Here is a 144,179-nt window from a genome sequence, read left to right on the forward strand (position 1 = left end):
CTGTCCAAACACTTCTCACTCCATAAAGCTGTGCTTTTGAACAGATTTCTGTTGCTTGTTCTCATAATACAGTATTGCAGTTACTTGATTGCATGTCCCTCCTCCCTTCAAGACCTTTAGTTCCTTCATAGCTAAGGACAAGTCTTATTCATCTCTGTACTCATGCTGCCTAGCATAGTTCCTGTATATTTACTCCTTCATCCAACAGGATCTGAGCACCCTGCTTTATTCCCAACACTGAAACAGGCTCTGGGGATACAGCAGTGAACAAGATATGAGCCCTCTCTATTCCCCAAGCTTAAATTTTATGATTGCAGACAATTAAAACAAGTGAGTAAGTGCAATGGTGGAGGCTATGAGGACATCATGGAAGCACATAGGAAGGACACCACTACATAAAATTTGGTGGATCAGGAAAAGCCTCCTAGAGGATGCTTCCCAGGAAAAAAAACCAAAGAATATCTGAAGAATAAATAGAAGTGAGCCAGCAAAGGGGGAAGGAGTGTTCCAAGAAGAATAGAAGAAAGGAAGACAGAAGGGAGAAGCAGATGAAAGCAGGGAAGAATGGGAGAAGTGATGAAGAGAGGAAGGCAAGGATATTGCATTCTCTTATTTGCCTTGTAATATTTCTTCCAGTAGGTGGCCTTACCAAGAGCCCCATAACTGCTAGAGGCCACCTGCTACCCCATCTTACTTGGAGGATCTGTTTTTACCCCTAGTCACAGAATAACAGGCTATTATAGAACTGAAAGGGGCTGTTAATACCTAGTTCTATCTCTCTTATTCTACACATATGAATGATGAAGCCCACAGAGGTTAGTAATAACAGTATTTTGATTTTATCTGTTATCTTGCAAAGCATTTTTACCCCTCTCCAGTGTGCATCCAACAGCGCTGTGAAGCAGCATTATTCTTTTTTACAAATCAGGAAACTGGGGTTTAAATGGAATTAGTGGTAGAGCTGGAAGCCAGGTCTCTACCAAGGGCACACCAAGAGGAGCGGAGGCAGCAGGAGATGACTCCTCATCCGAACTCCTTCCAGAAGGCAAGAAGAGCACTCTGACACCTGATAGGGACCCATGCTAATTATTCACAGCATGTCCCAATTAAAAGAACACTTGTGCTGAATGCCTTATTTGCCAATAGCCTGGAGATCACTAGAATGATTGGAGTTGACTGGTTTTGCCTTCATTTGGTGTCAGGTGGTAGGTCAGTCTTGTTACAAATAAAAAGAGTGTGCATTTTGGACTAGATAAAAATGTGAAATGTCTGTAAAAGCAGGACTCTATAAGCCAAGTTAAAAGATAAGCCATACAATCACATGCTGGCAAGGATGTGGAGAAAAGGGAATTCTCATATACTCTTGGTGGGAATGTAAATTAGCACAACCACTACAAAAAACAGTGTGGAGTTTCCTCAAAAAACTAAAAATAGAGCTACCATATAATCCAGCAACCCCACTCCTAGGTGTATACCCAAAAGACAGGAAATCAGTATATCAGCGAGGTATCTGCACTCCCATATTTATTGCAGCACTGTTCACAGTAGCTAAGATTTTGAAGCAACCTAAGTGTCCATCAACAGATGAGTGGATAAAGAAGCTATGGTACTATACATCATGGAGTACTATTCAGCTACAAAAAAGGATAAGATCCTGTCATACCCAACAACTGAGATGGAACTGGAGGTCATTACGTTAAGTAAGTCAGGCACAGAATGATAAACATCACCTGTTCTCACTTATCTGCGGGAACTAAAAATTAAAACAATTGAATTCACGGAAATAGAGAGTAGAAAGATGGTTACCCCAGCCCGAGAAGGGTAGTGGTGAAGTGGGGGAGGATATGGGGGTGGGGAATGGTTAATGGGTACGAAAAAAGTAGTTAGAATAAATTAGAGCTGGGTGCAGTGGCTCACACCTGTAATCCCAGCACTTTGGGAGGCCGAGGTGGGTGGATCACTTGAGGTCAGGAGTTTGAGACCAGCCTGGCCAACATGATGAAACCCCGTCGATACTAAAAACACAAAAATTACCTGGGAGTGGTGGTGCACACCTGTAATCCCAGCTACTCGGGAGACTGAGGCATGAGAATCGCTTGAACCCAGGAGGCAGAGGTGGTAGTGAGTCAAGATTGCACCACTACACTCCTGCCTGGGCGACAGAGTGAGATCCTTCTCAAAAAAAAAAAAAAAAAAAGAAGAAAAACAAACAATACCTAGTATTTGCTAGCACAACAGGGTGACTATAGTAAAAATATATATCGAGATATGAATTTTAAAATAACTCAGAGTATAGTCAGAATGTTTGAAACACAAAGGATAAATGCTTGAGGTGATGGATACCCCTATGTACGCTGATGTGATTATTACCCATTGTATGCCTTTTGATATTATTACCCATTTTGAATTATTACCCATTTTGATACCATGAGGTATCAAAATACCTCATGCAACCCATAAATATATACTCCTATGTACCCACAAAAATTAAAAATTTAAAATAAAAAGATTAGCCCTAGACTGGGGAAATATTAACTTTATAAAAATCATCAAAGAAATAATATCCAGGGCTCAATTCCTAAAGTCAGTAAGAGAAAGACTAATAACCCAACAGAAAAATGGGCAATGGATATATAAACAGGCAACTCTCAAAAACAGGAAATCTTAGTGACCAAAAAAAAACATGAAAAATATTCCCCATTAATCAAGATGCACCATAAAATAGTAAGACAAACTTTCGCCTCATTTTGTTTTATAAAGGTTTTAAAGTCTAATAAGTTTTGATGAAGATGGGACAATGCTATCTAGGGAGGGAATGAGACAAGATCTAATAACACTCAAAATGTTCTATACTCAATGAATTTTACTTCTAGATATAGATACCCATATATAATAGTATTATCTGTAATTAATGTTATAGATATTATTCATGTAATATATATTAAAGAAACTCTCATGTGTGTGAAAGGAGGTTCACCGAAGTATTTGCCAACATAGTAAAAAAAAAAAAAATTTCAAGATGTTATAGACTATGTTACCATTTCTATAAATTATATTTATTAATACATATAGATGGAACAAACGCGTCAAAGCACTAAATCCATTATAATGGTTAACTCAAAGAAAGAAAGGAATAAGATAAGAAAGGGAAATATAGGGACTTCAAATTTGTTAGGGTTTTTTCTTAGAAATTTTTTCAGGCTGGGTGTGGTAGCTCCCACTTATAATGCCAGCGTTTTGGGAGGCCGAGGCAGAAGGATAGCTTGAGGCCAGAAGTTTGAGACCAGCCTGGGCAATACTGGGAGACTCCTATCTCCACAAAAAATATTTAAAAATCAGCCGGGAGTGGTGGCACCATCCTGCAGTCCCAGCTACTCGGGGCTGAGGAGGGGGGTTCGCTTGAGCCCAGGAGTTAGAGGCTGCAGTGAGCCACGATCATGCCACTTCACTCCAGCGTGGGTGACATAGTGAGTCTTTGTCTCAAAACACAAATAAAAATAAAATTAAAATTTATTTTTAAAAAATCTGAACCAAAACCTTAAAAATATTTTTAAATTATTTGTTCCTGCCTATACCAAAACTATTTGTTTTTGTTTGTTTGTTTGTTTAGATATGCGGTCTCCTGGCTTCAAGTGATCCTGCCCGAGCCTCCCAAAGTGCTAGGATTACAGGTATGAGCCACGCGTGTCTAGCCTAAAATTACTTTACAAAACATTTTTAATAAGCCTGACTTTTCATACAGAAAAGTCAAGTACTTATCCTTTCACCCCAATTTAATACCACCAGTTTCCTCATCTGTTACTTTTAAAAAGAACAGATTAGATCACTTCTAAGATCCTTCCAGCCCTGACACTCTAGCCTCCTGTGAAATCTCAAAGGCTTTGAAGAGATTGCAGATGAGTGACCTTTCGTTGAAGTAAGTTCTGGAAGGAGCTAGGAATGTACCGTCAGCTGTTATAGGGGAAAGAAGCCTTGGAACCTTTTTTTAAACCATGAAAGCTGCTGCTTTTCACGTAGCCTCACCCCAGAGGCATTCCCCAATTAGTGTCCTAGCTATTTATATTCTGGGAACCCTATCTAAATTTAGCTTCCACACAAAAGTTTGTACTGTGATGGGATCTGGACACTCTGGTACTGTTTTCCTCCTCCTACCCCAAGTGAAAAGCCTTTACATGAAACTCGGTTGTCACTAATTATTGTGTAGAACACTAGGCTTAGAAGTTCGGTAGCCATATATTGAACCCAATAGTAGAGCTTGTAATCTGTCACAGGTCTGATGGTGTGATAGACTATTTTGCATTCAGGATGGTCCCAGCAAAATCCTTGTCTTGTGGGAGGCTGAAGGAGCCATTTAACAGGTTAAATGGGAGACTTGTGGCAGACTTGAGGATTTTTGCTTGTTTGTTTCTTTAGAGATGGGGGTCTCACTGTGTTGCCCAGTATGGCCTCAAACTCTGGGGCTCAAGCAATCCTCCCTCCTCAGCCTCCACAGTAGCTGGAAACCAAGGATTTTATACACAGTCAGGCAGTCTTTCTAGTGCACACAGGCCCTTCCTAAGGAATCTACCTAGACTCTCATTTAACCAAAGGAGAACTGAAGAAACTTCAGCAAAAGGACTGATAATGAGCATTTAATATATTTAGTTGTAAAATGAAGAATAAAAGAAGGACTGGGAAATAGGTAGAAGAATAGTATGTGAACAAAATAGAAATGATGCAGCAAAAATTATGGGAGGAGAAGAGGTAAAGGAGAAAATAGAAAGTCTGAAAAAGGATCCTCATCTTAAACTGAAAGTATATGGTTAGTTTTTAAATGGTGAACCAGAGATACTAGAAAAGCTTTAAACAAAGATAACAAAACAAATTTTCCTAAATACCAAAAGAAATGTTTTTAAAATAGCACAGAAACACAGTAAATACAGTACACACAATATTTACAGCATTAAATAAATAGCAACATTGGAGAGTGATTCCATGATATATTGTTAAGTGAAAAAAGTAAAATGCTAAAGAGTATAGGTAGCATGCTGCTTTTTGTGTAAGAAAATAAAACAGGAAGACAAGAAATATACACGTACCTATTTCATTTTTTGCAAAAAGAAACACAGGAAGGGTAATCAGAAAACAATGAGATTACCCAGATACAAGGAGAGAAATTAGGAGGATGAATGGGAGGGAGAGTGATGCTTCTCTGAGGGTAGTTTTTCCTTGTCGAAATGTGTGAATATATTCCACATATTCAAATAATAAAATAGAATTAACAAGAAGCGGCCATGCACAGTGGCTCATGCCTATAATCCCAGCACTTTAGGAGGCCGAGGTGGGAGGATCACTTGAGGCCAGGAGTTTGACACCAGCCTGGCCAACATGGTGAAACCCGGTCTCTATTACAAATACAAAAATTAGCCTAGGGTTGTCGGTGGTGTGCACCTGTAGTCCCAGCTACTCAGGAGGCTAGGCAGGAGAATTGCTTGAACCTGGGATACAGAGGCTGCGGTGTGAGCCAAAATCGTGCCACTGCACTCTAGCCTGGGCGACAGAGCAAGACTCTGTCTAAAAAAACAACAATAAATAAAAATAAATTTTTAAAAAAGGAGGAGTAAGGACTTAAAACTGAGAACAGATAGAAAACCGGAGTGTATTTCATATTAGCAACATAACCTCAGTAAAGGGCAGGGAGGCTGACAAGGATCTTTTGGACACGACGCTTTGACCATAACCCTCATAGTAAAGGTGGGGAGTGAAGGGATCACAGACAAATCCTGAGCTCTTTTCTGTCTGTGTGTTTTTTGCGACTGCCCCTCCAGAGTTCTGTATACCTTTGTTTAAACTTTTATTTTAGGTTTGGGGTGTATGTGCAGGTTTGTTATATAGGTAACTTGCATGTCATGGGGTTTGTTATACAGATAATTTCATCACCCAGGTAATAAGCGTAACACCCGATGGGCAGTTTTCCCATCCTCACCCTCCTCCCATCCTCCACTCTTAAGTAGGCCCCAGTGTCTATTACTCCTTTTTTTGTGTCCATGTGTACAGAATGTTTTGCTCCCACTTATGAGAACATGTGGCATTTGGTTTTGTTTCTGCACTCGCTCGCTTAGGATAATGGCCTCTAGCTTCACCCATATTGCTGCAAAGAACATGACCTCACTGCTTTCATGGCTTCACAGTGAAATGGGAAAAGTTCCCTTGTACTCCTCCCAGGGTGTGCGATGGGGGTGCGGCTCGATTCTCCGTGCGCCGCTGCTCAAACCTCTATGGGGAACCATGCAGACGGGCAGGTTGTGGGGCTCTGACCCCACAGCAGTGTCTGGGGGTGAACGTTTACAGCTGAAGCCCCAGTGGGCATGCGTTACGGGGTGCTATTTTAGTTTAGCCGTCCATAGGCGGCTTGTGTTACTCAGCTCAGTTAGACCCCTGCCTTATGGCAAGGACAGAGGGCTTTCTGTATCCCGGAGTTCCTGCCTTGGTGTACTGGAAGAATCGGATCACACATGGGCTTGGAGACTGAGTGCGAGGTTTTGTTGAGTGGAAGTAGCTCTCAGCGGATGGGGGAGCCAGAAGGGAGATGGTTTTCCCCTGGAGTCTGGCCGTTCAGCGGCGCAGGCTCTCCTCCTCCAACGCTGGCCAAACTCCATGTTGTCCTGCTGGTCCATGGCCTGCTGACCTGCCCGCCTCTGTCGGTGTGCTCTTCCCCTGGCGTGTTCCCCTTGAGTCCTCTCGAAGTCCAGCTGCTTGTGCCTCTGCCCGCTAGGGTCTCGGGGTTTTTATGGGCACAGGATGGGGGCATGGCAGGCCAGAGTGGCCTTGGGAAATGAAACCTCTGGGCAGGAAAACAGAAATGCCTGTCCTCACCTAAGTCTGTGGGCACAGGCCTGGGGATGAAGTGCTAGCCAGGGACCACACCCTCCTCTACCCAGCACTTCCCTGCCCCCCTTCCATATCAATACTATTCCATAGTGTATATGTACCACATTTTCTTTACCTAGTCTACCGTTGATGGGCATTTAGGTGATTTCCATGTATTTGCCATTGTGAACAGTGTTGCAATGAACATACACGTGCATGTGTCTTTATGATAAGACAATTTAGATCTCTTTAGGTATATACCCAGTAATGGGATTGCGGGTCGAATGGTAGTTCTGTTTTAAGTTATTTGCTGAGTTCTTTTTTAATAGGTTTGTTTTTCATAGTGGTATGGATGTAACAATTCTGAATCTATTTTATGTTTATTGAAGAATTAAGGGTGTGAATATGATTATGTTTGAGGAAGCCAGGGTTCTCAATTGGGTACAATTGTGGAATGGAGAAAAGAAAGGAAGATCTCTGTGGTGTTGTTGAATTGGCACAGGAGGTCTCAGTATGAATTCATGATTTCTAAAACAAACAAACACGTCAATACTGATGAGTGTTCCTAATGCCCAGATCTTAGTTGGTTTATAATAGAAATGGCATCATCTAACTAGAGGGAAAGAAGATGTTGCAAAACGTGGCGCTTTTTTTTTTTTTTTTTTTTTTTGAGATGAAGTCTCACTCTGTCATGCAGGCTGGAGTGCAGTGGCACAATCTCGGCTCACTGCAACCTCCGCCTCGCGGGTTCAAGCGATTCTCCTGCATCAGCCTCCCAAGTAGCTGAGATTACAGGTGCCTGCCACCACACCTGGCTAATTTTTATATTTTTAGTAGAGACAAGGTTTCACCATGTTGGCCAGGCTGGTCTCAAACTCCTGACCTCAAATGATCTGCCCACTTCAGCCTCCCAAAATGCTGGGATTACAGGCATGAGCCACCATGCCCAGTGGAACGTGGCTCCTGACATGAAAAAAATTAACATGAATCCACTCTTCACACCATAAATGAAGGTAAATTCCAGATGAATTAAATAACTATATGTAGAAGGTAAATCTGTAAAGCAAACAAGCAAAAAATTTAAATAAGAAAATATCAAAAATATCTGATAAACTCAGTGAAGGATTTTTTAAACAAGACCCAGGAGGCAAATCCATAAGGAGAAAAGTTGATGAGATTTGACTACATCAAAATCAAGAATTTCTGTTCAACAAATCATGCCATACCAGCAAGTGGTCTAGTGACAAATTAGGATGTGTTTGTGACACATAAAACCAATAAGGAATTAATTTTAGGGTATACAAGGGTCATTTGAAAACATACAAGAAAAAGCAAGGACCTTCCATTTTTTCAAAGGTAAATAATATGAATAGGTGGTTCACAAAACAGAAAACCTAAATGATAAACAGGTATATGTCCCTCAAGCCAAGGTCTTTCTCTTCCTCCAGCACACACCAAATTTCTTCTCTTTTTTTTTTTTTACACTTAATCTTTTTATTTTTAAATTTTCATACCGAAACTTTTAAGTTCAGCGGTACATGTGCAGGATGTGCAGGTTTGTTACATAGGTAAATGTGTGTCATGGGTGTTTGCTGTACAGATTATTTCATCAGCCAGATATTAAGCCTAGTGCCCATTAGTTATTTTTCCTGATCCTCTCCCTCCTCCCACCCCCTGCCCTCTGGTAGGCCCCAATGTGTGTTGTTTCCCTCTATGTGTCCATGTGTTCTCATCATTCAGCTCTTGCTTATAAGTGAGAACATGTGGTGTTTGATCTTCTGTTCCTGTGTTAGCTTACTAAGGATGATGGCCTCCAGTTCCACCCATGTCCCTGCAAAGGACATGATCTCATTCCTTTTTATGGTTGTGTAGTATGCCATGGAACACCCACCAAATTTCTTATCCTGACCATTGAGTTTGTACCAGCCATTGCTTCAGTCCTGAATGCTTCCTAGGGCTGCTTCCTCCTTGCTATTCAGGTCTCAGTTAAAATGCTATCTCTTCAAAGAGTGCTTTCCATCCATCCCCACCTAAAGTAGTCATCCCACTTCCTGCCCCAACATTCCCTATGACATCACCCTGTTTTATTTTCATTAAATATTATTCAGTAGCATGTTCTTCTATATCTGTCAATGTACTCATCTCTCACCGGAAAGTTAAACTCACAAAATAAGAAATGTATCTGTCTTGTTCAACCTTGCATGCCCAGTGCTTGACACGTAGTTGGAGTTCAACAAATATTTGTGAAATGAATGAACACATTAATGTATAAAAAGGGTTATGCAATCCCTGTTGCTGGAATGATAAGCTTTCCAGACAAGGATGTTCAATCATCATCAAATGACTAATTAATGGAATCTTGCTAAGCAGTGCCAAACATCAGATGGAGAACTGGACAGGATGACCATTTAATATACTCCTTCTAAAAATAATATCTAATGAGTCAAAAGGACACAGTTCCCTTGGATACCTTTGTTTTGACCACAGTGCCTGGGGCTCAGTATTTCAGTCAAATAGATTAAGCCACTTGAAACTCAACCCTCTTTAGGACTGTGCACATCACCCAGAGGGGCTCTGATGTGAATTTCATCAACAGAAGATGGTGGTTTGTACTGAATATTCCAGCAGCCAAAAATATTCTAACCAGGAAGCTCTGTGATTCAAGGTCATTGCCAGTTGCTTCCCATTTTAAAGCCTGTGAAGTGACAGTTGCCACACAATGATGGAAAACTACATTTTGCTAACCAAGTACCATGTGAGAAAATCCGGTGAGTTTCTTATGTTCAGGTCCCAGGAGGGAGCAAAATGTCATAGGTACCACATCTGCCATTTCACTTAAGGCATAGAGGCTTTGACTTAACAGAGTGCTGAATTTATTTCAACAGTGCTTACATGCTTAGAAAATCTATCATTCACCTTCTTAGCATGCCATGAGATTTCTAATGATTCATTTATGTAGCTTTCGCTTGCCCAGTGTAAGATGAGCCTAGTCCCTGTGGATTTGCAGGGATTTCTGTTTATGAGGTTTTGTTTTGTGTTGTTCTACCTTAGGTGAAGAATTAAGCACGATCCTAATTCTTAACACATTATCATCATCAGTCTATGCAGAACATCTCTCCTGCTTTATCTCTTTAATTTTTGCCTTTATCCTTTACTCCTACATATTATATGGTGCATATTATATGGTGTTTTGACATAAGCATATAGCCTCATGAAAATTGTGATGAGTTTGTATGTATTTCTAATATAATTTCAATATGCTTCTTTTGTCATTTCATTACCACATTTAAGACATATGAATTCCTGCATGAATGTCTACTTCAAGGCTTCTAACGATTTCAGTCTTTATCCACTATGTGTTTTGTTTTTTGAGATGGAGTCTCACTCTGTTGACCAGGCTGGAGTGCAATGGCGCCATCTCAGCTCGCTGCAACCTCTGCCTCCCAGGTTCAAGTGATTCTCCTGCCTCAGCCTCATGAGTAGCTGGGATTACAGGCACTTGCCATTATGCCCAGCAAATTTTTGTATTTTTGTAGAGATGGATTTTCACCATGTTGGCCAGGCTGGTCTTGAACTCCTAACCTCAGGTGATATGCCCACCTTGGCCTCCCAAAGTGCTGGGATTACAGGCATGAGCCACCACACCCAACCTGCCATGTTTTAATGATCCATTCTCTTAGGCAGTTGTTACTGTTATTGTCAACAAAATCTTATTTTCAAGTTTGCTATTTGAAACTGTGTTGATTTTTGTAAGTTGATCTTGTCTCCAGCAATTTTGCCAAATATTTTTATTTGTTATATATTTGGGTCAGGCATGGTGGCTCATGTCTGAAATCCCAACACATTGATAGACCAAGGTAGGAGGATTGTTTGAATCTAGGGGTATGAGACTGGCCTGGGCAACAAAGCGAGACCTCATCTCTATAAAAATTTTAGATATTTAAAAATAAAAAATAATATATTTAGATGTTGAACAGATGTGGTTTTATCTTTTTCATTTCAGTCCTAATATCTCTCAGACCCTTTTCTTTTTTAACACTGGCCAGCACCTTCTTTACTATGTTAAAAAGTAGTAGTGGGCTGAGCGCAATGGCTCACGCCTGGAATCCCAGCACTCTGGGAGGCCGAGGTGGGCAAATAGCTTGAGCTCAGGAATTCGAGACCAGCCTGGGCAATGTGGCAAAACTCCATCTCTATAAAAAATACAAAAATTAGCCAAGTGTGATGGTGTTCCCCTCTAGTTCCAGCTACTGGGGAGGCTGAGGTGGGAGGATGGCTTGTACCCCAGAGGCGGAGTTTGCACTGAGCCAGTATCGCGCCACTGCACTCCAGCCTGGATGACAGAGCCAGACCCTGTCTCAAAAAACAAAAAAAACCAAAGATATCCCCTGCAGTAAGACTGAAAATAATTCAAATATCAGCCAGGCGCAGTGGCTTACTGACTCACGCCTGTAATCCCGGCACTTTGGGAGGCTGAGGCAGGCAGATCACGAGGTTAGGAGTTCGAGACCAGCCTGGCCAACATGGTGAAACCCCGTCTCTACTAAAAATACAAAAATTTAGCCAGTTATGGTGGCGGGCGCCTGTGGTCCCAGCTACTCGGGAGGCTGAGGCAGGAGAATTGCTTGAAACCGGGAGGCAGAGGTTGCAGTGAGCCAAGATCATGCCCCTGCACTCCAGCCTGGGCGACACAGGAGACTCCATCTCAAAAAAAAAAAAATTCAAATATCCATCGCTGAGGGATATTTGGATAAACTATAAAACATCTACACAATGAAGTAATGTACAACAATAAAAGAAAATGAGGAAGAAGAAAACAAAAACACACAAAATATAAAATGAGGAAGATCTTTTATTTTACTGCGGAATAATCTCTGGGCATTTTTGTTTAATGAAAAAGCAAGGTGCAGAACTGTGTATATACGGTACTTTCTTTATATGTAAGAGAGAAAAGAAATACAAATGAGGATGGGCTCAGTGGCTCACGCTTGTAATCCCAGTACTTTGGGAGACCAAAGCAGGTGGATCTCTTGAGGTCAGGAGTTCACAACCAGCCTGGTCAACATGGTGAAGCTCCGTCTTTACTAAAAATACCAAAAAGAAAAAAATTAACCTGGTGTGCTGGTGCACACCTGTAATCCTAGCTACTTGGGAGGCTGAGGTGGGAGGATTGCTTGAACCCAGGAGAGTGAGGTTGCAGTGAGCTGAGATTGTGCCACTGTACTCCAGCCTGGGCAACAGAGTGAGACTCCATCTGGGAAAAAAAAAAATACGAGAGAGAGAATTTGTTCCTCCAAATTCCAGTACTTGTTGCCAGTTAAAGCTAGGGCCTTAATTCTTTAGGCACCTAAGACAGTTTCTTGACCTGATATTCAAGCTCAGTAATTATTGTCTATATTCACTCTGCTCAGTGCCATATCTGTTGAATCTATATTTCAACTATTATGCTTTTTATATCTGAGATATCTACTTGGATCATCTTAGTTGTTTTTTGTCCTTGCTTCATATTAACCAACATAATCTCCTATTTCTTTGAGGATATTTATTAAGCTTATTTTTATTTCATGGTTCATGTCTTATACCAATTCTGGTTCCTCCAGCATAGGTCATTTGGGTGGTGGTTTTTCCATCAAACAGATTGGACTTCTCCACTATTTCAATATTTTGTTGCCTCTGAGTTCATTTTCCCCTGATAATGTGTACCCAGAGTGAGGAGTTAAGGCCCAAATTCTTGTTTGTGCCGTTTCTGGGGATTTAGGGAGGATGAGTGTCATTTCATATTTTACAACTTTACCAGGTAATTCTGACCCTCATACCAGATTATTGCAGAAGCTACATAAACCTTTACCCTCAAAGATACCCACTGAAAGCTCCTTCCTCCCCCCGTTTCAACTTTACAATTCCTGGAAGTCTGCGGAGATGGGAGAGAGTAGGGAACACACACAGACTCAATTATCTGACTGCCCCATTGTTAACTGTTCTCACTCCAGCCAACCACGCTGCTTTTGTCCCACTGACTTGAGGCTTTGGGCTGGAACTACTACATTTCTTTTCTACATTACAATAGAGATATCAGTGATATACCCAGGACAATATACAAAAAAAAAAAATCTCAAAGTCCCCTTGCCCCTCCATCCCGCTGGAGCCTGGCCTTCTACCCAAACTGAGTTTTCCTTTTCATGCCAGGTCATACTCACTTTGCATCCCCTCAAAAGTTTCTCATGAATTTTGCATTAGTACTTCAAATCCCAGAGCTTTTCTCTCATTTCCATGGCATCTCTCACAGCTAGCAGCTCTGCTCATTCACCATGATATCTGGAATCGGAATCAGAAGTAGCCTCTGTTCCTTAGCAGCACTGGTTGAAGTCTCATTTGACCTATGATTTTTAGGAAATTTTATAAAGTTTAGCCTTTTTTTTTTTTTTTTTTTTTTTTGAGACGGAGTCTTGCTCTGTCATCCAGGCTGGAGTGTGGTGGCGTAATCTCAAGTCACTGAAACCTCCACCTCCTGGGTTCAAGTGATTCTTGTGCTTCAACCTCCTGAGGAGCTGGGACTACAGGCATGTGCCACCACACCTGGCTAATTTTTGTATATTCAGTAGAGACGGGGTTTCACCATGTTGGCCAGGCTTGTCTCAAACTCCTGACCTCAAGTGATCCTCCTGCCTCAGCCTCCCAGAGTGCTGGGATCATAGGCATGAGCTACCATGCCCAGTCTATTTTATACACTGCTTCTTCCACTCATTAGCAATTGATGTTGGACAAGTTAAATTCCTATAATCTCTATTTTTTTTAGATTCCATCTCATGTAGTAATTGTGAAAATTAAATGAGACAACATGCAAAATCATCTATGAAATTTGTTGTACAAAGTTAAGTATAATCTAGAGGCAGCATAGTGTGTAGTCAAGTATCAATTAGCTTCTGCTGCTTAACAAACTATCCCAAAGCTTAGTGGCTTAAAACAGCACAGTTTGTTTAGTTGATGTTTTTATGGGTTGGCAGTTTGGGCTGCACTCAGCCAAAGAGTTCTGGGAATTGTCTACTGCCATCTAGAGCTGAGGAGGTAACACGGCCAGCGTCTCTCATTAGCCAGGAGGGTAGCCCAGGCTTGTTCACATGGCAGCAGCCTGGCTCCCAAGGGTGACATAAGAAGCATGTATGGGATGGTTTGTATCTGTGTCCCCACCCATATCACATGTTGAATTGTAATTCCTTGTGTTGGAGGTGAGGCCTTGTGGGAGGTGGTTGGACCATGGGGAAGTATTTCTCACAAATGGTTTGGTACCATCCTTTTGGGACTGTCCTCCCCATAGTGAGTAAGTTCCTGTGAGATGTGGTCGTTTAAAAATGTGTAGCACCTTCTGACTATTTATGATCATCATGGCAGATGGGAGACGGGACTAGATTGCAGCTCTGACTCGGGTGGACAGAGCAGCGTGTGGAAGCTCACATTGTGAACTTAAGCTCCAGAATAACTTCAATAACAAACCAGGAGTCCCAAGAGGACCCATAGACCCTCTGAAGGAAGTGGACTGCTCCTGCAGGACCCAAGAGACACCCAAGCACTGTGTCCAAACTGCAGAAGTGGGAAAGGGAGATCCTCCACTCCCAAACACACACCCCCACTGGGGAAACTGAAGGTCTAGTTTGCGGGAGAATTTTCTGACCATACCTGGGGCTGAGTCAATTTAGAGAACCAAGTGAAATACAGGGGTAGAGGAAGCAGCGAGAAAGGTCCTGGGAGCATTCTGGGTCCCTAAGCAGGCCATTCCTGCCTGGCACCACAAGGATCCTTTGGGAGGATAGACAGAGGTACAGACGTAAACACCACAGGACGAGGGAAGTCTCCAGGGGAACGCTGTAACAATTTGAACGTGGTGAGAAGCATCCTGGCCAGAACTGGGGGGAGGGTGCGAATCTGGTGTGCAGACTCTGTAGATGGGGGAAGAACCAAAGCCCTTTATTTTTGCAGCTGGGAGGAAGGTAGCCTGGGGCAAGTTCTCAGGCCCTGCTCTCCCACTGCCTGGAAACAGACTCAAGCTGTTGAAGGGGCACAGTGGGAGTGGGACCAACCCTTTGGATTGCATGGGAGCTGGGTGAGGCCTGTGACTGCCGGCTTTTCCCCACTTCCCTGACAACACGCATGACTCAGCAGAAGCAGACATAGTCCTCCTAGGTACACAACTCCATTGACCTGGGAACCTCACCCCCATTCCCCACAGCAGCTGCAGCAAGACCCACCCAAGGAGATTCTGAGCTCAGACACACCTAGCCCTGCCCCCACCTGATGGACCTTCCCGACCAACCCTGGTAGCTGAAGACAAAGGGCATATACTCTTGGGAGTTCTAGGGCCCCACCCACCACCAGTTCCTCTCTATACCACCACAGCTGATGCTCTCTGGAAAGTGCCAGCCTACTCCAAGTGGTTGGCAGGAGGCCAACCAGCACACAAATAGACCATTAAACCACCAAAGCTAAGAATCCTCACAGAGTCCATTTCACCCTCCTGCCACCTCCACTGGAACATGCACTGGTATCCAAAGCTGAGAAACCCATAGACAGTTCACATCACAGGACTCTGCAGATCTGCAGACAACCCTCAGTACTAGCCCAGAGCCTGGCTTACTGAGTGGCTAGACCCAGAAGAGATAACAATCACTGCAGCTCAGCTCATAGGAAGCCACATCCATATGAAAAGGAGAGTACTACATCAAGGGAACACCCCGTGGGACAAAAGAATCTGAACAACAGCCTTCAGCCCAAGACCTTCCCTCTGACAGAGTCTATCCAAATGAGAAGGAACCAGAAAACCAACTCTGGTAATATGACAAAACAAGGCTCTTTAACACCTGCCAGAAAATCACACTAGCTCACCAGCAATGGATCCAAACCAAGAAGAAATCCCTGATTTACCTGAAAAGGAATTCAGAAGGTTAGTTATTAAGCTAATCAGGGAGGCAGTAGAGAAAGGTGAATCTCAATGCAAGGAAATCCAAAAAAATGATACAAGAAGCAAAGGGAGAAATATCTGAGGAAATAGCATAAAGAAAAAACAAACAAAACTTCAAGGTATATTGGACACACTTAAAGAAATGCTGCAAAATGCTCTGGAAAGTCTCAGCAATAGAATTGAACAAGTAGAAGAAAGAAATTCAGAGCTCAAAGACAAGGTATTTGAATTAATCCAATCCAACAAAGACAAAAAAAGAAAAAGAAAATATGAACAAAGCCTCCAAGAAGTCTGGGATTATGTTAAACAACCAAACCTAAGAATAATCAGTGTTTCTGAGGAAGAAGAGAAATCTAAAAGTTTGGAAAACATATTTGGGGGAATAATAGAAGAAAACTTCCCCAGTCTTGCTAGAGACCTAGACATCCAAATGTGTCCGGAATTGGTTCCAGTGAGTTCTTGGTCTCGCTGACTTTGAGAACGATGCCATGGACCCTTGCGGTGAGTGTTACAGTTCTTAAAGATGGTGTGTCCAGAGTTTCTTCCTTCTGGTGGGTTCGTGGTCTTGCTGACTTCAGGAGTGAAGCCACAGACCTTCACAGTGAGTGTTACAGCTCTTAAAGGTGGCACGTCCAGAGTTGTTTGTTCCTCTCAGTGGGTTTGTGGTCTTGCTGACTTTAGGAGTGGAGCTGCAGACCTTCGCATTGAGTGTTACAGCTCATAAAGGTAGTGCAGACCCAAAGAGTAAGCAGCAGCAAGATTCATTGTGAAGAGCAAAAGAACAAAGTCTCCACAGTGTGGAAGGGGACCCGAGTGGGTTGCTGGTGCTGGCTTGGGTAGCCTGCTTTTATTACCTTATTTGGCCCCACCCACATCCTGCTGATTGGTCCATTTTACAGAGTGCTGATTGGTCCATTTTACGGAGTGCTGATTGGTACATTTACAAACCTTTAGCTAGACACAGAGTGCTGATTGGTGCATTTACAATCCTTTAGCTAGACAGAAAAGTTCTCCAAGTCCCCACCTAACCCAGAAGCCCTGCCGGCTTCACCTCTCACACATACAAGAAGCATGACGAATACCTGGGAAATTCATCATAAAAAGGTCATCAGCTAGGCACACTGTCATCAGGTTATCTAAAGTGAAGATGAAGGAATGAATCTTAAGAGCTGTGAGACAAAGCACCAGGTAACCTATAAAGGAGAACCTATCAGATTAACAGCAGATTTCTCAGCAGAAACCCTACAAGCTAGAAGGGATTGGCGCCCTACCTTTAGCCTCCTCAAACAAAACAATTATCAGCCAAGAATTTTGTATCCAGCAGAACTAAGCATATATATGAAGGAAAGATAGTCTTTTTCAGACAAATGCTGAGAGAATTCATCACTAATAAGCCACCAGCCACTACAAGAACTGCTAAAAGGAGCTCTAAATCTTGAAACAAATCCTGAAAACACATCAAAACAGAACCTCTTTAAAGTATAAATCATATAGGACCTATAAAACAAAAATACAAGTTAGAAAGCAAAAAACAACAACAAAAAACAAGGTACACAGGAAACAAATAGCATGTTGAATGCAATGGTACCTCACATCTCAATACTAACATTGAATGTAAATGACCTAAATGTTCCACTTAAAAGATGCAGAATGGCAGAATGGGTAAGAACTCACCAACCAGCTATCTGCTGCCTTCAGGAGACTCACCTAATACATAAGGACTCTCATAAGCTTAAAGTAAAGTGACAGAAAAAAGTATTTCATGCAAATGGATACCAAAAGTGAGCAGGGGTTGCTATTCTTATATCAGACAAAACAAACTTTAAAGCAACAGCAATTAAAAGAGACAAAGAGAAGCCGGGCACAGTGGTTCACACCTGTAATCCCAGCATTTTGGGAGGCCAAGGCAGGCAGATCACCTGAGGTTAGGAGTTCGAGACCAGCCTGGCCAACATGACAAAACCCCATCTCTACTGAAAATACAAAAAATAGGCATGGTGGCACATGCCTGTAATCCCAGCTACTCAGGAGGCTGAGGCAGAAGAATCACTTGAACCCGGGGGGCGGAGGTTGCAATGAGCCAAGATTGTGCCACTGCACTCCAGCCTGGGTGACAGAGCAAGACTGCATCTCAAAATATAAAAATAGACAAAGAGGAACATTATATAATGGTAAAAGGCCTTGTCCAACAGAAGAATATCACAATCCTAAACATATATGCACCTAACACTGGAGCTCCCAAATTTACAAAACAATTCCTAATAGATCTAAGAAATTAGATAGACAGCAACAAAATAATAGTGGGGGACTTCAATTCTCCACTGACAGCACTAGAGACAGGTCATCAAGACAAAGTCAACAAAGAATGGATTTAAACTATACCTTGGAACAAATGGACTTAACAGATATATACACAGAATATTTTATCCAACAGCCACAGAATACACATTCTGTTCAACAGCACATGAAACTTCCTCTAAGATAGACCATATGATAACCCACAAAACGAGCCTCAATAAATTTAAGAAAATTGAAGTTATATCAAGCATTCTCTCAGACCACAGTGGAATAAAGCTGGAACTCAACTCCAAAAGGAACCTTCAAAACCATGTAAACACATGGAAATTAAATAACCTGCCCTGAATGATCATTGGGTCAAAAACAAAATCAAGATGGAAATTTTAAAATGCTTTGAACTGAACAACAATGACACAGCCTATCAAAACCTCTGGGATATACAGCAAAGGCAGTGCTAAGAGGAAAGTTCATAGCCATAAACGCCTACATCAAAAAGACTGAAGAAGCACAAACTGAAATTCTAAGGTCACACTTCAAGGAACTAGAGGAACAAGAACTAACCAAACCCAAACCCAGCAGAAAAAAGGAAATAAACAAGATCAGAGCAGAACTAAATGAAATTGAAACAAACAAACAAAAATACAAAAGATAAATGAAACAAAAAGCTAGTTCTTTGAAAAGATAAATAAAATTGATAGACCATTAGCAAGATTAACCAAGAAAAAAAGAAAGAAAATCCAAATAACCTAATTAAGAAACAAAACGGGAGATGTTACAACTGACATCACTGAAATACAAAAGGTCATTCAAGGCTGCTATGAACACCTTTATGCACATAAATTAGAAAACCAAGAAGAGTTGGATAAGTTCCTGGAAAAATACAACCTTCCTAGCTTAAATCAAAAAGAATTAAATACCCTGAGCAGACAATAACAAGCAGTGAGATTGAAATGGTAATTTAGGCCGGGCGCGGTGGCTCAAGCCTGTAATCCCAGCACTTTGGGAGGCCGAGACGGGCGGATCACGAGGTCAGGAGATCGAGACCATCCTGGCTAACACGGTGAAACCCCGTCTCCAATAAAAAATACAAAAAAAAAAAAACTAGCTGGTCGAGGTGGCGGGTGCCTGTAGTCCCAGCTACTCGGGAGGCTGAGGCAGGAGAATGGCGTGAACCCGGGAGGCGGAGCTTGCAGTGAGCCGAGATCTGGCCATTGCACTCCAGCCTGGGTGACACAGCAAGACTCCGTCTCAAAAAAAAAAAAAAAAAAAAAAAAGAAATGGTAATTTAAAAATTACCAACAAAAAGCCCAGGACCAGAGGGATTCACAGCAGAATTCTACCAGACATTCAAAGAAGAATTGGTACCAATCCTTTTGACACTATTCCACAAGAAAGAGAAAGACGGAACCCTCCCTAATTCATTCTATGAAGCCAGTATCACCCTAATACCAAAACCAGGAAAGGACATAAACAAAAGAGAAAAGTACAGACCAGTATCCTTAATGAACATAGATGCTAAAATCTTTAACAAAAAAATACTAGCTAACTAAATCCAACAACATATCAAAAAGATAATCCACCATGATCAAGTGGGTTTCATACCAGGTATACAGGGATGGCTTAACATACACAAGTCAATAAATGTGATATACCACATAAACAGAACTAAAAAAAATCACATGATCATCTCAATAGATGCAGAAAAATCATTCATTGAAATTCAGCATTCCTTTATGATTAAAACTCTCAGCAAAATCAGCATATAAGGGCATACCTCAATGTAATAAAAGCCATCTATGACAAACCCATAGCCAACATAATGCAGAATGGGGAAAAATTCAAAAAAACATTCCCCCTGAGAACTGGAACAAGACAAGGATGCACACACTCACCACTCGTTTTCAACATAGTACTGGAAGCCCTAGCCGGTGCAATCAGACAAGAGTAAGAAATAAAGGGCATCCAAATCAGTGAAGAGGAAGTCAAACTGTCACTGTTTGCTGACTATATGATCATTTACCTTGAAAACCCTAAAGACTCTTCCAGAAAGCTCCTAGAAATGATAAAAGAATTCAGCAAAGTTTCTGGATACAAGATTAATGTACACAAATCAGTAGCTCTTCTATATACCAACAGCAACCAAGCAGAGAATCAAATAAAGAACTCAACCCCTTTTACAATAGCTGAAAAAAGAAATACTTAGGAATATACCTAACCAAGGAGGCAAAAGACCTCTACAAGGAAAACTAAAAAACACTGCTGAAAGAAATCACAAAGGACACAAACAAATGGAAACACTTCCCATGTTCAGGAATGGGTAGAATCAATATTGTGAAAATGACCATACCGCCAAAAGCAATCTACAAATTCAGTGCAATCCCCATCAGAATACCACCATCATTCTTCACAGAATTAGACAAAACAATTCTAAAATTCATATGGAACCAAAAAGCCCACATGGTCAAAGCAAGACTAAGCAAAAAGAACAAAACTGGAGGCCTCACTACCTGATTTCAAACTATACTGTAAGGCCATAGTCACCAAAACAGTGTGGTACTGGTATAAAAAATAGGCACATAGACTAATGGAACAGAATAGAGAACCCAGAAATAAACCCAAATACTTAGAGCCAACTGATCTTCGACAAAGCAAACAAAAACGTAAAGTGGGGAAAGGACAATCTTATCAACAAATGGTGCTGGGATAATTGGCTAGCCACATGGGGGAAAATGAAACTGGATCCTCATCTCTCATACAAAAAGCAACCCAAGATGGATTAAGGACTTAGATCTATGGCCTAAAACTATGAAAATTCTAGAAGATAACATTGGAAAAACCATTCTAAACATTGGCTTAGGCAAGAATTTCATGACCAAGAACCCAAAAGTGAATGTAATAAAAACAAAGAAATGGCTGGGAGTTAATTAAACTAAAGAGCTTTTGCACGGCAAAAGGAATAGTCAGTAGAGTAAATAGACAACCCACCGAGTGGGAGAAAATCTTCGCAGTCTATACATCTGAAAAAGGACTAATATCCAGAACCTACAATGAACTCAAACAAATCAGCAAGAAAAAAAGCAAGCAATCTCATCAAAAAATAGGCTAAGGACATGAATAGACAATTCTCAGAAGAAGATATACAAATGACCAACAAACATAAGAAAAAATGCTCAACATCACTAATGATCAGGGAAATGCAAGTCAAAACCACAATGCAATACCGTATTACTCCTGCAAGAATGGCCATAATCAAAAAAGTAAAAGCCGGTAGATGTTGGCATGGATGTGGTGATCAGGGAGCACTCATACACTGCTGGTGAAAATGTAAACTAGTGTAGCCGCTATGGAAAATAGTGTGGAGATTACTTAAAGAACTTAGAACTACCATTTGATCCAGCAATCCCACCACTGAGTGTCTACCAGAGGAAAAGAAGTCATTATACAAAAAAGATACTTACACTTGCATGTTTATAGCAGCACAATTTGCAATTGCAAAATCGTGGAACCTACCCAAATGCCCAGCAATCAACGAGTGGATAAAGAAACTGTGGAATACTATTCAGCCATAAAAAGAAATGAATTAATGGTATTCACAGGGACCTAGATGAGATTGGAGACTATTATTCTAAGTGAAGTAACTCAAGAATGGAAAATCAAAGATCATATGTTCTCACTGATATGTCAGAGCTAAGTTATGAAGAAGCAAAGGCATAAGAATGATACAATGGACTTTGGGGACTTGGGGGAAAGGGTGTGAGGGAGGTGAGGGATAAAAGACTACAGATAGGATGCAGTGTATACTGCTCAGGTTATGGGTGCACCAAAATCTCACAAATCACCACTAAAGAATTTATGTAACCAAATACCACCCGTACCCCATTAACCTATGGAAAAAGAAGTATATATGACCTTTTGAGGCATAAGCTTAGAACTTGAACAGAGTTGCTTCTGCTGCAAGTGATTGTCTAAGGCAAGTCAAAAAACAACTCAAGATTACATCTCTTGATGGGAAGAGATACAAAGTCACATTCCAAGACCTACACCTGGAAGCAAAAGAGCAATGTCTACTATCATGAAAACACATGAAAGTATAAAACCCACTGGTACAGCAAACACACAAATGAGGGAGAGAAAAGACTCAAATGTTACTACTGCAGAAAACCACCAAACCACAATGATAAGCAATAAGAGAGAAAGAAAGGAAGAAAGGATATACAAAACAACCAGAAACCAATGAATAGAATGACTGGAATAAGCTGCCACATATCAGTAATAACCTTGAAAGTAAATGAATTTAATGTTTTACTTAAAAGATTATAGACTGAGGCCATGTGCAGTAGCTCATGTCTGTAATCCCAGCACTTTGGAAGGCTGAGGCAGGAGGATTGCTTGAGTCCAGGGGTTCATGACTAACTGGACAATATAGTGAGACCTTGTCTCTAAAAAGTAAAAAATAAAAAATGAAAAAATAAAATGTAAAAATTAACCAAGCATGGTGGCGTGAAATTGTAGTCCCAACTACTCAGGAAGCTGAGGTGAGAGGATTGCTTGAGCCAGGAGGCACAGGCTGCAGTGAGCCAAGACCATGCCACTGCACTCTAGCCTGGGCAATAGAGTGAGAATGTGCTTCAAAATATATATATTTTGAAGGATGACTCTGACTAAATATATACAGTCAGAGGGAGACTAGCTAAATGGATTTTAAAAATTACTGAACTATATGCTGCCTATAAGAAACTCATCTCACTTGTAAAGACACAAAATAGACTAACAAGGGATGGAAAGAGATATTCCATGCAAATGGAAACCAAAAGTGAGCATGAGTAGCTATACTTATATCAGATAAAGCAGACTTTAAGTAAAAGACAGTAAAAAGAGACATTATACAAAAAGGGGCATTATATAATGATAAAGGGATCAATTCAGCAAGAGAATATAACAGTTCTAGGCTGGGCACGGTGGCTCACACCTGTAATCCCAGCACTTTGGGAGGCCAAGGTGAGCAGATCACCTGAGGTCAGGAATTTGAGACTAGACTGACCAACATGGTGAAACCCCATCTCTACTAAAAATACAAGAATTAGCCAGGCGTGGTGGCACATGCCTGTAATCCCAGCTACTCAGAAGGCCTAGGCAGGAGAATCGCTCGAACCCAGGAGGCGGAGGTTGCAGTGAGCAGAGTTCGCACCACTGCACACCAGAGTGGGCAATAGAGCAAGACTCCATCTTGAAAAAAGAGAGACAATATAACAATTCTAAACATATATGACACCAAAGCAGTCATCTAAGTGCATGGAATAAAATTAAATATTATTAGATCTAAAGGGTGAGATAGACTCCAATGCAAAAATAGTGGGGGACTTCAACACCCTACTCTCAGCATTAAGATCATCTAGACAGAAATTAACAAATTTTGGATTTCAACTGTGTACTTTAGAACAAATAGACCTAACTAACATTTACAGAACATTCTACCCAACAACCACAGAATATACATTATTCTCATCAGCACATGGAACATTCTCCAGGATAGATCATATGTTAGGACAAAAAAAAAATTCAAAATTTTTTTAAAATTGAAGTCTTATCACTTATATTCTCAGATCACTATGGAATAAAACTAGAAACTGATAACAAAAGAAACTTTGGAAACTGTACAAATACATGGATATTAAACAACATGTTCTGGAATGACCACAGGGACAAGGAAGAAATTAACAAGGAAATAAATGAGTTAGTGTTTGTAAAGCGCTTTGACCAGCAACTGCCACAGAAAGCCTATGTGTGTTTGCTTATTTTTGTTTTTTGTTAAGTTTATCTTTCTCTTGTCTCCTGACTTCCCTGTCTGTGCTCGTCGTGTTTCCTCCTGAAGCAAGGGATCAATCTCAATCAACTTTCCTTTTCCCATGAAAATTCCACCCATCCCTCAAGGTTCTGTTCAAATACTTCCTTTCCTCGTGACTCTTCCTTGAAACCGCATCCTGCTTTGTTGCTCAGGTTGCAGTGCAGGGTGCAATCATGGCTCACTGCAGCCTCAACTTCCCAGGCTCAGGTGATCCTCCTACCTCAGCCGCCTGAGCAGCTGGGACTGCAGGCATGTGTCACCACACCCAGCTATTTTTTTTTTGTATTTTTTGTAGAGACAAGGTTTCACCATGTTGCCCTGGCTGGTCTAGAACTCCTGGGCTGAAACAATCCACCCACCTTGGCCTCCCAAAGTGCTGGGATTACAGGCATGAGCCACGGCACCTGGCCTGCCTTCTTCCTTTTAGTCAATATTACTTTTTACCCCTTCTGTACTCCATTATCACTTTTTATTTCTCTGACAGCAGTTATATTTTACTTTGCATAGATTATGTATTTCTTCATCCAAAAAATAATGAGTTCCTATTACGTTCCAGACACTTGATATAAGGCAATAAACAAGATAGACTAACTGGGTTTATCACCCTACAGTAGAGGGGTGTGTGTGTGTGTGTGTGTGTGTGTGTGTGTGTGTGTATACATATCTTCTAGATTACACCTCCTGAAATCGGATTCACTTATTCATCTCTCACATACCCTAGCCAGAGTAAGTACTCAAAAGCCATTCTTTGGGCTGGGCACAGTGGCTCATGCCTATAATCCCAGCACTTTGGGAGGGCAAGGAGAGCAGATCACCTGAGGTCAGGAGTTTCAGACCAGCCTGGCCAACATGGTGAAACCCCATCTCTACTCAAAATACAAAATTAGCTGGGCGTGGTGGTACATGCCTGTAATCTCAGCTACTCAGGAGGCTGAGGCAGGAGAATCGCTTGAAACTGGGAGGCAGAGGTTGCAGTGAGCCAAGATCACGCCATTGCACTCCAGCCTGGGTAACAAAAGCAAACCTCTGTCTCAAAAAAAAAAAAAAAAAGCCATTCTTTGGATTGAAATATATTGAATTCAACTCAGTCATGTTAAAGGTTATGAAATTGACAACGTTTCATTTGGGTCACTAGTTAACTCTCCTATTGGTTGCCTGTGACCGGGAAGGGAGCTACATTGTCTTTAAACCTTCATCAATGGCATCTCCTAAACCATCACTTCACATCTCCCTATTTAGGCTCTCAGTTTAAGCCAGACATCATTTTCTCCAGCTAAATAAAGCCAGAACAGTCAGCTCCCAGAGCAATGTCACTTGTGGCTTTTCATAGAGTCTGTGGGAACAAAGCTGCTTCTCATCCCTTTGTGCTCCTTCCCGTAAGATGAAATGTGTGTCTGTGAGTCAGTGCTATAATAGACCCACGGAGTTACTATCAGTGAGTGTGACATGACTGTGCTCTGACTCTGAAAATACCTTCAAGTCCTCAATCATATTTTCACGGTACTATCCTTCTAGGACCTCTGCTGTGGAGTTTGAGAAGTCAGTGTAGCACAAGATAAAAACAAACTAAATAATAAAATAAATGTTAAAAAAAAAAGTCCTGATTCTTCCCATGATGACTGTTTTTAATAACAGAAATGATCAAATTCTGGTGGGGTATAATGGCTCAAGCCTATAATCCCAGCACTTTGGGAAACTGAGGTGGGCAGATCACCTGAGGTCAGGAGTTCCAGACCAGCCTGGCCAACATGGTGAAACCCTGTCTCTACTAAAAGTACAAAAATTAGCTGGGCGTGGTGGTGGGAGCCTGTAATTCCAGCTACTCAGGAGGCTGAGGCAGAAGAATGGCTTGAACCCAGGAGGCAGAGGTTGCAGTCAGCTGAGATCATACCACTGTACTCCAGCCTGGGTGACAGAGTGAGACTCTGTCGAAAGAGAGAGAGAAAGAAAGAAAAAGATCAAATTCATTCAAAATACTTTTCTCGTATTTTACGAGAGGGATTGGGAGGATCCTAAGTACCTATATAATCTATGTATTTGATACCCTAGAATGGGGTCAGGTATCATTATTACTCACATTTAACAAAACAGAGGTGGAGAAACAGGCAGGCCAAGGGGTTTAATCAAGATCACAATGTTAGTGGCTAAACTGCAGTTCCAGACTTGCATTTTGCACTCTCCCCTAATTGATTGTCCTGTACAAATGCCAGAGGGTGTGTGTGATGTGTATTTGTTGGGATCAGGGATGGAAACTATCTACAAAAAACATGGTAGCCAGGCGCGGTGGTTCATACCTGTAATCCCAGCACTTTGGGAGGCTGAGGTGGGCAGATCATGAGGTCAGGAGTTTGAGACCAGCCTGGCCAACATAGTGAAACCCCATCTCTCTAAAAATACAAAAAGTAGTCGAGCATAGTGGCACATGCCTGTAGTCCCAGCTACTCAGGAGACTGAGGCAGGAGAATCACTTGAACCTGGAAGGTGGAGGTTGTGGTGAACCAAGATCACGCCACTGCACTCCAGCTTGGGCAACAGAGCAAGACTCTGCATTTAAAACAAACAAACAAACAACTTTGACTAAATCTGACCCAAGGAAGGCTGGGATTCAGAAGGCCCAGGCTGACACACTCTCTGTGGACAGTTGCTATGGAGAAGATACATTCCAGGGAGAGTCACATAAAGGTCCCTGAGACTTGGAATCTCAGAGTGAAGCACCACCCACAGAGTGCCTTAAACCAGACATGGAGACGTGTCTCCCATAACTACTATGGGGCAAGTCTTCCTCTGTTGCAATGGAAGTGGTGCAGGATTCAGAGTTGCTTTTCAGGTTGGGGAGGCAGAAAAAGTATCAGTCCATCTGCTGTGTCTGGTACAGGCATCCGGAAGAGAGTGTGAAAGAGATGGCAAGCAGTTTATTCCTTCCATAGAGGGCAAATTTTCAGTTTCACAGATGGATGATAAAACAAATCTGAATGCAGTCTTACAAATCTTAAAGAGTCTTTAGAGCTGATGTTTGCAGCCCAAGCTCGGGGAATATGGAGCCTCCAAAGTAATACAATCTTGATCAGATATATGTTCTTTCACCAGTTATTAATTATCAGGCTGTCAATAACAGGACTTGACTGAAGAAATCCCAGGAGCTTCTTGTTCTTCCATTAGTTAACGCGGTATTTATTTTCCAAAATATTTATTTCAACACTGCCATCTAGTGTACAGTTTCCTGATTTTTACCAAGCCTCAGGGTATCTGTTCAAGTGGGTGTTATTCAATTTTTAGGAGAAGCAATATTCTCTGGCTTGGAAAGATATCTATGACATTTCACTAAGTGAAAAAAGCAAATTACAAAATGATATGTACTATATGGTTCAGTACATATAGACTACGTGTATGTATTTGTGCAAACTTTTTCACATGTGTATATGCATAAGGATCTAGAAAGGAGGCTGGGCGCCATGGCTCAGGCCTATAATCTCAGCACTTTGGGAGGCTGAGGTGGGTGAATTACTTGAGGCCAGGAGTTCAAGGCCAACCTGACCAACATGGCAAAAACCCATCTCTACTAAAAATACAAAAATTAGCCAGATATGGTGGTGCCCGCCTGCCTGTAGTCCCAGCTACTTGGTGATGGGAGGATCACTTGAGCCTGGGAGGCGGATGTTGCAGTGAGCTGAGATAGTGCCACTGTACTCCAGCATGGGCGACAGAGAGAGACTGTGTGTCAAAAAAATAAAATAAAGATCTGGAAAGATATTCTCTAAATTGTTGGTAGTGATTGTCTCTGGTTGGGAGAATTGGGGAAATTTTTTTGTTACTTATCTGTACTTCAGTTTTTTCATAATTGATCATTGACATATATAGGGTGAAAACTCAATTTTTAAAAAGATCATAGGAGCCCCCAAGGTGAGAATCTACCCCCAAAAAAATTTTTCTGCAGGCAATTATATTCAACAGTTATTTATTGAACAGCTACTATGTACAACGTATTCTCCTTTTTTTTTTTTTTTTTGTCTCTTTTTCCATTACGACGTTTTCTTTCGATCTTCAAGTACACCAATAAAGTGAGATAAACTTCTCTACCATAATACTAGCTACCATTTAATGAGTGTTCACTGTGTGGTAAGCATTGTGCTGAGCTCTTTGCATTCTAAATCTTAATTCTGGAGGTGAAACTACTGAGGTGAGAATACTAAGGCTCAGAGAGGTCAAGTAGCTTACCCAAAGTCCCAAAAGATATATGGGATTTAAATATAGAATACAAGTCTTTCTCCAAAGCCTGAACACTGGACCACTACACAATTCCCAATTCCCCTCCAACATTTTTTTTTTTTTTTTTTTTTTTTTTTTTTTTTTGAGACAGAGTCTCGCTCTGTCACCCAGGCTGGAGTGCAGTGGCCGGATCTCAGCTCACTGCAAGCTCCGCCTCCCGGGTTCACGCCATTCTCCTGCCTCAGCCTCCCGAGTAGCTGGGACTACAGGCGCCCGCCACCTCGCCCGGCTAGTTTTTTGTATTTTTTAGTAGATACGGGGTTTAACTATGTTGGCCAGGCTGGTCTCGAACTCCTGACCTGAGGCAATCCGCCCTCTTCGACCACCCAAAGTGCTGGGATTACAGGTGTGAGTCACCATGCCTGGCCCTTCCCCTTCAACTTTCTAAGAAATTCCCTTGGCCCAGCATGGTGGCTCATGCCTGTAATCCCGGCACTTTGGGAGGCCAAGGTGGGCAGATCACCTGAGGTCAGGAGTTCGAGACCAGCCTGGCCAACAACATGGTGAAAAAGTACAAAAGTTAGCCGTGTGTGGTGGTGGGCGCCTGTAATCTCAGCTACTTGGGAAGCTGAGAATCGCTTGAACCCAGGAGGCGGAGGTTGGAGTCAGCCGAGATCATGCCACTGCACTCCATCCTGGGCGATAGAGCAAGACTCTGGAAAGAGAAAAGAAAAGAAAAAAAGAAAAGAAAAGATGAGAAATGAACTATCAGAAATGCCTAAAGAAATCAAAGAATAATGGAATATAGAAGGGATATAGTTGATTCACTAAAGGAGGCTTTCACTGCTAAACTGCTGATGACTTATCCACTAGCACAGATGCCCCTTGGCTAGAAAGGAGGTGGCCTAAAAACTCCAGCCTGAGGATTCTCCAACACACATTTCCTAGGTTAGACCAGACACTATGTCAAGCAGGTCATGAAGGATTGATTCAGCATGGATTTAGCATTGGAGTTTTGCTGGGCAAGATGTGGGTACAAACAAATGAAGGGTATAGGTGGAATGGAAAAAGTCCAAGCAATCAGCCAGACTCCAAGCAGGGTAGAGAGAAGAAAAAGTACTCAAGAAGGGGGAAAAAGTCAACGTTCTTAAAGAATAAGAGTTCAGGGGAGTATACAAAATGGCTGTTCTGGGTCTGACGAGGTGAATTGTGCTCAGCATCTGGAATACAAGGACTTAAGACACAGAGGGAAAGCACTTCTGAGTGGTAACAAACTTTAGATGTAATATGGGAGTAGCTGCTGGAGAGAAATTAAGGTAGCAGTCATTGGCAGTAAGGAGAGAAAGAATTTATGAGGTTCAAGGGGAACTGGCCATGAATCATGCAAGTGATGCAGGAAGTTGGGTGGGAAACCTATAAGCCAAGTTTCAAAGTCTTTATTGAAGGCTGGAGAGTGAATAAGAGGCAGAAGTTGACAACATCAAGAGACAAAAGATATAAAACTAGACATGATTGGAGCCAGGTGGGGAAGAGCAGGAGAGAGGCAAGGGATAAAACACTACACACTGGGCCGGGCGCAGTGGCTCACGCCTGTAATCCCAACACTTTGGGAGGCCTACGCGGGTGGTTCACGAGGTCAAGAGATGGAGACCATCCTGGCCAACATAGTGAAACCCCCATCTCTACTAAAAATACAAAAATAGCCGGGCGTGGTGGCAGGTGCCTGTATTCCCAGTTACTCGGGAGGCTGAAGCAGCAGAATTGCTTGAACCCCAGAGGCGGAGGTTGCAGTGAGATGAGATCGCACCACTGTACTCCAGCCTGGGCGACACAGCCAGACTCTGTCTCAAGGAAAAAAAAAAAAATTACAGACTGGGTACAGTACACTTCTCGGGTGCACCCAAATCTCCAAAATCACCAGTAAAGAATTTATTCATGTAACCAAACACTACCTGTTCTCCCAAAAACCTATTAAAATAAAAATGTTTTAAAGATTACAGAACTATTAAGTGATAGATTCTGCCTCTAGAGCATACACAATTAGCTAATGTATTAGAATCCCTTAGAACACAAGCCTCCTTAAAAAAAAAAAAAAAAAGTAAATATGAAACAGGGAGATAATAAATTAAAATTCACAGCTGTATTGTTGGAAATACATTTTATGGTTGTGAGAAAATCACAAACTAATTTTTCCATTGGGCAAAATTGAAATAATACCATTGGAAACAAATTTTTATCACCATGGCAATAAAGCACAAATAATCCCCATCAGAGAAAAGATTTCTGGTAGGTGTTAGGCTTTTAAAGAACAATCATCAGATTTTTATTTCTAATTTATTTCCGACACAACATGGATACGTTTTTCTTTTTCTTATATTATTTATAAAATGTATTAGATTTTTCAAACCTGATAGTTTATTCTTAAGTGTGAATCATCCTAATAATGTGGTGAAATGACCCAGATAAATGTATGGGTTGTTTTTTCTCTTTTTCAGCAAGGAAGGTACTAGAAAACTGCCGTAGATGCATTGAGCACATCGTCTTTTCGAAAGGGAATAGAATAGCTTAGATTCATTAAAAAGTCCTTACTCCAGAAGTTTATATGAATATATTAGAATATCTTGGGGGCATCGCCTCTAAAAAGGTGAATATTAAGAGTTACATCCTGGCTGAGTGCAGTGGCTGCTGCCTGTAATCCCAGCACTTTGGGAGGCTGAGGTGGGCAGATCACCTGAGGTCAGGAGTTCAAGACCAGCCTGGTCAATATGGTGAAACCCCGTCTGTACTAAAAATACAAAAAAAAATTAGCCGGACATGGTGGTGCGCACCTCAGCTACTCAGGAGGCTGAGGCAGGAGAATCGCTTGAACCCAGGAGGTGGAGGTTGCAGTGAGTCAAGATGGCCCACTTCACTCCAGCCTGAGTGAAGAGCGAAACTCTGTCTCAAAAAAAAAAAGTTGTATCCCTTAGGAGGGTTGATGGTCTTGCTGTGGTGGAAGAAGAGAGGGGACATTCTGTGTTTTGAGGATTGAACATTTTAAAATTATTTGACCCCTAAAGATGCAAACTCCTGGCCAGGCACAGTAGCTCACACCTGTAATCCCAGCACTTCGGGAGGCCAAAGTGGGTGGATCACTTGAGGTCAGGAGTTCAAGACCAACCTGGCCAATGGGGTGAAACCCCTCTCCACTAAAAATACAACAGTTATCCGGGTTTGGTGGCAGGCGCCTGTAATCCCAGCTACTCGGGAGGCTGAGGCAGGAGAACTGCCTGAACCGGGGAGGCAGAGGTTGCAGTGAATTGAGATCGTACCACTGCACTCCAGCCTGGGTGACAGAGAAGACTCTGTCTCTGGAACAACAACAACAAAAAAGATGCATCTCCTGGGCAGGGAAAAAAGTCAATCATTCTGGGCAGTAGACACTTAAATCAGTCCTTTTAAGTGCCTAAGTCTAGCTGACGCTTTAAGGGATGATTGCACATAAATTAAAATGCTAAGTATAACCAGGCATGATGGTTCATGCCTATTTTCCCAGCAATTTGGGAGGCCGAGGCAGGAGGATCGCTTGAGCCCAGGAGTCCAAGACCTGCCTGGGCAACACAGTGATACCGTTATCTCTAAAAAAATTAAAAAATAAAAAAAAATTGGCTGGGTGTGGTGGCTCACACCTGCAATCCCAGCACTTTGGGAGGCCGAGGCAGGTGGATCACTTGAGGTCGGGAGTTTGAGACCAACCTGGCCAACATGGAGAAACCCTGTCTCTACTAAAAATACAAAATTTGCCAGGTATAGTGGCTCATGCCTGTAATCCCAGCTACTTGGGAGACTGAGGCAGGAGAATTGCTTGAACTCGGGAGGTGGAGGTGGCAGTGGGCTGAGATCATGCCATTGTACTCCAGCCTGGGCAACAGGAGTGAAACTTCGTCTCAAAAAAAAAAAAATTAATTTAGTAATTTAGTCGGGTGTGGTGATGCACATCTGTGACCCTAGCTTCTCAGGAGGCTGAGGTGGGAGGATCACTTGAGCCCAGGAGGTCAAGGCTGCAGTGAACTGTAATCACATCACTACACTCCAACCTGGGCAACAGAGAAAAAAATGCTAAGTTTTAGGTACTGCAACATGTGTAGCTAAACTTCAGCAGGTTTTTATTCATTCTGTCTTTTTGTGGGGGGCAGGGGTGGGAGGCAAGTTCTTGCTCTGTCACCAGGCTGGAGTGCAGTGGCATGATCACAGCTCACTGCAGCCTCGACCTCCCAGGCATAAGGGATTCTTCCACCTCAGCCTCCTGAGTAGTTGGAGCTACAGGTGAGCACCACCACACCTAGCTAATTTTGTATTTTTTTGTAGAGACAGGTTCTCACCGTGTTGCCCAGGCTGGTCTCAAACCCCTGGGCTCAAGAGATCACTTATCTGGCTGGCATTTCTAATAGTTCCCTGGGTAGCAGGCCTGTGTCAGGGAAGTGACCAAAACCTGAAGCCCACAGTGGAACTGTATAGTATGGCCAAAAAATAATTTTTTTTGACAGGGTCTTGGTCTGTTGCCCAGGCTGGAGTGCAGTGGTGTGATTAGGGCTCACTCTAGCCACAACCTTCTAGGCTCAAACAATCCTCCCCTGTCAACTTCTCAAGTAGCTGGAACTACAGATGTGTGCCACCATGCCCGGCTAATTTTTTTTTTTTTTTTAGAGATGGGATCTCACTATGTTGCCCAGGATAGTCTTATACTCCTGGGCACAAGCAATCCTCCTACCTTGGCCTCCCAAAGTGCTGGGATTACAGGTGTGAGCCACCATGCCCAGCCAGCCAAAAACTAAATCTTGTTTTAAGCCAATAAGATATTTGGTGGTGTTTGTTATGGTAGCATAACCTAATTCTATCTTGCCTGGTACAAGCCTTCATTTCCTCATTGGTTAAATAGAGATATAAATAGTACATGCCTCCTTAAGAGGTAAAGTTTAAATAAGACAGTGTATGTTTTTAAAAAACAGTCCACAGCACTTTGGGAGGCCGAGGTGGGCGAATCATGAGGTCAGGAGATCGAGACCATCCTGGCTAACATGGTGAAACCCCGTCTCCACTAAAAATACAAAAATTATCTGGACATGGTGGCACATGCCTGTAGTCCCAGCTACTTGGGAAGCTGAGGAAGGAGAATGGTGGGTGAACCCAGGAGGCGGAGCTTGCATTGAGCCAAGATCACGCCACTGCACTCCAGCCTGGGCGACAGAGCAAGACTCCATCTTTAAAAAAAAAAAAAAAAAGAGTCCATTGCCAGACACATACTACTGCTAGATCAATGAGAGTTATGAAAGGGAAGTGACAAAGAATCACCCTAGATCATCCAGCTTTTTAATGATGGAACCCGTTTCTTCAATCCTAAGCATTCGTCTGGAGAGTCTATAAGAGTGTGAATCATCTACTCAGATATGCAGATTCTGGCTCATATAGTCATTTTCACCAACATTCATGTTTGTTAACACCGGAATGATCATATGTTCCTCTCATTCCCCTTCTATTTACTTTGTTTGTCATTTGTCAATAGCGTATGTTCCAACCATAGAAAATATAACTTATTGAATTAAGCTTTCCTTTTCCTAAATAGGAGTAGCATTTCCTCATCAAGCATCTTCTAAAATTCTTTTTTCTGTCCCATTGACCTTATGCCAAGAATGAAACTTCCTGGAAAAGATTAATATGCAATTTAGAGATATCATATTTGGACAACGTCTTGAATATTAAATCACTTTTTGCTTTGTTACATTGTATGATTATTACTACTTACCCAAACAAAAAGTTCCCAAGTTTAGGATCCGATAGAACATAGGTAAAAGCATAGTTAATCAACAAATACAAATACAATATTACCGAGTTCCTGTTATGTTTAAGGCTTTATGTTTGGTTCTATGTTGAATGTTTAAAAAGTGTTTGTTTCTGACCTTTCCCATTCCATTAAGATTTTGATACACTGCAAAGTAGAATAGGCATGTCTTGGTCCATTCACACTGCTATAACAAAAATACCATAGATTGGCTGGCTCATGAACAACAGAAATTTATTTAGTTCTGGAGGCTGGGAAGTCCAAGATCAAGCTGCCAACAGAATCCATGTCTGGTGAAGGCACTCTTCCTGGCTTGTAGACACACTGTGTCCTCGCATGGTGGAAGAAGGAATGAGCTCTCTGGGTGTTCTGTTATAGCGGCATAAATGGACAAAGACAGCATGGAAACCCCAGCTACTAGCACTACAAGTTCTCTACATCACATATTGTGTATAGACTGTGGCCTCCCCAATGGGCAGGCAGTGAATGTAACAGCTGATTGAGTGAGGCATATATGGAACCATCTGAATGCTTGTTTATGGTCAGTTGGAGCTAATAATTGTTCAAATGGCCTTTTAAAATTGATACGAATTATTTCATTTCCTTCTCCAAAAGTGTTCGCATTTTAAATTAAGATTGCTGGAAGAAGCTGGGTGCAGTGGCTCACGCCTGTAATCCCAGCCCTTTGGGAGGCTGAGGCAAGTGGATGACCTGAGGTCGGAAGTTCGAGACCAGCCTGACCAACATGGAGAAACCCCATCTCTACTAAAAATACAAAATTAGCTGGGCGTGGTGATGCATGCCTGTAATCCCAGCTACTGCTTGAACCCGGGAGGCGGAGGTTGTGATGAGCCGAGATCGCACCATTGCACTCCAGCCTGGGCAACAAGAGCAAAACTGCGTCTGAAAAAAAAAAAACACACACAAAAAAAGAAAAGATTGCTAGAAGAGGATAATATTTAAACCGAGGAATGAGGTACATTGTAAAAGTTTGAGCATTGGGAGAAGAAAGCTTGGAACATTAAATCCTACGGGTTTATGCATGAAGGGTGGGTACAATTTTGTTGTTCTGAAGAGGCTTTACTTCCCCTAATACACCATTTATATATTGCCAGACTTCTCAAAACACCGTTTATCAGACTACTAGAGAACTGCATGGTCAGCATTACCTAATTTCCTCATAAATCTCTTGCCTTTTAATCAGCTAAGTGGCCATCTGCTAAATTTCCCTGATTTATTGATATATTTTGAAGGCTGAAGATACGTCCAGATACTAAGTGATTAAATGTAGATGAAATGGCACAGCACCATAATTATGACAGAAAAGAGAATCATGACTAGGCATACATAAGACCTCACAGAAACAAACTGTAGACAGCTTCTTAAAACGGCAGCCCCCAGTGTTGCAGAGAAAACTGTACTACCAAGTTAGTTTTTCCAAGAAAATCATCCTAGCAGCTCTCATTAGAGATGCATTTGCATTTGCTGTCTCAGCAGTTCCACAGGAACCATGACCCCTTCAGAATTTACAGAGCGGAGACTTTGGCTGCTGACTAAACTGAAAGGTTAAAATCCTGGTTTCTGTTTTTACCTTAGCCACCAAACTCTGTGTGACCTGAGACAGATGTTTCAACTTTTCTGAGACTCCAATTCTTTTTTGTTGTTTTTTGAGACAGAGTCTCACTCTGTCGCTGAGGCTGGAGTGCAGTGGCACTGTGTTGGCTCACTGCAACCTCCGTCTCCCAGGTTCAAGCAATTCTCCTGCCTCAGCCTCCCAAGTAGCTGGGATTATAGGCATGAGCCACCACACCCAGCTAAATTTTGTATTTTTAGTAGAGATGTGGTTTCACCATGTTGACCAGGCTGGTCTCAAACTCCTGACTTCAGGTGATCCACCTGCCTCAGCCTCTCAAAGTGCTGGGATTACAGGTGTGAGCCACCATGCCTGGATGGGACCTCAGTTCTTCAACAGTTTTTTTTCTAACCAACGTAGTCAAAGTTTATTTTTTTCCCAGTAGATGTCCAATTGCTCCAGCACCACTTGTTGAAAAGACTATCTTTTCTCCATTGAACTGCTTTTGCACTTTTGTCAAAAATCAATTTCAGCATATTTGTGTGAGTTTCTTCCTATGTCCAATTGATCTATATGTCTGTTCCTCTGCCAGTGTACCCAGACAGAACGAGGGGTCCAGCTGCTTGTTCTCATAGTTCAATAATGAGATGCAGACAGAGTGAGAAAGAAGGGAGTTTATTTCTGCAACCAGTTTCAGGGAGGAGGTCGGAGTAACTCATCGGACCAACTCAAATTTACAAGGTCTTTTTTTCAGTGCTTATATATATTCTGAGTTATATGCCTATGTCTGGGAGTGCACCTACAAGCGGCAGTGTTTCATTCGATCTATATCTAATCTTTAGGGTCTAGGGTCTGGAAAGCTTTCTCTAGAGTCTTGGAAAGTTTCTTCACCTTGAATGAGCTCTGGCACGAGTTGTATGTGTAAGAATGTTTTCATTATTTGATCAGACTTTAGGGCCGGAGAAAACCCAGGCCAGGTCTTAATGGGTTTGTTTTCGCATTCCAGCGCTCACACTCAGGCATCAGTTTCTTCAGTTCTTTAATGTTTAACTTACACATTCATCAGAAAAGGGTTACTGAAAACTGTTCTGGTTGGTAATAGAAACCTGGCCTGACATACCAGTGCCACAGAGGCTTAAAACAAAAGGAGGCCGGGCGCAGTGGCTCAAGCCTGTAATCTCAGCACTTTGGGAGGCCAAGACGGGCGGATCACGAGGTCAGGAGATCGAGACCATCCTGGCTAACGCGGTGAAACCCCGTCTCTACTAAAAAAATACAAAAAACTAGCCGGGCGAGGTGGCGGGCGCTTATAGTCCCAGCTACTCGGGAGGCTGAGGCAGGAGAATGGCATAAACCTGGGAGGTGGAGCTTGCAGTGAGCTGAGATCCGGCCACTGCACTCCAGCCTGGGCGACAGAGCTAGGCTCCGTCTCAAAAAAAAAAAAAAAAAAGAAAAAATAATATAAATTTTATATATATTATATATATTTATTACATATATATGTGTGTACAAGTGCAGGTTTCTTACATGTGTATGTTGGGTAGTGGTAAAGTCTGGGCTTTTAGTGTTCCCATCACCCAAATAATGAACACTGTACCCAACAGGTAATTTTTCAACCCTCACCTCCCTCCCACCCTGCCACTTTTTGGAGTCTCCAATATCTATTATTCCACTCTGTGTGTCCACCTGTACCCATTGTTTAGCTTCCAACAATTATTCATCTGTTAACCAAAGGCAGCCCCTGATGAGGACAGTCTCTATAATACCCTTTTTAAAACAAAACACAGCACTTTGATTTACGGGACATTATGGAAGCACTATAAAATGACAACACTATTGTTTATGCAAACAGTCTTTAGGTTGTTACGAGATAGTTAAAGCGCCACCTGCTGGAAGGTCCACCCATAAATACGTACCAATTCCTTAAGAGGCTGAAGACAACTTTGTCTTCAGCTAATTTTTGTATTTTTAGTAGAGACAGGGTTTCACCATATTGGTCAGGCTGGTCTCGAACTCCTGACCTCATGATCCACCTGCCTTGGCCTCCCAAAGTGTTGGGATTACAGGCATGAGCCACTGCACCCAGCTTCTTCCAGCAGTCTTAATTTAAAATGCGAACACTTTTGGAGAAGGAAATGAAATAATTCGTACCAATTTTAAAAGGCCATTTGAACAACTGAGATTGTGCCACTGCAGTCCAGCCTGGGTGACTGAGACTCCGTCTCAAAAAAAAAAAAGGAAGAAAAAAGAAAACCTCCTCTAAATGCTTTTTTAGCCTATTAGAACAATATTTGTTGATTTAAAAATATTTTTTGTAGACATTCATGCCATTTAAAAAAAAAAAAAAAAAACCGCCGGACTTGGTTTGTAATTCCAGCACTTTGGGAGGCTGATGTGGGTGGATCCTCCTGGGGTCAGGAGTTCAAGACCAGCCTGACCAACATGGAGAAACCCTGCTCTACTAAAAGTACAAAATTAGCCAGGCATGGTGGCACATGCCTGTAATCCCAGCTACTTGGGAGGCTTAGGCGGAGAATCGCTTGAACCTGGGAGGCGGAGGTTGCAGTGAGCCAAGATTGTGCCATTGCACTCCAGCCTGGACAACAAGAGCAAAATTCTGTCTCAAAAAAGTAAAAGAAAAAACAAAAACGAACAAACAAAAAAGCATTGCTGGTGGCTTGCACCTGTAATCACAGCACTTTGGGAGGCTGAGGTGGGAGGATTGTTTGAGCCCAACAGTTGGAGACCAGCCTGGGCAACATAGTTGCAACACAGCCTCCACTCCCCGCCCGCCCCCCCCAACCCGCCCCATTGAATTAGAAAAAAAAAATACTTTAAAAAAGCCCAAACCCTACTGATGAATAGTATAACAAAGTTGCTACGTTTTCCATAGTGTTGTATAGATGAAGTATATTGTGCAACTGGACTGGGGTAACACTGTAAGAAGAGAGGATTTTGCTGGTGTCACTTTCACATATACCAGTTAAACTCCGCCCTTTTGCATCTTAGTGTGCATGCGTGAGCGCGCGCACTCAGCTCCTAAGAGCCTGTTGGGAAGTGGCTGATAACCAGCTTCAGGTGTTTTCTATCTATTGGGAGACTGCCTTTCCCTGGTGCCGGCTGTGACCGGTTATTATTTTACAGAGTTTAAATCTGCCTGACCATTGCCGGATGGTTGCCTAATGTTCCTTAGTGAGAGCCCTCTCCTTTGGTGTTCATGTTTGCCTGCCCACCTATTCTAACAGTCTAATTTGAAGAAGTTAAGACTTCATTGTTCAACAGGGTAGTCATCAGCCACATGTGGCTATTGGATACATGAAATGTGGCTAATGACACATACTGAAATAGTATTTTAAGTATATTGGATTAATTAAAATATTGTTTTAAAAATTTAAGATCTCATGTAAACCAGATGTTTGAAAATAAATTTTTCAAGGAAGCAGTGTTATACGGGCTGGTTAAACTCCCAGTTCTCACAAATTTCTTTAAACCAGGACGCATAGCCTTGCACACAGTATTATGATTTAATAGCTGTCATTCATACCATTGCTTCTCTGAGACACTGTTTTTTAACTTGGGATGCCTAGATTGGAACTCCTCTGCCCCTCTCCAGATGAGGAGCAGGCAAGGGGAAAGACTAGGACTAAAAGGCATAGGAGGAAAGAGAGCAGTGTAGGACAACTTGCTAACCACATGTGTCTGCATAGAAGGCTTTACTTTAGGTCAATGTTCCATTCAGTGTTCTGTACTGGGACCAAAGGTAAAGTTTATTTAACCCAAGAAGTAAGCTGACCAATGGGCTAGAAAGAGGAAAGGGGCCAGGTGCGGTGGCTCACGCCTGTAATCCCAACACTTAAGGAGGCCGAGGTGGGAGGATCAACTGAGGTCAGGAGTTCAAGACCAGCCTGGCCAACATGATGAAACCCCGTCTCTACTAAAAAATACAAAAATTAGCCAGGCGTGGTGGTGGGTGCCTGTAATCCCAGCTACTCGGGAGGCTGAGGCAGGAGAATTGCTTGAACCTGGGAGGCGGAGGTTGCAGTGAGCCGAGATCATGTCACTGCACTCTAGCCGGGTGCAGAGTGAGACTCCCATCTCAAAAAAAAAAAAAGGAAAAACGGCCACTATTGACCTACAAGAGTTCCAGCTGGGATGAGGAAGGGCAGGTATGTAAACCACAAGCACTGTGTGCTAAGTGCTAAAAGGAAGATATGAGCAAAGACTATGGAAGCTTAAAGGCGGGTGGGACCCAGATTGAGAAAGGTTCCTAAGAGACTACATTTGAGATCAACCTTGATGGACAGATGGGATTTTTGTCACCTGAGATTCTCTACTACACCATTATCCCTATAGAGATACAGGTTTATTTATTATTATTATTATTATTTTTGAGACAGGGTCTTGCTGTCACCTAGGCTGGAGCGCAGTGGTGGCAATCATAGCTCACTGCAACCTCAAATGTCTGGACTCAAGTGAATCCCCTATCTCAATCTCCTGAGTGGAGCTGGGACTACAGATGGGTGCCACCATGCCTGACTAATTTTCTTTTTTCTTCTTTTTTGTAGAGACAAGGTATCACTGTGTTACCCAGGCTGACCTTAAACTTCTGGCCTCTTGGCCTCAAGTGATCCTCCCGCCTTGGCCTCCCAAAGTGCTGGGTTTAAAGGTGTGAGCCACCACACCAAGCCCAGGTTTATTCTTAAGCAAAATATTTTAGGAAATGTGTGCTCAGAGATCCTTGGCCTCCACCCCTGGAGACTGACTCAGTAGTTCTGGGATAGGACTTGATAATGTCTGTTTTTAAAAGCATCTCCAGTGTTTCTGACATTCTGCTAAGTCTAAGAATTAGTAATGAACTAGGAATCCAGTAATGAACTAGGAGTCCATTTTTATTTGGCACAAAACTTAGACAAATCACATCGCTTTCCTATGCCTTCCCTTATTTATCTTTAAAAAGGGAATTGGGCTAAATGATAACTACAGTCAGAGGTCAAGGTTTTCAAATTCCTTGATTATTTACATTATTGGGAAAGTTGAAACTACTTGTACACAACTCATAACGTCCAACAATAGGCGGAGAAATATCCTTCTTAGAGTAATAGAGAAAGAATGGACAATTGAAACATTGGTTGCCTAAAATGGAGGAGATAAAATTATGAATGGCTGGCTTACACACCTTCACGAGTGTGTGCTCACACTCAAAATGAATGGAACTAGAATCTCCCCTGCTAGATTTTTTGTCTCCTTCTGGTTGATCTGGGGAAGGGGAGCTGGGGAGGATGTCGGTAATGACTATACAATTCTTGCCAAGGGAAGGATCCACTGGTATAATGATTATAACTTTGTCTTTCTTCCCCAAATTGTAACTGCCCAGTGGGTTCACCTTGCCTGTTGCCTAGACAGAGGTGAGTTATCAAGACAGGGGAATTGCAGTAGAGAAAGAGCAATTCACACAGACCCAGCTGTGTGGGAGAGCAGAGTTTTATTATGACTCAAATCAGTCTCCCCAAGCATTCGGGGAGCAGAGGGTTTTTTTTGTTTTTTGTTTTTTTGAAATAAAATGTTTCACATATTTATTACTGAAGCCAGCCAACGAATGCATTCATAACAGATTCAGACATAAAAAATATATTCCCAATAAAACATGTGTATCTCTCCAGATAGTGGTGACATTCTCAGCTTGATATGGTAATGCAATTGTGACCTTGTTACCAGTTTTCTTGTGAATCCACTGGGAAATGGGACAATTTTGCTTTTGTTTCTTGGCCAGGACTCGCTTAATCTGAAAGTCTTGTGAGAAGACATGGCGAGAAGCGAAGTCAAACACATATCACGTTGACGGAGAAAGGAGGAGAGGGGCTTGACTTTTTTTTTTTTTTTCCCCACTAAGTTTCTTTCTGGGGAGCAGAGTTTTTAAGGACAACTTGGTAGGTGGGGAGAAGTCAGTGAGCCAGGAGTGCTAGTTGGTTAGGTAAGAGATGAAATCACAAGGAATGGAAGCTGTCCTCTTGCACTGAATCTGTTCCTGGGTGAGAGCCACAGATCAGATGAACCAGTTAGTCAATCTGGGTGGTGCCAGCTGATCCATCAAGTACAGGGTCTGCAAAATATCTCAAGCACTGATCATAGGAGCAGCTTAGAAAGGGTCAGAATGTTGTAGCCTCCACCTGCATGACTCCTAAACCATAATTCCTAATCTTGTGGCTGATGTTAGTAGTTCAGTCTCCAGGCAAGGAGGCTTCTTTTGGGGAAAGGGCTGTAATCATTTTTTATTGATGTATTTATTTTTATTTTTGAGACAAAGTCTTATTCTGTCACCCAGGTTGGATGCAATGGCATGATCTTGGCTCACTGCAACCTCCGCCTCCTGGGTTCAAGCGATTCTCCTGCCTCAGCCTCCCGAGTAGCTGGGATTACAGGTATCTACCACCATGCCCTGCTAATTTTTGTATTTTAGTAGAGACAGGATTTCACCATGTTGGCCATGCTGGTCTCAAAATCCCCACCTCAGTTGTTCCACCCGCCTCCACCTCCCAAAGTGCTGGGATTACAGGTGTGAGCCACCATGCCTGGCCTCATCTTTGTTTTAAACTATAACCTATAAACTAAGTTCTTCCCAAAGTTAGTTCAGCCTATGCCCAGGAATAAACAAGGACAGCTTGGAGGTTAGAAGCAAGATAGAGTTGGTTAGGTTAGAGCTCTTTCATTGTCTTGTTATGCCCAGACTGTTTGTTCCCCAAAGAAGACCACCAGAGTCCAGAGTCAAAGCCAAGCGGCAAGGATCTTTACTACAAGTTCGAACTTGGTCCCTCCTTTACACAGTATACAAGAGGGCCCTGAACAATGCGAGCGTTTGCTTTTTATAGCCCGAAAGTTGCAGGGGAACAAAGAAATTCTTTTGGCTCCTGCGCTTTCAGTAACCTTGAACGGCTGTCTCCTTATCGGAGACTTTCCAGGTGGTGTTTATACTGGGCTCAGGGAGTTTGAGAGATATATGGTGGTGGGATGGGAGGATGGGATGTGTTTGTGCTAGGCTCAGGGAGTTTTGAGCCCGGGGCTGAGGAATGTGCCCAGCTCCTTTCAGTCTCAGTTATAATTTTGCAAAGGTGGTTTCAAAATCACCTCAAAAATTTTTTTTTCTCTCTACTACCTAATGCAGTGGTCCTAGGACCAGGGCTGTAACTACAAGTGCTGGAAGCAGGAATGATTTCTAAGCAGGAAACTGTCACTATGTTTTTAAACTTCCTCAGAATTCCTACGGGCCTGATGAGGGGTTGGTTGTGCCTTCACCCCATCTGGAAAAATTGAGATTAAGAATAAATATAGGCTGGGCACGGTGGCTCAGGCCTGTAATCCCAGTACTTTGGGAGGCTGAGGTGGGTTGACCACCTGAGGTCAAGAGTTCGAGACCAGCCTGGCCAACATGATAAAACCCCATGTCTACTTAAAAAATACAAAAATTAACCGGGCATGGTGGTGTGTTCCTGTAGTCCCAGCTACTCGTGAGGCTGAGGCAGGAGAATCACTTGAACCTGGGAGGCATAAGTTGCAGTGAGCTGAGATCATACCATTGCACTCCAGCCTGGGTGACAGAGTGAGTGATACTCTGTCTCAAGAAAAAAAAAAAAAAAAAAAGGGCTCACTAGTTCAGAATCTCTGTGACCTTTCCTTCTAGGAACGGGCATGGACTGAAGGGGAGGCACTGGCTAGACAGGTACTGCTATCAGTGACATGAATCAGCACAGTGGCCAAAACTAATGTCCTTCCAAAAGTGGAAAAATTGGGGTAAAATTAAATGACAAATGGAAAATAGGAGGAATAGCCAAGAATAAATAAATTTAAAAGTGGGTTATAAATTGAGGAAAATCCAATATCATATTAATGATGACTTTAAAGAAGCTCAGAGCTGTCTCTTAGCTCGATGATCCCAGGTGCCTGAACGGGCGAAGCAGTGTGCCTGCCAAGACCACTCTTGCTTTTGGAGTCCGACAAGATTAAAAGGAAGCTTGCAAACTTGAGTGACCTCTGCCTGGGAGACAGTCACACAATATGATGGACTAAAGTAATGATTAAAGATTGTGTATATTTGTTTTGCTGTAAGGGATCCATGGTTGAAAACTAGAGGTGGCCTATGGTGTCATGATATGTATCAGTTTGCATCCAGTTCCTGGGTCCTAACTACCATAGCCCCATTACAGTCTTTTGTTATGTTGGGTAAGGCCTCAGGAAACAGAATGTTTCTCCTGCCCTCTGTTCACCTGCCCCAAGGCAGGACTCTAACCTCGCCTACTTTTCTGATTGTGGGTCTTCAGACCCTCCCCAGAGAGAGTCCCGCCCTATACCCTGGGGAAGGAATGCTGAATAAGGAAACTTCCATAAAAACACAAGAGGGCCGGGTGCAGTGGCTCACACCTATAATCCCAGCACTGTGGGAGGCCAAGACGGACAGCTCACTGGAGCGCAGGAGTTTGAGACCAGCCTGGCCAACATGGTGAAACCCCCGTATCTACCAAAAATAACAACAACAACAACAACAAAAAGCTGGGCATGGTGGCTCATGCCTGAGGCTGAGGCACGAGAATTCCTTGAACCCGGGGGGTGGAGGTTGCAGTGAGCTGAGATCGAGCCACTGCACTCCAGCCTGGGTGACAGAGCCAGACTCTCCTCAGCAAAACAAATCCAAGAGAACTGAGTTCAGGGAGCCTCTGGATAGCCGAAGCCGTGAAGGTTTCTGAAAAGTAGTGTGTCCAGGGAGAGGATGGAAGCCCCTCGCCCCTTCTCCCATGCCTTACCCTATACATCTCTTCATCTGTATCCTTTATAATAAACTGGTACACATACATAAAAAAAAATACTTAGACATGATAAACATTCAATATCTGTTTAGTGAGGAGGGACACAAATCATATTGGTCGTAAGGGGTGACTTCAGGTTTCTCCAAGAACACTCAGATTCAAGTGAGGTAACTCAATTATGTTAAAATATTAACCTTTATGGTAGTGTCTTTTCTGGTATAATACATACATCAAAGATCATTCTCTAAAAATGTTTAATTTTATGTTTTTGAATATGTAAACAAAGTATATCTCTAAAAGTTAACAGAGATGGCCAGGCATGGTGACTCACACCTGTAATCCCAGCACTTTGGGAGGCCGAGGCAGGCAGATCACGAGGTCAGGAGTTCGAGACCAGCCTGACCAATATTGTAAACCCCCGTCTCTACTAAAAATACAAAACTTAGCAGGACGTGGTGGTGCATGCCTGTAGTCTCAGCTACTTGGGAGGCAGGGGCAGGAGAATTGCTTGAACCCGGGAGGCGGAGGTTGCAGTGAGCCAAGATTGGGACAGTGCATCCCAGGCTGGGCAACATAGTGAGACTCCATCTCAAAAAAAAAAAAGTTAACAGAGATAAGTTGAGATTTGGATTATTTCCTAGGGTTCAAAAAAAGCTACCTCCAGGCCGGGCGTGGTGGCTCAAGCCTGTAATCCCAGCACTTTGGGAGGCCGAGACGGGTGGATCACGAGGTCAGGAGATCGAGACCATCCTGGCTAACACGGTGAAACCCCATCTCTACTAAAAAATACAAAAAACTAGCTGGGCAAGGTGGCAGGCGCCTGTAGTCCCAGCTACTCGGGAGGCTGAGGCAGGAGAATGGCGTAAACCCGGGAGGTGGAGCTTGCAGTGAGTTGAGATCCGGCCACTGCACCCCAGCCTGGGCAACAGAGCGAGACTCTGTCTCAAAAAAAAAAAAAAAAAAAAGCTACCTCCTTTTTCTTTTCTTTTTTCTTTTTCTTTTTTTTTTTTTTTCTGATACAGGGTCTATTGCCCAGGCTGGAGTGCAGTGGCATGATCTTGGCTCATTGGGGCCTCAACCTCCCAAGGTTAAGTGATCCTCCAGCCTCGGCCTCCTGAGTAGATGGGACCACAGGTACATGCCACCATACCCAGCTAATTTTTGTGTTTTTTAGAGACAGGGTTTCACCATGTTAATTAACCCAGCTGGTCTCCAACTCATGGCCTCAAGTAATCTGCCTGCCTGAGCTTCCCAAAGTGCTGGGAGACAGGACTAGCTGGATTTCCTAGGCTAGGAATTCCTAAGTCTAGTTGGGGAAGGTGACCTCACCCACCTTTAAACACAGGGCTAGTAACTCAGCTCACACCCGACCAATCAGGTAGTAAAGAGGGCTCACTAAAATACAAATTAGGCTAAAAGCGGGAGATAAATAAATAGTCAAATCATATATCGCCTAAGAGCACGAGGAGGGGACAATGATCGGGATATAAACCCAGGCATTTGAGCCGCATCAGGCAACCCCCTTTGGGTCCCCTCCCATTGTATGGGAGCTCTGTTTTCACTCTTAAATCTGGCAACTGCGCATTCTTCTGGTCCGTGTTTGTTATGGCTCAAGCCCAGCCGTCCATCACTGCTGTTTGCCGCCATTGCAGACCCGCCATTGACTTCAACCCCTCCGGATCCGGCAGGGTGTCCGCTATGCTCCTGATCCAGCGAGGCGCCCATTGCCGCTCCAATGGGACTAAAGGCTCGCCACTGTTCCTGCAGGGCCAAGTGCCCAGATTCGTCCTAATCAAGCTGAACACTAGACCCACAGCTTCTAATAGAGCTATAACACTCAGCGCATGGCCCAAGGTTCCATTCCTTGGAATCCCTGAGGCCAAGAACCCCAGCTGAGAGAACAAAAGGCTTGCCACCATCTTGGGAGTGGCCCGCGCCATCTTGCGAGTGGCCCACCACCATCTTGGGAGCTCTATGAACAAAGACCTGCCCCTAACAGTGCTAGGATTACAGGCTTGGGCCACTGTACCTGGCCTACCTCCTTTTTCTAAAGTCCATCATGGTGTGTATGTATCCTAAACACCCAAATATGTAACCAAAGACTTTGTGAATGACCCTGCTCACCAAACAGCAATCTTGGAGGATCAGCAACTGTAGTTCTGACTGCAGCTGTCACTGGTGTAAATAAAATGAAACAATGAGCAAAATAGCACAAATTTAAAAATAAACCATCAGTGTGCTAATCAAACTGAAAGTCTTCCCAAAAGAGCCAAACATTTTAACATAACCCTTCCCACTCTCATAGTTGTTAATGTTAGGCAGTGAAAATTAAATATCAATTGAAAAGGCAGTTTTAATTGGTTGCAGAAAATGAAAGGTTACTTCACTCAAAAAAGTAAAAAACTCATTGTGGTAATTCAGAAGTGGAAAACATTTATTCCTGCAAATGATCGGTGGGCTTGCTCTGAATTCCCTTGAATCCCAGCATAGTCCCCAAATAGACAGGCTTGCCTCACCCCACAGAGGATATGAATCTGAAAAATTGAGTATGAAGAAATATTGAATATATGAAGTCATTCAAAATCCACAAGGGGGACGGGCGTGGTGGCTCATGCCTGTAATCCCAGCACTTTGGGAGACTGAGGTGGGTGGATCACTTGAGGTCAGTTCGAGACCAGCCTGGACAACACGGTGATACCCCATCTCTACTAAAAATATAAAAATTAGCTAGGCGTGGTGGCGCATGCCTAAGGTCCCGGTAGGAGAACTGCAGAACCCAGGAGGCAGAGGTTGCAGTGAGTCGAGATGGCACCATTGCACTCTAGCCTAGGCGACACAGCGAGACTGTCTCAAAAAAAAAAAAAAAAAAAAAAATCCACAAGGGTTTTAAAGGAAGGTTTTACTGGAAAAAAAAAAAGTCCACAAGGGGAACTGGTTAATCAAAGAAACCACACAGTTGATTTATTTCCATGAATTCAAAGCCTTTTAATGATGTGAACACTTACTCCCCATTTCTTTCTTACATTGTTACAAAAAAATTTACATAACAGTTTTCTTAAAGTGGCATTTTGTTGGTTATTATACTGATGATACATATTAACACTTTGTATTGAAGTATAAAAATCACAAGGCATTACAAATTTTTGATAAGAAGTAGTAATAGTATCCTCTTTTAACAACTGGAGGCTCCCGGGCATACTCTTCGGAGAGAAATGATTAATTTTATATTTTCATTTATATTTTGATGATAATCTTTTCTTGTTTTTACCAGTTATAAAAACAAAGCTTTTTCTTTGTTGTGATAATGTGCACTAAGACTTAGTTTCTTGAGCTAATGCTAAATAAAATGAGATCAATAGGAATATTCCAGGAGGTCGTGAGAAGTTTTCAGAAAGGATGGCATCTACATATATATGGAGCTCTGAAAAATGTTGGAGAGTATGACCTGGGACTGAAACTGTGGAACACACATCCAGTGTCACAGGCTCTGAGAGCAGAGAGAGTTTACTCTGGGACCTGGAATGAGTGATGGAGAAATGTTTTAAACAAACAAACAAATAGGCCAGGCACAGTGGCTCACATCTGTAATCCTAGCACTTTGGGAGGCCGAGGTGGGCAGATCGCTTTAGCTCAGGAATTTGAGACTAGCCTGGGCAACATGGCGACACCCCACCTCTCTATAAAATCAAACAAAACAGGCCGAGCATGGTGGCTCATGCCTGTAATCCCAGCACTTTGGGAGGTCGGGGCAGGCGGATCACTTGAGGTAAGGAGGTCAAGACCAGCCTGGGCAACATGGTGAAACCCCATGTCTACTGAAAAATACAAAACTTAGCTGGGCGTGGGGCCACATGCTCGTAATCCCAGCTACTCACACTTGAACCCAGGAGGCAGAGGTTACAGTGAGCTGAGATTGTGCCACTGCACTCTAGACTCTGTGTCTCAAACAAACAAATAAAAAACCAATTGTGGGAGGGTTCCTAGGTTTACTGCACTCCAGTTTAATGCTCGTACAGTACTCACACTTATAGCTCAGGAGTTTACAAGGGCTGACCCACCCGTTTTCTGCCACATGCAGTCAGCCCCAAGGCCTCATCTGTACCCAAAGGCCTGTGGACAATAACTGCCCCAGCAAAAAAAAACAAAAAACAAAAACAAAAAACAAAAAAAACCTCGAAGCCTCTGACAGAGGAAACGTACTCCAGAGCCACCGTGAGCTGCCCCTGTTCCTGACCACCAAGCCCAGCCTGGACAGCCTGCTTTCCCGCCCTGGCTTGAGGCTGGCTCACTCCTGGATCTCTCCCCAGTCCTGCTTTCCCACTGGTGCCTCTGAGACCCCGGTGTGGGGTCCGCACCTCATCTCCCTGACACGAACAGGTATTGGTCCTCAAACACAGAAACACACTCTTAGCTTGGTTTCTGCTCTAGTTTGGTATTTCTACTTTTGAACTTTGTTTGGTGTTCCTCTCTAAAACCTAACCACTGGATCCAACCCAGGGTTGTAGAGTGTCCACTCTGAGTCTGCTATTTTTCCCCAAGTGTCCCTTCAGCAAGCAGCAGGCTCTGCTTTATCCTGGTGGGGGATGGGTGCGCCGTCTTCTCCAGCTACAAGACAGCAGAGTGGGTCTCCTGGAGGTTCTCCTCCAGCTTCATCCCCAGGTTGTCAATCCCAATGCTGGTGACCGGAGGCACACTGCTTTCAGCCGGCTCGGCCGTGCGAGTTGGGGTGGAGCAGTACAGGATAAACCCCACCATGATGACGGTGAAGGACAGGATGTAGAGTCCTGAAAACTAGAAGAGAAGAACAGGCAGTGAATTGTGCCCCTCACATACACATCTTTGCTGCTGGCTTTTGCCAACTGTGCTTTGAGGATTACCTTCTCATAATCTTTTTCTTTTCTTTTTCTTTTTCTTTTTGTTTTTTTAAGACAGGGTCTCACTCTGTGGCCCAGGCTGGATGGAGTGCAGTGACGCAATCTCGACTCACTGCAACCTCTGCCTCCCAGGCTCCAGTGATCCTCCCGCCTCAACCTCCAGAGTAGCTGAGACCACAGGCACTCACCACCACACCTGGCCAATTTTTGTGTTTTCTGTAGAGACGGGGTTTTTCCATGTTGCCCAGGCTGGTCTCGAACACCTGAGCTCAAGCAATCCGCCCGCCTCAGGCTCCCAAAGTGTGGGGGATTACAGGCATGAGCCACCATGCCTGGCCTCATGATCTTGTTTCTGAAAGTTGCCTAAGGAGATGCTAATGCACAAAACCTTCCTTTGTATGCTGCTGAATGATGGGACTCTGCCAACAGCACCCGGCACATAAGCCACCTGGATCCTTGGATCTTTAGGAGAAATGGATCTTTGCTTTTCTCTGTCATAATCCAGCTACACCCCACTCTGCACATAATCCCACTTAGTGGAGAAAATAAAAGGTCATCATGGATACCACAGAGAGCCCCGTTCAGACCCTAGACACAGCCTACAATATTGGTATGAAACAGAGGAACATAAGACTATGATGAAATGTGGGTGGCATCTGCTCTACAGCCTCTCAATGTGTGCTATTCAATGAAATTCATTTTGCTAAAATGTAATACATTATCTTGTCTCTGTAGGCAAGTATTACATAGTAAAATTTATGGTACACTGAGCAGATTCAGAATTTTAGAGCTAGAAAGAGCCTAAGATACCAGAAGAATCCGAAGCCCAAAGAGGCGACTGGTGTAAGGTCCAGTGAGGACAATCATAGGGAACAGAGAGCCTGTGACATTTTATAATGTCTGTGACAGACATTTTACAACTATGGATGGAGTTTTTGGTGACCTTCCCCAACTTTCCCCTTCCTAAGACTGAAAACCACCACCCAGGGCAAAATGCAGTGAGGACAGAACACGAATTCATTGGGTATATATATGGAAAAATGATACACCCCAAAAGTCTAAATAAATCCTATTAAGAACTTTGTATATTTCCTCTTATTTCAGCTGAAAATTCATACAAAAGTTGAAGTGTTAAATCAGTCTGTATTGTTTTCTTTTTTTCTTTTTTAGACAGTCTCACTCTGTCTCCCAGGCTGGAGTGCAATGGCGCAATCTCGGCTCACTACAACCTCTGTCTCCTGGGTTCAAGCGATTCTTCTGCCTCACCCTCCAGAGTAGCTGGGACTACAAGCACGCACAACCATGCCTGGATAATTTTTGTATTTTTGGTAGAGAGGGGGTTTCACCATGTTGGCCAGGCTGGTCTCAAACTCCTGAACTAAAGTGACCCACCCACCTCGGTCTCCCAAAGTGTTGGGATTACAGGTGTGAGCCACTTGCGCCCAGCCTGAAGTTGGTATTTTGAAAGGTAATCATGCTGTCCCATAAAGTGTTCACTGTTACCTGTGAAAAAACCTATATAACTTGTTCAAAATCTGTTATATTTGGTTTGGTGGCTTTTAAAATGTTCAGAAGAAAAACTACTATGTCTCTCTTAAGAAGGCAGGTGATTAAATTGAGTCACTTTTATTAGCATGGAGAGACTAATAAAGAGATTGAGTAAGTCTCCTGAATTAGAGGTGCTTACTTTTTTGTCTTGTAAAATTCTGTGTGTCTGGATCTATGCAGGAAGTTTCTTGCAGTTACTTTATTCAGCAAATATTCACTCAAGATCAATTTCAGGAGAGGCAGAGTGCTTAAGGTCTGACATGGATGAGTGTAAAAAATTCTGAGCCTCTTTTTCAACTGTCTGCTTCAAAAAATTAGAGCCAAAGTTAGACACAGTTTTTAAAACTTGTAGTATATTAAGCTTACAATCTGCCTTTAAAAACTACTTGGCCAGGCTCAGTGGCTCATGCCCTGTAGTCCCAGCACTCTGGGAGGCCAAGGCGAGTGGATCACCTGAGGTCAGGACTTCAAGACCAGGCTGGCCAACATGGTGAAACCCCGTCTCTACTAAAAATACACAAATTAGCCGGGTTTGGTAGCAGGTGCCTGTAATCCTAGCTACTCGAGAGGCTGAAGCACAAGAATCACTTGAACCCAGAATGCAGGGGTTGCAGTGAGCTGAGATCACACCACTGTACTCCAGCCTGGGTGACAGAGCGAGACTCTATCACAAACAAAACAAAAAAACTGCTTCTAAAGTGCTAGGTGACTTCATTATGCTCTGAGTTTTTTCTACCTCTGTAATTTATTCTGAAGATTTCAGAAGACCTGCTCTTTGCTCTATAAGTCTTGAAATAACATTTGACCAAAAATAGTAAAAATCTGATCTAAGAATGAACTATTAGACATTCAGGGACAAAGGAACACAAAATAACTGGAAAGGAATTTATCAACTGCATGCTCCGATTCTGAGAATAGTAAAGTTATGTGGCCAAAAAATGACATAAGAAAGGGATTTTTTCATTTTAAAGTTAAAAGCAGTTGAAGCTATAGCCAGCCACCAACTGGCCTGCAACTGCTATATAGAAACACCAGCACTCCTAGTGGTGGCCAGATGAAATGCAGCCACAGCATCACAGAAAAACAAGGCTGACATTGTAGTCCATGACAATTTGGCTCTCAGAAAAAAAATCTGGGCCCATCATGATGACTTCTCTGATTCACTTTGACTTTATTTATTTATCTTACTTTTTTTATTTTTTTTTAAGATGGAGTCTCACCCTGTCGCCCAGGCTGGAGTGCAATGGCATGATCTCGGCTCACTGCAACCTCCACCTCCCAGGTTCAAGCAATTCTCCTGCTGGGACTACAGATGCGTGCCACCACGCCCAGCTAATTTTTGTATTTTTAGTAGAGATGGGGTTTCACTATGTTGGCCAGGATGGTCTCAATCTCCTGACCTCGTGCTCCACTCGCCTTGGCCTCCCAAAGTGCAGGTGTGACCCACTATGCCCAGCACACTTTGGCTTTTTTTTTTTTTTTTTTTTTGAGACAGAGTCTTGCTCTGTTGCCCAGGCTGGAGTGCAGTGGCGTGATCTTGGCTCACTGCAAGCTCTGCCTCCTGGGTTCACGCCATTCTCCTGCCTCAGCCTCCTGAGCAGCTGGATTACAGGTATGTGCCACCACGCCTGGCTAATTTTTTGTATTTTTAGTAGAGACAGGGTTTCATCATGTTAGCCAAGATGGTCTCGATCTCCTGACCTCGTCATCCACCCACCTCAGCCTCCCAAAGTGCTGGGATTACAGGCGTGAGCCACCGTGCCCGGCCTGGCTTTTTTTAAATGATGGTACCAATAAGCTATAAAGCTATAAACATTCCTTCAGTCTTAGTTCAGGAATACCTTAACCAGCAAGTCTGCAAAGATAACAGCTGGTTCCTTGACATGTAACCTTGCAATGCAAAAAGGTTTACATTCCTTAAGTAGAAATTTCTGAGAATCCACTGAGCTTAATGTAGCAATAATTCAGTTAAGTGTTGTGAGTTCATGGTTGACTTCTGGGAATAGCATAAATAAGGATTTGTCTGGATAAAAAATTTTACAAGGACAAAGAAATATAGTTGATAGCCTCTACTGAAACTAAAATTATCAGGTAATGGCCAGCATCCTAACTGTCTGCTCAAATGACTGTCAGGAAGATAGGAAGCAGGTCAATAATCCTTTACTGAAGGCATGCTGGGAGAAGACAGGTCTCGCTCTGTCAGCCAGGCTGGAGTGCAGTGGTGTTGTCAGATGACGACTCACTGCAGCCTCAACCTCCCTGGGCCCAAGTGATCCTCCCACTTCAGCCTCTCTCTCCAGTGGCTGGGACACCAGGTACACACTACCATGTCTGGCTAATTATTTTTGTATTTTTTTTTTTTTTTTTTTGTAGAGATGGGTTTTGCCATGTTGTCCAGGCTGAAAAGAGATATTTCTAAAGCAGGGGTTCTCAAAGTATAATCCAAAATCCTAAAACCTAAAACGCTGGGGAGGAATCTATACAGTCAAAGCTATTATTACATTTTTTTTTTTTTTTTTTTTTGAGACAGAGTTTTGCTCTTGTTACCCACCCAGGCTGGAGTGCAATGGTGCAATCTCGGCTCACTGCAACCTCTGTCTCCCAGGTTCAAGCGATTCTCCTGCCTCAGCCTCCTGAGTACCTGGGATTACAGGCATGGGCCACCACGCCCTGCTAGTTTTTGTACTTTTAGTGGAGAGGGGGTTTCCATGTTGACCATGGCTAGTCTCGAACTCTTGACCTCAGGTGATTCACCCACCTCAGCCTCCCAAAGTGCTGGGATTATAGGCGTAAGCCATCACGCCTGGCCCTCAAAACTATTATTACCATAATACTAAAATGCTATATGCCCTTTTCACTTTCATCATCTTGCAGATGCACAATGAAATGTTCTAGAAGCTATATGACATGTGATATGACAAGGCAGAAGGAAGAGGCAGAGGTGAGAATCCAGGCTTTCTAGTAAGCCACACAGTAAAGAGATTTTTAAAATATAAATCAATGACATTCTTCTATTTTTTTATTTTGAAAAATACAATCTTTCATAAAAATGTTAACATGATGAATTTATTATTTTCTTAATGAATTAATAAGTATTTTTTAATTTATCCGTTTTCATTTATAATATGGTAAATAATAGGTATAAATGACTGGGGTTCTGAATTTTTAAGCATTTAAAAGGGGCTTAAGATTTTAAAAAGAATGATCAGCAAGCCCTGGATCTAAGAAAAAAAAAGATGAGAACTGCTAACCTGCTGCCCTAGGAATTTTCCAAGTAGCTGTGAAGTTGAAAAAAAAAATCTATATACTTGGTTCTCTCTGATTATGAGACTTTAACATGATGCAATCATAAGCTTGAGATTCTCATCTTAATAATGAAATTAAGGTGGAAAGTGCAGTGGCAAGAAGCCTGGACTGATAGAAGACTGACAACTAAGACTTAGTAGTGGCTTTACCACTAACCAGCTGCTGACTAAGGGTAAGTCACTGAGCTGCACATCACCTCCCCGGGTCTTTGTTCCTCCGTGTCTAAAATAAATGGCTCCACCAGGTATTATGGCTCACGCCTATAATCCTAGCACTTAGGGAAGCTGAGGCGGGCAGATCACCTGAGGTCAGGAGTTCAAGACCAGCCTGGCCAACATGGTGAAACTCCATCTCTAGGAAAATACAAAAACTAGCTGGGCATGATGGAGGGTGCCTGTAATCCCAGCTACTCAGGAGGCTGAGGCAGGAGAATTGCTTGAACCCGGGAGGCAGAGGTTGCAGTGAGCCGAGATCACACCACTGCACTCCAGCCTGGGCAATAGAGTGAGACTCCATCTCAAATAAACAAATTAATTAATTTAATTAAATAATAAAATAAAATAAAATGAATGGCTCAATCAGTTCTCAAGGAAAGGTGTATCAGGCTCTCTGAGGATGTTATTTTTTCAAACTTCGTATTTGCTCTCTTGCTTCCCCTGGAGATACTGATATATTCCCTTCCACCCCACCTGCCTTGAGAATTAGTGCATGTAATAGGACCCACTGCTGATGGCAGCAGGTTACGCTTGTAAAGGCTGTGATGATGTGGATAGAAAAAGTCTGAAAAACCAATGGACTGAATTACCTTTAAGATATAAAATTACTATCAAAGACAGAACCATCCCAATTATGCATGCATGATAAGCTGGCCATCTCTCTTTCCTTTCCAGCAGGTACTCCAGACTTTGTCTGTGTACCAGGGCAAAAGGAATGAATGGAAAAGTTCCTAGTGCTCAGACTAAGTTACACTGTCCCTCAAGGTCAATAGCGGCTCTGGGTCAGCTTGTTTATCACCCGGCAACATGCGTCAACAATTCCATAAGCTAGTGCCCTGGGCCATACCATCGAAGATGAAATCCATGTATTTCACTTTTTTTTTTTTTTTCTGAGACGGAGTCTCGCTCTGTCACCCAGGCTGAAGTGCAGTGGTGCGACCTCGGCTCACTGCAAGCTCCGCCTCCCGGGTTCACGCCATTCTCCTGCCTCAGCCTCCGGAGTAGCTGGGACTACAGGCGCCCGCCACCATGCCTGGCTGATTTTTTGTATTTTTAGTAGAGATGGGGTTTCACCGTGTTAGCCAGGATGGTGTCGATCTCTTGACCTCGTGATCCGCCCACCTTGGCCTCCCAAAGTGCCAGGATTACAGGCGTGAGCCACCGCGCCCGGCCGTATTTCACTCTTTAGAATAACCCTAGAAGGGCAATTCTTATGTGAACCCATTTTGTAATTCAGTAGTAGTAAAGGGAGGCCTGACTAACAACATTCTTGCCAAGAGGATGAGAAGGTTTTATTTTTTGATCGAGTCTTGAAGAAACCTGCTACGTTTTTTGGATCCAAGCAAGTATTCTTATTTGAACATGCTCTATTTGTTTACCTTATAGCCAAACAGAAAGAGTCCAACGAAAAGGCTGTAGAGGTCTGCTGTCAGGATGCCTAGGTTGACGGAAGTGGCACTTGTGACTTTAATCACCAATGGCATGAAGCTATAAAGGCAAAACATACACAGGGCAAATGCCACAAACAGCAGGGCTGTGGAAAAAAACATGGAATATCTAATATTAGCACAAGAAATCATAAAACAAAGGAGTTTGAGGCTTGGCTGCCATATAAAACTCCCTAATCCTTTAGCATATTATCTACAAAGCCCCTTGTTAACAGCATTGCAAATGAGACCACAAAGCTCTCTGGAAAAAAGAATATTAATAGCAAGTTGTGATGTAGATAAAGGACCTCAAAAATCCAACAAGGTATTGGATGATCAAGGTCAGAAAATCCTGCTTATGGTGTGACTGAGTCCATTGCTCTTATCACCCCTTGCTATGCACCCTGCAAGGACGCAGTGATGTTTGTGATAAAAGGCCAGTAAAGGTAGAATCAACATCTCGTGTCAAGAAAAATCATTATCTTTTCTTTGCTTTTGTTTGGTTGGACATGATTCATATAACTGGATTCAGAATAAAGTATCTTTAAAGACATCAAAGACAGTTATTAGGTCCATTGTATTTTGTTCATCTCATTAAATTAAGTGCTCCAAGGCAGCGCAACATAATTATCCTCTTTAGGACAGTGCTTGCCATGTGGATGTTGACTACATTAGCAATTATCTCTGCTTTGCAACCACTTCTTTAATCTCATCCCATACGCAGCACGCGCGCACACACGCGCGCGCACACACACACACACTTTCTGGCAATCTAAGTTATTTTTATTTTTTTCGAGACGGAGTCTCGCACTGTTGCCCAGGCTGGAGTGCAGTGGCGCAATCTCAGCACACTGCAACCTCCGCCTCCCAGGTTGAAGTGATTCTCCTGCCTCAGCCTCCCGGGTAGCTGAGAGTACAGGCGCCCGCCACAATGCTCGGCTAATTTTTTTTTTTTTTTTTGTATTTTTAGTAGAGACGGGGTTCTCCATGTTGGCCAGGCTGGTCTCGAACTCCTGACCTCAGGTGACCCGCCCATCTCGGCCTCCCAAAGTGCTGGGATTACAGGTGTGGGCCACCCCGCCCAGCCTGCAATCTAAGTTATTTAATTGAATTAAATTATCAAGCATGGTAGACAATCTTCAATGACATCTATGAACTATTTAACTTCTCCCCACCCCATCGCTAAACCAGGTTCAAATCTTTTCTGACTGTCCCATCACCATTTTGTTTTCCTTTATTTATTTATGCAGATGCCTAGGATTATTCAGATGACAGGAGCAATGGGAGGTGAGGGAGATTTCACACCACTGACGATTCAGGTTAATGCTTCACAAATTATATCAAGCAGATAACCTTCGCAAGAAATTTGAGGACCCGAGATATAGATCTACTTGAAAGTTGGTTTGACCAAAGTTCAATCTCCAGTCTTGTTCAGGATCCCTAGTAACCAAAGGCTATTCCTGCAGGTAAAGATTAAGAATTAACTTTTATGGAAGTTTATCTACCAATTTTCAGAGAAAACTCAATGTAAACCACTGTAGCTGATATGTATTACATCACTCTGGGATTTTACAAAGGTGTCTAAATATTAAAATAAAGCACAATATAATCCTCTAGATGTTCATGTGTTAGTTAAAGGAAAGAATGCCGACTAAAAGGATTTCTTTCTTTACATACCAATTTTCCAGTCCCAGTGAATGCTGGCGATATCCTTATATTCCACAATCAATCTAAGATTAAAACAAGAGGTCACAGAGAGGTCCACATACTAATGTTCACTATTTTATAAGCATTTTAGTCACTATACTTCAGCTAAAGTGCGGAATTACACGGACTTTTGAACTTGTCTTAGAATATAAAAATAACTATCTTCAATAAAAATGACAATAAAACCAAAGGAGCCCATAAAGATATGTTTGACTCCCTTACAGGTGCTCTGCAATAATAGTCAAGTATAGGAGAAAAATGTGGTATTATACTTTGTTTTTGAATAAGCTTAGGAAGTTAATGTGTTAATATTTTCTGGAAATAACTAAAAGAGAAAACTCCTTACTGGTAAATGCCTCTACTACATGCTAATCAGGAATCCTAAGCAACACACATGTTTAAGAAAACAGGAAGTAATTCTTGATATTTTAACAATCCTCTAATAGACACTCAGCAAGTTATTAGGTAATGGCAAAACACAATTACTCTTGCATCCACCTAATACTGATTTCAAATGTGAATTTGGGCCAAATAAATAATGAATATTAGTAGTTATCATCTATAATATATTTGCTTATTTTGTTTTTAGAAAAAGATTGTAGAATCTTACAGCTGTATACCACTGATAATTGTTCCAAACAGGCCCACCATTCCTAAAAATTCCTGTCTGCTCAGCTTCTTCACGATGTATTCCTCACAAACGTTCGAAATGGCATAGAGGGAAGCCCCAAGAAGGACCAAGATGTCGCCAATCAATACATCACTCCCTGCAGTAAGACAAGCCACAAAAAGCAAAACACTGTCAACAGGTGAACCTCTACGGCGTGCCTCCAAGCGGTCATCTGACTCGTGTTCATTTAAATGATGCTAAAGAAGAAGAAACTGGTCACTAGAAGTTTATGTGTGAGAGTGTGTGTGTGCGCGCGCATGTGTTTGAGACAGAGTCTTGCTCTGTTGCTCAGGCTGGAGTGCAGAGTGCAGTGGCTCAATCTCGGCTCACTGCAACCTACACCTCCGGGTTCAAGTGATTCTCCTGCCTCAGCCTCCCGCATAGCTGGGATTACAGGCACCCTCCATCAGGCCTGGCTAATTTTTGTATTTGTACTGGTCTTGAACTCCTGAACTCCTGAACTCAAGTGATCTGCTCACCTTGGCCTCCCAAAGTACTGGGATTACAGGTGTGAGTGACTGTGCCTGGCCTAATTTTTGTATTTTTGGTAGAGACGGAGGGTTCACCATGTTGGCCAGGCTGGTCTCGAACTCCTGACCTCCGGTGGTCTACCCACTTTGGCCTTCCAAAACGCTGGGATTACAGGTGTGAGCCACCGCACCCAACCTGGTTACTAGAAGTTTAAAGTCTCTTACTCTTCTCACTTTCTGGTTCAATTCTGCTGTGATTTTTCATAATGTAACTCCTCGGAAGTCTAACAGGCTAGAAATTGATGGTATATATCATAATGTAAGGCCTCAGAAAATGATTCTATGACACGACAAATTAATGGAGTTCACTGAAGAGGTAGGTCAATTTGAAAAATGGGAACCTGCTTTCAAAGTAATTTTCCCTCTTAATCCAAGGAGACACTTAACTCACTTGCAGATTGGGTGAATCATAGACCTTAATTAGATTTTATAGTATCAACTGTAATTTTCTCTCTCAATCCAAGGAGACATTTAACTCACTTGAAGCTTGGATGAATTCATAGACCTTAATTACATTTTATACTATCAACTGAATTCAACACAAAGTGAGGCAAAGTGTTCTCACCTACACAGTGACTTAAAAAGAAATACTCCAGTGAACAAGTTTCTTTGTTGATTAAATAAAAAAAGAAAAAAAGAATCGACAGTAGGTTTTCCAGTAACCAATCTTAAATGTATGAGACAAAAGATTATTGCAAATATATAAAGAAACTTTGCTCTCAAGAGACAAACAAAACTATTTAATGTAACAAAAAGGAAGAAAAACTATAGGCTGGTAGGAACATACAGATTGTTTTGTGGAAGTAGTTACAAAATACCAGATACAAGTAAATCTAAAAATATAATTTCAAATGTAGTTAACCAGAAATGTATTTTCTGCTTTTTACTATAAAAAGATATAGTTTGCAGAATAAAGGTGAAAACATAAAATTCTGTGACTGAAGCACAAACATGTGACACTATCTTACCTGAATTGTCTTCCCTCCCTGCTAGTATGTCTGCACCAACCATGGTTCCTACACCCAACAGACAGACAGCCACAGCAACGAAGTGGATCACTCTGTATCTTGCATAAAGAATAAACCACGACAGAGCCATCAACACAGGAATCCCAAAGCAATCCAAAAGCTGCATGGAAAGAATCAACAGTTTAAAACATATCTCTCATTAGCTAAAAGATGAGTAATTAAGAAATAATAGGAGTCAGTATTTATAATAGGAGTCAGTATTTATTGAGCATTTATTATTGCCAGCCCTATACTAAGAGCTTTACCTGAATTCACTCATGTAATCCTCACAACAACTCTATGAGACTGAAATTACAATCCAATTTTATACATGAGAAAATGAAGGTACAAAGAGGTGAAATGAGTTGTCATAGTTAAAAATGGGATGACAGCTGGGCACAGTGGCTCAGGCCTGTAATCTTAGCACTTTGGCAGGCTGTGGTGGGCAGATTGCTTGAGCCCAGGAGTTCGAGATCAGCCTGGGCAACATGGTGAAATGCTGTCTGTACAAAAAAAAAAAAATAGTTGGGTGTGGTGGTGCACGCCTGTAGTCCCAGCTACTTGGGAGGCTAAGGTGAGAGGATCACTTGAGCCTGGGAGTTCAAGGCTGCAGTGAGTTGTGATGGTGCCACTGCACTCCAGCCTGGACAATACAGAGAGAGACCCTGTCTCAAAATAAATGAATAAATAAAATAATAAAATACAATGGAAGAGTCAGTTGCTGAACACAAGACTTCTGCTGAGGGCCTGTGCTCTTTACCTCTATGCTCCCACCTGTGTATATCTTTATTTTATTTTTTTATTTTATGTCATTTTATTTTATTTTATTATTTTATTTTTTTATTTTTTTGAGATGGAGTCTTGCTCTGTCACCCAGGAGGGGTGCAGTGGCACAATCTCGACTCACTGCAACCTCCACCTCCTGGGTTCAAGCAATTCTTCCTGCCTCAGCCTCCTGAGGAGCTGGGATTACAGCCGTCTGCCACCACGCCTAGCTAATTTTTGTATTTTTTAGTAGAGATGGGGTTTCGTCATGTTGGCAAGGCTGGTCTCGAACTCCTGACCTCAGGTGATCTGCCTGCCTCGGCCTCCCAAAGTGCTGGGATTACGGGCGTGAGCCACCATGCCTGGCCCTGTGTGTATCTTTAAGTTCGGTAGACAAACATTCCTTCCTACATGCAACCATTTACTCAGCCAACAAATATTTGCTAAACACCTTGCATGTGTGAGACACTGTGAAAGCAGCTAGAAATAGAGGTGAACAGGACAGAGCAAGCTGTGCCCTCAGGAGCACACAAAGCTAGAAAGGACATGGAATAAACAATCACACCAGATATTTCACTAGAATTGGGCTAAGTGCTACAAAGAAGCACCAGTTACTACGAGAGAACAGACACCATCTCCCTGACAAAGCGTCCAACCCCACCACGTGAGACACACTCGAGCTCACGGCAAATATTCTTGCTCATCCTCCTCACGTGCTTCTCCATCACCTGTTGACAACAGGTCCAGAAAACACTAGCTATACACCTGATATTGCTCATCTGGAAGGCAGAGGGATTAAGCATGCCAAAATTATAGCAGGCCCAAAGTTGTTTGCAAGATAAAAGATAAAAAAGAGAGTGAATTCGTTCAATTCTTAAATTCACAAATTTAATGTGCATTCAAGGATAAAATATATTCAAGAGATTCTTGATGAATTCCAATGTATTTCTTTCAAGGAAGAAATATATTCCTTATACCAATAATATTCCTGAAACTGCTGTTTTATTGCTCACCCTGTTGTTTCAAACCTTGTGCCTGATTCTCTCCGTATCTGGTTAGTCTTGAACAAGACAGGCCCCTAATCTCCAGCAGCCCATTCAATCCTGTCCACAGTTGTTTACTGATTGCCTTTCACTGCAGTAGCATCAGTGGAGTCCAACGCATCATGTGTAGGAATGGCATCTTGCCTTGTTATTTATTCCAGCTGCAGAACTCTAATCTCCTAAGTGCTTTATTGAGCCTGCCTGAATAACAAAACATTAAACGATGCAAATGATAATACCCTGTCCCTGAAGACACCAGCAGAATCCAGCCATATGGCTTAACAAAATCTCAACTACATTCCTTAAACAAAAAAAAGTAGAAAAAGACATTCTAAGAACTACCACAGAAGATTCCCTTATCCTTGTGTCTTAAAATCAAACTTAAATTTGCTCTGTTTTTAACAATTTTTGTTGGGCAATGAGGGAGCTGCCTATGTCATGGTCAGAGCTCCAGAGACCTCAGGCCCCAGCCCCACACTGACCAGCTAGATGTGTGGTCCCCAGCCAGTCACTCTCCAAGCCAAAATATAAAATAAAAAGATCAGATGAAATGATCACATAGGTTCCCTCTGACTCTAACATTCCATGACTTCTCATCTGATATCTATCACCTTCAGACATGTGAACCTTCTTTTCAAAATGCATTCTTGGTGGCCGGGTGCGGTGGCTCATGCCTGTAATCCCAGCACTATGGGGGCCAAGGCAGGAGGATCACTTGAGGTCAGGAGTTTGAGACCAGCCTGGTCAACATGGCAAAACCTTATATCTACTCCAAATACAAAAAAAAATCAGCTGGGCGTGGTGGCGCATGCCTGTAATCCCAGCTACTCAGGAGGCCGAGGCTGCAGGATTACCCCACTGCACTCCAGCAGGGCGACAGAATGAGACTCCATCTGGAAAAAAAAAAAAGCCAGGTGTGGTGGCACATGCTTGTAATACCAGCTGCTCAGGAGGATAAGGCAGGAGAATCACTTGAACCTGGGAGGCAGAGGCTGCAGTGAGCCGAGATCATACCATTGTGCTCCAGCCTGGGTGACAGAGCAAGACTCCTCCTCAGAAAAAAAAAAAAAAAAAAAAAAAGTATTCTTGGGGATGGATGTCTTCTCTGATTGTTTCAGTTCTAAGAGTATCAATTTAATTTTTAAAAATTATTGTCTAGTCACAGTAAGCAGGGTACTAAGACAGACCCTGCCACATGGTTAGTATAAAAATGAGTCAGACCATATTAGAGGTACGATAGAGTATAGAAGAGAAAATGAAAATTGAATTAGCCTTTGACAATGAGGGGAGCAGGCTTCAAAAAGGACTGCATTCTAGGAAGAACAGAGCAGCACAGGAGAGAAGGAGCAGGCCATGAGTAGGAAATGGGTTGATGTGGCAGTCAAGTGGGAAGGGACATGAGCAGAAACCTAGGCCACATCATGATCTTCACGTGAACTATGCCATGACTGTTGGTAATTACAGAACCTTCTAAGGAATCCTTAAAAAGAAGGTTCAAAGACCACCTAATCCAAATTTCCATCCTTTTGGACCACCCAGGCCAGAGATTTACTCAGGTGGAGAACAAGCTTGAATCAGTCCTGTGACAGCCGTCTCTGCTGCTGGAGAAAACATTACCTTGTTAGATGCCTTTTTTATAATATGTTCCTCACTAGGACTGTAAGTGCATGACTTTTGGCAACCAAATGCTTAGGTTTTTCTAAGGGGCTAGCGTGAAAGAAATTGTTTTCAATTTCTTTGAAATTGAAAGAAGGCACGAACTTCAGTCGCAAATATCCAACTGTAAGTGTTCTGTTTAACTGTGTTTAGGCTTTGCACCAATTCAAAACTTTTTATCATTATTAGAGATCAAAGTTCCTGGGAATTGTAATCAAGTAATTAAAATGTATATGAGATTATGAAAGTAGGTGTGACAAGAAAATGCCATTTCTGCATACTTATGTATACTTCATTAACCAATGCTAAAAGTACACTTACTCCTATTAGTGATACTAGGTAACTTCATTCTCATGCATCATTCTCTAGGTAACTGCTAGGTTTAATTTTTGCGAAACTTTAGGTTCTTTGTGTGCCTCCTATGGTGTCTGTCTTAATAAATCATCTCCTATCAGCTTTTTAACCCATACTGGTCAAAGTCCAAGAGGTTTGCTGAGAACAATGCTTAGCAAAATGTTACAGAAAACAAAGTATTTAATATAAGGCACTCTGGCAATAACATTTAATGTAGGTTCACATTGGAAATATATTGAGTTCTCAACAATCCTTATATTTTCTATGCGAAATAAGTCTAATCTCAATTTTTTCCAGTCCCTAAAATTTAGAGTCAAGTAAGAACATCTCTGTATTTTGTATAGTGAGAAAGGGATGTATCAAAAAGTTATAAACTTCAAATCCCACATCTGATACAAACTTTTTTTTATTATTTAAGAAAATGAAAAAAAAAAGTTATCAACTTATTAAACTGTGACATCTAAACCTGGCATTTGAGTCTATCTCACTTTCACCTCCATTTATAAAACATTCTGTAGTTAGTAATGGTGAGTTAATGTTATGACACATCCCATAGTTTGCTAACATTAAGACAACTGAAATCAGTTGTCTTCAACTTTACAAAGTCGAAAGCCTCTGCAATGTAGGAATGAATATTTTTCTTTCAATGCAGCAAGAATAAACCTAACAAAGAAACAGAGATGGGAGTTTTAACTCTGGCTACCACCTCTCCCAAAAATGTCTAATGGGTTTCTTCCAGTGGTTCCTTTGTCATGAATATCTACTATGCTTGCAAACCTCCAACTTTCCTATAGAACAAAGGTATATCTACTTTCATATGCCATGTTTCAGCAGCATATAACACAGAACACATGTCAACACCACAGCATCAACTGCCAACTAAATATTTACGCTTACTGTGGTAGGAACTGCTCTGCCATAGCATTAGCAGTTTGGGGGCAGCTTAACTTGTATACATTTTCACTAATTCTAGGAACCATTACTCATTAGAGCATATGCTCTACTAGAAAACAGCACCCACTTGTGTTTAGGTTTTCTTCAACTGAACAGATTTTCAATAAAATTAGGTCAACACGTATGACTTCGTGTTCTCCTTTTGAAGCTATAAAATCCAAAGTGGTCAGAGGGCTCCCTCTTACCTGGACACTGGTTAGAGTTGTGTACTGGTAGGCTCTGACAATCATATAATTAGCTTCCACATCTGCTAGTCCCAGCAGGATGTACTTCCACCATTTTCTTTTCAAGATTACTAGAAGGTTATCACTGCCTGGTTGAAAGAAATCTGGGTCAGTACATGTTATTTGCAAATGATACCATACATGTTGATTTGAAGATAAAAGAGTAGAAGCAAGAATTTCTTTTTCTTCTTCTTCTTCTTCTTTTTGAGATAGGGTCTCATTCTGTTGCCCAGGCTGGAGTGCAGTGGTGCAATCTCGGCTAACTGCAACCTCTGCCTCCTGGGTTCAAGCCAGCCTCCCATCTCAGCCTCCTGAGTAGCTGGGACCACAGGCGTACGCCACCATACCCAGCTAATTATTTTTGTATTTTTAGCAGAGATGGGGTCTCACCATGTTGCCCAGGCTGGTCTCGAACTCCTGAGCTCAAGCGATCTGCCTGCCTCAGCTTCCCAAAGTGCTGGGATTACAGGCGTGAGCTACCACGCCTGGCTATTGTATATTTCCAATGTGGCACCCTCCCAATGTTATGAAGGTTATGGTCTTCATAACCCAAACTCCTGCAACAGCTCACCAGAGTTAGATTTTTTTCTAGTATGAAACCCTAGTTAAAATGTCATCAGAGACCAAGTGTTCAATAAAAGCACCAGAATGAAAGTAAGAGAAAAGTGGTTAAATTCCCTTTCCTAGCTGGGCATGGTGGTGTGCACCTGTAACTCCAGCTACTCAGGAGGTTGAGGTAAGAGTGGAAGACAGCTGGAGCCCAAGAGTTCAAGACCAGCTGGGCTTACATAATGAGACTCCACCTCTTTAAGAAAAAAAACTGGGGGGAGGGCAGGGCGGGAGGAGAGCCTTAAGGAAAAGAGCTAATGCATGCTGGACTTGATGGGTTGATAGCTTCAGCAAACCACCATGGCACATGTTTACCTATGTAACAAACCTGCACATTCTGCACATGTACCCCAGAACTTAAAAAAAATAACTTTTTAAAAAATCCCTTTCCTATCATAACAGAAATAAAATTTCTGGATATGAGCTTGCATGTCGCCATTTCTGACAAGCCACGGACTATCCTAGGAAATGAAATGTTTTCCTAGAAATTAATTGGTTATTTAACTTCTATCCATGGGCTTCTTCAAAGAAAAGTCTGCATGTGATCATTCTTTTGGAAGAGATGTGCTTTCAAGTGAAAAATAAGTACATTATAAGTTTGAGAAAAGGCTTAGTGGCACACTGAAGAAACACATTTTATTCCCCCAAATTATATTTATTCAAATTAATTGGATTCACTACTTTGGAGAAGCTGGCATCACAGGAGATGCAGAGTTGGCACATATATGAGAAGGCTTTATGGCAAGATAACTCACAAATAAAAGTAGTGAGAATCATAACCAAATAATTATCAGTAAAATCCAATTAGCAGGAACATCTTGAAAACACAGAATTAGGCCGGGTGCGGTGGCTCACACTTGTAATCCCAGCACTTTGGGAGGCCGAGGTGGGCAGATCACCTGAGGTCAGAAGTTCGAGACCAGCCTGGGCAACATGGAGAAACCCTGTCTCTATTAAAAATAAAAAAATTAGCCGGACATGGTGGCAGGTGCCTGTAATTCCAGCTACTAGGGAGGCTGAGGCAAGAGAATCACTTGAATCTGGGAGGCAGAGGTTGCACTGAGCTGAGATCGTGCCATTGAGCCAAGATCGTGCCATTGCATTCCAGCCTGGGCAACAAGAGCAAAACTCCGTCTCAGAAGAAAAAAAAAAACACAACAACACAAAATTAGTCTTCCTAGCATCAAATGGCATAGGAAGTACCTAACAACCACCCCTAACTAACTGCACCCCACCCCAGACTAACTGCACTGATATATTTGGGAGTCTCACCGAATTCCTGAAGGCCAATGCTTCCACAAAGAGCAAAGTATAGGGTTATTAACCATGTATAGTTCCACTCCCAGCTTTTTTTTTTTTTCTTCCTTTGGAGACAGGTCTTGGTCTGTCATTTGGGCTTGACTGCAGTGGTGCCATCTTGGCTCCCTGTAACCTCAGCCTCCTGGGATCAAGCCATCCTCCACCTCAGCCTCCCAAGTAGCTGGGACTACAGGGACATGCCATCATACCCAGCTAATTTTTATATTTTTTGTAGAGAAGGAGTTTCATCATGTTGCCCAGGCTGGTCTTGAACTCCGGGCCTCAGGCGATCCTCCCACCTCCAACTGCCTAAGTGCTGGGGTTACAGGTATGAGCCATCACACCCAGCCCTAAATTTCAATAAAAACCTTTAGATAGCTGGTGCATGAGATGAAATAAATTACTGTAATTTCCTAAGTGTGCACAGTGCTGTCCTTCTTCACTGGATTCACTAACCTTTGTGAGGCTTTTTCTTCTGCTGTGTCGGCCACATGACTCAAAAGCAAGTAGTAAATTGAGAATCAGACCTTCAAACCCCTTTACAACAAAGGGTTAAACTAAAGTTTTAAAAAATAATGAAGCTGGACAGGCATCTGTAATCCCCACATTTTGGAAGGCCGTGGCAGACAGACCATGTAAGGTCAGGAGTTCGAGACCAATCTGGCCAACATCTCCACTAAAAATACAAAAATTAGCCGGGTGTAGTGGCACATGCCCGTAATCCCAACTACTAGGGAGGGTGAGGCAGGAGAATCGCTTGAACCTAGGAGGCAGAGGTTGCAGTGAGCCAAGATCACACCACTGCACTGTACTCCAACCTGGGTGACAGGGCAACACTGAAGCTGTAGCTACCAGGAGTCTGTAGGGAGGGAAGGAGGAATGAATAGGTGGAGCAGAGGGATTTTTAGGGCAGTGGAGCTGTTCTGTTTGATACTGTAATGGTAAATGTATGCCATTATACATTTGTCAAAACCTATAGAATGCACAATACCAAGAGTGACCCCTAAGGTAAATTACTGATTTTGGTTAATAATAATGTATCTGGCTGGGCCCAGTGGCTCACGCCTGTAATCTCAGCACTTTGGGAAGCCGAGGTGGGAGGCCTGCTTGAGCTCAGGAATTCAAGACCAGCCTATGCAACATGGTGAAACTCTGTCTCTACAAAAAATACAAAAATTAGCTGGGCACAGTGGCTCACACCTATAATCCCAGCACTCTGGGAGGCCAAGGCAGGTGAATCACTTGAGGTCAGGAGCACGGTGAGACCCCGTCTCTGCTAAAAATACAAAAATTAGCCGGGCGTGGTGGTGTGCACCTGTAGTCCCAGCTACACAGGAGGCTGAGGCACAAGAATCACTTGAGCCCAGGAGGTGGAGGTTGCAGTGAGCCAAGATTATGCCACTGCACAAAAAAAAAAAAAAAAAAAAAACCCAGAGACCTGATCTACACAATCAACTAATGTTCCATTTACCATCTTTATTTACTTGTAAGTAAATATTTTGGAGAGTAAGGTTCTTGACTTTAAGTGTTTTTAATATCATCTTAATATTTTAAAATATTTTTTAAATTGGTGGGGGGACCTAACTTGTAATGACATTTATACTTTTTAGGTCGGGTCCAATGGCTCACGCCTGAAATCCTAGCACTTTGGGAGGCTGAGGTGGGCAGATCACTTGAGCCCAGGAGTTAAGAGACTAGCCAGGGCAACATGGCAAAAACCCTTCTCTACCAAAAAAAAAAAAAAAAAAAAAAATTAGCCAGGCATGGTGGCACACGCCTGTAGTCCCATCTTACTAGGGAGGCTGAGGTGAGTGGATCACTTGAGCCTGGGAGGTCAGGGCTACATACAGTGAGCCAAGATTGCATCTCTGAATTCCGGCCTGGGTGACAGAGTGAGACCCTGGCTCAAAAACAAACAACAACAACAACAACAAAAAAAAACCACTTTTTTTGGACAACTTCTCTGTTACAAACAGTATGGTGCTACTTACTTTAATCAACAATTTCATAGAATTATGCATAAGTCTCTAGTTACTACTTTCACAGAATTCAGAGGTGTCATACTTTTCTAGTAATTTTTATGAAGATAATTTTGTTGAAAAGGTAATTGCCACATTTGACATACCTGATCGAAATGCCAGCATCACTGTATAAATTAGGAACAGCAAGCAATAATTGATAAAGCTCTGAAGCATGGGGGTGTTCACTTTGTATCTTTCTGCCAAATACTGGCTGGTGATGGCTGTCCCACATATACACAAGGACAACATCTGACCCAGAGCAATTGTTTTCAAAATATTCCTGGAAAATAAGGGAAGAAATCAGAAGAGCTTGCAAATAAGTTATACCTTACACACACACACACACACACACACACACACACACACACACACACACACACACAGCTAAACACAAAGGGAAATGCTAATTATTCACACACACACACACACACACACACACACACACACACACACAGCTAAACACAAAGGGAAATGCTAATTATTCCAGGTGGTTCTTCATTTCATTTTATGAAATAACTATTTAAATGTTAGTTATTGAAGGACTACATTTTTATTCTCTTTTATCTTTCTGATCCCCTCCATTCCCACAAAGGCATATTCCCCTATTTCACTGAACATCCATTTAGAGATCATTTTGATTACTTGACTATAACATACTTTGTAAAGCACGTGTGTGTGTGTGTGTGTGTGTGTGTCTTTTTTTTTTTTTTTTTTGAGACAGGGTCTTGTTCTATTGCTCAGCAGTGCAGTGGTGCAATCGCAGCTCACTGCAGCCTTGACCTCCCAGACTCAAGCAATCCTCCCACTTCAGCCTCCCAAATAACTAGGACTATGGGCACATGCCACCATGCCCAGCTAATTTTTTTTTTTTTTTTTTTTTTTTTTTTTTTTTTGGTAAAGATGGGGTTTCACTACGTTGCTCAGGTTGGTCTCAAACTCCTAGGCTCAAGGGATCCTCCCACCTCAGCCTCCCAAAGTGCTAGGATTTCAAGTGTGAGCCACTGTGACTGGCCCTTACCCTGCATTTCTAACATGGAAACTAATTAAAGAAGCAAGTTGACTGAGACAGAAGAGTCTACAATAATACCTATTTTCTGGATCAGATAATTGGATAGATAGCAATATGGTTAACCAAGACCCTAAAGGCAGAAGGAAAAGGCATATTTAGAAAGGATAATAACTCCATTTTGGACATGCTGGATTTTGTTTAATTATGAGATAGCCAAGAAGAAATGTCCAGTAGACAGCTTGGAGCTGGAAGAAAGGATTGGATTGGAGAAATAAACTTGAGAATCATGAGCATAAAGGTGGTAGCTGAATGCGGGACATAATGAGATCACCAAGGCATATAACTAAAAATTGGGAAGAAAAGAGCAAAAAAGACATACCGTGGGAAACAGCAATATTTAAAGGGCTAGAGAGGCTGGATGCGGTGGCTTATGCCTGTAATCCCAGTACTTTGGGAGGCCAAGGCAGGCAGATCACTTGAGGTCAGGAGTTTGAGGCCAGCCTGGCCAACATGGTGAAACCCCATCTCTAGTAAAAATACAAACATTAGCAGGGTGTGGTGGCGGGCGCCTGTAATCCCAGCTACTCAGGAGGCTGAGGCATGAGAATCGCTTGAACCCAGGAGGCAGAGGTTGCAGTGAGCTGAGACTGCACCACTGCACTCCAGCCTGGGTGACAGAATGAGAGGAAGAAAGGAAGGACGGAAGGACGGAAGGAAGGAAGGGAGGGAGGGAGGAAGACTCATTAGAGATGGAGATAAAGGGGCATGGCCAGAGAGGTTAAGGGGAGAACTAGGAAGGAAGAAACAATCTGGAGGCCTAGAGAAGATGGTGTTTCAAAAAGGAAACTTTTTCTAAGTATTCTTCCTGTCCTACTGTCATTCTACCCAAATCCAGTCTCCACGCTGCAGCAGGAGTGATGTTCTGAGTGTTAATATTATGAGATTATTTCTCATGTCTAAAGCCTAAAATAAAATAAAAATAAAAATAAAACCTTTCACTGGCTGGTTCCTTCTGGCCTTAGGTGAAAGCCACACTTTAAAATGGCCCTACAGGCAACCCACCATCTGACTCTCCAGCCTCACCTTGAACTACTCTCTCACAGCATGTTTCATTTTTAATTTTTAGTAATTCTTCTATCTAACAAATAACAAAGTATGTATAATGTATAATCAACATGTATCCATGTATCTATCACCTCAAAAAATAAACAATTTGCTGGGCGCGGTGGCTCATGCCTGTAATCCCAGCAACTTTGGGAGGCTGAGAGAGGAGGATCACGAAGTCAGGAGTTCGAGGCCAGCCTAACCAACATGGTGAAACCCCATCTGTACTAAAAATAGAAAATTAGTTGAGCGTGGTGGCATGCGCCTGTAGTCCCAGCTACTCAGGAGGCTGAGGCAGGAGAATCGCTTGAACTTGGGAGGCAGAGGTTGCAGTGAGCCGAGATCACGCCACTGCACTCCAGCCTGGGCGACAGAGCAAGACTCCGTCTCAAAAAAAAAAAAAAAAGAAAGAAAAGAAAAAGAAAGAAACAATTGTCACCTGGGCACAGTGGCTAATGCCTGTAATCCTAGCACTTTGGGAGGCCGAGGTGGGTGAATTACTTGAGCCCAGGAATTCGAGACCAGCCTGGGCAACATGCCGAAACCCCATCTCTACTAAAAACACAAAAATTAGCCAGGCATGGTAGTGCACGCCTGTAATCTCAGCTAGTAGGGAGGCTGAGGCACAAGAATAGCTTGAACCTGAGAGGTGGAGGTTAGAGTGAGCTGAGATCACACCACTACAAAAAAGAAAAAAAGAAAAGAAAGAAACATTTGGCAACATCAAGGTATCCCACGTGTGTTCTCTCTAATCTCTTAGGCCTCCTGAGGTAACTAATTAGAACTTAGTATTTATTATTTTCATGCCTTTCTACATATTTTAATATTTATGTAAGTATCCCTAAGCAACAAATAGCATTGTTTCAAAATTTTAAATAGACAGCATCATACTGTATATACTTCTGCAATTGTGGTTTTGATCAACAGGGTTTGAGAGAGCCATCTATATGGATACATGAGTTCTTGTTCTTTCTTTTCAGTACTGTATAGTACTCTACCACATGACTACATCATGCTTTATTAATCCATTCCATCGTTGATGAATATTTTGGTTATATTCCTTTTTCTTTTTGTTTTCATATGTCTTTTGATGTAATTTTCTAAGAGTTTTTTCTAGTTTTTAGCCAGGTGGTACAAATGGGTTACAGATGGCGAGGCGTGGTGGCTCACACCTGTACTCCCAGCACTTTGGGAAGACCAGGAAGGAGGACTGCTTGAGCTCAAGAGTTCAAAACTGGGCAACATAGTGAGACCCTATCTCTATTTAAAAAAAAAAAAAAATAGGAGGATTTCTTGAGTCCAGAAGTTCAAAAGAGCCTGGGCAACAAAGTGAGACCCTGTCTCTATTTAAAAAAAAAAAAAAAAAAATGGATTACAGATACGCTAAGATTTAATCTCCTCAGTACTCAAGATGGCCTGATGGGAGCCATCTAAGGCATCTGGAGAGATTCCAGCCAGTTGCATTCTGCTGGGAGCAGGAAACTCAGAGTGTCCTACAAATATAATGACTTTCTATTTCTACAATAAAGTTTAAAGGAATCATTTGCTCTGGATATATCCAAGAACAGAATTGGACGAGATGGTGTTTGTTCTTAGGGCACAAGCATCTTCAGTTTTGTTTTCCTAGATTGCTCTCCAAAGGGTTATATTACTTCATGTAGCTGAGTCTGGTACTCTCAAAAGGAAGGAATCTCCACTCTCTAAGGGGAAGGTGATGATGTCAAGAACTGGCCAAATCCAAGGACATTGTTTTAGGTTACTGGAGGAAATTTACACCAAGATGAGCCAAAAGTTAAGGATTTGCTCCCCTACAAGTAGCATTCTTTCTAGGCACGCTCTACCCAGCACCGGCTGATGAGCTAAACCAGATCCAGGAATTGCTATCTCCTTCTCTTGTGCACACTTCCTCTTGAAGGAGGCATGGTTTGCATTGATTCAGGTCCTAGGCTGCCCTATCCTAGACAAAGGAAATTCACTGCTTAGTCCAGTATAGTGCACCAGGAGTCTCCGGGAATGTGGGGCCAAAGCCAAAGGATGAAAAAGTTCGTTTATTTTGTGTCATTATTCCCAGCCATATGCCTCTCTCAGGAACCATGTGGGGAGAGGTACCCGGCTGAGGAAATGATTCCAATTTTCCTATATTTCATTGTTCAGTTAGTACCTATCACAGTTCACAATCTCAATAACATGATCCTGACAACAGCCCTGAGAAAAGTCCTATTGCACTCATGCTACAGATGGAGAAGATGAAACTCAGAGCAGGTCCAGAATTCACCCATCGTCATACTGTCTGTAAAAGGCAGAAGAGATCAGTGCTCCTAACTATTAAAAGATCAGATCACGGCCGGGCGCGGTGGCTCAAGCCTGTAATCCCAGCACTTTGGGAGGCCGAGGCGGGCGGATCACGAGGTCAGGAGATCGAGACCATCCTGGCTAACACAATGAAACCCCGTCTCCACTAAAAATACAAAAAAAATTAGCCGGGCGTGGTGGCGGCGCCTGTAGTCCCAGCTACTCGGGAGGCTGAGGCAGGAGAATGGCGGGAACCCGGGAGGCGGAGCTTGCAGTGAGCCGAGATCGCGCCACTGCACTCCAGCCTGGGTGACAGAGCAAGACTCCGCCTCAAAAAAAAAAAAAAAAAAAAAAAAGATCACAGGGTTCAAATTTTCTTAAAGGTGGCTCACATCTGTAATCCCAGCACTTTCGGATGCTGTGCGGGTGGATTACCCGAGGTCAGGAGTTTGAGATCAGCTTGGTCAACATGGTGAAACTCCGTCTCTACTAAAAATACAAAATTTAGCTGGGCATGGTGGTGTGCACCTGTAATCCCAGCTTCTTGGGAGGCTGAGGGAGGAGGATCACTTGAACCTGAGAAGCAGGCTGCAGTGAGCCGAGATCGTACCACTGCACTCCAGCCTGGGCGACAGAGTGAGAGTTTGCAAAAAAAAAAAAAAAAGGATGGGAGAGAGAGAAAAGGGAGGGAGGGAGAGAGGGAGGAAAGGAGGGAGGAAGGAAGGGAGGGAGGAAGGAAGGGAGGGAGGGAAGGAGGGTGGGAGGAAGGAAGGAAGGAAGGGAGGAAGGAAGGAAGGAAGGAAGGAAGGAAGGAAGGAAGGAAGGGAGGGAGGGAGGGAGGGAGGGAGGCAGGAAGGAAGGGAGGAAGGACTCTAAGGAAACTTCCTCTCTTCCCTGGAAGGAAGTCTCAGAATTGCAGAACCTTAGCACTAACCCACTTTAATCAAGGAGACTGCCGCCCAGAAAAGAGTAGTGTTTTGTCTAAGATCACACGGGAGCAGAGCTAATGCCCAAATTTCCTGGCCATTAAACATCTGCTGTCCCTGCTACAGCACACAGACTTGGGATAACAGGTGGGTCATCCCTCACAGTTGGTATCTTCCGACGTTCTATATCTCTTTCTCCTTCCTCTCTTTCCGCTCATCCCTCTCTTCCCCTCCGTTCTCTCTCCATTATGATTTTATAACAGAGTTTATATTAGAAAACCCCTTCAGGCTGGGCACGGTGGCTCACGCCCGTAATCCCAGCACTTTGGGAGGCTGAGGCGGGCGGATCACTTGAGGTCAGGAGTTCAAGACCAATCTGGCCAACATAGTGAAACCTCGTCTCTACTAAAAATACAAAAATTAGCTGGGCGTGGTGGCGGGCACCTGTAATCCCAGCTACTCAGGAGGCTGAGACAGGAGAATCTCTTGAACCTGGAAGGCAGAGGTTGCAGTGAGCCGAGATGGCGCTACCGCGCTCCAGCCTGGGCAACAGAGCAAGATTCTGTCTCAAAGCAAGACAAAACACCCTTCTTCAAAGCATCCCTGTACCTCGCCTTGCTGTCAAGAAAGAGGGAGCCTGGGCTCATCTCTCTCCTCCCAGCAGTCACACTGCTTCCCTGTACATCATGGGGGAGCTGGACGTCCAAAGTACCAGGCACAGACACTCTAACCAAGTGGCTGATAACCTAATCAAATTGAGAACATTTTTCACATCTCATAATGGACTTGAAAGCAATTATAAATCTGAAATAAGTGAGAATAAAAAGTGTGGAAGCATTAAGCCCTCTTCACAAATTGACAGAATTCCTACAGTAAGCTCATATCTGCATTCTAAAATAGCACAATTAAGCAAGCTGTCCTCTAACTACTATAAACTGTAACCATCTTCTAAAAAAAGGAGAGTCACAAATTGAGTATGGAGATTTAAAGTTACAGGAATGCACTTCTCTTGGCTCCAAATCATAATGACCTCATCTATAAGAGTAAGAGAGCAAGAGAGAGAGAAAAGCTGGGGGGGAGGGGGGAGGAACTTGAACAAAGGAAGAAAGAAGACAAAAACACTCAGACTTACAGACACTGAAGGCCTCAAAACAATTTTTGTTACTTACAGCTCCACATTCACGTTTGTATAAAATTTGTACAAGGTCCTGGTTCACGTGAATTCTGAACAGAGGAACTCTCTATACCATAACAAAACCTGTTCCTGTCTAAGCGAAGTTGCCAGAAGAAACATGCATCCGACCTTCGGATATATCCTGTCCTGGTTTTTCTAACGGAACCTCCACTAAAATGAACTTCAATGGCAGGATATGATCCAATTCCAAGACAAATTTCCCCAAGGCAGCTTCACACCGGGGGAGCCAGCCTTCCAGAATACACAGCAAACAAGAGTTATGGATCACTGAGGGCAGGAGTGGACAAACAGGTAGAAGATGGGCTGAGTAAGGTCACTTCCAACCACATTATTGTTAGAATCTATTTTATAACTTTAAGAATTTAAGGAATGAGGCCAGGCACAGTGGCTCATGCCTGTAATCCCAGCACTTTGGGAGGCCAAGACAGGTGGATTACTTGAGTCAGGAGTTCGAGACCAGCCTGGCCAACATGGTGAAACCTTGTATTTTTTGTAAAAATACAAAAAAATTAACCAGGTGTGGTGGCGCGTGCCTGTAATTCCAGCTACTTGGGAGGCTGAGGCAGGAGAATCACTTGAACCCAGGAGGCAGAGATTGCAGATCACACCACTGCACTCCAGCCTGGGTGACAAAGCAAGACTCCATCTCAAAAAAAAAAAAATTCAAGGAATGAAAGAAGAAAAGATCATGAGGCACTTTATTTCCCTCCTTCTTTCTTCGAGGAAACCTAAAATCTATATTGTAACCTCCCTTCCATTCCAAAATACATACTCATGTACCTGATTTCATGTCTTCAGTCAGTAAGCTCCTCAGCCATATATTCACCAGAGTTCAATGGTTGTTAATATGTGCCAAGCACAAGGAATTTAGAATTAAGACTCATCTATTTTCTAGTCCCAGACCCTCTTGCTTCTCCCCAGAACAGATCAGGGAGCTCCACTTTGTGCCTCTACAAAATACCACACCGCTTATGACTGTTCTTTCCCCAAAACTCTAAGCTCCAGGAGGAAAGGGACATTATATTCTCCATGATTAACAGTGCCTGGCACATAGGGTATGTGCTATTGTTGAACAACCTCAGGAGTTTTCTGTGAGGAGTCAGACAGACCTCACAACACAAAACCACAATAAAATGAGAAAGGGTTAAAATAAGAGTTGTGCATGCAGCCAAGGAGAAGCAAAGCTCAAGACGTCCTGGGAAAGGTTCACAGAGGAGTCAAAACAATCACACACCCGAAAGATATTTCAGGAAGATTGAGGAATGGAGGAAAGGCCATAATACGAGTGTGTGCCTAATTTAAAATACGAGTGTGTGCCTAATTTAAACACTAGTTTTACATTATATATACACATGAGACACAGTGATGGGGTGCATTCATATACACACATATATAATATATATGAGAGACACAGTGCTGGGATGCATTCATATACACATATATATAATATATATATGAGACAGTAATGGGATGCATTCATATACACATATATAATACACATATGAGACAGTGATGGGATGCATTCATATATATATAATATATATGAGACTGATGGGATGCATTCATATACACATATATATAATATATATATGAGACACAGTGATGGGATGCATTCATATACACATATATATAATATATATGAGACCGTGATGGCATGCATTCATATACACATATATATAATATATATATGAGACACAGTGATGGAATGCATTCATATACACACATATATAATATATATGAGAGACACAGTGATGGGATGCATTCATATACACCTACATAATATATATGAGACACAGTGATGGGATGCATTCATATACACATATATATAATATATATATGAGACACAGTGATGGGATGCATTCATATACACATATATATAATATACATGAGAGACACAGTGATGGGATGCATTTATATACACATATACAATATATATATGAGACACAGTGATGGGATGCATTCATATACACACATATATAATATATATATGAGAGACCTAGTGATGGGATGCATTCATATACACACATATGTAATATATATATGAGACACAGTGATGGGGTGCATTCATATACACATATATATAATATATATATGAGACACAGTAATGGGATGCACTCATATACACACATACATAATATATATGAGACACAGTGATGGGATGCATTCATATACACCTATAATACATATATGAGACACAGTGATGGGATGCATTCATATACACACATATATATATGAGACATAGTGATGGGATGCATTCATATACACATATACATAAGACACAGTGATGGGATGCATTCATATACACATATATAATATATATGAGACACAGTGATGGGATGCATTCATATACACACATATATAATATGTATATGAGACACAGTGATGGGATGCATTCATATACACATATATATAACATATATATGAGACAGTAATGAGATGCACTCATATACACACATATATAATATATATATGAGACACAGTGATGGAATGCATTCATTTCTTCAGCTCTTCTTTATTTACTCTTTCAAATTAGATAGGCAGTCCTCTACTGATTATATATTTAAAAATACTGGGCTTTAAAAATAACACTGACACCAAGACCCCAGCCCAAACCAATTGGATCAGATTCTCAGGGGGTAGATTCCAAATATCAGCCTATTTTAAGTCTCCTAGATGAGTCTAAGACACAATCAGGATGGCAAATCACTAAATTATTCTTTCCTTTTTATTTGAAGAAAAAAGAGTTCCAAATGATGGATAAGATGCATTATTTGAATGCAAATTATGCATTCCCTTCACTTTATGTCTCAATAAATCTGTGCTGCTAGGTTGCATGTTGTCAGCTAAAGGCAGGATTTCATACTAGTGCTAAGACTCCTATGGAACACAGTTACTTGGGGGAGATTTTTAAATCCATTACATCTGCCACCTGTAAATACCTGGTAAAGAATAACAACTTCCAGTACATCTATAAAAATCCTATTAGGAACCCAAAAAGAAATATTCATTTAGACCAAGTTCTCGCACTCTGCACATAAGCTACCCAGTTTCTATTTCTAAAGCATTTTAAATTATATTAGAAGCATGTTTAGAAATAAATTATAGTTTTTGGCCAGGCACTGTGACTCACATCTATAATTCCAGCACTTTGGGAAGCAGAAGTGGGCAGATCACTTGAGGCCAGGAGTTTGAGACCAGCCTGGTCAACATGGCAAAATCCCATCTCTACTAAGTAAAGTACAAAAATTAGCAAGGTGTGGTGGCATGCGCCTATAGTCCCAGCTACTCAGGAGGCTGAGGCATGAGAATCACTGGAACCCAGGAGGTGGAGTACGCAGTGAGCCAAGATCACGCCCCTTCATTCTAGCCTGGTCGACACAACAAGAGAAGGAAGGAAGGAAGGAAGGAAGGAAGGAAGGAAGGAAGGAAGGAAGGAAGGAAGGAAGGAAGGAAGGAAGGAAGGAAGGGAGGGAGGGAGGGAGGGAGGGAGGGAGGGAGGGAGGGAGGGAGGGAGGGAGGGAGGGAGGGAGGGAAAGAAAGAAGAGAGAGAGAAAGAAAAAAAGAAGAAAGAAAGAAAAAGAAAGAAAGGAAGGAAGGAAGGAAGGAAGGAAAAAGAAAGAAAAGAAAAGAGAAAAGAAAAGAAAGGGAGGGAGGGAGGGAAGGAAGGAAGGAAGGAAGGAAGGAAGGAAGGAAGGAAGGAAGGAAGGAAGGAAGGAAGGAAGGAAGGAAAGAATTATAAGTAGCTTTTCTTTACACAGTAAGTAGCAGCCAAGATGAACTGTTTTCTTTCCATCTCCACATTCCTATGATTCAAAAGTTTAGCCATTAATGTATCATCAAATTCTAGTAAGCATAAGTAGCTTGCAATTTTGAAGAACCCACATTCTGTTAAAGTCATATTCAAAACTCAAAGTAGCTTAAAAAGTCAAATTTTAAAAAACAGATAAGTGTAGTGGCATACATGATCACCTCACAAAGAAGGTAAGTAAAAGAAAGAAAATCAGTGTTTTCTTTTTGCTCACTGGATTATGTCTTACTCAGAATAGGTGCTCAGTAAATGTTTATTTAAAGTTAACAAAAAATGCTACTATTATGAAGATGGCATCATGTTAAAATGCAAGGCAGACAATACTGTAGACAAGAGGCCCTCAAAGGTGAACTCAATGAATGTTACAGTGGAAAAAATACAAGCTCTAGAATTAGATAAAACTGGGGTCTGGATTTAAATTTGAAACATGAAAAAGAAGAGAAACAGGTACAGGCAAGTGAAAACAGTGGTGCACACCATGTCTTGTTCTGGAAAAGGCTAGCATAGAGTGCAATTTAGATGTGGCCTTCAGGAAAAGATTATTCCTTCTGAACATAGTAGAAAGACTCCTAGTCTTTGAATCCGAAGATCTAACTCTACTCTTTATTAGTGTTAGGTAGTTCTCTTACTTTTTTTTAAGTGAGTGTAATACCACCTTTATGCGCCTAAGGGTTAACTGATGTAACCTATCAAAGTACCTAGCACATCCACCCACCTGAGGCACTGAGTGCATTTTATTTCCTTCTTTCCTCTGGCTTGCCCAGCCTTTTGGTAACCTCTTGACCATACCTGTCTATTCTATATATGCACCGTCCAATAGAGTACCCTCTACCCATATGCAGCTATTGAGTGTTTGAAACACGGCTAATGTGAATAAGGAATTGAATGTTTAATGTTATTTCATTTCAACTTAACTAAAATGGCCATATATGGAGAATGGCTACCAAATTAGACAGTGAAGCCAGGGATCAGCATTGTGCCACACTGTAGATGTCACCACAGTGATAGACATGTTTGAAAAGTAGCTCTTGAGCACTTGAAATGTGGCTAGTATAAATGAGGAACTGAATGTTTCGTTTTATTCTATTTTATTTATTCTATTTATTCGATTTGGATTCATTTTCACTTAAATAACTGCATGAGGCCGGGAGTTATAGCATTGAAGGACACGGTTCTAGCCTGGTGCTTCTCAAACTTTCATGTGATATGAATCATCTAAGGCTCTTGTTAAATCGCAGCTTCTCATTCTGTAGGTTTGGAGAGAGGCCTGAGTTTCTGCTTTTTTTTTTTGAGATGGAGTCTTGCTCTGTCGCCTAGGCTGAAGTTCAGGGGCACGACGCGGCTCACCGCAACCTCCGCCAACTAGATTCAAGCAGTTCTCCTGTCTCAGCCTCTTGAGTAGCTGGGATTACAGGCACCTGCCACCACACCCAGCTAATTTTTGTAGTTTTAGTAGAGACAGGTTTCACCCTGTTGGTCAGGCTGGTCTCGAACTCCTGACCTCGTGATCCACCCGCCTCGGCCCCCCAAAATGCTGGGATTACAGGCGTGAGCCACCGCACCTGGCCTGACATTCCGCATTCCTAACAAGCTCTCAGGAAATACTCATGCTGCTGATCCATGGACCAGACCTTGAGTGAGCAAAGGTCTACAGCAATGCTTCTGATTCTGAGGTCTGTCAGCTTTTAGGAATCCGTGGAATAAGTGAATGCAATCCATGGGCTGTTCAGGATCTGTTTTTGACACTTCAAAAACTTAATAGTACTTCTGACTTTTGCTGGTGAAAGTGCAAAACGATAAATCTCTATTTCAGCGGGAGAGTTTGGGGGTGCTGATTTGACAATTTCTAGCAATTTTGTCTCAAGGAATCTACCCCAAGGCAACTCTGGCAAAAATACAAAAAGGTGTGTCTACAAAGCTATTCATTGCAGCACTATTTATACTAGCAAAAGACTAAAGGAAAAAAACAAAATGTCTAACAATGGGAGACTAGCTGAATAAACACACAGGATTACTACTGTACACCTATAAAAAGCAAAGCACATATTTATATGTACTGTTATAAAGTGACTCCTTTTTTAAAAAGGAGAAGCAAATGTGGAGAAAAATGGGTATGGAATGCAAATATTTATCTATAATTTGTTAATTTTTTAAAAGGAAAGACAAAATAAGAAAATTTTTTTTTTTTTGAGATAGAGTTTTGCTCTTGTTGTCCATGCTGGAATGCAATAGCTCACTCTCACTGCAACCTCTGCCTCCCAAGTAGCTGGGATTACTGGCATGTACCACCAAGCCAGACTAATTTTGTATTTTTAGTAGAGACAGCGTTTCTCCAGGTTGGTCAGGCTGGTCTCAAACTCCTGACCTCAGGTGATCCATTCTCTTTGGCCTCCTAAAGTGCTGGGATTACAGACGTGAGCCACCGTGCCCGGCCAAACCAAAACTTTTTAAAAGTTGTGTACAGGGCAGCAGAGGGAGCAAAGTAAAAGGTGTATGTCTGAAGATACTTTGTTTTATAGATTTGCCTTTGAGGCCATGTAAGTATGTTACATAACTTACAATTATGTAAAACAAAAATGAAATTTAAAAAAGCCACATCTAAAATAAACAAAATTTAAAATAAACTTGATGTTTTAAAAGGTGGTAGCAAAACCAAACAGACAGGAATTATTTCAAGAGACTTTAAAACATACTAATTTGACAGTACACTCCTAATAAAATATACCATAGGATCAAAAAGAACGGTACAATAGCTTAAACTGTTTGGATACAGTGTTGATATTATTTTGGGAGTATGTACAAATACTGTGGAATACAGAAGATAAGAAATTACATTGATGGGAGCCCCTTTAACCTCTTCTGGCTTTGAGGGCCGTGTCCCCCTACAATATGAATACTGTATATACATATTGATATATGAATATTGTATATACATACACATACAATATGAATATTGATGTATTCATTTGGGATATATAGAAAAAAGAAGATGAAATTGTAAGATCGAAGAGGTTAAGTTAAAAACCTTATAGTTTTGAACTTTATTGAAAGGTACAATTGACTCATGAGTACTTCGTAGTATGTCATGAGTATTTCATAATATATACATATAGATATCCTATCTCCCCTAAAAAGCTCTGAAACAATGACTAATCCATTAATTATAAACACCTCTAGTGTCTAGATAATGGCAACTAAATACGACCTCCCACTAAAAAGAACTAGGAACCAGGCACAGTGGCTCACACCTGTAACACCAGCACTTTGCGAGGCTAAGGTGGGTGGATCACTTGAGGTCAGGTGTACAACACTAGCCTGGCCAACAGGGTGAAACCCCGTCTCTACTAAAAATACAAAAATGGCTGGATGTGGTGGCTCACCCCTGTAATCCCAGCACTTTAGGAGGCCGGGGCAGGAGGATCACCTGAGCTCAGGAGTTCGAGACCAGCCTGGCCAACATGGCAAAACCCCATCTCTACTACAAATACAAAAATCAGCCAGGCATGGTGGCGTGCACCTGTAATCCCCGCTACTCGAAAGGCTGGGGCAGGAGAATCACTAGAACCCAGGAGGCGGTGGTTGCAGTGAGCCGAGATTGCACCACTGCACTCCAGCCTGGGCGACAGAGCAAGACTCCATCTCAAAAAAAAAAAAAAAAAAAAAAAAATTAGCTGGGCGTGGTGGAGCACCTGTAACCCCAACTATCCAGGAAGCTGAGGGAGGAGAATCACTTGAACCCAGGAAGCGCAGGTTGCAGTGAGCCGAGATTGCATTATTGCACTCCAGCCTGGACGACATAGTAAGACTCCGTCTCAAAATAAATAAAGTAAGTAAGTAAACAAAAATAAAAAGAACTAGGGCTTTTTGGAGAATGGCTGATTTCAGACCTGGGGCAGGGAATGTACAAAATAAGCCTGGAACAACTTGTCACACCAAATAGTAAGAAAACTAAGGATTGAATCTATGACAAAAATAAATTCTTAGCACTGGGAAGAATAAATGCAATGGAATGAAACACCTCAAATGTTGAAACCCATGAGTTAATAGCAATACTGGCTGGGCACGGTGGCTCAGGCCTGTAATCCCAGCACTTTGGGAGGCTGAGGCGGGCGGATCACGAGGTCAGGAGTTCAAGAACAGCCTGGCCAACATAGTGAAACCACATCTCTATTAAAAATACAAAAATTAGATGCGCAGGTGGCAGTGCCTGTAATCCCAGCTACTCAGGAGGCTGAAGCAGGAGAATCACTTGAAACCGGAAGGCGGAGGTTGCAGTGAGCTGAGATCGCACCACTGCACTCCAGCCTAGGTTAAAGACCGAAACTCCGTCTCAAAAAAAAAAAAAAAAAAATAGCAATACTAAAAAATTTTTTAACTTGCTGGTCTTCTTTGGTGGATGCTAGGGAATGAACTTATTATTTTGAAGACTGGTGAATAAAAGAAATCAGTCAATGTTTATCCTGCCCTTCTTATACAAATTATACCTCAGAGTAATCGAAGAGTTGATGACAAGGAGTTTGTCCTTGTGGAAATAGTCTGTACAATAAATTAAGAGGGGACGACAAATAAAATATCACTTTAGGAGTCCTAATTAAATAATGGATCTAGACAAAACATCAATAGCTCCTAACATAACAAAAAAGAAACAGACAAGAAAACATTATATATCTCCTGTCATGATTTGAATATCTGTCCCCTCTAAAACTCATGCTGAAACTTAATCCCAGCCAGGCGCGGTGGTTCCTGCCTATAATCACAGCACTTTGGAAGGCCGAGGCAGGCGGATCACTTGAGGCCAGAAGTTCGAGACCAGCCTGGCCAACATGGTGAAACCCTGTCTCTACTAAAAATACAAAAAAACTAGCTAGGCGTGGTGGCGCACGCCTGTAGTCACAGCTACTCAGGAGGCTGAGGCAGGAGAACTGCTTGAACCCAGCAGGCGGAGGTTGCAGTGAGCCAAGATCACGCCACTGTACTCCAGCCTGGGCGACAGAGAGAGACTCTGTCTCAGAGCAGGAGGTCGGTAGGAAAAAAAAAAAAGAAAAGGAAAAAAAAAAAGCTCATGCTTGTAATCCCAGCACTTTGGGAGGCTGAGGTGGGCCAATCACCTGAGGTCAGGAGTTCGAGACCAGCCTAGTCAACATGGTGAAACCCCGTCTCTACTAAAAATACAAAAATTAGCCAGGTGTGGTGGCAGGTGCCTGTGATCCCAGCTCCTTGGGAGACTGAAGCAGGAGAATCATTTGAACACAGGAGGCAGAGGCTGCAGTGAACAGACATCGTGCCACCACACACACTCCAGCCTGGGTGACAGAGTGAGATTACATCTAAAAAAAAAAAAAAAAAAAAAAGCCTGTTTGACTCTCAGTGTACCCTTCTCGCCCTATGATGCCTTCCACCACGCTATGACACAGTACAAGGCCCTCACCAGAAGCCAAACAGATGCAGCTGCCCAATCTTTGAACTTCCCAGCCTTTAGAGCTGTTTGAAATAAACTTCTTTTCTGTATAAATTACCAACCTTGGATATTTTTACAGAAAAAAAAAACACACTAAGACATCTCTTCATGGTAGTACACAATACCTATGAAATCTTACCAAAAAAAAAAAATAGGACCACAGATTTTTTTAACCTGGGGTACATGGACCAGGTCCATGAAAATATTCTAGGGTCTATGAATTTCAGTAGAAAAAAATATATATATCCTCATTTTCAGTAACATTGAACTAAAATTTAATAATCGCTTCAATTATAAATGTAGGCAACAAACTATAGTGGTGCTAGCAATACCTAAGACTTTGCTGCCAAAAGAATTCAGATATTTTCATTTCATATGGCAACTGTAGCTAAAATTTCAAATAAAATTTATATTCATCGCTACTCCAAAATCATGGTAAACCAGGCACGCCGGCTCACATCTGTAATCCTAGCATGTTGGGAAGGCCAAGGCGGGAGGATCACCTAAGGCCACAAGCTGGAGACCAGCCTGGGCAAAACAGCAAGACCTCATCTCTATAGAAGTTTTAAAAAATTTAAAAAAAAAAGGCTGGATGTGATAGTATGATCGTGCATGCTTGTAGTCCCAGCTACCTGGGAGGCTGAGGAGGCAGAATTGCTTCAGCCAAGGAGTTTGAGGCTGCAGTGGGCTCTGATGGCACCACTGCATTCAGCCTGGGCAACAGAGCAAAATGCCATCTCTTTAAAAAAAAAAAAAAAAAAACATCATAGTTAAAAACTCATTGTGATATTTTGTTACTTAGTAAATTTTAAAGAAAAGAAGCCTCTATATTAACATATATCCCAATTTACTTTTTAATAATTTGACAACTAAATCTTTGCAATTGGTTTCCATTATAATCTTATATATTTATGCATTTAAAAACATTATCCTAAGAAGAAAATACCGTTGGTCGGGCACGGAGGCTCACACCTGTAATCCCAACACTGTGTGAGGCCGAGGCGGGCGGATCACGAGGTCAAGAGATCGAGACCATCCTGGCAAACATAGTGAAACCCCATCTCTACCAAAAATACAAAAATTAGTCGGGCGTGGTGGTGGGTCCCTGTAGTCCCAGCTACTCGGAAGGCTGAGGCAGGAGAATCACTTGAACCCGGGAGGTGGAGCTTGCAGTGAGCCGAGATCACACCACTGCACTCCAGCCTGGCAACAGAGTGAGACTCCGTCTCAAAAAAAAAAAAAAGAAAAGAAAAAAAAAAAGAAAATATTGTTAACTTATCAGAAAGACACAGTCAACAAAAACCAAAATGTGAAAAACCACATGATAAATGAACTGTTTCTTTAAAAATAAAGAGAAGAAGGTAAGCCTAAGACAGAAAAAGATATAAACATAACAACCTATTAAAATACATGGGCCTTGTTTGCATTGTGATTTGAACAAACTATTTTTTTTTAATTATGAGATAACTGAGAAAATTTTAATATGAACTGGGTATTTTATATTAAGGAATTATTGTACATTTTTAGATGGAATGATGGTATTATAGTTGCTTTTAAGTTCTTATCTGTTAGAGATTAACATTGATCTGTGCATTACATTATGTGATGCCTGAGATTTACTTTAAGATCATCCAAGAGGAAGAAAGTAGAAGTGTATAAATGGAACAAGAATGAACTGCTGACATTCACTGAAACTGGGTGATAAGGGACAAGTTGCAGTGGCTCACGCCTGTAATTCTAGCACTTTGGGAGGCCAAGGCGGGCGGATCACTTGAAGCCAGGAGTTCAAGACCAGCCTGGCCAACATGGCAAAACCTCATCTCTACTAACAACACAAAAATTAGCAGGGCATGGTGGCGCATGCCTGTAGCCCATTTGGGAGGCGGAGGCAGGAGGGTCACTTGAGCCCAGGAGGCAGAGGTTGCAGTGATCCGAGAACACACCACTGTACTCCAGCCTGGGCAACACAGCAAGACTCCATCACAAAAGAAAAAAAAAAGAAGGAAACTGGGTTGTCATCACAGTAGAGAATAGTCTCTACTTTTATTTGAATGTTTCCATAAAACTTTTTTTTAAGTCAACAGAAACCCTACATGTACCCATGCCAAGGCTGTCCAGACAAACCAAAACATCACTTGTATTTCCTTTCAGCTCTAATTATATCAACCAAGCGTGGTAACAGTCATTTTCTCTTGCTAACCAGAAGTTCTAGTGTCTGATTAGTTAAAAGAGAGAGAAAAAAATAAACTCATTATTACTTAACAAATGAGTATTGGGGAAAGGGTGTCAAAATATTTCAAAACATAAGATTCCTGGCAAAAAATAGTAATAAAAGGGGTTCATAATGTAAGAAAAACCTGAAGATTGCTAATCTAATATAAAATGTCTCACACAGTATTCTACTTACTATGTGTATGGCTTCCCAGGTAGGTCACAAGCTCCTAAAAGGCAGAAACAGCGTCATATTCATCTTTGTTTATCCAGGATATGAATCAATATGGGCTGGCAGAATTGCTGCAAAGGTAAAAAATGCCACCAGAGAAAGCTGACCTTTCTGAAACCTCTGTTAGTTCAACTGGAACAAGTAGGAACAAATGGATTACAAGAAGAAATCAGTCTACAGTTTAACTTGGAAATGTGTCAACCCAAATGCGACTATCAGAAAGCATTCAACTTAAAAATAAAAATGTAAAATAAGTTGCAACATTCATGGGAATGGGACAGAGTGATAGTATCTGCTCCCATCTCCGCCTACCAGGAAGCTGGGACTACAGGCACATGCCACCACACCCAGCTAATTTTAAAGATTTTGGTAGAGACAAGGCCTCACTATGTTGCCCAGGCTGGTCCCAAACTCCTGGCCTCAGGCGATCCTCATGCCTAGGCCTCCCAAAGCACTGGGATTATAGGCATGCACCACCGCACCCAACCAACAAGACAATCTTATCTGGTTGCAAGGCAGATACAAAAGTATCTTCATGAAGTGGGGGGACATGTAATTTATTTGCCGTTGTTCTAGATACACGAAGCAACTTTAATCCTATATTTCTTCTAGATACACGAAGCAACTTTAATCCTATATTTCCCAGATAGGTTTTTCTTTTGAGATGGTCGCCTTGTGACCGTTCGTCAAAGTTAGCAGTGACGATTCTCATTAAAAACTACCACCTTAGGCCGGGCGCGGTGGCTCAAGCCTGTAATCCCAGCACTTTGGGAGGCCGAGGCGGGCGGATCACGAGGTCAGGAGATCGAGACCATCCTGGCTAACACGGTGAAACCCCGTCTCTACTAAAAATACAAAAAGAAATTAGCCGGGCGTGGTGGCGGGCGCCTGTAGTCCCAGCTACTCCGGAGGCTGAGGCAGGAGAATGGCGTGAACCCGCGAGGCGGAGCTTGCAGTGAGCCGAGATCGCACCACTGCACTCCAGTCTGGGCAACAGAGCGAGACTCCGTCTCAAAAAAAAAAAAAAAAAAAAAAAAAAAAAAAAAAAACAAAAACCTACCACCTTTATTTTCAAGTATAAGTGTAAGTTTGAATAGCAAGAGCTACTTTCTCCAGAGACTGGTCACTACCAAATGAACTGATCATGATGTTCCAGACAAAGAGAACTGGAAAATTCTGGCAAAGAACAGGAATCGAGAGGTTCAGGTGTCAGTCTTCTTATCAACCACTCTAGAAATATGTTCATAAAGTTTTGCCAAAACCACAGTCTTGCTACTTAATAAAGCAATAAAGCAAGCTTTTTCAAAAATTACCCTATAAATTATAACACCAGTTATATTTTCTTATGGAGCAGGACATTTCTGAAATTGGCAAAATATTCTTTTTTCTGCTGATCTTCACCAAATGTTATACTGCATTTCTTAGACTATAGGAGGGGGTGGGTGAGCTAATTTTGCAGTATTCTATAGCAATACAACAGAAGTTTAGAGCAGAGCAAGCTTAGTATGGGTCTAGATAAGGCAAATAACCCACTAGGTTATATCCAGTCACTTTACTTGTAACTCAGGATATTTCCAATCAAGACAATGTCTACCTCCGAGCATTCCCAATGTTGTTAGTTCCCAGAACTGGTTCATTCTATTCTGAACAACAGAAGGCCTGAAGCCAAAAGACAGTAGTGGAAGGGTTTAGAAGTCAATGATTTGATGAACTGATTGATGGATCAAATTGCCTGATTGATTAAACCTTAAAAGAACCAGATAATTTGGGTGGGATTATGGAAGTTTTTTGTTATTTTTTTATTTTGTACATACTAGTTTTCAAACAATGAGAAATCTATTTACAGCCAAGTGTGGTGGCTCACGCCTGTAATCCCAGCACTTTGAGAGGCCAAGGTGGGCAGACCGCTGAAGCCCAAGAGTGTGAGACCAGCCTGGGAAACATGATCAAATGACTCCTCTACAGAAAAAAATGCAAAAATTAGCTGGGCATGATGGCATGCACCTATAGTCCCAGCTATTTAGGAGGTTGAAGTGAAACGATCACCTGACCCCAGGAAGTTCAAGGCTGCAGTGAGCCACGATCACACCACTGCACTCCAGCCTGGGTGACAGAGTGAGACCTTGTCTCAAAAAAAAAAAAATACATTCCATCTTAAAAGAACTAGGAAAGTACAGGGACTAGAAGAAAACACTAATTATAACATTGGAAGGCTTCCCCTTGACTCCTCATGTTTAATCCTTGTGGCTAATTTGGACTTGCAGCTCACATTCCATCTTTTGTTTCTCTCCCAACCTTTTCTGGTCTGTGATTAGACCAGATTTCCAAACTGCTGACTTAAAGTTCCCTGCACTTGCCAGTGGGGTACCCATCATCATCAAGTATTTATTATATTCATGCTAATGGACCCCATCAGAATACCTTGCCTATGTTTTCTATAGTGGCTCCCAGTTTACAAAAACTCTTCTACACCCTATCTTATTTTTGATCCATTTGCCAATGCTGTGTGGTTACAGATGAAGAAACTGAGGCTAAGAGAGGTGAAATGGCCGGGCACAGTGGCTCACGCCTGTAATCCCAGCACTTTGGGAGGCTGAGGTGGGCGGGTCACGAGGTCAAGAGATTGAGACCATCCCCTGGCCAACATGGTGAAACCCTGTCTGTACTAAAAATACAAAAATTAGCCAGGTGCGGTGGCACGTGCCTGTAATCCCAGCTACTCAGGAGGAGGAGGCAGGAGAATCACTTGAACCTGGGAGGCAGAGGTTGCAGTGAGCCAAGATCACGCCACTGCACTCCAGCCTGGGTGACAGAGTGAGACTCTGTCTCAAAAAAAAAAAAAAAAAAAAAAAAAAAGAGGTGAAATGGGTTGCCTAACTGATGCTGTTCAAAAGTCTCAGAATCAGGTTCAAAATACAAACCTACTGGCATAAGTAGAGTGCTTTTGCTAACCATGTTCCCTCCTACATGACTCTTGCTAAAATAAATTCCCAATAGAGGATGCATTCAAACGTTGATGAAAATAAATGAAGCAGCCGGGCGTGGCGGCTCACGCCTGTAATTCCAGCACTTTGGGAGGCTGAGGTGGGTAGATCACCTGAGGTCAGGAGTTCGAGAACAGCCTGGCCAGCATGGTGAAACCCCATCTCTACTAAAAATACAAAATTAGCCAGGTGTGGTGGCGCATGTCTGTAATCTCAGCTACTCGGGAGGCTGAGGCAGGATAATCACTTGAACCCAGGAGGCGGATGTTGCAGTGAGCTGAGATCGTGCTATTGCACTCCAGCCTGGGCAACAAGAGTGAAACTCCATCTCAAAGGAAAAGAAAATGAATGAAGCTACAAAAACACAGGCTAGATTTCCACAGCTGTAAAAATACAGGCTAATGCGGTTTCTGTCTATAAATGCCCAACCTTTTATCTGATCATATATACTCATATCATATATACTCATATCTGAGTATATTTTTCCATACATTTTATAACAGATAACAACATATTGCATGACTAGATTCAGTTATTATAGAATTATAATTATTTTACATTTAACTTGGAATTTTGCATGCAAAAATATCCTAATACACTCCAATCACATTGTCCACACTACCGACATATACAACTCCTGTAATACCTGACAACTGTAAACCATCATAATATCATCCCATAGCCAATAAGATAAAAGCTACCAATATCAAGTCCTGTAGAAAATGAGAGTTATGCAGGAAATCAAACGGTTGCTAAAGAGGCCAACATTCAATGCCTTAAATCATTAACATGCACACTGACATGCAAAAACAGAAAAGTCTGGAGCAAGAGCAAACAGCCACTTAAGGTATTTGAAGGTAATTGCACCTATGGACTGAACACAGCACACCTGGTAAACTGCAGCCTTGTCTGCAGGAGGTCATCTATCTCAAAACAATCAAACCAGAGGTTATACCTGTGTCTTTTTTCAAGACAGGCCTTTGCAGTAGCACACCACTTCAAGACTTTTACCTAGAGACTGGACTGTGTGCGAATTTTCCCTGCCTGCTTAGCGGAAATAGTCCAAACCTGGAAGGCAACTTCAATAGCCCACAGTGACTTTTTCTTTTTTCCTTTTTTCGAGACAGGGTCGGATCTCACTCTGCCGCCCAAACTGGAACGCAGTGGCATAATCAAGGTTCGCTGCAGCCTCAACCTCGTGGGCTCAAGTGATTTTCCCACCTCAGCCCCCAAGTAGCTGGGACTACGGGCGTACACCACCATGCCCAGCTAATTTTTTGTATTTTTAGTAGAGACAGGGTTTCACCATGTTGCCCACGCTGGTCTGGAACTCCCGGACTCAAGCGATCTGCCTGCCTCGGCCTCCCAAACACAATGACTCTTATTACCGTCTCCTTAATGGTACCCAATTCAATTCAGCACTTGTTTTTTTAGATCCTAACGCTGTGTCAAGCTATGGGAACACAGAGAAATGGAGCCCCTGTCCTCATGGAATTCACAATACAGCAGTGAACAAGAACAGTAAAGCAACAATTCCTAATGTGGTGAGGATGAACAAAGAGATGTGCGACGTAGGATGAGATCTAACCAAATCTGGGATTCATGGAAGGCCTTACTCATAAGGTGATATTTCATCTAGACTTCCAGAATAAAGACAAGTTGTTTGGGTCAATAAAAGGGCTATAAGAACTGTCATCCCAGCAAAGGGGACAGCATTGTAAATTCCCCCGCATGAATGGAGCCTGAAGATGCAGCTCATCCAAAGGAATCAGTAGTTTTCTAATCCGTGGTATAACTTAAACAGTCAGTAACAATTATTGGTTCATTCTTTCAAACACCGAGTATGTGTAAAAGGTTGTGGGTGAAAGAGCTGAGTAAAGGTTTCCTTGACATTTTATGAATTATCACTTACACCTTTTCTTTTTCTTTTTTGTTTCCCTGCTGTTCATGAGCTGTAGAACTATTGCTTACATTTGCAGGAACATCTAGGTGTTCTTATTTCTTTGTGCTCTAAAGCTTTTTTTTCTGGTGGGGGGCATCATTTCTAGGTTCTACCACTAAATGTAGGTGGAAGAATATTGGCCCTCCAAAAGTGTCCACACTCTCTCCCTCACCCCGAACCTGCGAATAGGTTACCTTACAGGGCGAAAGGGACTTTGCAGATGTGGATTAACCAGGTAGCCCCAATCTAATCACATGAGACTTCAAAAGGGAGAACGTTTCTCAGCTGTAGTCAAAGGGAGGTATAACAACAGAAGGCTCAGAGAGATGCAACGTTGCTAGCTTTGAAATCACAAGCCAAGGCAGGCAGGCGGCTTCCAGAAGGTGGAAAAGGCAAGGAATTGATTCTCCCCTAGAACCTACAGAAAAGAATGCAACACCTGCAACACTTTGATTGTTAGCCCGGGAAGACCAGTGTTGGCCTTCTGACTTACAGAACAGTAAGATAATAAATTGGTGGTGTTTTAAGCCACTAAATTGGTGGTAATTTATAACAGCAATAGAAAATGAATATTCTAAGTCAATAATGCATGTGATACTTTAAAACAACACTTGAATCATAATGTTATAACTATTTACATTCATCTCAGTGAATTTCCTTAGCAACAAAATAATCACATCGAATAAAGAGTCTATTAAAAAATTGCAGGCAAAGCTGATCAGGAGCCACCTTGGATTAAAACACTTTCATCGTTTGCCAGGGAGAAAATAAAACTATGCCATCAAGCCAGAAATTGCTGAACTAGTTCCATGCAAACCAACAAAAATTGAAAGTATAAATCCAGTGATTTATTCTTCTGTATTATGTCCCATGTGACTCTTAGTGAAGAATACAGGGGACACATTAGTACTGTCCCACCCCCTACATAATAAAAGACAGGGAAGTGCTAGCCACTGACTGAGCTCTTACGTATATTAACATACTGCATGTTCATACAATACTATATATGTATCATTTTGCTAGCATTTAAGTCTTTTAACCAAGTTTATGTGCCAAATAAATAGCAGCACTAGATTAAAATCCAAATATGATTCCAAAGCCTGTGTTCTTTACATTTTGCCACACTAAAAAATTGAAATAAGACCAGGAGCAGCAGCTCACGCCTGTAATCCCAGCACTTTGGGAGGCCAAGGCAGGTGGATCACTTGAGGTCAGGAGTTCAAGACCAGCCTGGCCAACATGGTGAAGCCCCGTTTCTACTAAAAAAAAAATACAAAAAATTAGCTAGGCGTGGTTGCACAGACCTGTAATCTCAGCTACTCAGGAGGCTGACATAGGAGAATCAGTTGAACCTGGGAGGCAGAGGTAGCAGTGAGCTGGGATCGCGCCACTGCACTCCAGCCTGGGTGACAGAGTGAGACTTCATCTCAAATTAAAAATAAAAAAGTAAATTGAAATAATTGTGGGAATAAAGATACTAAGAAAGGCGCCCACTACCAGAATAATGACCTCTAAATTCCTATGACATTGTGGTTGTAATCCTATTTTTTCATTTTCTGTATTTTGCCTGTAGTGTTTTATATGTTCCACTTCCTTTACTAGATTCTAAATGCAGACATCGTGTTATGGATATTTTTGCCACCCACCCACCCCCACCTTATATACACATAGTCTCACAATATCTAGTAATAGTAATAGTAATAATAATTATGACATCTAACACTTAGAGTGTATACTATATACCAAACACTAATTTATTTAATCCTCCCAACAATCCTACGAGATAGGTACCATTATTATTGCTATTTATAGATACAGAAATGAAGGCACAGAGATGTTAAGTAACTTGCCCAATATCACACAGCTAGCAAATGGCAGAACCTGGAGACCAACCCAAGCAGTGTGGCTCCAGAGGCTGAGCTTATAACCACTGTTATATTACAAGTATACTAAGTGCATCTATTAGGGATTCATAAAATCTTTCTTATCTTAACAAAAGTGAGGTGGCTTAATAAAAATAAATGTGTGTGGGTGCCATACTAAGTACTTATATATGATGTTTCTTTTCTTTTTTTTTTTTTTTTTTTGAGATGGAGTTTCACTTTTGTCACCCAGGCTGGGGTACAATGGTGTGACCTCGGCTCACTGCAACCTCCGTCTCCTGGGTTCAAGTGATTCTCCTGCCTCAGCCTCCCAAGTAGCTGGGATTACAGGTTCCCGCCACCACACCCAGATAATTTTTGTATTTTTAGTAGAGTTGGGGTTTTACCATGTTGGCAAGGGTGGTCTCGAACTCCTAACCTCAGGTGATCCGCCTGCCTCAGCCTCCCAAAGTGCTGGGATTACAGGCATGAGCCACAGCACCCAGCTTTTTTTTTTTTTTTTTTTTTGAGACAGTCTCGCTCTGTACCCCAGGTTGGAGTACAGTGGCGCTATCTCATCTCACTGCAACCTCTGCCTCCTGGCTTCAAGCAATTCTCCTGCCTCAGTCTCCCAAGTAGTTGGGACTATAGGCATGCACCTCCATGCCCGGCTTATTTTTGTATCTTTAGTAGAGATGGGGTTTCGCCATATTGCTCAAACTGGTCTCGAACTCCTGACCTCAGGTGATCTGCCCACCTTGGCCTCCCAAAGCGCTGGGATTACGGGTGTGAGCCACCACACCCAGCCAATATGTTTCTCTTAAATATTACAAAAACTCTTGTAAGATAGAGATTATTAGTACAATTATACTGTTGAAAAACAGTTGTAACAGTTTCAGCTGTTCAGAGAAGTAACTTGTGCAAGATCAGAAATTTAGTAAGCCTATATTTTTCCCATTCCATACATTACTTCCCTGATAACAATAATAAAATATACTGTATGTAATATTGATGATTATGATACCATACAGGGAGATTAACTGGTACAAATTACCCTGACTCTGGCTGGACGCAGTGGCTCATTCCTGTATTCCTAGCACCCTGGGAGGCCAAGATATGGGGATCACTTGAGGTCAGGAGTTCGAGACCAGCCTGGCCAACATAGTGAAACCCCATCTCTACTAAAAATATAAAAATTAGCTGAGCATCATGGCACATGCCTGTAATCCCAGCTACTCAAGAGGCTGAGGTGGGAGGATCACCTGAACCCAGGAGGCAGAGGTTACAGTGAGTAGAGATCACTCACTGTACTCCAGCCTGGATAACGGGGCAAGACACTGTCCCAAAAAAAGAAAAACATACTATCCTGCCTCTATAACAATGGGCACTGATTAGTCAAACCCACATGGTTATCTGTTCTACAATTATTTTCATAAGAGGTGTTCTGATAAAAATAAGGGAAACTATAAAATCCATTCATGATATCCTTCTCTTTGTCCTCTGGCTTTCATTGGCTGAAATGAGAAAGTGTGAAACACATTTTTTTTTTTTTTTGAGACGGAGTTTTGCTCTTGTAGCCCAGGCTGGAGTGCAATGGTGCCATCTCGGCTCATCGCAACCTCTGCCTCCCGGGTTCAAGCGATTCTCCTGCCTCAGCCTCCCAAGCAGCTGGGATTATAGGCATGCACCACCACACCCAGCTAATTTTGTATTTTTAGTGCAGACCGGGTTTCTCCATGTTGGTCAGGCTGGTCTGGAACTCCCCACCTCAGGTGATCCCCTGCCTTGGCCTCCTAAAGTACTGGGATTACAGGTGTGAGCCACCGCACCAACCTGAAACACATTTTCAAATCACCTATTCTCTTTGGATATGGGTCAGAGGAACTTAAGTCTACTGCCTAGATTAGGGGGAAGGGGCAAAATGAAGAGGGCAGGATTCAACCGTGGGCAATATATGGAGTATGTGGCCTCTGCCTCCAGGATCCTCCCTCCCCACAACTCTTCTGGGAGAAAAATTCTAAGAGGAGCACAAACGTGGACACACTCCAAAAGACACACAGGAGCTCCAGCGGGGCTAAAAAGGTGGGTGCTGGGGTGGGATTAGCGTTGGTAACAAACGTGCTGCCGTTTCACGAGTCTGGATTGCAAGAGAGTACATCCCTGAGACAGACATACAACCCTCCCTCTGTCCATCCCAGTCTGGCACAGGGACTGAGCACAAACAAACCCTGTTCTCAACAGGCAGCCAAGAAGCCACATAAAACGTTCAATTCTTAACACCGCCTGCCCATTAGGGTGGAACAGAAGGTTCTGAAGGACGATTCTCTTTAACTATTGTAAAAGCTAAATTTCCCTCATTGCGGATTATCAAAACAAAAACTGCTTTCAACACTTGAGGGGTTTGTTCATTTTGTGTGATCTAAATTGTCCAATGCAATCCTCAGATGAAGATCATCAACTGGCGTGCAGCTGGAAGAATGAAGCCAACAGCAAACGCAATGCACAAAGGCTTACACAGAATCCTGCTGTGTGTGGTTTGGACTCCTGGCTCCTGCTGCTTCTCTGGTCTCTCTGTGGTTTGGCAGTGTAACCCTCCATGATTCTGTAAAGTAATAAATCCTCTTTTTTTTCCCTATGAAAGTGGTGAGCTGGACACCACCAACACCTCTAACAACTGACCTACTACACTCATCACACACCAATCAGGCACCTGAAGAAAAACAGGAGTCGGTGACTAATCTAGAAAGCTCGTGGAGACCTGGCCCATGAGGGAAGGGGAGGCGGCGGGGAGATTTCCTGTGAGTCATGTCATCCTTTCCAGCGTTTCAACACCCCACAGGCCCTAAACCAGAAAAAGTGTCATACTTAAACCAGCTTCAACTTCTCCTAATTTAATCCAGACAGCTCTGAATATGCTCAAAAACTTTTCAACTTCCACTACCACACAAGAACTAAATGAGGATTATTGGGGAACCTGCCAGAAGCCAAAACTCTGTCAGTCTCATGTGGGATCTTTAAATCCAGGTAAGTTGCAATATGTATAGAGCCATCTGTTTAACAGGAAAATAATATGGAAAAGGTGGGTATTTCACAGAACAGCAGCTCTTCACAGAAGTACACTAAGGCTGGCTGGGTGTGGTGGCTCACGCCTGTAATCCCAGCACTTTGGGAGGCCAAGGCGGGTGAATTACCTGAGGCCAGGGGTTCAAGACCAGCCTGACCAACATGGTGAAACCCTGTCTCTACTAAAAATACAAAACTTAGCCAAGTGTGGTGGTACAGACCTGTAATCCCAACTCCTTGGGAGGCTGACGCAGGAGAATTGCTTGAATCTAGGAGGCGGAGGCCGCAGTGAGCCGAGACTGTGCCACTGCACTCCAGCCTGGATGAAAGAGACTCCATCTCAAAAAAAAAAAAAAAGTACACTAAAGCCAATAAACACACACACAGACCCAACTTCATTAGTGATCTGGCATATGTAAATTAAGATGTTATTTTACATTCATTTGACCGTCAAAAATTTTAAAGCCTTGGCCGGGTGCAGTGGCTCACACTTGTAATCCCAGCATTTTGGGAGGATGAGGCAGGTGGATCAGTTGAAGCCAGAAGTTCAAGACCAGTCCAGCCAACATGGTAAAACCATCTCTACTAAAAATACAAAAATTAGCTGGCCGTGGTGGTGTGCCTGTAACTCCAGCTACTCAGGAGGCTGAGGCACGAGAATCATTTGAAACTGGGAAACAGTGAGCCAAGATCACGCCACTACACTCCAGCCTGGGTGACAGAGCGAGACTCCGTCTCAAAAAAAAAAAAAAAAAAAATTAAAGCTTGACTGGAAGTTGTTTTATAGGATTTCTCACATACAGCTAGTGGGAGTGAAAAAAAAATTAATTTTTTTATTTTTTTGAGCCAGAGTCTCACTCTGTTGCCCAGGCTGGAGTGCAGTAGCATGATGTGGGCTGAGTGCAGTAGCATGATGTGTGGGCTGAGTGCAGTAGCATGATGTGGGCTCACTGCAACCTCCGCCTCCTGGGTTCAAACAATTCTCATGCCTCGGCCTCCCAAGTAGCTAGGAGTACAGGCAATGTGCCACCACACCCCTCTAATTAAATTTAATTTTTTTAAATACAGCCTCACTCTGTCACCCAGGCTGGAATACAGTGGCGTAATCTCAGCTCATACAGCCTCCACCTCTTGGGCTCAAGCAATCCCCCCACCTTAGCCTCCCCAGTAGCTAGGATTACAGGTGTGTACCACCATACCTGGCTAATTTAGGAGTGGAAATTGGTACGACTGCTTTGGAAAACAGTTTGGCATTATTCTATGAAGTCTAACAATCACATTCCCTATAAACCAGCAATTCTGCTCCTAGATATATGTGTATGTGCATGTCTGTGAATGAAAGAAGCCCTTTACACATGATCAATAGGAGACCTGCAGAAGAATGTTTCTAGAAGTCTGTACACAATAGCAAAAAACCTGGGAAAAACCCAAATGCCCATCAACAGCATGAATGAATAAAGTGTGGTATATTCACAGGAAAGAATATTATATAGAGTCAAAGTGAGTGTTTGTATACAGCATCAGCATCTGCAACAATATGAATTAATTTTAGCAATGTGATATAAGGGAATATAAATCTCACCAGATTATAGAGCATGATATCCTTTTTATCAAGTCAAACATGATAATAAAAGCATACTTTTTAGAAATACAGAGGTACGAAGCAGTATTAAAATGAGAGCAACGGAATAGTGAAAGGAAAATTCCAGATTGTGACTATCTCTGGTCTAGGTACATGTAAATTCTAGCTTTACAGCTAGATGGGTTTATGGGAACTTACTACATTAAAAAATCAATTGAGGCTGACCGGGCGCAGTGGCTGACGCCTGTAATCCCAGCACTTTGGGAGGCCGAGGTGGGCAGATCACCTGAGGTCGGGAATTCAAGACCAGACTGACCAACATGGAGAAACCTTGTTGGTCTACTAAAAATACAAAATTAGCTGGGCTAATCCCAGCTACTCGGGAGGCGGAGGCAGGAGAATCACTTGAACCCAGGAGGCGGAGGTTGCAGTGAGCTAAGATCACACCATCACACTCCAGCCTGGGCAACAAGAGCAAAACTCTGTCTCAAAAAAAAAAAAAAAAAAATTAATTGAGGCTGAGCAGAGTAGCTCATGCCTATAATCCCAGCACTTTGGGAGGCTAAGGCGGGAGGATCATTTGAGCCAGGTGTTCAAGATCAGCCTGGGCAAAATAACAAGACTCCATTTCTACAAAATTTTTTTAAAAATTAGGTCTAGTGATGCACCCCTGTAGTCCTAGCTACTCTGGAGGCCAAGACAGGAGGATCACTTGAGTTCAAGGCTGCAGTGAACTATGATCATACCATGGCACTCTAGCCTGGGTGACAAAGTGAGACTCTGTCTCTTAAAAAATGTGTGTGTGTGTGTGTGTGTGTGTGTGTATATATATATATAAATTAAGCCATTCATGGGCCCACAATGACAGTGTATCATAGGCCAGTGATTATGATTAATCCATTTCCATGCAACTAGGGTCTAAAAAATAAATAATGCTCCCAGAAGATGCATTCTATTTATCCTGACTTTATATACTCTTTGCCATTCCTAGAGATCCAAATAATCCAGAACAAGCCTAGGGATAGACTGCCCAAGGTCTGTTTTTTGTTTTTGACCTATCACAAGAGGCAGAATGGTACAGTGAGTAAGAGCACAGGCTCTGGGGGCCAGACTGCCTGAGGGGGAAGCCTGGTTGCATTCCTTACCACTATGTGACTAATACTGTTAGGGAAAATCACCTCACCCCTCCGTGCTCCAACTTTCACATCTGTGAAATGGCGCTAGCAATAATAGTATTATAATACCTGTCGTAGAAAGTTATTATAAGGGCCAGGCACAGTGGCTCCCACCTATAATCCCAGCACTTTGGGAAGCCGAGGCAGACAGATCACTTAAGGTCAGGAGTTTGAGATCAGCCAGGCCAACATGGTGAAATCTCTTCTCTACTAAAAATACAAAAATTAGCCGGGCCTGGAGGCACACACCTGTAATCCCAGCTACTCAGGAGGCGGAAGCAGGAGAATCACTTGAACCCGGGAGGCAGAGGTTGCAGTGAACTGAGATCGTGCCACGGCACTCCAGCCTGGGTGACAGAGCCAGACCCCTTCTCCAATAAATAAATAATAAATAAATAAATAAAGTTATTGTAAGAATTACATGAGTTAATTCACCCTGAGGTCTCAGAATAGCGTGGTTGCTCTCAGTGCACAAAGTAAGCCTTACTCAACAAATGTTATTATTGTTTTGTTTTTTTTGTTTGTTTGTTTGTTTTTTTTTTTTTTTGAGACGGAGTCTCGCTCTGTCACCCAGGCTGGAGTGCAGTGGCCGGATCTCAGCTCACTGAAACCTCTGCCTCCCGGGTTTACGCCATTCTCCTGCCTCAGCCTCCCGAGTAGCTGGGACTACAGGCGCCTGCCACCTCGCCCGGCTAATTTTTTGTATTTTTTAGTAGAGACGGGGTTTCACCGTGTTAGCCAGGATGGTCTCGATCTCCTGACCTCGTGATCCGCCCGTCTCGGCCTCCCAAAGTGCTGGGATTACAGGCTTGAGCCACCGCACCCGGCTCAAATGTTATTATTGTTATTTCTTGCTTGATATCACAGTGAAAAGCTTAGGAAATGCTCTTCCCCCAAGTATATCCTAAACACTTCTGGAGCAGGAATATCCCCACAATTCTCTGGGAAAATCTACTGCATCCACCCAGCACAACACCATCCTCCTTAATAAGGTTAGACTGAAGAAACGAAATCTTTTTTTCCTTAAGTACTCTTACATTTTTAAGAAATGACTAGAAGGTTCACTCCTGTAATCCCAGCACTCTGGGAGGCCAAGGCGGGCAGATCGCCTGAGCCCAGGAGTTCAAGACCAGCCTAGGCAACCTGGCAAAACTCAGCTATTCGGGAGGCTGAGGCTGGAGGACTGCTTGAGCCTAGGAAGTTGAGGCTGCAGGGAGCCATGTTTGTGCCACTGCACTCCAGCTTGGGTGATAGAGTGAGATGCCATCTCCAAAAACAAAAAAAAAAAGAAAGAAAGGAAAAAGAAGGCCGGGCGCGGTGGCTCAAGCCTGTAATCCCAGCACTTTGGGAGGCCAAGGCGGGTGGATCACGAGGTCAGGAGATCGAGACTATCCTGGCTAACATGGTGAAACCCCGTCTCTACTAAAAATACAAAAAAAAACTAGCCGGGCGTGGTGGCGGGTGCCTGTAGTCCCAGCTACTTGGGAGGCTGAGGCGGGAGAATGGCGTGAACCCGGGAGGCGGAGCTTGCAGTGAGCCGAGATCACGCCACTGCACTCCAGCCTGGGAGACACAGCGAGACTCCGTCTCAAAAAAAAAAAAAAAAAAGAAAGGAAAAAGAAATGAGTAGAAAGAAATTTTGGATTTACCTGTGGTTTTTCATGGAATCTCTCTGTGTATCATTAACATAAATAACCAAGTTTTTGTGACACATCACTTGTCTGATGGCTTTAAATAACATGGGCTCTGGCTGGGTACCATGGCTCACACCTGTAATACCAAACACTTTGGGAGGCTGAGGCGGGCAGATCACTTGAGGTCAGGAGTTCAAGACCAGCCTGGCCAACATGGTAAAACCCCATCTCTACTAAAAATACAAAAATTAGCTGGGCGTGGTGGTGTGCGCCTGTAATCCATGCTACTCAGGAGGCTGAGGCAGGAGAACTGCTTGAACCCTGGAGGCGGAGGTTGCAATGAGTCGAGATTGTGCCATTGCACTCCAGCCTTGGTGACAGAGCGAGACCTCTGTCTCAAAAAAATAAAAAATAAAAAAATAATAACATAAGCTCCTGTCATCATCCAAAATAAACAGCTCAAAATATCTGGATTCAAAGCTTTTATAATTTATTAAAATGAAAACCATTCAAATCTTTATTTGGGATCTATTTATACTTCGACTACAAGCAATTCTAAGAAACTGAGTTATCGGGTTTCTACAGTATTAAGATGGTAGAAATCATAATTTAGAAAGAACACAGGGTTCCAGAGATATGACTGGTAATAGAAAAAAAAAAAAAAATCACATGTGACAACCTGGGAGAAAAAAGGCTGAAAAAAATCAGACAAATAATTCATACCAATGCCTATGAACATACTGCTGCCTCTCAGCAGAAAAAAGTTAACGATGATGATCCTGAATCATGAAGAAAATGCGATACCACAATAAATGTACTGTTTATCAAAAGAGTAGTCTCACATATTTGTCTTAAATATGCCATGAAAATTTTTAAATCATGGTTTTTTTCTTGGCAAAATCTCCAGGATTAGTTGCAAATGGACACACTAAGTAACTAAATGGCTTGGCCTACCCTAAGACAGTTGTTCAGTACACACCAATTAATCCTCAAAGAATTGCTGCCAAAATTATGAATAAATGAATTAGCAAACATTAACAATCCATTACATAGTGTCACTCAATTGGATTTAAAAGTGAATTTTAGGCTGGGCACAGTGGCTCACACATGTAATACCAGCACCTTGGGAGGCTAAGGTGGGTGGATCACTTGAGGTCAGGAGTTTAAGGCCAGCCTGGCCAAAACGGTGAAACCCAATCTCTACAAAAATACAAAATTTAGCTGGACATGGTGGCGGGCACCTGTAATCCCAGCTACTCAGAAGGCTGAGGCAGGAGAATCACTTGAACCCGGGAGGCGGAGGTTGCAGTGAGCCAAGATCGCGCCACTACACTCCAGTCTTAGCAGCAGAGCGAGACTCTCTCAAAAAAAAAAAAAAGAAAAAGAAAAAAGTGAATTTTAATGCTTAAAAGAATGAGTTTTAAATTATCTGGAAAATTAGCCTGTGTGAAATGATTCGTTCTCTCTGATTGTCTTCAGTAAATAACGACATAAGGAAATTTTTATAGCTTTTCTTTTACAGATAGGGACTTACTCTGTCGCTCAGACTAGAGTGCAGTGGAGTGACTTTGAAATACTGGACTCACGAGCTCAAGCGATCCTCCTGCTTCAGACTTCTGAGTAGCTAGGATTATAGGCCTAAACCACTGCACATGGCTAATATTCTATTTTTTATTTTTTTGTAGAGACAGGACTCTCACTTTGTTGCCCAGGCTGGTCTCGAACTCCTGAGCTCCAGAAAGCTTCCTGTCTCAGTGTCCCAAAGTGCTGGGACCACAGGCATGAGCAAGTCTACTATAGCTTTTTTTTTTTTTTTTTTTTTTTTTTTTTTGAGATGGAGTCTAGCTCTGTTGCCCAGGCTGGAGTGCAGTGGCCGGATCTCAGCTCACCGCAAGCCCCGCCTCCCGGGTTCACGCCATTCTCCTGCCTCAGCCTCCCGAGTAGCTGGGACTACAGGCGCCCGCCACCTCGCCCGGCTAATTTTTTTTGTATTTTAGTAGAGACGGGGTTTCACCGTGTTAGCCAGGATGGTCTCGATCTCCTGAACTCGTGATCCGCCCGTCTCAGCCTCCCAAAGTGCTGGGATTACAGGCTTGAGCCACCGCGCCCGGCCTACTATAGCTTTTTAATAAACCTACCAAAACCTACCTACACAAGCAATTTCCTGGGGAGGCAATTCACTTCTTCCAAAAATGTGGCTACCTTCAAAAATAATCTCTGAAAGCTATTCAGAAATAGCCTAATTTTTATTTCAGTCTTAACTCATACATCTCATGGGAGGAACTGCTACCATTTCAGTTCTGTGCCAGGCATAAAGTACTGCAGGAACTTCAAAGATGAATTATCATCTCTGTCCTTAAAAAGGCACCCTCCTAGGTAAGTGATAATTATACTTAGCATTACAATACGAGAAGTGCAATGATGAGGTAGGAACAGGTACACAGAGGGGCACCCAACCGAAGATGTGTGTCAGGAGGGACAGAGAGAGGAAACAGGGAAGATTTCCTACTTGGTGCCAACAGCGAAAGCAATCCCAGGAGGGAACTACAGGTGCAAAGGCGCAGGTATGGTGTGCACAAGGGCAGGTCAGTGTCGCTGGACCGAGTGCCAAGTGAGAGAGGGACACTCTGGGAGGTGAACCTGGAGAGGGAAGTGGGCCAGTGACGGAAAGCCTCACAGTTCATGTCGAGAAGCCTGAACTCTCACAAGATGACAAGTGCTAAATGATTCCATTTATATGAGGTATCTAGAGAAGTCAGATTCATAGAGACAGAAAGTAGAACTGTAGTTGCCAGGGGCTGGGGAGGGCGAGTGCAGAGTTATTATTTGAAATGTACAGAGTTTGGGATAATAAACAAGTTCTGGAAACAGATATGGTGATGGTGGCACAGTATTACAAATGTACTTAATCCCCCTGAATGGTACACATAAACATGGCTAAAATGGTACATTTTATGCTATGCATATTTTACCACAATAAAAAAAAAAAAAACTTAAAAAAGGAATTATTGTGTTCAGGTAAAGAGGAAGAAGAGGAGAGGAGGAGGGGCAGCAGTTTGAGCTCTAACCAATAAACAGTGGCTTTCAGATTTGTTTTAGCTGCAGAACCCTTTCTTCAAACAGCATTGGTATAGACTTAGTAGTTGTGTCTCCTCAAAATTCATATGTTGAAACTTAATCCCTAATGTGATATTACTTGGAGGTGGGGCCCCTGGGAGATGATTAGGTCATGAAGGCGGAGTCTACATAAATGGGATTAGTGTCCTTACAAAAGGGACTCCAGAGAGCTCCCAAACCCTTTTTACCATGTGAGGACACAGCAAGAAAACAGCTGACGATGAACCAGGGGACACCAAGCCTGCAGGCACCTTGGTCTCAGACCTCCCAGACTCCAGACTGTGAGAAATAAGTTTCTTTGGCTTATAAGTTATCCAGTGTACAGTATCATTGTTATTAATCAGGCATAAAAGCCCAACTATAAAACAAGCAATAGCAGCACACCCTGGTGGGTGCCAGAGGCCAGCCTTGATCACTGGGGCAGGTGATGGGAAGAATCCCAAAAGGTTTTCAGCCTGAGCATAATGTAGTGAGATTTCTTTCTTTTTTTCTTTTAATTTTCTTGGGTACACTGGTCATATCACCTGAGATTTCTGAAAGAGTAAAGCAGGTCTGGGTTTTAGAATCAAATGAAACGATCTCAGCTCTGCCTCTCATCAGCCAACTGTCCTGGGCAAGTTACTTACCTGCTTTGTCTATCAAAACAGAATAAAAAAACTATCTTTGTAGGAGTGTCATGAGGATTGATGAAATGTAAGTAGGGTGCCTGATACACAGCGAATTCTCATTTGATGACAGCTATTAATACTCCTTCGTTTTAACAGGCATCACTCTGACTTCTGTGTAGCGAGATGATTGGGGTCGGGGGTAGATGGAGGCATGGATGGAAGCTATTACTAAGTGAGAGACGATAAAGGCTTAAACTGAATTAGTGACAACAGGGATTGAGGCCAGGTGCGGTGGCTCAAGTCTGTAATCCCAGCACACTGGGAGGCTGAGATGGGCGGACAACCTGAGGTCAGGAGTTCGAGACCAGCCTGGCCAACATGGTCACACCCCATCTCTACTAAAAAAACAAAAATTAGCCAGGCATGGCAGCAGGCACCTGTAATTCCAGCTACTCGGGAGGCTAAGGCAGGAGAATCGCTTGAACCCAGGACGCGAAGGCTGCAGTGAGCGGAGATTGCACCACTGCACTCCAGCCTGGGCGACAGAGCAAGACTCCGTCTCGGGAAAAAAAAAAAATAAAAGACAATAGGGATTGAAGGCAGAGGTAGACTCTGGGACTATTCTGGAAGTGCTGTCAAGACAGGGAATAAGCACTAACTTCCTTCAAGTCAACCAGAAGAAAGAAGCAAAGAAAAGATGGAATAACCCAAAGGTTGTCTAGACGTGGTCTAGGGGAAGAAGGAGACTACACCCTGGGGCAGAGAGAGGAGCAAGAGGCCCAGTGGAGGGCATCCTGGAGAAAAGCTTTTCAATTCCAGTCTTACCTCTCCCTACAGTACATGCCTGCCCGTTTAACAACTCCCTCCAGTGTTGAGAAATTAATAAAACAGGTTCAGGCTGTCCAGCCAGCAATAATCATTCCTCACCTACCCTCTCCAAGCTCCTTGGGCTAATGGGCTGTAACCTAGAGAGACTGCCTCCTCCTTCTTTCAGAGCAGCTGATAGGAATAGCTTAGCAGATGGTCACTGAACAACAGAAATCAACAGTGATTCCGTGGTGCCCAAGATTTCTCCATCCTAGGGTGCATCCCCTCCCCTCTACCTAGAGGGACTCAGACCCAAGCCCAGCTATCATCTCTTTCTTCAGCACATAGGGGACATGTCTGAGAATGGTCATCACAGTGATGTTTGTGGAGGCTGGGAGTTGGAAACTGTCTGGTTGTCTAACACTGGTGGATGGACCGTGGAACCACAGAATACTCTGTAGCAGGTAAAAACAATAGACTAATCAGTGGTTCTCAACCAGGGATGATTTTTGTCCCCCAGAAGACATTTGGTAATTTCTGGAGACATTTTCGAATATCACAACTGGGAGTGGAGGTGAGGGTGCTATACTGGCACTTATTGGCTGGGGTCAGAGATCTACATCTTGCAGAACAGCCCCAACAAATAATTAATCAACTCAAGGCCGGGCGTGGTGGCTCAATTCTATAAACCCAGCACACTGGGAGGCCGAGGCGGGTGGATCACTTAAGGTCAGGAGTTCGAGACCAGCCTGGCCAACATGGTGAAACTCCATCTCTACGAAAGATACAAAAATTAGCCAAACATGGTGGCAGCTGTCTGTAATCCCAGCTACTCAGGAGGCTGAGGCAGGAGATTCATTTGAACCAGGAGGGGGAGGTTGCAGTGACCCGAGATCATGCCACTGCACTCCAGCCTGGAGTGAGGCTCTGTCTCCAGAAAAAAAAGAATTAGTCAACTCAAAATGTCAAGAAGGCTGAGGTTGGCCAGGCGCAGTGTCTCACGCCTGTAATCCCAGTACTTTGGGAGGCTGAGGAGGGTGGATCACCTGAGGTCAGGAATTCGAGACCAGCCTGGCCAACATGGTAAAACCTCGTCTCTACTAAAAATACAAAAATTAGCTAGGCATGGTGGCAGCTGCCTGTAATCCCAGCTACTTGGGAGGCTGAGGTTGGAGAAAGGCTTGAACCCAGGAGATGGAGGTTGCAGTGACTGGAGATCACGCCATTGCACTTCAGCCTGGGTGACAAGAGCAAAACTCCGTCTCAAAAAAAATAAAAATAAAAATAAATTTAAAAAAAAAAAAAGAAGAAGGCTGAGGTTGAAAAACACACTAGATGAACAAAATAATATGACTGGGTCACAAACATATAATGCACAGTCAAAATTTTTTCTAAAAAAAGAGATGTAATATTTTATACAATGCCTATTTATTGGTATTAAGGATTCATTCTCAGCCATGCATCACATATTTATTGGGAATCTATTGCAAAGTCAGTAATGTTACAATCAGAATATAGAATGGCCATAACTAGATGATTCCTGATTCCTGGAGTCTAGTAGAATGGGAAGATACTAAATAATTTCATAGTAAAAGGGGGGAAGGGAGGAGAATTTATGAAGATTAGTAGAATCCAGTTTCCCAATTCCCCAGGGAATTGCACAAGCCACAAAAGATTCCTAACCTTACATCTTTGTTTAAATAACACTATAAAACAATATGTTTTCATGCAGGGCGACATACCAGCTTAGGATTTCTGCTGCATACACAATGAGTGCTCAATAGATGTCTGTTGACTGGATAAGTCTGCACAGTTAAGCAGAACTAAATGACTCCTTCAAAAATGTCTAGGACTTTACCCTTTGGAAGGCGGAAACCCAAATGAAAGGAGAAAGCACAGGTGTATCCCAGACCCGTTGCTAGACAATAATAAGGAGTGTGGGTGTTGGCCGGGCGTGGTGGCCCAGGCCTGTAATCCCAGCACTTTGGGAGGTCACGGCAGGTGGATCACCTGAGACCGGGAATTCAAGACCAGTTCGGACAACACGGTGAAACCTCATCTCTGCTAAAAATACAGAACTGGCTGGGCACAGTGGCTCACGCCTGTAATCCCAGCACTTTGGGAGGCCGAGGTTGCCGAATCACGAGGTCAGGAGTTTGAGACCAGCCTGGCCAACATGGTAAAACCCTGTCTCTACTAAAAATACAAAAAATTAGCTGGGTGTGGTGACAGACACTGTAATCCCAGCTACTCGGGAGGTTGAGGCAGGAGAATCACTTGAACCCGGGAGGCAGACGCTGCAGTAAGCCGAGATCGCGCCACTGCATTCCAGGTGGGGCGACAGTGCGAGACTCCATCTCAAAAAAAAAAAAAAAAATTAAACTGGCTGGGCACAGTGGCTCACGCCTGTAATCCCAGCACTTTGGAGGGGGCAGAGATGAGCCGATCACCTGAGGTCAGGAGTTCAAGACCAGCCTCGCCAACATGGCGAAACCCTGTCTCTGCTGAAAATACAAAAATTAGCTGGGCATGGTGGCATGTGCCTGTAATCCCAGCTACTACTAGGGAGGCTGAGGCAGGAGAATCGCTTGAACCCGGGAGGCAGAGGTTGCAGTGAGCTGAGATCACACCACTGCACTGCAGCCTGGACAACAGAGCAAGACTCCATCTCAAAAAAAAAAAAATTAGCCAGGCATGGTGACCCATGCTTATAATCCCAGCTACTCAGGAGGCTGAGACAAGAGACTCGTGTGAACTCAGGAGATCACGCCACTGCACTCCAGCCTAGGCGAGACTCCATCTCACAAAAAAAAACAAAGGAATGTGGGTGTAGACTGACCACCTATTATCCTTCCCTCTTCCAGCCCATGCCCCTTCACACCAAGCCACTTGAAGTTCCTTAAGCAAAACACTTTCTGGCACTTTCAAGCCTAGACTACCCTTCCTCACCTAGGCCACCTGGAAACTCATTCAGTCTTCATAATCCCGATCACCTTCCCTCTCAAGCTCCCCAACCCTACCTCACCCTGGTAAACTTGGTCTCTGCCCTCTTTGGTGCCACTGCTGAACCTTGCACTTATCTTTATAGCACTTAATATAACTTTTTATGATAATTTGATTATGAGCTTTCTTTAGAGCAGGAACTTAGTCCTGTTCATTATGGCCAAAGAGACTAGTCTGAAGCCTAGAACATTACAGATGTCCAAGGCTTGGTGAATGAAAGAATCAATGAATAAACCATGTCCGGCACTCTGCTACAAAAGGAATATGATAAAATCCATGCCCTCGAAAAGTTTACCATCGTTTGATGGGAAAAAGGATAAATATATAAAACAATAATTAAAGGTTTTTTGCTAGAGATACAAAGTTGATGATTGTTAGAAGGAATACGCATTTCTAAAATATGTGAATAGGCCTGGTGCAGTGACTCCAGCATTTTGGGAGGCCAAGACGGGAGGACTGCTTGAGCCCAGGAGTTCAAGATCAGCCTGAGTAACATAGTAAGATTTTGTCCCTACAAAAACTGAAATTAAAAATTAAAAACATATATATGAATAAATTAGGATCTATGTGTCAGAATATAAACTGACAGTATACAATTAAATAATAATACCAGGTACAGGGGCCCACACTTGTCATCCCAACACTTTGGAAAGCCGAGGCAGGTGGATCACTTGAGCCCATGAGTTTGAGACCAGCCTGGGCAACATGATGAAACCCTGTCTCTACGAAAAAAAAAAAAATTAGTAGTGCATGGCAGTACATGCCATAGTCCCAGCTACTCAGGAAGCTGAGGTGGGAGGATCACTTGAGCCACGGAGGTTGAGGCTGCAGTAAGCCATGATCAGCCACTGCACTCCAGCCTGGCCAACAAAGTGAGACCCTGTTTCAAAAATAATAATAATAATAATAATAAACAATTAAATAAGAAGTATTCTCAGATACTCCTGGAAGTCCATGGTCTTCTATCAGAATATTTTTCACTTGAGTTGACAGCAATGACAAAAGCCAAAATTACAGAGTCCACTCAGGAATATATGGTTCTCACTATCATGAATGCCTGGCACATAGTAAGTGTTCAATAAACTTTTATTGAATGAGTGATCTGATATTCCTAATCATAGAGAAAAGATGTCTGTACCCTATGGGGGCAGGTATATTAAGAGCTGGGGTCACTTAGAACATATCCTCCTCATAATGAAAACATAACAAGCTCCAGGCCCCAATATTTTCCCTATATTTAGTATCCAGTTGCCCAAAAAGGCTCTTCTTGCCCCTTTTTGGTAAAAGGAGTAGAAATGAGCTATGTGGTTATAAATCTCTCTCTGTATCTTGCCCATATGGTGATAACACATCATATCCATTCACCAACCTCTTTCTACACTCTCCCACCCTTGGTTCCCTGGCCACAGATGTGGATTCACAAAGCTAAACTCAAACTTGGGACATGAGTTTTGACAACAAAGTTTAAAATATTGAGTATCAGGAGTACTGGATATCTGGTAAACCACTCTTTTCTGATTGCTGGGTCGGACAAAGAGAAACTGCAATCCAAAATCCAAGTGCTTGGATGGCTGCCAGAGGTAGGAATGGAAACTTTAATTAACAAAAGAGCCCAGCCAACCAAACAAGAAGCTCAGCCCAAGACCCTTGGAATAAAGACCAATAAAGGGAAGAGTTCAGGGAGGGAGGCAGAATGGAAAGGAAGCCTTGAGAACCTTTGTCATCGCTCAGTAATTCACTCATTCATTCATTCATGTGCTAAGGGTTGTGGTAGACATAAAAAAGAAAAAGACACCATTTCTGCTGTTAAAGAACTTTGTCCATGGCTAGGCATGGTGGCTCACACCTGTAATCCCAGCACTTTGGGAGGCCAAGGCAGGGGGATCACCTGAGGTCGGGAGTTTGAGACCAGCCTGACCAACATGGAGAAATCCTGTCTCTACTAAAAATACAAAATTAGCCGGGTGTGGTGGCACATGCCTGTAATTCCAGCTGCTCGGGAGGCTGAGCAGAAGAATAGCTTGAACCTGGGAGGCGGAGGTTGCGGTGAGCCAACCTCCATCCAGCCTGGGCAACAAGAGTAAAACTCCGTCTAAATAAAAAAAAAAAAAATGCACAGAACCGCTATTCCACAAGAAAGGAAAAAGCCCTCAAAGAGATACATAAAAAGGACATTCATAGACAAAAGAAATATCATATTTAGGAGGCTACTAGACTGATTATAAAGCATACCCAGATTCCAAAAGTATCAGAACATTAGGAGAGGAAAAAAAAAAAAAAAAATCAGGCCAGGTGCTGTGGCTCATGTCTGTAATCCCAGCACTTTGGGAGACTGAGGTGGATGGATCACCCGAGGTCAGGAGTACAAGACCAGCCTGGCCAACATGGTGAAACCCTGTCTCTACCAAAAATACAAAAATTAGCCAGGTGTGGTGGCGGGCGTCTGTAATCCCAGCTACTCAGGAGGCTGAGGCAGGAGAATCACTTGAACCCAGGAGGCGGAGGTTGCAGTGAGCCAAGATTGTGCCACTGCATTCCAGCCTGGACAACAAGAGCAAAACTCTGTCTCAAAAAAAAAAGAAAAAGAAAAACAAAAAGAAAATCATTGTTAATTCTTATCATATCTTGTTAAACAGACATCTTGCCATATCATCTGCCCCAGCTTCAAGGCCACTGGCATCTCCTGAAGTAATCACCACATGTTCCCATCACCCAAGAATAGAGAGAGCTAATGGTGACAATTAACCCATGCGGAGCGCTGAAAGGAGCCAGGCTTTGCCTACCCTCTCCTGTGCAGTCACCCAATTAATCCTTGTAACAGCCCTACAAGGTAGGTACTGTTATTATCTCCATTTTACAAATAGGAAAACTGGAGCACAGGCTCCGTAATCCCACTACTTTGGGAGGCGGAGGCGGGTGGGTCACTTGAGGTCAGGAGTTCAAGACCAGCCTGGTCAACATGGGGAAACCCCATCTCTACTAAAAGTACGAAAAATTAGCCGGGCATGGTGGTACATATCTGTAATCCCAGTTACTTCGAAGGCTAAGGCAGGATAATCGCTTGAACCCGAAAGGTTTAGGTTGCAGTTAGCTGAGATCGAGCCACTGCACTCAGGCCTGGGTGACAGAACGAGACTCCGTCAGGACGGAAGGACCGACGGACGGAGGACGGAAGGAAGGAAGGAAGGAAGGAAGGAAGGAAGGAAGGAAGGAAGGGACGGACGGAAAGGGAGGGAGAGAGGAAAAGGGAGGGAGAGAGGGAAAGGGAGGGAGGGAGGGAAAGGGAGGGAGAGAGGGAAAGGGAGGGAGGGAGAGAGGGAAAGGGAGGGAGGGAGAGAGGGAAAGGGAGGGAGGGAGGGAGGGAGGGAGATTGAAGCACAGATAAGTGACTAGTCAAGGAAGGAAGGAAGGAAGGAAGGAAGTGAGGGAGGGAGGGGACGGGAGGGGAGGACTGACTTGTCCAAGGTCACCCAGACAGGATTTGAGTCCAGAATGTGAGTGTCCTTAGCCATTACACTGAATTGCCTCCCAGCTGAGAACTTTCAACAAATGTATCAGGACACACACAACTAGATGCTACAAGGTGGTTTTGAGCCAAGTTTCCCCTTTAAACACATGCATCAATTTCAAACTATATTTATACGATTAAAAAATGCTTACAGCTTTATCGATCTCATTTTTTAAATGGTATGGCTTTTCAGGACATATCTTTCACAATCGTTAAAGGGAAATTCGCTTTGTTAATATGAAAAAAAAATCAAAAGCCTGTTTCATGAGTTGTCAGTGGCCCACGCTGCTCAGACTAGGGCTTGCAGGCATCACCCCTTAAAGATCATCTTGTGGCCTTGGGCAAATTGCTTAGCCTTCTTTGTTTCTCCAGCGGTAAAGCGGATATAACAATGGTACCATCTCCTAAAGTGGTGAGGATTCGCTGATATTATCCACATACATTGTTATGCACAGTACCTGACACAGAGCGAATGCCCAATAAATGTCTTTCACAATTTAGGTCCTGGGTTCTCTCATTTCCAGAGTGCAAGTCCTCCAGCAACCACAGAAACGCTTTCTAGAGTCGCTGCCCACTCCTTAAAAACATTTGTCCCTACTTCGCACAGAGCATAGTGATACCACAAACAGGCTTCCCTGGACCCCAGCCCTGGGGAAGGCTATGTCACCTCGCTCAGGCCCAGGAAGAGAGGGCCGGCTCTGGTCTCTCGCCCGGCAGCAGCACAAAACTTAACCAGGATTTCTCAGTTGGGTCAACTCTCGGATCACCGCGCCCGGTCTGGAGGGCTCGGCAGCAGACGGAATGAGGGCGCCGGCGCCAGGAAGTGGCGCTCACCCACCTGCCCAGCCTGAGGTGGGCACTCCTCCTTCACGGCATCCCTGGGGACCTCGTCCCTCCCCGGTGGAACGCCCCAAAGGACCGACCTAACAGTGCCAACAGGGTGGATTTCCCCCAAAATCCTCTAAAATACATTGCCACGATTTCGAAACGGGAGCCGAGGGAGACGCACCAAGTGCTTCCCGAGGCCAGGTAAAGCGCACCATCCCTGTCGCACGTGTTGAGCCCCGAACCGAAGTCCGTGTGGCCGCCCCCTCTGCCTCCCCGCTGGGAGCCTCAGAGCGTGTGCTCAGCGTCCACGTGCGCGTCGGGCCCGCAGCCGCCCACGCGCCCCAGCTGAGCTGCAGCGCGCGCCTTCCACTCACCAGGTGAAGAGTTTGCCTTTTATCCTGCGCAGCAGGCCGTAGAACTCTCCCCCTGCTCCCTCCGCGAGGGGCTCTGGGGCGCCAGGGCTCGCCGGCGAGTCTGCCTCCATGGGCGCCCTTACGCGTCTCCGGCGCCCAAAACCCCCGAAGTGCTGGGTCCCGGAAGACGGGAGGCGGCGCCTGTGCGGTCGGCGGGGGCTCGGCTCTGGCCCTGCGCTCCCTCCCTCGCTTGCTCGCTCGCTCTCTCGCTCGCCTCCCTCTCGCTCCTCCGCCAGCGTCCCTCTCGTTCCTCCGCCCGGCTCCTTCAGCGACCAATCATGAACTGTCAAGCCCTAAGGGCCAGACAATACATTTGCAGATTACAACCTGGCACCTCCAGGGTGGCAGGAAGAGAAAGGGCAATTTTTCTTTTTTCGTCTTGGCAGCTGAGCCTCATTGTTGAGAGACACCCAATGTGTCTTTCAGGTTTTTAGGGTTCCTCGTTTGAAATCACAAGATACGGTAACACTAGGTTATTGTAGGTGATTCCTAAGCTAAGAAGCGGTGAGTGAGCAGTGAGTTAGAAGCAGTGAGTGAGCCGGGACAGTGAGTGAGCTAACTGGTGAGTGAGCTAGCTGGAAGGACTAGCTGACCCCTCCTCCTCCCTCCCACTCTCCCTCCCTCTGGCTGATTTGCACAAGATCGCTTCATTAAAATAGCTGAAGGCTGGCCGGGCTCTCGAGAGGCTGAGGCAGGAAAAACGCTTGAACCCGGGAGGCGGAGGTTGTGAGCCGAGATCGCGCCTTTGCACTCCAGCCTGGGCAACTGAGCGAGACGTCGTCTCAAAAAAAAAAAAAAAACAAACAAACAAAAAACAAACCTGAAGGCGATTCAGGTCTGTGTCGCTTTTCCCTGCAATACATGGGTAAGATCCTAAAAAGATCTTGGAAACGTGCCTTTGTGGCGTGGATGGAGGCGTGTCTCCTTCCTCGCGGTGTGTTGGTTTTGTCTTTCAGTATTCAGTTGTCTCCGCTGTGCCAGGGAGGGAGACGGTGCCAAACCCCAGCGCTCGGCTGGGATGTCCTGCCCTGGCCACGCCTTCCGAGGCTTCCACGGGCCAAAGAGGGATTAAGAGACACTAAGCTGGGGTCGAAAACTTCCCGTCACTGACCCCCTGCTTCCGGAAAGGAGGAGATCCAGAAAACAAAAGGTGTTGGGACCTTTTTTTTTTTTTCCTGGCCACCTGCTTTGGGGTTTGGGGTGAGACAAAATAAACGTATGTTCAAATAGGCTATGCAGACGAGCTGGCAATTCTGTAAAAGGAGTCTAAGAAAAAAGAATAGCTTTCTAAAATGAAATATGGCTTCAGGAACCCCAAGTTTAGCAGCTGCAGGAACCTCAAAAAAACCTTTGAAACTAAGAACGTGGTCATCCGTAGAGGACTAATTATTATAATACAAGCATATCATGAAACAAGAGGACATTAGAAGCACATTTAAGATCTCACTTTTGTAAAGTAAACAACTCATTTAACCCTGCATATTGACAACGTTGAATTCTACCTGAGCCCTGTGCTCCTAGAAAATAATGACAATTAAGAAACCTTACTACGCTGGGCGCGGTGGCCCACGCCTGTAATCCCAGTGCTTTGGGAGACCGAGGCGGGCGGATTACCTGAGGTCAGGAGTTCGAGACTAGCCTGGCCAACATGGCGAAATCCTGTCTCTACTAAAACTACAAAAATTAGCCAGGCGTTTTGGTATGCGCCTGTAATCCCAGCTACTTGGGAGGCTGAGGCAGGAGAACCGCTTGAACCCGGGAAGCAGAGGTTGCAGTGAGCCGAAATGGCGCCATTGCACTTCAGCCTGGGCAACAGAGTAAGACTGTCTCAAAGAAAGAAAGAGAGAGAGAGAGAGAGAGAAAGAAAGGAGGGAGGGAGGGAGGGAAGGAAGGAAGGAAGGAGAGAGAAAGAAAAAAAGAAAAAAAGAAAGAAAGAAAAAGAAAGAAAGAAAGAAAGAAAGAAAAGAAAGGAAAGAAAGAAAGAAAGAAAGAAAGAAAAGAAAAGAAAAGAAAAGAAAGAAAAGAAAAGAAAAGAAAAGAAAAGAAAAGAAAAGAAAAGAAAAGAAAAGAAAAGAAAAAGGCCGGGCGCGGTGGCTCAAGCCTGTAATCCCAGCACTTTGGGAGGCCGAGACGGGTGGATCACGAGGTCAGGAGATCGAGACCATCCTGGATAACACGGTGAAACCCCGTCTCTACTAAGAAATACAAAAAACTAGCCGGGCGAGGTGGCGGGTGCCTGTAGTCCCAGCTACTCGGGAGGCTGAGGCCGGAGAATGGCGTGAACCCGGGAGGCGGAGCTTGCAGTGAGCTGAGATCCGGCCACTGCACTCCAGCCTGGGCTACAGAGCGAGACTCCGTCTCAAAAAAAAAAAAAGAAAGAAAGAAAGAAAGGAAAAAGAAAGAAAGAAAGAAAGGAAGGAAAGAAGGAAAGAAAGAGAGAGAAAGGAAAGAAAGAAAGAAAAAGAAAAGAAAAGAAAAGAGAAAAGAAAAGAAAGGAAGGAAGGGAGAGACAGAGGCCGGGCGCGGTGGCTTACGCCTGTAATCCCAGCACTTCGGAAGGCCGAGGCAGGTGGATCACCTGAGGTCGCGAGTTCAAGACCAGCCTGACCAACATGGAGAAACCCCGTCTCTACTAAAAATACAAAATTAGCCGGGGTGGTGGCGCATGCCTGTAATCCCAGCTACTCAGGAGGCTGAGGCAGGAGAATCGTTTGAACCTGGGAGGCGGAGGTTGCGGTGAGCCGAGATCGCGCCATTGCACTCCAGTCTGGGCAAAAAGAGCGAACCTCCGTCTCAAAAAAAAAGAAAGAAAGAAAGAGACAGAGAGAGAGAGAAAGAGAAAGAAGAAAATAAACCTCCCACCTTTTTTTTTAAATCAAAGATTTTGGTTGAATTTCCCTTCCTCATACCTCTGAACTTTCACCCACCCTGACCTTGAGCCCAGGTAACCCCTCCTTAGTAGCCCCTCCTGAGAAGTAGCTGGCCTCAGGGTGAAACATTCTATGATCTACTATTCAAGGGAGCCACCTTTTCATTCCACTTCCCATGGGTAGAGAATAGACCCTTTCCTCCTACTGCAGGAACCCTTCCCCGTAGTCCCCACCCATCCCCATTTGCAATAATCCCTTCAAATAAAGTCTCTCCTTAACCAAATTTGATTTGTTTTTTATTTGCAATATATACAGTAGTCACCCCCTTACCTGAGGTTTTGATTTCCACAGTTTTAGTTACCACGTCCAATTACCCTCTGAAAATAGATGGCTGTAGTAAGATATTTTGAGAGAGAGACCACATTCACGTAACTTTTATTACAGTATATTGTTATAATTTTTCTATTTTATTATGAGTTGTTAATTTCTTACCGTGCTAATTTTATAAATTAAATTTTATTATAGGTACGTATAGGAAAAAAATATATACTGTATAGGGCTGAATACTATCTGCAGTTTCAGACATCCACCAGGGGTCTTGAAACATAAGGGAGGACTACTATGTTTGATTATGTGAATATGAAGAAAAATATAAGATACACATCAACACAAGTAACTCTAAAAGAGGGTGCGGGGCCAGGTGCAGTAGCTCATGCCTGTAATCCCAGCACTTCAGGAGGCTAAGGCAGGAGGATTGTTTGAGCTCAGGAGTTTTAGACCAGCCTGGGCAACATAGTGAGACCGTCTAAAAAATTTAAAAAAAAAAAAAAAAAAAAAATCTCTGGCACATATAATAGAGTCCCTTTTTTTTTTTTTTTTTTTTGACGGAGTCTCTCTGTCCTCAGGCTGGAATACAGTGGCCCCATCTTGGCTCACTGCAACCTCCAACTCCCTGGTTCAAACGATTCTCCTGCCTCAGCCTCCCAAGTAGCTGGGACTACAGGCAGGTGCCCATGCCTGGCTAATTATTGTATTTTTATTTAGAGACAGGGTTTGTTGTTGGCCAGGATGGTCTTGATCTCCTGACCTCATGATCCACTTGCTCAGCCTCCCAAACTGCCGTGATTACAGGTGTGAGCCACCGCGCCCCGCCAATAGAGTCCCTGTTATGTAAAATGTATGCTTTTGTATAAATACATAAGATTAAAAGATGGATTTATACATTGTAGCAAGCTGAATAATGTCCCCCAAAATATCCAGGTCCTAATCCCTAGAACCTGTGAATGTTGCCTTGAGTAGCAAAGTGGACTTTGCAGATGTGATTAAGTTACACACTGTGTGGCCAGGCATGGTGACTCATGCCCGTAATCCCAGCATTTTGGGAGGCCGAGGCAGGTGGATCACGAGATCAGGAGTTTAATACCAGCCTGGCCAAGATGATGAAACCCCATCTAAAAAAAAAAAAAAATTAGCCGGGCGCAGTGACAGGCGCCTGTAATCCGAGCTACTGGGGAGGCTGAAGCAGGAGAATCACTTGAATTCGGAGGGTGGAGGTTGCAGTGAGCCAAGATGGTGCCACTGTACTCCAGCCTGGGTGACACAATGAGACTCTGTCTCAAAAAAAAGTAACACATCGTGAGATGGAGAGATTATCCTGTGGGCCATAATGTAATCATATTGTCATAGGAGGGAAACAGAGGCCGGGCGTGGAGGCTCACACCTGTAATCCCAGCACTTTGGAAGGCTGAAGTGGGTGGATCACGAGGTCAGAAGTTCGAGATCAGCTTCGCCAACACGGCGAAACCCCATCTCTATAAAAATACAAATTACCCGGGCATGGTGATGCACGCCTGTAACCCCAGCTACTCAGAAGGCTGAGGCAGGAGAATTGCTTGAACCTAGGAGGCAGAGGTTGCAGTGAGCCATTGCACTCCAGCCTGGGTGACATAGCAAGACTCTGTCCTGAAAAAAAAAACAGGAGGGAAACAGAAAGAAAAGAAAGTGATATAATGGAAGCAGAGGTTGAAGTGATGCGCTTTGAAGACAGAGAAAGGCTAACACAACCCAAGGAATACATGCAGCCACCAGAAGCTCAGAGGCTCCAGAAGGAAGTAGCCCTGACAACTTTAGCCTTGACTATAGGCCTGTGAAACTGATTTCAGACTTCTGACCTCCAGAACTGTAAGAGAATAAATCTACGTTGTTTTAAGCCACTAAATTGGTGATTTATTACGGTGGCCACAGGAAACAAATACAAATGTATATACACTGATTTATAGAAATCAGGGTGCACTGTCAAGTGAAGAAAGCAAATTTTAGGGTAATTGTATAATATGATTCCATTTTAATAAAAGCTACCAACTAAATATCTTTATATATACATACATATATTAATACACTGATAGACATATATTTATGTTTTCTGTGTTTATATGAGCAAGAAAAAGGATTTGGAAGAATACACAACAGGTTATTGATGATGGTTAAATCATGTGAGTGGTTGGGGATGGGGTCGGGGAACGAATAAGGGATTGAGAGATTGCCATATGTATCTTCATTTTGTGCTCTTACTATGAGCATATACTGCCTTTGCAATTTAAAAAATATACAATTAAGGCATTTTTCAATAAGTCACATTAATATTAATTTAAAACAGGCTCAGCTGGGCACGGTGGCTCATGCCTGTAATCCCAGCACTTTGAGAGGCCAAGGCAGGTGGATCACCTGAAGTCAGGAGTTCAAGACCAGCCCCACCAACATGGTGAAACCCCATCTCTACTAAATACAAAAAATTAGCCTGGCGTGGTGGCACATGACTAGTTCCAGCTACTTGGGCAGTAGCTGAGGCAGGAGAATTGCTTGAACCCAGAAGGCAGAGGTTGCAGTGAGCCGAGATTGTGCCATTACACTTCAGCCTGAGCAACAAGAGCAAAACTCCATCTCAAAAAAAAAAACAAAAAACAAAAAACAAAACAAAACAAAAACATGTAAGGCTCAACATGTCACCCCCAGGAGACAATGGGGCCAGGAAATATAATTAACCACTGACATGGATTATAAAGTTATGGACAAAATTATATGTATTTCTTAAACACAAAATCCTCCTCAAAAAGTGGCAACAGTAGTACTACTCTAGCATTGCTCCAAAATGAGCTCATCCCTACTGAGGAGTATTGATCAGTCTACCTTATTTTGGTATCAGGATTAAAATACATTGAGTGGATCTACGGGCACCGATCCACATGTTTATGTCGATGGAAATTTACTGGAAAAATAATTTAGGTGTTGGGGGTTTTGCACATAGTAACTTTATTTCTTACAATTACAAAATAACAGCTGCCACTTATTGAGTGCCTAATGTGTGCCAGATAATTTATATTTTCTATTGTATGTATCAAATCACCCCAAATCATAGAGGCTTCAAACAGCAATCATTTTACTATCGCTTGAGGTTTCTGTGGGTCAGGAATTTAGGAAGGTGTGGGCCAGGTGGTTCTGGCTCGCTATGTCTCTTGTGGTTGCAGTCAGAAGGTAGCTGAAGTGAGAAGGCAAGGGGTAGACTGGGAGGTTTGGGCTGGAGCATTGAGAACCTGACTAGCATATCTCTCTCTCTCTCTCCATTTAGTTTCAGGGGCTTTCTATGTGGTCTCTCTTTGTGGGCTAATTTGCTAATTTGGGCTTCCTCATAGCCAGGTGACTAGGATAATTGGTCTGCATACCTAGCAGCTGGCAGCCGGTTCTTACCCCCAAGCAAGTGCCCTAAGAGAAAAAAGCCGGAGCTTATTGTCAGTATCCTCCAACCAAAGACCACCATAAATGTATATGTAGTTCAACAAGTTGAACTTATTACTCCTTGCTGTGAGAGAGAATTCATGTGATGGGGGAACCATAGATTCTCAGTAACAGCGAGTTAGGAAGAACTAAATACATATAGGCTATTAGCTTGTTGAGTGATTCGAAGAAGGGTTTAAGGAAGCAGGAGTTCACTCTAGATTGGAGGCTGTTTGGATGCAATTCTTACTGGTATCTCAAGACATCTATATGGAGGGCAGACTTGGGTGAGGAAAAAACTGTAATTGTTAAAGAACTAGCAGTCACTCATTTTGTCAAAAAGTCCAGAGTTGGTATTTTATGGGTGGCACAATGACATTGTTTTTGTGCTTAGAGAAGATTATGAGCTAGACTTGCTTTATTTTGTTTTATCATGGTCTCAGGATAATCTCATCTGAGAATGATATTCTGTTAGATTATGTCCTATAAAAGAATAATATGAAGGCTGGGCACAATGGCTTACGCCTGTAATCCCAGCACTTTGGAAGGCCGAGGCAGGCAGATCACCTAGGTCAGGAGTTCGAGACCAGCCTGGCCAACATGGCAAAACTCCATCTCTACTAAAAATACAAAAAATCAGGCGTGGTAGCTACTGGGCAGGCTGAAGCAGGACAATTGCTTGAAGCCAGGGGGCAGAGGTTACAGTGAGCTGAGATCGCACCACTGCACTCCAGCCTGGGTGACAGAATGAGGCTCCATCTAAAAAAAAAAACTAATAATAATAATATGACTCAGTTGTAAGTGCCAGACCAGTTTCACAAAAAAACAAAACAAAACAAAACACTGTTTATTTTCCTATTCTTTCTCAGTATCTCCTTTTACGACCTAGCCAAAAAAGTCATGTAGTCTCATTACCACCATAGTCCCAAATCCACCCAGACTCAAAGGAAGTGAATATAGACCCCACCTTTCAAAGGAACAGGGTGTCACCATCACATGGGAAAAGAGCATATGGGTTGGAGGATATTGCTGAAGCCATCAATGGTCTACCACAAATGCTTTGCAAACTGCTCTCAGGCATAATTAATACTATTTTTCAGGTGAGTAAGCTAAAATTCAGAAAAGATTAAGTAAATTGTCCAAGATCTTTAGAATAGTAACTGATTGATACTGACATTAAAAGCACCAAGCTGTCTTTCCAATTTAATTGGCAAGCGTTTATGAGCCTCTTTCCCAGTATCTTTTACTCATTGCTTGTAAAAATAATTATAAAGAGATATACTTTATAGATCTCACCAAATACAACACACTGAATAAGAAAAGCAGGCCGGGCGCGGTGGCTCACGCCTGTAATCCCAGCACTTTGGGAGGCCGAGGCGGGCGGATCACAAGGTCAGGAGATCGAGACCACGGTGAAACCCCGTCTCTACTAAAAATACAAAAAAATTAGCCGGGCGCGGTTGTGGGCGCCTGTAGTCCCAGCTACTCGGGAGGCTGAGGCAGGAGAATGGCGTGAACCCGGGAGGCGGAGCTTGCAGTGAGCCGAGATCGCGCCACTGCACTCCAGCCTTGGCGACAGAGCAAGACTCCGTCTCAAAAAAAAAAAAAGAAAAGAAAAGCTATGATAGTCAAATCCATATTAAGATTACCATCCATTTAAAAAAATAATAAGACTGTAGTTCTTTTTTTTTTTTTGAGACGGAGTCTCGCTCTGTCCCCCTGGCAGGAGTGCAGTGGCGCCGATCTCGGCTCACTGCAAGCTCCACCTCCCGGGTTCCTGCCATTCTCCTGCCTCAGCCTCCCGAGTAGCTGGGACTACAGGCGCCCGCCAACACGCCCGGCTAATTTTTTGTATTTTTAGTAGAGACGGGGTTTCACCGTGGTCTCGATCTCCTGACCTTGTGATCCGCCCGCCTCGGCCTCCCAAAGTGCTGGGATTACAGGCGTGAGCCACCGCACCCAGCCAAGACTGTAGTTCTAAGCGACGGTTTTGGATGTTTGTCCCCTCTGAATCTCATGTTGAAATGTGATTCCCAGTGTTAGAGGTGGGGCCTGGTGGGAGGTAATTGGATCAATGGGATCCCTCATGAAAGCTTTAGCACCATCTCCTTAATGATAAGTGAGTTCTCACTCAGTTTACACAAGATCTGGTTGTTGAAAAGAGTCTGGAACCGGCCAGGTATGGTGGCTCACACCTGTAATCCCAGAAATTTGGGAGGCTGAGGCAGGTGTATCACCTGAGGTCAGGAGTTCAAGACCAGCCTGGCCAACATGGTGAAACCCTGTCTACTAAAAATACAAAATACGTGGTGGTGGTGCATACCTGTAATCCCAGTTACTCGAGAGGCTCAAGCAGGAGAATCGCTGGAACCTGAGAGGTGAAGGTTGCAAAGTGAGCCAAGGTCACGCCATTGCACACAGCCTGGGCAACAAGAGCGAAACTCTGTCTCAAAAAAAAACTTCCCCCACTCTTGCCATGTGACATGTTGGCTCTCCGTCACCTTCCACTGTAATTGTAACCTTACTGAGGCCTTACCAGAAGCAAATGCCAGTACCATGCTTCCTGTAAAGCCTATAGAATTCTGAGCCACCAATTAAATCTCATTATTACTATTATTATTTGAGACAGGATCTTGCTTGCTCTGTAACCCAGGCTGGAGTGCAGCGGCACAATCATGGCTTACTGCAGTCTCGGCCTCCTAGGCTCAGGCAGTCCTCCCACTTCAGCCTCCCAAGTAGCTGGGACTACAAGCATGCACTACCATCCCGGCTAATTTTTGTATTTTTAAAATTTTTGTAGAGATAAAGTTTCACTATGTTCTCCAGGCTGGTCTCGAACTCCTGGGCTCAAGCAATCCTCTGGCCTCAGTCGCACAAAGTGCTGGGATTATAGGCACGTGCCACTGTGCCTGACCTAAATCTCTTTTTTCAATAAATTACTCAACTCAGATATTTCTTTATAGCAACATAAGAACAGCCTAATGCACTAAGTGTTTGGATTTTTTTTTCTTTTTCTGAGACGGAGTATCACTCTGTTGCCCAGGCTGGAGTGCAGTGGTGTGATCTCAGCTCACAGAAACCTCTGCCTCCTGGGTTCAAGCAATTCTCCTGCTTGAGCCTCCCAGGTAGCTGGGACTACAGGCATATGCCACCACACCCAGCTAATTTGTATATTTTTAGTAGACATAGGGTTTTGCCACATTGACCAGGCTGGTCTTGAACTCCTGACTTCAGGTGATCCACCCACCTTGGCCTCCCAAAGTACTGTGATTATAGGCATGAGCCACCATGCCCAACCAAGATTTTATATTATATTATTTGTGAGGAATATTTGAATACTAAAAATACCACAGTAGTAAAGAAGTGGCTTTGGAAGGCCAAGGCAGAGGATCACTTGAGGCCAGGAGTTTGAGACCAGCCTGGGCAGTATAACAAGACACCATCTCTACAAAAAATGTAAATAAATAATAAACATAAAAATTAGCTGGGCATGGTAACTTGCACCTGTGGCCCCAGCTACACAGGAGGCTGAGGTAGGAGGATTCCTTGAGCCTGGGAGATGCAGGCCGTAGTGAGCCATGAACATGCCACTCCACTTCAACATGTGTGACAGAATGAGACTCTGTCTCAAAAAAAAAAAAAAAAATTAAGACTCCTTTAATCTGGAACCAATGTTTAAGGTAGTTAAACTAAAGTCATTTCTATAAACATTCAATGGGAACTTTCCAAATATAATCTATAATTAAAGGTCATTTTAAAACCCTTACTTAAAAAGCTTTATTTTTAAAAATTCTGTTTGTAGCATCCTATTAAACGCATTTATTGCTACTATACTTGAGGCTCACAAGGACAATAGCTGCTTTATCTCAGCTAAGCCTCTTTATTTTCTCTTTCACAAGTATTCGAAGAATACTGGTCAGTGTCAATCTGTCTTCAATTTGAATGGCCTAAAGTACACAAGGTACCAAACAAATGAAAATGTCAGAATTACCTGCCATTAAGCAGAGTGAATCAATAATACTATCTGCTTAGATGGCAACTTTGTTTAGAGAATTCACATTATTACCATTATCTTATTATAGGACCCATTACAAATCAATCAACTATATATTGGTTGAATGCAAATTATGTGCAGACCACATTTCTAGATGTGATCTCTGATATTCAGTATGTGAAAGACATTTTTACTTTTCCATCCACCTTTCCTTCCTTCTTTCTTTCCCTCCAAAAACATTTTAGAACACCTACTATGTTCAGGGCCCCATGCTAGATGGCAGGAAGAATGTAGGAGTAATTAAGACTTGGTTCTTGTATTCATATTGTTTACAATTTAATAGAGAGGAAAGTACTTTCTTTGCACAACCCTAACTGCCCTTTGTTTTTGAGACAGTCTTGCTCTGTCGCCTAGGCTAAAGTGCAGTAGCGTGATCTAGGCTCACTGCAGCCTCGGCTTCCCTGGTTCAAGCTATTCTCCTGCCTCAGCCTCCAGAGTAGCTGGGATTACAGGCACCTGCCACCACGCCCAGCTGATTTTTTGTATTTTCCCTAGAGACGGGGTTTCACCATGTTGGCCAGGTTGGTCTTGAACTCCTGACCTAGTGATCTGCCCACCTCGGCCTCCCAAAGTGCTGGGATTATAGGCGTGAGCCATCGCGCCCGACTTGTTTGTTTGGTTTTTTGTTTGTTTGTTTGTTTGTTTGTTTAGACAAGGTCTCACTCTCTCACCCAGGCTGGATGGCAGTGGTGTGATCACGGCTCACTACAGCCTCAACTTCCCCAAGCTCAAGTGATCCTCCCACCTCAGCCTTCCAAGTAACTTGGACCACAGGTGTGCACCACCATGCTCAGCTAATTTCTTTTTTTTTTTTTTTTTTTTTTTGAGACGGAGTCTCGCTCTGTCGCCCAAGCTGGAGTGCAGTGGCTGGATCTTAGCTCACTGCAGCTCCGCCTTCCGGGTTCCCGCCATTCTCCTGCCTCAGCCTCCCGAGTAGCTGGGACTACAGGCGCCCGCCACCTCGCCCGGCTAGTTTTTTTTTGTATTTTTTAGTAGAGACGGGGTTTCACCGTGTTAGCCAGGATGGTCTCGATCTCCTGACCTCGTGATCCACCCATCTCGGCCTCCCAAAGTGCTGGGATTACAGGCTTGAGCCACCGCGCCCGGCCAATTTCTTATATTTTTTGTAGAGATGGAGTTTCTCCATGTTGCCCAGGCTGGTCTTGAACTCCTGGGTTCAAGTGGTCCTCCCGCCTTGGCCTCTGAAAGTGCTGCGATTAAAAGAGTTTGAGCTAGGCCAGGTGAGGTGGCTCACACCTGTAATCCCAGCACTTTGGGAGGCCAAGGTGGGTGGATCACCTAAGGTCAGGAGTTCAAGACCAACCTGACCAACATGGTGAAACCCTGTTGCTACTGAAAATACAAAAATTAGCAGGGTGCCCGTAATCCCAGCTACTCGGGAGGCTGAGGCAGAAGAATTGCTTGAATCCAGGAGGCAGAGGTTGCAGTGAGCTGAGATCGCACTGCTGCACTCCAGCCCGGGTGACAGAGCGAGACTGACTCAGTCTCAAAAAAAAAAAAAGAAAGAAAAAGAAAAAGAAAGAAACAAAGCTTGAACCTGGGAGGCAGAGGTTGCAGTGAGCCAAGATTACACCATTGTACTCCAGCCTGGGTAACACAGTAAGACTCCGTTCCCCAAAACCCCCAAAAAAGCATGAGCCACCGTGCCCAGCCTAACCTTATTATTTAATTGAGGAGTAAAGGCTCTGAGAAATGAGCTTTTTCCTGATTATCCCTTGGTCCCGGCCAGCTCCCACTTCACCCCTTCTTTTCTGCTTACGGTTCTGAAAGATTTCTCTTCACTTCACCTCTTTTCCAGGTACCGTTGCCTGAATCCCTTTTCCTGAGGCCATCTAACTTCTAAAATAAGTACTGGAGGGAAAATGAAAAGGAAACAAATATAGGTTGTACAAAAAATAAAAACACAAAAGAGAAAAACAAAAAATCATCTTGAGAAGTTTTAAACTGTGTCATTAACCATAGCAGTCCCTTGTTGTCTAATGCAGTGGTTTAAAATACCAACCATAGGGCCGGGCGCGGTGGCTCAAGCCTGTAATCCCAGCACTTTGGGAGGCCGAGACGGGCGGATCACGAGGTCAGGAGATCGAGACCATCCTGGCTAACACAATGAAACCCCGTCTCCACTAAAAATACAAAAAAATTAGCCGGGCGTGGTGGCGGCGCCTGTAGTCCCAGCTACTCGGGAGGCTGAGGCAGGAGAATGGCGGGAACCCGGGAGGCAGAGCTTGCAGTGAGCCGAGATCGCGCCACTGCACTCCAGCCTGGGCGACAGAGCGAGACTCCGCCTCAAAAAAAAAAAAATAAATAAAATAAAATAAAATAAAATACCAACCATAGGCTAATGACTCTCTGACTTTTAACTCCAGCACAGGCTTCCCCTGAGCTTCGGATTTGTATATATAATTGCTGACTTGCCATATCCACTAGGAAGTCTTAAAGGCATCTCAAACATGGCCCAAACAAAACTCTTTCTGTTCCTCCGTTTCTTACTTTCCTCACACCCATTGCAATATAAAGCACTTCAATCTATCTGTTCTCAAACTAAGAAACTAGGGATCTGCCAGGCATGGTGGCTCATGCCTGTAATCCAAGCATTTTGGGAGGCTGAGCTGGAAGGATCACTTGTGGCCAGGAGTTTGATAGAAGCCTGGGCAATAAAGTAAGACTTCATTTCCATGGGGAAAAAATTAATTTTAAAAATAAAAGAATCTTGGGATCATACATGGTTTCTCCTTTTCTCTTATCTCTCTCATTCAATCCAATAGCCAGTCTTTTCTTTTTTTTTTTTTTTTGTTGAGACAGTCTCGCTCTGTCGACCAGGCTGGAGTACAATGGCACGATCTCGGCTCACTGCAACCTCTGCCTCCCGTGTTCAAGCAATTCTCTTGTCTCGGCCTCCCTAGTAGCTGGGACTACAGTCATATGCTGCCACACCTGGCTAATTTTTGTATTTTTAATAGAGACAGGGTTTCACCATATTGGTCAGGCTGATCTCGAACTTCTGACCTCAGGTGATCCACCAGCCTCAGCCTTCCAAAGTGCTGGGATTACAGGCATGAGCCACCATGCCCAGCCCAGTCTTTTATTTTCATTTTCAAAATATATCTGAAATCCATTCCCTTTTCTCTGTCTTCAAGACCATAGGCCAAACCACCGAACTCTGTGGCCTATATGCTGCAACAGACTGGTATATCTTCTTACTTATTCTGTTTTTGCCTCCCTCCAATCCATTACCCAAAATCCCTATGAAATAAAGTCACTCTCCCCTGCTTATAAGCCTACAATGCCTGCCTGCTGTATTTAGCATGAAATTTAGGCTCCTTGCTCTAGCTTCAATGCCCTGCCTAACTCTTCAACCTATGCACTGTGCTTTCTCTTTCCTTTCATTTCTATTGCCTCATTTCCTCTGCCCGGAATATTCTGCCTTCAGATCTAAGCATTGTCTTAGGTCCAATGTTGCTTCCTTAGAGAAGATGTCCTTGACTTAATCCACTGGTTCCCAGTCTTTCCCTATCAAATTGATAGGTTACATTTTCATCGTAGGAATTGTTGCGGACTGAACTGTGTACCACCTCCTACCCAGAAATTCATATATTGCAGTCACCCGGGGCTGAGGGGATGGACCACCACCCTGATGGGCCAAGGACAAAGCATCAAGCCAAAGAAGATTATTCTGGAGCCTTAAAGTCTTTGTTTGTTGTTTATTTGTTTGTTTATTTGTTTGTTGGAGATGGAGCCTCGCTCTGTCACACAGGCTGGAGTGCAGTGGCATGATCTTGGCTCACTGCAACCTCCACCTTCTGGGTTCAAGCAATTCTCCTTCCTCAGCCTCCTGAGTAGCTGGGATTACAGGCATAAGCTACCACCTCTGGTTAATGTTTGCATTTTTAGTAGAGATGGGGTTTTGCCATATTGGCCAGGCTGGTCTCGAACTCCTGACCTCAGGTGGTCCACCTGCCTCAGCCACCCAAAGTGCTGGGATTATAGGCGTGAGCCATCACTCCCGACTGGGATTTATTTTTTATTTCTGACTTTTGGAATGGGAAAGTCTATGCTATGCCTATTCCACCATTGTATTTTGGAAGCAGATAACTTGTCTGGTTTTATAGATTCACAGCTGGAGAGGAATTTTGCCTCAGGACAAATCATAACTCTTATGAGTCTCACCCATACCTGATTTAGATGATATTTTGTGCTTAGACTTGATGCTGAAATGAGTTAAGATTTCTGGGGCCGTTAGAGCAGGGTGAGTGTATGAATTTGGAGGACAGGTAGATGGAGGGCTATAATGAGTTCTACCAAAATTCATATGTTGGAATCCTAACCTCCAGTGCCTCAGAATGTGATTGCAGTGATAAGGTCTTTAGAGGTATTAAGTTATAATGAAGACATTAGGGTAGGCCCTAATCCAATACAACTAGTATCCTTATAACAAGAGGGAATTAAAACACAGATAGTTACAGAGGGAAGACCGTGTGAAGACACAGAGAGATAGCCCTCTACAAGCCACGAGAGATGCTTCAAAAGAAACCAGTTCTGGCTTCAAAAGAAACCAGTTCTTGGTGCGGTGGCTCACACCTGTAATCCCAGCACTTCAGAAAGCCGAGGCGGGCGGACACCTGAGGTCGGGAATTCGAGACCAGCCTGACCAAGATGGAGAAACTCCGTCTCTACTAAAAATACAAAATTAGCCAGGCGTGGTGGCACATGCCTATAGTTCCAGCTACTTGGGAGGCCAAGGCAGGAGAATCGCTTGAACCCGGGAGGCAGAGGTTGCAGTGAGCGGAGATCGAACCATTGAGCTCCAGCCTGGGCCACAAGAGCGAAACTCTGTCTCAACAAAAAAAACCAGTTCTGCCACCATCATGATTTCAGACTTCTAACATCCAAGACTGTGAGAAAATAAATACGTTTAAGCCACTCAGTCTGTTGTACCTTGTTATGGCAACCCTAATAAACTAATACAGAAATTATCTGAAATTATCTTGTTATTTGATTACTTATATTGTATTCTCCTGCCCACAGAGCATTTCCTGCCCATCTATGGAGAACAGTCCCATAAGTATCTTGAGAATCATGTTAGCACTCAAAAGAAGCTAAACGGTAAAGTGACCTCACAAAAATATTTCTTTTTATCTTTTCATACACATCTTGCATGAATTTTAATATATTAATTTCAGTGCCTCTCTCACTGCCTTTTCCTTTCTTCACTCTTCTGCACCCACTTACAACAACTATCCCTTCAGCCAGACCAAGTTACTTACAGCTCATGAACTACAAGATGCCGTTTGGCACAGCTATACCTTTCCCTTAGATTAAGGCGAAGTCTTGTCCTTCAACACTAAGCAAAGGTATTCCTTCCTCTGGGAACTCTTTTTAATCCTCTTTATATTTTATTTATTTATTTATTTATTTATTTATTTATTTACTTATTTATTGACTTTTGAGATAGGGTCTCCCCTAGGCTGGAGTGCAGTGGCGTGAACATGGCTCACTGCAGCCTCGAACTCCCAGGCTCAGGTGATCCTCCTGCCTCAGCCTCCCAAGCAGCTAGGACCAAAGGCGCGAGGTGCCTTACCTGGCTGTTTTTGTACCTTTTGTACAGATTGGGTTGCCCAGGCTGGTCTCAAACTCATGGGGTCAAGCTATTGGCCGTCTCGGCCTCCCAAAGTGCTGAGATTTCAGGTTTGAGCCACCGACCCTTGCCCTACTTCAGTAATTTTTGTTCCAATTTATATTATTTCCTTCCTTCTACATTATTTGGGTTTATGTTGCTTTTTCCCTAACTCCTTAAATTGTATTCTAAACTCATTAATTTTGACCTGCCTCTCACCAGTTTTGAAAATGGCTTCACCCGCATTCACCTCTACGTATTTTCCAGTTTCCATTATAATTTCTTCTTTGACTCCTGAGCTGGAAAGACACATCCCTTAATTTCCAAGCATAATAAGAGCTTTTAATTTTTTTTTTTTTTTGAGACGGAGTCTATTTCTGTCACCAGGCTGGAGTGCAGTGTCGTGATTTCAGCTCACTGCAACCTCTGCCGCCTGGGTTCAAGCAATTCTCTCTCCTCAGTCTCCTGAGTAGCTGGGACTACAGGCATAAGCAACCACTCCCAGTTAATTTTTGTATTTTTAGTAGAGATGGGGTTTCACCATATTGGCCAGGCTCGTCTCGAACTCCTGACCTCAGGTGATCCGCATGCCTCAGCCTCCCAAAGTGTTAGAATTACAAGCGTGGGCCACCGCGCCTGGCCAAGTTTTTAATTATTTTCTACAGTTGATTTCTAACTTAATTGTATGATAATATAGGCTATATGATACTTTTTTTTTTTTCAGAGGTAGGGTCTCACTCTGTCACCCAAACTGGAGTGCAGTGGTAGAGTCATAACTCACTGCAGCCTCAAACTCGTGGGCTCACAGGATGCTCCTGCCTCAGATTCCAGAGTAACTGGGACTACAGGCGAGCGCCACCACACCTAGCTAATTTTTAAATTTTTTGTAGAGACTGGTTTTATCCATGTTGCCCAGGCTGGTCTAGAACTCCTGGACTCCCAAATCATTGGGATTGCAAATGTGAGCCACCATGCCTGATCTGACCTGATACTTTCAATACTTTGAAAATATTGAGATACATTTTAAGACATGGTCAATTTTGATAAATGTTTTTCATGTGTGTGTAAAAGAATGTTTTGTTTGGTTTTTTCTTTTTTTTTGAAACGGAGTTTCGCTCTTGTTGCCCAGGCTGGAGTGCAATGGCACCATCTCGACTCACTGCAACCTCACCTCCCGAGTTCAAGCAATTCTCCTGCCTCAGCCTCCTGAGTAGCTGGTATTACAGGCATGTATCACCACACCCGGCTAATTTTGTATTTTTAGTAGAGACGGTGTTTCTCCATGTTGGTCAGGCTAGTCTCAAACTCCCAACCTCAGGTGATCCACCCACCTCGGCCTCACAAAGTGCTGGAATTACAGGCGTGAGCCACCACGCGCGGCAGAGTGTTTATTCTCGATGTGTTTTTTGTTTGGTTGGTTGGTTTTTTGTTTGTTTGTTTTGTTTTGTTTTGTTTTTTGAGATGGAGCCTCACTCTGTCGCCCGGGCTGGAGTGCAGTGGTGTGATCTCAGCTCACTGCAGCCTCCTTCTCCCAGGTTCAAGTGATTCTCCTGCCTTAGCCTCCTGAGTAGCTGGAATTATAGACACCCGCCACCACGCCTCATTTTTGTATTTTTACTAGAGACAGGGTTTCACCATGTTGGCCAGGCTGGGCTCAAACTCCTGACCTCAAGTGATCCGTTGGCCTTGGCCTCCCAAAGTGTTGGGATTACAGGCATGAGCCACTGTACCCGGCCCTCAGTGTTTTAACATGTCCATTTGAACAAATACTCAGTCTCCTACTGATTTTTTTGTCTATTTGATCTATCAATTTCTGAAACATTTGTGAAACCAGTGGTTCTCAAAGCATGGGCCTGAATCAGAAACATCAGCAGCACCTGAGAACTAGGTGCTTCTCTCAGGTGCTTGTGAGAAGTGGAAATTCTCAGGCCCCACCCTAGACTTATTACTCAGAAGCTCTGGAGTTGAGCCTAGCAATCTGTTTTTGTCTTTTTTTTTTTTTTTTTTTTTTTTGAGATGGAGTTTCACTCTTGTAGCCCAGGCTGGAGTGCAATGGTGCGATCTCAGCTTACTGCAACCTCCGCCTCCCGGGTTCAAGCGATTCTCCTGCCTCGGCCTCCCTAGTAGCTGGGATTACAGACGCCCGCCACCACACTGGGCTAATTTTGTACTTTTTAGTAGAGACGGGGTTTGTCCATGTTGGTCCAGCTGGTCTCAAACTCCCGACCTCAGGTGATCCACCCGCCTCAGCCTCCCAAAGTGCTGGGATTACAGGCATGAGCCACCACGCCCGGCTAGCAATCTGTTTTAACAAGCCCATCATGGGATCATGAGTTAGATTAAAATTTGAGACCCAACCTATTCTTCCATTATAGGAAGAAATAGAAACTTAGTTTCTCCTTATACAATTGTCAATATTTACTTCGTATGTTTTAAATTTTTATTATTAGGTACAGGGTAGTTTTTGTTACACATCTCTGTTGAATTGAGTATCTTATTATTATGACATGACACTCTTTATCTGTCCTAATACTTTTTGTGTGAAAGTCTACTTTTTCTGATGCTAATAGAGCTTTTCCAACTTCATTTTAGCTGGTATTGGCCTGGCGTATTTTTTTTCTATTCATCGCTTTTCAATATTTCTGTATAATAATGATATTTATATATATCTTGAAATAGCACATAGCTGGATTTTGTTTTGTTTGTTTTGTTTTTTGTTTCTGAGGCAGAATCTTGCTCTTGTTGCCCAGGCTGGAATGCAATGGCAATCTCGGCTCACTGCAACCTCTGCCTCCCGGGTTCAAGCAGTTCTCCTCCCTCAGCCTCCCAAGTAGCTGGGATTACAGGTGTGTGCCTCCGTGCCCAGCAAATTTTGTATTTTTAGTGGAGGCAAGGTTTCACCATGTTGGCCAGGCTGGTCTCAAACTCCTGACCTCAAGTGATCCACCCACCTCAGCCTCCCAAAGTGCTGGGATTACAGGCGTGAGCTACCATGCCCAGCTGTGTTTTATTTTTAGTTTCTTTGCCTTTTCTTTTTTTTTTCCTTTTTGTTACTTGAACCGCTGAATCTACTTTAATCTTTGCCTTTTCATTGGACAGTTTAGTCTATTTACATATAGGATGATTACTGACATATTTGGATTTATTTAAACCAAATTACTATGTGGTTTTCAACTTGTCTTAATGTTTCTTTCTGTCTCTCTCTCTTCCTTCTTTTGAATTGGCTGAGTTTTTTCTCTTATACTTGTTTGGAAGTTTTGTACATTATGCCTATTCTTTCATAGTAGTCATAACATACAAACTTAGGAAAGTCTAAAATTAATCAAAAGTTTTATCCTTTTCCCAAACAATGCAAGAACCTTAGAATACTTTATGACTCTCCCAGCTTATATGCTGTTGTTATCTAGTAATTTAGTTCTAGCTTGCTTCTTCTCCCCCACGAAGTACAGATTTGTGGAAGCTAAATCAACTCCATATGCTAATCCATGTTGATTTATGATTAACTCCAGTTCCGAGAATGCCTGTTAAGATTTATAGTTTCGCATACTTACTGTATGTCCTGCCTTTTGGCAAATTCCCTATTATTGTATATAAGCCCTGGGTCTTGGGGGTAACTGTGCAAGGATCCACCAACTTGCAGGACTGAGACAGTGAAAGAGATCTAACTTAACAGACTCCATCTTGCGTCTAACCTCCAAGTTGTTCTTGTACATTCCTGGGCGTACATTGAACTAACTTTGAAAGAGACTTAGTTTGTAGTTTATAGTTTTTTTGTTTCTGTTTTTGTTTTTGTTTTTGTAACGGAATTTCACTCTCGTTGCCCAGGCTGGAGCACAATGGCACAACCTCAGCTCACTGCAAACTCTGCCTCCCAGGCTCAAGCAATTCTCCTGCCTCAGCCTCCTAAGTAGCTGGGATTGCAGGCACCCACTCGGATGCTTGGCTAATTTTTTTTTTTTTTTTTTTTTTTTAGTTTTAAGGAGTTGACAGTTTAATAGGCAAGAAGAAAGGGAGAAGACAGAAGGAAGAAGCTCCCCTGTATAGAGACAGAGGGAGGGGGGCTCCAAAGCCAAAAGAGGGAACCCTGCCTGGTTAATTTTTTGTTTTGTTTTGTTTTGTTTTGTTTTGTTTTTTGAGATGGAGTCGCGCACTGTCGCCCGGGCTGGAGTGCAATGGTGTGATCTCCACTCACTGCAACCTCTGCTCCCGGGATCACGCACTTCTCCTGCCTCAGACTCCCAAGTAGCTGGGATTACAGGCCACCACACCTGGCTAATTTTTTGTATTTTTAGTAGAGACAGGGTTTCGCTATGTTGGCCAGATTGGTCTCGAACTCCTGATCTCTTGATCCGCCCACGTCAGCTTCCCAAAGTGCTGGGATTACAGGCGTGAGCCACTGCACGAGGCCAGTTTTTTGTATTTTTAGTAGAGTCAGAGTTTCACCATGTTGGCCTGGCGGTCTTGAACTCCTGACCTCAGGTGATCCACCCACTTTGGCCTCCCAAAGTGCTGGGATTACAGGCGTGAGCAACCCACACCTGGGACTATAGTTTATAGTTTAAAACAAAGACAATAACACCCCTTTCTCATAGCAGACTTCCTTCTTGCCTGGGGACCAGATTGCCTTTATAGTAATAACATTAGCCACAAGATTAGAAATTATGGTTTAGGAGTCATGTCGCTGGAGGCTACAAGACTCTGATCCTCCCTCAGCTACTCCTAAGATCAGTGCTTGAGATATTTTGCAGACCCTGCACTTGATGGATCAGCTGGCACCACCCAGATTGATCAATGGGCTTTTCTGATCTTGTGGTCCCCACCCAGGAATGGACTCAATGCAAGAAGACAGCTTTGACTCCCTATTATTTCATCCCTCACCAATCAGCACTCCTGGCCCACTGCTTTCCCCAACCCACAAAGTTTTCCTTTAAAACCCTGCTCCGCTGGCCGCGGTGGCTCATGCCTGTAATCCCAACACTTTGGGAGGACGAGGCAGGTGGATCACGGGGTCAGGATCACGGTGAAACCCTGTTTCTACTAAAAATACAAAAAACTAGCTGGGCATGGTGGTGGGTGCCTGTAGTCCCAGCTACTTGGGAGGCTGAGGTAGGAGAATGGCGTGAACCTGGGAGGTGGAGCTTGCAGTGAGCTGAGATTGTGCCGCTGCACTCCATCCTGGGCAACAGAACGAGACTCCGTCTCCAAACTCTGCTCCATGAGTGCTTGGGGAGACTGATTTGAGTAATAATAAAACTCCAGTCTCCCGCACAGCCAGCTCTGCGTGACTCTTTCTCTACTGCAATTCCCCTGTCTCGATGAATCAGCTCTGTCTAGGCAGCCGGCAAGGTGAACCCCTTGGGCTGTTACAGATAGGCAACTTTATTTTCTGATGTCTCTTGCACAATGGAATTTATTTTTTCATTTTTCTTTATACTTCAGGTATAGATCCCTGGAGCTTCAGTTTTATTCAGAATGTTACAGAAAAGGGGTCCCGATCCAGACCCCAAGAGAGGGTTCTTGGATCTCACACAATACAGAACTCAGGGCAAGCTGTCTGTAAAGTGAAAGCAAGTTTATTAAGAAAGTAAAGGAGTAAAAGAATGTTTCCTCCACAGACAGAGCAGCCCTGGGGGCTGCTGGTTGCCCTTTTTTATGGCTATTTCCTGATGATATTATGCTAAACAAGGGGTAGATTATTCATGCCTCCCCTTTTTAGACCATATAGGGTAACTTCCTGATGTTGTCATGGCATTCGTATACTGTCACGGCACTGGTGGGAGTGTAGCAGTGAGGACGACCAGAGCTCACTCTCGTGCCCATCTTGGTTTTGGTGGGTTTTAGCCGCTTCTTTTCTTTTCTTTAGCCAGGCATGGTGGTGGGTGCCTGTAGTCCCAACTACTCGGGAGGCTGAGGCAGAATGGCATGAACCTGGGAGGTGGAGCTTGCAGTGAGCTGAGATTGCGCCACTGCACTCCAGCCTGGGTGACACAGCGAGACTCCGTCTCAAAAAAAAAAAAAAAAAAAGAAGTAGCTCCAAGAGGTCTTCAAAGCAGAAGACTCACATTCTTCAAGATTTAGCAGAAACCTGCAGGGCAAATACTGTCTTTAGCGTATTACCTCTCAAGGTCTCTGAGCTTTCTTTAACTGCAGTTATCGTTACAGTAAGTAATTAGTCAGATATGAGCAGGGCAGGAGAGGGCATCTTCCCCTACCAGGAATGTTAGGCAACCATCAATGGTCAGGTGGTTGTTAACTCTCTCTCTTGGTTGCAGCCAGCACCAGGGAAAGGCGGTCTCCCAATATATAGAAAAACCTGAAGCTGGTGATCAGCAGTTTCCTGATAAGATCTTAGGAGTTGGACAAGTAGGCTCACACATGTGCACTAAGAGGCAAAATGGAGTTTTAACTGGTATATGACCTTATAGGAACACTTGACTGGTAAGGGAAGAATGCCTCAAATGAGCATGCATACAACTCCAGTAAACACACTGCACATGCTCACCTCCCAAGTGCTAGTGGGCCACTGCACATGTGGACGGGCCACTGCACATGTGGATGGCCCACCCCAAGGGAAGAATCAGGGGAGAAGTAATGCAAGACCCTGGAAGCATGCCAACGCATAAACCCCCAAGTCAAAAGGTCAGATTGTGCACTTCACTCTCTCTGGTCCCTCACTGGGCCCTCTTCCAAGTATACTTTACTTCCTTTCATTGCTGCCCTAAACCTTTTAAATAAACTTCAATTCCTGCTCTAAAATTTGCCTGGATCTCTCACTCTGCTTTATGCCCATCAGGTGAATTATTCTTAGTATGAAAGAATTGAGGTTGCTGCGGACCCTTGCGGATTTGCTGCCGGTAACATACTTTGGTGCTCTGTAACTTGGATATGTTCTGCTGATAACATTATTACTTTCATATCAGCTCAGTAATGCATTTTAAATTATTTTATGTGCCTTATATTTTGTTTAGTTTGAAGGGTCATTCAGGGTGTCTAATTGACATTACTGCCTGAAATGGAATTTTACATTTACTTAATCTATAATATAAAGGTGTTAAACCATTAAAACAATTTTTAAAATCCAGCAACAGATTTATTTATTTAAAAATATTAGGCCAGGCACAGTGGCTCACGCCTGTAATCCCAGCACTTTGGGAGTCTGAGGTGGGTGAATCACGAGGTCAGAGTTCGAGACTAGCCTGGCCAACATGGTGAAACCCCGGCTCTATTAAAAATACAAATATTAGCTGGGTGATATTTGTATTTTTACAAATATCTGAGATATACTCCGTCTCAGGAAAAAAAAAATTACAATACACATATCTGCCAGATGACTCATATCTTTTGTTTGTTTGCTTGTTTGAGACAGAGTCTCGCTCTGTTGCCCAGGGTGGAGTGCAGTGGCATGATCTTGGTTCACTGCAACCTCTACGTCCCAGATTCCACCCATTCTTCTGCCTCAGCCTCCCAAATAGCTGGGATTACAGGCATGCACCACTATGCCCAGCTAATTTTTGTATTATTAATAGAGACAGGGTTTCACCATATTGGCCAAGCTGGTCTCGAATTCCTGACCTCAAGTGATCTGCCCACCTCGGCCTCCCAAAGTGCTGAGATTACTGGGTGAGCCACTGCACTGTCAAAAGACTCATATCTATATACATTTTAAAGAACTCATATACATCCAAAAGAAAAAGACAACCTAAGCAAAATGTAGATAAAAATTTTTGTTCATTTTTCTTTATGTTAATGTCTTCTTTGTAAAATTTTATTTATTTATTTATTTGTTTGTTTGTTTTTGGTAGAGACGGGGTCTCTCCAATGTTGCCCAGGCTGGTATCAAACTCCTGGGCTGAAGCGATCTTCTAACTTCAGCCTCCCAAAATGCTGGCGTTATAGGCATGAGCCATCACAACTGGCCAGCACAATTTTTTGTTGTTGTTTTGTTTTGTTTTGTTTTGTTTTGAGACGGAGTTTCGCTGTTGTTTCCCAGGCTGGAGTGCAATGGCTTGATCTCAGCTCACCACAACTTCTGCCTCCTGAGTTCCAGCGATTCTCCTGCCTCAGCCTCCCCAGTAGCTGGGATTACAGCCATGTGCCACCACACCCGGCTAATTTTGTATTTTTAGTAGAGACAGGGTTTCTCCATGTTGGTCGGGCTGGTCTCGAACTCCCAACCTCAGGTGATCTGCCCGCCTCGGCCTCTCAAAGTGCTAGATTACAGGCATGAGCCACCACGCCCAGCCAGCAAAATATTTTTATAGGCCCTTCACAAAATAAGACATCTATGATATTGGGATATAATGAGATACATACTTGGTCTTCATCCCAGTTCCTGGCACAGAACTCCTAAAACCCTTGGAATCTCTGACACAAGAGGAGTGTCTTTTGTTATTCATAGTAAGCTCCTTTCAACTAAACCTAAAATAACGTTAATAAGGTGATTCTTGGTGGTTCCCTAGATAGCTGTAGGGTGTAGGATGGTAGCCAGAGGAATCAACCATGTGATTAGACTTGGAACTTTGGCCCCCACTCTGGGAAGGAGGGAAGAGGTGGAGATTGACTTCAATCACCAGTGGCCAATGATGTAATCAATTATGCCACCATAATGAAATTTCCATAAAAAACAGCAACAATGGTGTTTGGAGAGTTTCTGGGTTGGTGAACTTGTTGAGGCGCTGGGAAGGTGGGGCACCCAGAGAATGCATGGAAGCTCTATGCCTTTTCCTCATATCTTACCCTATGCATTTCTTTTATTTGGCTGCTTCTGAGTTATGTTCTTTATACTAGATCAGTAAATATAAGGAAACGGTCTTCCTGAGTTCTGTGAGCTGTTCTAGCAAATTATAGAACCTGAGGAGGGGATCATGGGAACTCCCGATTTATAGCTGGTCATTCAAGAGAAGGGAGGCCCTCAGCTTGCAATTGACATCTGAAGTGATGGCAGATGAAGTGGGACTGAACCCTTAATTTGTTGCATCTGATGCCAACTCAAAGTACATAATATCAGATAGAACCGTAGGAAATCCAGTTGGTATCTGAAGAGCTGGAGAACTGGTTGACGTCACAGAAAAAAAACCCCACACATTTGGTGCCAGAAGTGTTCTATGGGTAGAAATAGATCACAGTAGTTGGTATCAGAAGTATTATGAAGAAAACACAGTTCCAAATTAATCATATCCAAATGATCAATAAACATAAGATACTCACTATCATTAGTCATCAAATAAATGCAATGACATTCCACTACATGCCCAAAGGAACCGCTAACTTTTTCAATGATAATACCAAAATTGATAAGGATGTATAACTACTGGAATTCTAATATGCTGCTGGCAGGAATAGAAAGAAGTATAACCACTTTAGAAAACTGTTTGGCGGTATAGCTGCTAGAGCTGAACACATGCATATGCCATGACCCTGCAAACCCACCCCTAGGTGTATGTGCAAGAGGAAATGAATACATATTTGCATTAATGTTACAAGAACACAAGAATGTTTGTAACTTTTGTTGTTGTTGTTGTTGGAGACAGGTTCTCACTCTGTCACCCAGGCTGGAGTGCAGTGGCACAATCTCGGCTCACTGTAACCTCCACCTCCCAGGTTCAAGTGATCCTCCACCTCAGTCTCCCGAGTAGCTGGGACCACAGGCGTGTGCCACTATGCCCGGCTAATTTTTGTATTTTTTGTAGAGACGGAATTTTGCCAGGTTGCCCAGGCTAGTCTCAAACTCCTGGGCTTAAGTGATCCACTTGCTCGGTCTCCCAAAGTGCTGGGTTACAGGTGTGAGCCACTGCACCTGGCTCCACTTTTATTAGTAATAGCCTCAAATTGGAAAACACCCAAGTGCCCATCAACAGAATAAACTGTTGTCTATTCCTACAATACTATAGTGCATGAAAAGAACAAAGTACTACTATGGGAAACAATTTGAGATAAATCTCACATGCATAATATTGAGTGGCAAAAGCCATTACATATTGCATGCTTCTATTTATGTGAATTTCAAGAAAACTAACAAGGTAAAACTAATCCATTTTAAGAGTCAGAATAGTGGTTACCTTTGGTGTTATGAATTGAATTGTGTCCCCACAAAAAGTATGTCAAAGTCCTAATCCAGGTACCTGTGAATGTGACCTTATTTGGAAATAGGGTCTATGAGAATGTAATCAAGTAGGACAAGATCAGAGTGGATTAGGGTGGGCCCTAATTCAATGACTGATGTTCTTATAAGAAGAGGACAATTTGGACTGGGCAAGGTGGCTCACGCCTGTAATCCCAGCGCTTTGGGAGGCCAAGGTGGGCGGATCACCTGAGGTTGGGAGTTTGAGACCAGCCTGACCAACATGGAGAAACCCCATCTCTACAAAAAATACAAAAAGTTAGCTGGGCATGGTGGCCCATGCCTATAATCCCAGCTACTCAGGAGGCTGAGGCAGGAGAATCACTTGAACCTGGGAGGCAGAGGTTGTGGTGAACTGAAATCATGCCATCGCACTCCAGCCTGGGCAACAAGAGCGAAATTCTATCTAAAAAAAAAAAAAAAAGGAAGAGGGCAATTTGGATATAGAGATATAGAAGGAGAATGCCATGCGACGATGGAGGCAGAGACTGGAGAGAGGTCACTGCCAGCCAAGGAACACCAGGGATTGTTGGCAACCCTAAGTCTCCTAGGAGACTCAGTCTCCTAGACCGTGAGTCTAGGAGAAGGGCATGGAACAAATTCTCCCACAGAGCATCCAGAAGGAATCAACCTCACCCATACCTTGATTTTGAACTTCTAGTCTCCAGATCTGTGAAAGAATAAATTTCTATTGGTTTAAGCCACCTAGTCTGTGATAATCTAGGAAACTAACACACTGTGGAGAAATATCAACTGGGAGAGAGCAGGAAGGAGACTTCCGGGACATAAAGATAATTTATATCTTGATCTGAGGAGTGGTTACATGGTATATACATATGTAAAAATTCACTGACCCACACTTTTATGTGCACTTTAAGTTATACCCAATTTTTTAAATGTACATGGAAAGAAAAACAAATGGGGAAAAAAATAGCACATAAAATAAAGCTTAGGTCCAGAGTGACATAAAACATAATCTCATGGTTGGCTGTGGTGGCTCATGACTGTAATCTCAGCAAATTTGAGCGACCGAGACAGGAAAATCGCTTGAGCCCGGGAGTTTGAGGCCAGCCTGGGTGACTGAGCAAGACTTCAATTCTTAAAAAATGAAAATAAAAATAAAAGATAACCCCTTTAAGCATACTCATCTTACTGGATTTTAGAGCTTTTGCTTATATGGAGTACATTATACTATTCTATCTATTTTTGTAAATGTTTGTTTGAAAATGTCCGTACTAAGAAGTTTTTTTAAAAATAACACATAGCCACTAGGAGTTTGGGAAATCTAAACGTTTTGCTTTCCAGCCTTTGCAAATGAGGAAGGCACACTAGAAGGAAACTGAAGGGGGATCAAGTGCTAAGCCATCGTGTTACCACGTAAATGAAACACAAAAGGGGTGATGTAAATTGGAAAGCCCCTTTCCCGCAGTCACTTCCATCTCTCCAGTAACCAGAGTATTTATTTATTTATTTATTTATTTATTTATTTATTATCTTTTTGAGATGGAGTCTCGCTCTGTCACCTGGCTGGAGTGCAATGGCATGATCTCAGCTCACTGCAACCTCCACCTCCTGGGTTCATGTGATTCTCCTGCCTCAGCCTCCCAAGTATCTGGGATTACGGGCACGCACCACCACAGTCAGCTAATTTTTTTTTTTTTTTTTTTTTTTTGAGACGGAGTTTCACTCTTGTTGCCCAGGCTAGAGTGCAGTGGCTCGATCTCAGCTCACTGTAACCTCTGCCTCTGGGGTTCAAGCAATTCTCCTGCCTCAGCCTCCCAGGTAGCTGGGATTACAGGTGCCCATCACCATGTCCGGCTAATTTTTTACATTTTTAGTAGAGATGGGGTTTCATCATTTTGGCCAGGCTGGTCTCAAACTCCTGACCTCAGGTGATCTACCCACCTCGGCCTCCCAAAGTGCAGGGATTGCAGATGTAAGCAATCTGGCCAATTTTGTAGCAGTTTTTTTTTTTTTTTTTTTTTTTTTTGAGACAGAGTCTCGCTCCATCCCCAAGCTGGAGTGCAGTGGCACGACCTCGGCTCACTGCAACCTCCACCTCCCGGGTTCAAGCAATTCTCCTGCCCCAGCCTCCCAAGTAGCTGGGAGTACAGGCGTGCGCCACTACGCCCAGCTATTTTTTGTATTTTTAGTAGAGACTGGGTTTCACCATGTTGGCCAGGATTGTCTTGATCTCTTGACCTCGTGATCCACCTGCTTTGGCCTCCCAAAGTGCTGGGATTACAGGCATGAGCCACTGCTCCCAGCCCAATTTTGTCGTTTTAATAGAGACAGGGTTTTGCCATGTTGGCCAGGCTGGTCTCGAACTTCTCATCTCAGGTGATACACCCGTCGTGGCCTCCCAAAGTGCTGGGATTACAGGTGTGAGCCACTGCACCCGGCCTAAACAGAGTATTTATAGCTGTAGAATATAGTGTCTTCCTCACTTGGATAATGCTGAAGGTTACAACTTTCTGAGTTATTTACCAGCCCTAGGATTACAGCGTAGTCCTAGTGTTTGTTAGCAATACACATCTTAGAGTGGATATTTCCTGCAGCTGCTATCCACTATAAGAGTTAATGAACGCCCGTAGTCCCAGCACTTTGGGAGGCTGAGGCGGGTGGATCACAAGGTCAGGAGATCGAGACCATCCTGGCTAACATGGTGAAACCCCGTCTCTACTGAAAAATACAAAAAATTAGCCAGGCATGGTGGCGGGTGCCTATAGTCCCAGCTACTCGGGAGGCTGAGGCAGGAGAATGGTGTGAACCCGGGAGGCAGAGCTTTCAGTAAGCCTAGATCATGCCACTGCACTCTAGCCTGGGCGACAGAGTGAGACTCCGTCCCCCGGTTAAAAAAAAAAAAAAAAAAAAAAAAAAAAGGAGAGAGAGTTAATAAATACACTGATTTCTTTTGGTATTGCTCTCAAAGTCAACAAATTCTGGGAATGCCTTACTGTAGCCCTCTTTTTTTTTTTTTTTTTTTTTTTGAGACGGAGTCTCGCTCTGTCGCCCAGCCCAGGCTGGAGTGCAGTGGCGCGATCTCGGCTCACTGCAAGCTCCGCCTCCCGGGTTCACGCCATTCTCCTGCCTCAGCCTCCCGAGTAGCTGGGACTACAGGCGCCCACAACCGCGCCCGGCTAATTTTTTGTATTTTTAGTAGAGACGGGGTTTCACCGTGGTCTCGATCTCCTGACCTTGTGATCCGCCCGCCTCGGCCTCCCAAAGTGCTGGGATTACAGGCGTGAGCCACCGCGCCCGGCGACTGTAGCCCTCTTTATGTTAATCTCCTTCTCACTGAGGAATAACTAAGTAGCCTCTGTTAAGAATGTCAAAGGGAAAAAATTGAGGAAAAATGCCTAAGGAAACTATTCACATTATCTAGAGTTATTCCATGTAAAATATACATTGTAGATTACTGTATTCTTGTTAAAAAACTGAAGTTCTGGCTGGGCACAGTGGCTCACACCTGTAATCCCAGCACTTTGGGAGGCTGAGGTGAGTGGCCCACCTGAGGTCAGGAGGTTAAGACCAGCCTGGCCAACATGGTGAAACCCCGTCTCTACAAAAATACAAAAATTAGGCAGGCATTATGGTGGGTGCCTGTAATCCCAGCTACAAAAATCACTTGAACCTGGGAGGCAGAGGTTGCAGTGAGCCGAGATCACACCACTGCACTCCAGCCTGGGTGACAAGAGTGAAACTCCGTCTAAAAAATCAAACCAAACAAAAAAAACCTGAAGTGCTTTTTTGTTTTGTTTTGTTTTGTTTGAGACTGAGTCTCGCTCTGTCACCCATTCTGGGGTGTGTTGGCAAGATCTAGGCTCACTGCAACTTCTGCCTCTCAGGTTTAACCCATTCTCCTGCCTCAACCTCCCAAGTAGCTGGGATTACAGGCACCCACCACCATGCCCGGCTAATTTTTGTATTTTCTGTAGAGACGGGGTTTCAGCATGTTGGCCAGGATGGTCTCGAACTCCTGACCTCAAATGATCCACCCGCTCCGGCCTCCCAAAATGCTTGGATTATAGGCATAAGCCACCATGCCCAGTCCCTAAAAATTGAAGTGCTTTTGAACATTTTCCAGGCAGAAGTAAAAAGAGAAAGGGTTTGGACATTTGGGATATAATGGAACACCCTTTAAAAGTGCTGCTGGCAAAAAGTAAGTAAGTAAGCACTTGAGAAATTTGGGCATATAGTATTGAGTGCATATGAAGATGATATTTTAAGCTCAAGAATGAACTAAAAGTCTTATTGAACTGCTAGCAGTTTTGAAAAGTATTGAAAAACTATAGTGGCACAAAGAATTGAAAAGGCAAATACAGCGCCATCCTGTATCAACTGCGTATGCCGTGTTCCTTAATGTTTCTTACAATTATCCTCACAGGCTCAGCCACTTGTCAGCAAAAATTAAATGGCAGA

General features: G+C 43.2%; 1 protein-coding gene across 7 annotated transcripts; it reads right to left on the minus strand.

Annotated features, from left to right (window-relative positions):
• Positions 1-47,297: 47,297 nt before the first annotated feature.
• SLC35F2 (solute carrier family 35 member F2) lies at positions 47,298-113,515 on the minus strand. Of its 7 annotated transcripts, none has more exons than XM_015435663.3 (9): positions 113,269-113,515; positions 86,746-86,779; positions 68,651-68,826; positions 64,579-64,706; positions 59,583-59,742; positions 58,025-58,181; positions 57,385-57,437; positions 55,660-55,814; positions 47,298-49,128 (listed from the first exon to the last, which is right to left on the minus strand). In XM_015435663.3, the coding sequence occupies exons 3-9, from the start codon at positions 68,793-68,795 to the stop codon at positions 48,943-48,945; spliced, it is 984 nt and encodes a 327-aa protein (XP_015291149.3). In that variant the 5' UTR covers positions 68,796-68,826; positions 86,746-86,779; positions 113,269-113,515; the 3' UTR covers positions 47,298-48,942. The 7 variants fall into 7 exon arrangements, with proteins under 7 accessions (XP_015291149.3, XP_015291148.3, XP_073871257.1 ...); XM_015435662.3 differs by having other exon boundaries at positions 86,746-86,852; XM_074015156.1 differs by having other exon boundaries at positions 86,746-86,913.
• Positions 113,516-144,179: the final 30,664 nt, after the last annotated feature.

Source organism: Macaca fascicularis, chromosome 14 (genome assembly GCF_037993035.2).
Source record: "Macaca fascicularis isolate 582-1 chromosome 14, T2T-MFA8v1.1".
Lineage (NCBI taxonomy): Eukaryota > Metazoa > Chordata > Mammalia > Primates > Cercopithecidae > Macaca > Macaca fascicularis.

Excerpts from the sequence above, each read along its gene's own strand:
- SLC35F2 (XM_005579527.4), bottom strand. The coding sequence starts at position 113,378 with ATGGAGGCAGACTCGCCGGCGAGCCCTGGCGCCCCAGAGCCCCTCGCG. Across the intron at positions 57,438-58,024 it reads ATTATCAGTGGTATACAGCT|ATTGATTGTGGAATATAAGG; the intron begins GTAAGATTCTAC and ends TTTTAATCTTAG. Across the intron at positions 55,815-57,384 it reads TCACTGGGACTGGAAAATTG|CCCTGCTGTTTGTGGCATTT; the intron begins GTATGTAAAGAA and ends TTTTTTCCACAG.